The following is a 109,059-nucleotide window of genomic DNA, read 5'->3' on the forward strand; positions in this document are numbered from 1 at the left end:
AGAGTTAGAGAACATAGAGGAGGAGTATAATGAGATAGGAACTGTACAAGCAGCAAATGCATGCGAAGTTTGAAGAAAGTTGCACTGGCTGTAAACTTAAATCACTTCTAAAATCTAGTTTTCGTCCCTTTTCACATACGCACCCACACATAGATATTCGATTTGGTTCAACATCTCTGGGGCCTCGTAATTCAAAATTGATACTACGAGGCACCCAACAACATCTAGAGACTCTCTCACTCTCTCTCTCCCTTGGGTATGATAGTTTGATTGCAAGAAAAGACTCATAATCGTGAAAAAAAACTGTAACTGTAAAAATTTCTTATCATTTACTGTTATGTAAGTAAATTTAGTGCCTTGCATAAAATCCTACTTCAAATTTTTTTTCACAATGAAAGCTGCTAATGAGTAACCGAATGGCGAACAATCCATGTATCGAGCATCAGTGGAAAATAACAGCTTTTACCCGAATCATGGGAGTATTAGTGCAATCATGCAGTTTTAAAAGTATTCACAGATTTGGATTTTAAAAAGTTGAGCTTCATGATCAAAAGTTATAAAAAAAAAAACACAGGTGCAAGAAAAATTGTGAAATCCTACACGTAATAAGCAGCACACGATGTCAAATATTTTTCAACATTTAGCTTAAAATTAACCATGAGAAACACAAAAAGTTGAAAAGGGAGAGAAACAGCCGCGATTGGGTGTATGCGCGTCAAACCAATTGAACGCATGATTACCCCCAGCTGCCACTCCTCAGTCCGTTTAATTTTCAACGAGGTTGGTAGCACTTCGGATCCCAGATAATTACATTGAGGAATCTACAAACACAATGGACCACTACCTCCAATCTGTAGCAGCTGCAGCAACTTCTCTTCCTCTACGTAGTCCCTTTATATATTGCATTGATCCTCGATGGAGTACAAAGTTTTTAATGACCTCTAGTTTACCTTCAGACCCTCTCCCTCTTCTTTGAACAATTCACACTTCAGAAGGAAGGAAGTGCAATTTCACGTGCAAAGAGTCAATGACTTATTTGCCCATGTACTAATTAGAGATGAATCTATGTGTCTTGAATTATTTTACGTTGGTAAGTGATAAGTTCTTACTGGGGTATGCTAATTAAAAAGGCAGCGTTAAGTTAATTGTAAATTTTTTAAGGTTTTCATACAATTTTGGAGATTTTTTTTTTGTAAGTTTGTGTTTCATTGTATTTAAATTTTTATTGTCAACAATGTTTTAAGTAATTGACAAAACTTTGAATTTTTAGGCAGTGTCATATTTTTGGAAGGATCTAAATATCTACGCTTACAACTCAACAGTAAAACTGATTGAGATTAGGTATTTTTTATATTTATTAATTCGAATGAATCAACTTCCCACGAAAAAGATATTTTAAATACATACTTCTATTGGAAATCTTAGAAAATGTAGGTTGTCTATGAAAATAACTTTAGGAAGTATTTCGAGGTATGTGTTTAGTGGGATATTCATGATGTTTTTTTATTTATACAATGCACAAAAAAAATTTAGTTATTTCAAGTAGAAAAATCAACGCTTGGTTAGACATCTGTGTACTTCGACTTTAACGACGACGCTCGGACACTTTTATTTGCTTTAGTAGCTTATGATTTAAATGTGACCCAAATCTTATTATCTGACTTTATACCTTTTTAAAAACGATATTTCATTATCTACATTAGAAGAATAACTTTTAATTTTCAATTTGAGTAAGTATAATCTCTGAACATTGAACTTTTTGAAAAAATTTTATTAATGCAAACATTCGAAAAAATGTAGTACCTCTCTCAAAGGTATTTTATTGAAATCTTATTTAAACGCCACCCTCGTACCATAGCACTTTAACGCCCTAACTTTCCATTAGTCTTATTTTTACAAGGAACAAAGCTCTTTCTTCTCTGTATAGCTCGCAAAGTTGTTTTGACAGCTGGTTCTAATGGACTGTCGTATGAAGCAATGGGTTCTAAAAACACACTTGTACTGCGATGACAAAGTAAACGATGAGAGATAAAAACAACAAACGCATACACGTACAAATTCGTGTGAGTCAGAACTACAACAAGTGCAAGTTTTCTGCTAGGAGAAGAGATGACAAGTGAGTAGAGGATAAATGTACTAAATCGGCGAATAATCACCGAGCAATATGGGTGGGGTACATTTTATCTTCTTATCAGTTGTACTTTTAATCAAGTAGACTAACATAGAGCTTACTAAGCATTTGTAACTGTTCCACTATGCTCGACCAAGCCTGTAAACACTGTACAAATCACGAGCTAGTTTCAGCCTCCTTCTCATCTTTTTTCTCCTATTTTCTTTGTTTTAGCTAAATGCGCTAGCGAAAATATAGATAAGTAATTATAGATAGACGTAAATACAGATAGATATGTATTTTTGATTCTCTCTATCCTAAATTACTACATGTATAGTTTCAGTAAAATACGAGTCTCTTCAAAATTTTTTTTCCCAATTTTTTAAATAATATTCAATATGTATTCGACGCTGAAAATTGTATCGACATTTAATTGAGCATATACGTTTTAACATATTCCCATAAAATACTATTTATATGAAATTTTTTACATTGAACTAACAAAAATAACTTAGCCTTGAAAGAAAAAAAAAAAATAATCAGTTATGCTCGGCAACATAACAATAAATGTCTCAGCATTGATCGCGTTCTTCCTCCATCAAAATCAATCGCCCGTCGACCGATCGGTTTTGTACAGTACTGTATTAGTTAAACGACCGATAAAAAAAAGCGAAAAAAAAGAGACAAACGAAACTGAACGAGCATCGGCTGTGGTATCGCTTGACTAAAAGAGAGAACAGAAACGTGGGCAACATGAATAAAAATAAAGCAAACCTACAGCAAGTGCTAGGAGGTTATATGTATGTATTGACGCCCAGGATCGCGATACCGCATAACCCGTACATGGGAATCCGCGATTTCACTCGTGGAGCAGTATTGTTGGCTTTTCGTGTTAACCGAAGCTCTGATGCCTAAATATCGAGTAGCTGATCGTTCCCTTTCTATTTCTTTCTCTGATGCAAACGCGCTTATAACAGTTTGATCTGCGCAGCGTGAGCTTGACTTCAGAAACATATCTTTCGTTGTTAAGATGAAGATTCATTACCCAATGACCTTTTGCTGTTACTTTTTCGCATATGACGAAAAGTTGTAAAAAAAATGAATGTATAACATATACAATGCACTTAAATAAATGTGCAAAGAGGTGGAACGACAATATTTGATTTGCCAATACCTCATAATTTCACGAATCTCCTTACGCTTTATCCTTAGTTCCAAGTTTATGCCAAGAATATGCATACTTACCATAATTTGTGACTATCACCATACGAACCATCGTCAAACTATCATTCTCTTATTGGAAAACTTTGTTCTAATGTGCATGCATACATATATTCTATATTATGTATGTCAGCGAGGATGTCATCGGCGTGTATACGCTTGACAAGTTAGCAACATAGCAACATTTAATACGGCAAATCACATGCATACGCAGGTGGAGGGAAGATGAGGTGCATCAAAATGAGATAGGAGAGATGGACGTCAGTATGTTACCTTACAACTCGAGAAAGATGGCTTGTGACACCTTAAATTGGACAATATATTAAAACGAAATTTTTGTAAGTAGAAGCAGTCAGTCTTTAGTCAGCCAAGATCAATTTAACGAATTATGACTTGATAAGTAACTTTGTACCTGTTTTTCTTTCAAGCTATGGTCTATGCGACGCCTACAATTACTGGTAACGAAATACTTTAGAAAACAGACAAAAATATTTATCACTTTTATGCTATTTTCTTTTTGTTAAATTGACACCAATTCTCCCAGTGCCACGATAGAGAATTTATCTCCTTTTCTTAAGAGCGTAAGACGACAGCTAAGCTCAAAGAAGAGTTAAAAATATTAATGGTAAGAATATAGCTCCACCATTGGGTAAATGCAGAAAAAACGGTGGTTAGGCAAACAGGAATTAAGAAGTAAAAACATGAGAAAAGAAATTGCCATACGTAGCTGTGTGTGTTTGCAACACGTATAAGATAAAATCACCATGAACTAAGAATGAAAAAGTGGAAGGGGGTGTGAAAAAGACAACATAAAAGAAATTACAAGAAAAAGAAAACACGAAAAGTCGATGAAAAGTGGAAAGAGAGAGAAAGAGTAAGTCAACTCTGAAAGTGGTGAGAGAGAGTGCGTGAAAGGACTCAGTTGGAAAGTCGCATTGACAATAGCAGTCCACAGAGAACGGTCAGAGACAGCATCTAGTTGAGTGAAAACGTTTTATCACATTATAAGAACTTTCCTCTTTTCGGTTCCCTGTCGCTTTCGCATGTATATACGTGCGTATATAAGTACAAGTGGGCGGGGTACCGCACGACTTACTTACGCTCGTCCAAGTTTCGTTGGATGTATTTTACAAAGTTTTGCTACACCTTTGTTCTATACATCAAGTCTTTTATTCGATCTGGTAATCTCTCTTCCTTTAAATCACCATTGTTGTCAGGAAAAGTTTTTCGAGAGATTTCACTCCCAAGTTTTACATGTCGATCGCGAGGCTTAGCTGTAACGATCCATGACTGAAGAATTATATCCTGTTTCCCCCTTATTATCTTATGATTACCAAACTGTGGAAAATTTCATCAAGTTGAATAATTTATGTAAATAGAATTATCGTGAATCTGTAAATTTTTGTGTTCGATAAAAGGAAATTTTGACTAAAATTAGAGGTAACAAAGTCATACTCGCGTTGAAGAATTTATAACTTGAGTAAAGTCTCCTCATGACGAATAATCTTTAGCATATCTAATTGTCAGCATCGAGTATATGTACCCGACCTTCTTGATAGCGCGTCGCGTCGTCATCAATCGATACAATGAAATATTTGTTATTTTCGTTTCGTCAGTTTCGTGCTTTGATTCAAGGAAACATCAACAAGTAGGTCATTCGCATCGTATACACGAGCCGGAAAGGTAAACGCACGTCGATCAGTTTTTACAGTTGAAACTTCGTGTATAGCTCAATGGATATGGCAACTCATGGATATGTCTATAGATTGTATCTCCAGTAAAGATAAAATCGACCGATTTCCCTACTGAGTATTTGTATGTACATTAGATACGGTATGCGTATAAACAAACTTTCAGGTGAAAAAAAAAAAAAAAAAAAAGATTTTAACGACTGGCTTGGTGTGCTCTCAAACATTAATCTCGTTTAATATCCAACCCCTTTTCCTCTCCTTCAACCTCGTCCAGGGATATATTTTCTGGCTGAAAACCACCACATACTCGAGATTTTTCTGCACGACCTCCTCCGAATCGTTTTTAATTAAGTCCAACATTGTATTGATTCTTTACTGACATAGCCCACTAAACGTCCCTTGGGAATCTCGAATAATTCCTTTCCACACCTGCTCATAGAGTTTATCATGCACAGGCACCTTCACATATTCGATTTATTCAGATGAATAAAAAAAGATTATAGACGACCGTGGAAGTGCGAGGTATTTGTACAAGTGGTGATACTGATGGATTCAAACACAGAGCCATCGTTTAAATCAAGGACCATATCTGGATGGACCAATAAATTTTTCTCGCCAAACATCCGGCTCGAAGGAAAAATATCTTCCCACCTCTACCTACTCTGGATGACAGGTTGATAGCAAATACTTTATTGTGGCGTGAAGTAACGCTTCCATCGGAAATCGTCGAATTGAATGATAGCTTTCCTCCACTCTCGATCGTTTTCTCACTTTCTCTCATTTTCCCTCCACCAAAGCTGGAAGCTTCTCGATACCAGTAATCTACTCAATCAAACATCTGAAAATATGAAATCAAGATTTTTCTCATCTGATTGGCTGTTGCCATTACTGGAGAATGAAAGCTTCTGGAAAGGATTCCAGTGCTTTTTTCATAATCTTTCTGCATAATGAAGTCAACCATTTTAATCATTAGTGTATAATAATTAATGAAAACTAATTTCAGAAGTTCAAGAGTTTTTTAAATTTTAAATTCATTTGTATTCACAAAGATTTGTTACTTTGACAAAAATAAATATGAGGAGTCAAGCTTCGTATATTCCCAGTTACACTTAACAATTACTGTACACCTACATACCTCTTGTCTGCTATTAAACTTGTGGTGATACCCCCTATGAATGAACTCCTCAGGAGGAGCACCGAAGCAATCAGGTATTGGCAATTTTCAAACAAGTTTCTAAACAAACTTGGTCTCACAACTTGAATGGAAGCACTGAGCCCAGACTCACTTATCCGTTTTATATGTAACGTACACACATGCACCCAGCAATGGCTGACGCATGAAATGAATATAAGCACATCAGAGAAGCAGATCGGCCAAGAAAGAAGTGGGTAAGTCGCAGTGGAGGGATTCTCCTTTGCTTTTACCAAAAGATCTGCTGAAGGAGGAAGAGGAGGAGGAGGATCCCTCATGTACTATATTTCATCTCTGCTTCGCTTTGTTTTCCGTCCCTCTGTTTATGCAAGCGAGCCTTTGATTTCGGCTCCCCCTTTTCCAAACTGTGTATGCGTGTATAAGCACAGATACCCTCTGGTGATAAAGGCGGCCGACGAGCATAGAAAAGATAATGTCATGCTTCGTAATACTTAGTTATTGCATTTTAACGCTATATGTGCTCTGTTGCTATTCGGAAATCATTTTTTTTTTTTTTTTTTTTTTTTTTTATCTAAGTATATTACTATACTCATATGCTTTGCTGTGTAATTAAAAGATATTAAGAAACTTTCGGAGTTGCACCAGCTATGCTCACATTTGTTTCTATGTATGTATCACCACCAATTTTATCTCAATCTATAATATTTATTTACACTTTGATCCAATATTTAATCAATCGCATCATCTACTAAAAGAAATAGAAAAGAATCATTACATCTCAGTATCTCAGCCAACGGAATACAAGGAGTAATTAGATAAATCCCAATCCCATCTCCCAAGTTTCCTTTACCTCAAATAGCCCAAGAGCTACTGGAACTCTTGGCTCATTTTCTCCCCCTTTAAACTTTCTAACTTCCTTCGACACACACTTGGCTCATCTCCTGTCCAGCCTACCCTATCCATCCCCTTTTCCCCTCGATCCCTCAACCAAGCTGCTTCTTCTGAAGGTAAATTTTCAACCCAGAGGCTAAAAGCTAACTTTTAGGATCCAGTCAGGTAGAAAGGATAATCAGATGACGTATACATCCAATCAGGAAACAAATCAAGATCAGAGAAGGAATACGAAGTTGACCTTCCTCCCTCGATCTGAACTGATGTTCATAATGTCTCCATAAAGAAATGTACCCAAAATTTTTTTTAGCGTGTCTTAGTCCGCTTTTATCGCTTGCTTAATTGCGTTTTATGTTCTTGGGGAGAAGTCGTACATCCACGTCAAGATTAAAAAGGAATTTACGCGCACACCTTTGCTGGATCTTTTGTGTTGCATAAGCCCATACTTAATCTTTACAAACGGTGGAGCCAGTCTTTCTTCTCCCCCACAGCGAAGACGCTAATTATTCAACTCGAGGTATATACTCACGACCGTCACCGCTCTAACGCTCGCATCGCGCCCACTGACGATTTTTTCTTTAAATTCTCTTATTTCGCTTATTCATTTTCCTCGTCTTGTGATGGTCCTGTTCGCAAGTAATAAAGGGAGAGTGATGAGAATCTTTTGGCTCTTGACACCGATTCCACCTCGATTCCCCCTTACACGAGAGAGCGAGTATCGCGTGTACAACCCTCTAATGAATAAATTTTTTATTCTTTCCCTTTTACACTATTCACAAATTTCTTAGCGTTTTTTACTCAAATTCTTTATGTATGAGTCATCTTTGCCCTATTACGTAATATACTGCAGCTCACGATGATTTTTGTTCTTCTTTTACTTTAGAACACAATCATCATATTATTCATGTGAATATGTGAATTCATACGCAAAATGGTAAGATCCGATAAGTTTCTCTCCCTTATCAATTACACGATATAATGAAGAACTATCTTTTATGCCAATACCAATAGTGTATTAAGCCAACCAATAACCACCTATTGTTGTCCAGGGGGGTGAACGAAAAAAATGAATATGAACCAGTTGAATCTGAGAGTCAGTTCTTATGAATGATAGTGTTTCCGGGAAAAAGATAGGTAGATAGTAGATTTAATTATACTCAATAGTGTTAAAAGTAATTGAATGAAAAGGTTGCAGCCAATGTGGTGTCATTAGCTAGAACGTCGCCATCACCCAATCGCTCTTCTAATTCTCTGTCTCTAGAGATTTAAATGCAAGCTACCTTAAAAAAAAATTTTATTACTAAAACGTATTAAATCTCCTTAAACTCGAAGAAAAGCAGGAAGTGCAAAGTGTCTGTGTAGTACATTACAAGTTAAGAGTGTCTTAATACACAGGGAAAACAGAGTCGTGAAACTCCGCTGGACAAAACTTTTCTCTCTGGACCCCCTTGGATTTACCTCAACAATGCTTCCTTTCTCGAGACACACTCGGCTATTCTCTTTTGTATAAAAATGTGTTGATGCCCCTATTTCACAATGTTTTGCCAACCAAAGGAAGCTATAAATAAAGCGTAAAAGAAGAATGTAAATGTGTATTGTCCGTGGTTCAAGAGTGTATTCTACTCTTGTTAAACTTTGCAAAAAAAATATAAATACATGGGCCACGTATGTGGTTTCAGAACCATAAAGTGGAGAAGCCATGCAAAATCACACTTACTCTTTAATATGGTGTCCCTTTTCTGCATATTAAATCAAGCAGATGTTGCTCATCGACTATCCAGACAAAATTTCCCTCTTCTTCGTCCTTCAAAAAGGTGCTCTTTCTGCGTGTGTATATCACTGAAGACGAGAGGTTTCTTTCCCTTTGAGACTCTTTCCATTTCCGTCGTTGTCATCTTGAGAAGTTTGGGTATCGGAAGCTCCTCGAGATGCTGAAAATTTTTACGAGCTCGAGATTTCCATAAGATGATGCCGAACGACCGACTCACACTCTATCCTACCCCTCTACACTGCTCATCGACGGCTCTGCGTTTGGATCGAGCAGGCTTTTTTCACAATTTTAAGCAAATGTGACCTAGTGTGCTCATTTTTTAGATTATTGGAAAAAAACTACAAGCGTTTTTTTTCACCTGTATATACTCATAATTTAAACAACTGTTAATACTCATTCGTTGTATTGGGTGATAGAAAAAAAAGATTTCCTCTAAAAAGATAATGAAAAAGTCATATTTTGCATGAAGTAATTGCAAGAGCACGTGTAACTGGGGATATGGAGGCTACGTAAACGTAAAGTTCTGCTATTATCTTACTCACCTATATTGTCACCACTGCCACAGACACCTTTGTAGTGTTTAGAGTTCAGTAGATCTATGGAGTTAGTCGGTAAGGCAAAGGTTAGATTCAGTTGATTTTAATACCTGACACCTAGCTGCACTATAACTTATCAAATAAAGTTAGTCACGTCAGTTCATAATGTTTTCCATCTAGCTGCAGTCTGGTATCTTCGATCTTGGCAAGGGAACGTAGAAATAACATAAAATTGTTTTTCCGTTTCCCAAAAAAAAAAGTTAAAATCAACACTACGTAATATATGCTTCCGAATATTTAGCTAAAGCGTATATTTACCAATTGGAGTTTAAGGAGCACGAGAAGATAATCCATTTAAGACCACAGCTTTTCACTTATTGTACCAAGTCACGCAATCCCGTGTGAAAGTTCGAGTAAAAAGATTCAAGGTAACACCGACAACACGCAGCCTGATATTACCCGTACAGTTAAACCGCAAGAGAGTACGTAAGATCGTACATATACACGCTCAAGCAAACTTTGATGCGAGACATTTATTGGTTTGCTAAATGAAGATAGCTGCCCTCTCAATACTATCCAAATTAAATTAAAATTATCTTGCTTGGACGAAAAGAACTCTTTGTTCTTCGAATTTACTTGCTGGCAACCTTAAATGTATGCAAAATTAAAACTTTTATACAATAAAGAAAATCTTACATTATTCTTCACCATAACATTATCAGCAAGAATAAGATAAAAATAATAAATCTTGTTATTGAATTCTGAACCACATACATAATGTATCATCTTACATTTTTTTACACTGTATGTAACCTTTATGTATTTTGTGGTGTCAATCTCAAAATACCAGTTTTATCCAAGGTTTTATTCCTGTCTTGGAAAACGCCCATGTCACAAACATCTGTCTCCTCCAGAGAACTACGTCTGAAACCCTAAGTTTCGAATATAGTTCTTCCAAAATTTCCATGCAACCGTCGTGATCGTACGAAATTATTTTTTACAAAAATTGTTTTTATTTAGATTTGTAGTTATCGATTAGATTATTTTATAAGTAGATGCTGTTGTGTTGCAGTAAGACAGTTGCCAGTTTGATTATTTCGTAAGTAGATGCAGTCGTGCTCTGGTAAGACAACAAATGCGATTTAATCCATCTGATATTTAAATGCATTACTAAATGTACGCTGTCATGAGTAAGGCGTCAAATACAGTTACTAAATTACTCAAACGACGAGTGGGAAAAAAGGCCGAAGAAAAAAAGAAGAGGAAAAAGGCTTCGCTCGCTCGAGGAGAGAGAACCGGTTGAAAAATTTCCTCGCTCCCGACATTTTCCACCGTCATTCTTCTCTGCGTGCCTATCGACAATTTCGTCGCACAGCGACCCAAATGGGCGAAACGAGGCAGGAAATTTGTGTAAATTCGAAGATCCTCGATGAATTTCCAATGTGCAGCGCCTACACGGACTTTCCAGCCCATCCATCCACACATGGGCATGAATAGGTGGGGATTCGAGAAAACACACACGTACGGCCCACAGCGACAGCCGGCAGGGCAAATTCATTCCGATGACGAAGTTTAGCTCCATTTTCAAATTTGCACAGCACCACTCCCTCGGTCTCCCTTTTGGCCTCTGGTTTCACCCCCAGAATACCTTATGCGCTTGCACGTACATACATGTACACACGCTGAGGGTACGAAAGCGACCTTAACGCCTAATGACCGCAAGTAGGGTGTGTTGGGGCATTTAATATTTACCAGAGGCCCGTGTTAATGTGTATATATGTGTATGTGTATCTATGTGTGTGCAGCTATACACATAGCAGTTATAAATTTGGTGCGAGCACGCGATCGAGCCACCGCCGACGCTAACTGCACTTTTGCACTAACTTTGACGTCGGATTGTCGTTGCGATGTGTGTGCCTCTGTACCTCCACTTTTACCTTAATCTCCAACGTAGATTATTTGTGGACGTGGATACGAGTAAGTATAGGTTTTGAGGAAAATTTTTTGAACAAATTAAAGATGAAACGATCGCTCTGTCTGATAAGATCGCTATTCAACATAAAAGGGTGAAGTATGATTATAATGCCAGTCGAAAGGGTAAGGAAAATGGTAAAGGCCTAATAATTTTTTTGTATTTTTAAAGAAATGCATATGTTGGGACCAAGACGGTAAGGTCCAAGGACCAACTAGGTTTATTAATAAAATAGTTACTATCCTTGAAATAGCTCTTTCTAACATAAGTATTTTTGGGGGAATTCAAACAATTTTAATATTTTGATACTTTAATTTACTTACTTCGTCTCTCGTATCAACTTTTTCGAGTACCAATAACTTTGTAATAAAAAATATCTAGTTAGTACGTATAGATATTTAAAAAATGCACTTTCATATTCAAGTATAATCTCTGCGTCTAAATTTGATTAAAAATTTGGAAATATGTATTCCTTAGTCCTAGTATTTCTATTTTCCATAGTTTCTTTTTTACTAATTCAACAGTGTAGTCAGCATTGCACCATATTCAATAATAAAAATTGCAGAAGTACCTAGAAAAACCAACCAGTTTGTGTTGTAAGCATTAAAATCCAAGATGAAATGTAATGTAGAATAGCACTATTGATTTTAGAGTATTCAAAAAAAAAAACGAAAGGAAATAGAGTTATGAAGTGAAATGAATCGCGTTAGGACGTACTGATGTAAAATATAAAAAACCTCTTTCCATATATGTACAAACGAACAGCTGTAGCGACAGAATTCTTTTACTGTTTATAAAGAGGAATTCGAAACGATAAATGAGAACAGCAGGTTACATCAAGTGAAAGTTTTTTCGACGTTGAAAAAGTATTTTCTTTGAAAATCGAAGAGGAATAAGAAGGAACAATGTGTAAAAATATTTTTTCTTTCAAAAAAACTATCTTTTTAACCGGATTTTTCAAAAATAAGGACATCACCTACTCTGTGGTTCGAAAATCAAGTGTGCCCATCCATTAGCTTAAATAAAATTATGTGAGCTGACGCTTAATTATTCATTCCAAGTAAAACACATTTATACTTATGATCTCAATGACGTATTATAATTATTTCCTTTATAGAAAGAGTTTTTTTCTTTTAGGATAAAATTTTAAGTGTGCACACATCTCGAAGTAACGACTGACAGAAAATTTGTTTTAAAAAGCAAGTAGAATGTTATGCTTGTAGATATGTGTATCTGGTAACTCGCGTATTTCACTGAAAATAGATTGAATTCATCCTTACACACGTACATAGCATTCCTCTGCTGTACAAATATATGCACATTACGTTCATTATCTTGCCAACCTTAAGGACGTTCGGTAGAGATAGAACCCTGTGATGAATCTTTTTGAAATTTTAACCAGACAGTTCTTATTGTTTTTACAATAAAGCTGTTAAAATTTTAAGAGGTTTGTCTGTTTCGTTTCCGAGATATTGAATTTCAAAGTTCAGTCATTTTAACACGGCCGCTTATGGGGAAACTTATAAGAACTCGGTTTTAAAAAAATTGGCGTGATGAATGTCTCCAATTTTTTTATATGTCACAGATAATGTTATTAACTATATGTATAAAAAGTTTCTTGACGATCGTCTGATTGGTTTATGAATAAAAAAATTAAATAATAGTTTGACAAAAACGTAACGGCAACGTCGCAAGAAGCGGGAAATTCAAAATGTTCCAGGACGTACAGTCAGTGGAACTTTGTACTGTCCCGGATCCTTTTATTGAACAGTACTTCACGACATAGTTCAGAAATAGGGTCGAGGACAGATCAGAGTTCCACTGAGTGTACATTTCAGTAAATATTTGAATATTATGGTAGATATTTATGTATTTCTGTATAAAACATAAGCTTGTATATGTGTGTGAATGTATGTACATAGGTTCCACCCGTACCCATAACAAAACAATGTATTATAATAACACATACTTATTTTTCTTAATAAAATTTTTAATTTGTAATTTTTATACGATAAAATTTTTTTACACACGATAAAAAAATCACATGCTTGTAGTAATCGCGGATACTAGAGTATGTCCTAATTATTTAACATATCACTTCCAATGAGACTTTTCAAGTCGCATAAAAATTCAAGAATTTTATTTACATTAGCTACGAATATAATTGTATGTACATATCTCTGTCACAAGTCTTTTTAATTATTTACTCATTTTTATTACATTGTTATAACAAATAAAAATCAAATACTTACATCTTTAACACAAATACATTACAAATATACACATACGTGATACGCTGCCGTAACCGACGCAGCAGACAGTGCAGCAACTGCAGAGTGCACAATGCACATTACCTGATGTGTGTACATGAACACTCACACATTGGAGACCCGCGCAACGATGCCAAGTCTTCACTCATCGCTACTTCCCCTTTGCCCCGCAAGTGGTTTCACCCCGCTATCTCTTCCAAACGTCCTTAATATCTCGCTTATTTTTCTCCCACTCGAAAGTAACTATGTTTCAACCTTATTATTTACAAGCGTATCGTTAAGTGATATGCAAGCATTAAACAGATACTTTCAAAGTAATGTTCTGTTAAAATTGTAATTATTAGAATAAGGCACGATTCACATTAAAATTAACACTGTGTAAGCATAGAACTGAAAACAATAAACTAGTCAAGAATTTATTGATAATCCGATGCAAATGTAAGAAAACAAAATCGTCAAAGCTCGCGTGTACAAACTTTTACATAAAAAATCTTAGTTGCTTTTGTATTTTATAAAGAAAAAGTAGTTGTCAGTGCTAAGTGAAAATAATGAAAACAGTAGGAAGAAAAATGATTATGCATGTATTAAATCACCAAAGTCACTTAAGTATTTAACAAACACCCAGTGCGTATGCTTTGCCCTTTTAAATCTGCAGTGTGGTCGCGAGGTACGTTGGAAAAGGCAGTAGAAAGCAGAGCTTCAGAGAAAATGAGTGTTGAGAGGACAATGTAGTAAAACGCATTAACAAACAAAGTAAACTTCTCGCATCCACTTTAGAGGCAGGCAAGAACACGCGCACGCACGCATGCAGATGTACGAATGTAAAGAAGCAAGGCAACGACAGCAGCTTACGTAAATAACTTGAGGTAAAAAGTAAAGAAGTTTAAGTGGCTTACGGCACAGGTTTTCTTCTTTACAGCTCCTCCCTTTCAAAATTACGTGATATAGTAAAAAATAAAAAATTTGTACTCATAGTTCAAGGGATTAAAAATTTTTATTTTCATGGAACTTTATAAGATAAACGACATCTGGAGAAAATTTATGACATAAAATCAGGTAGAGGGTGGAATTATTTGTTTGAAACGTTGATTCTAAAATTTTTAAAAAACAGTTAAAATCATGTACTTTGCCATGAATACTTAATTGGAAGTATTTGATAAAGGCATATGTATGCATGTATTTTGTTTGAATGGCTGTTATAACTTCAGAAATTACTATGCAAAAGCATTTAATTTTCAACTCAAAAAAAGCTGAATTCTTTTTCAATGCTTGATGCAATTCTCTTTCTCTCCTGTTGAATCAATAAAAGTTGAATGGTGCATCATAAAAGTCTGGGCATCCCGATCTGTTCTTCGTTATTAAAGTACTAATCCTCAACGAAAACATCTTATAAACTATTCACTTCCTTTTATACCCACAAAATCCCTTAAATGTTGAAGCAAGTGCCATGACGGAAAAAATTTGTCGATACTTTAAATTCATGAATGCTCATCTTTAAATTCACCAAATACCTGAAAGGAGCATCGGGGTATACGTGTATACGTACAGAGAGAGTAAGCTTTCATGCCAAGCGGCTATTATTCACCGTTTCCCCTATATGAAACGAGGGAGGAACTTGGCGATGAGAAGCAAAAAAGGCATTCACACAATGGAAAAGGGAGCAAAGTACGTAATTGGCGTAAATGGCACAGAACATCCCAAGAACAAATGCGGCGTACAGTGGAGTCTAATGTAAAAAAAGGCCAGAGATAAACTGCGAATTTTTAATGCAGAAATATTAAAAAGGGGTGTCTGACTACTCCTATCGATATGCTGCTTCACGGACATTCCAGTGCTGTCCATAAAACGCATGGGCACCTGCATGCATACATGGTATATGCAGTACGTGAGCCATCAAAAAGAAAATGGGAAAAAACTAGTCACGGGATGCACGAGAGGATTGCGAGGAAATGAATTGATGGGTAAAGAAAATCTCATTCTCTTTCCCAGCACCGATTGGCCAAGTGTGCGATTTTTACACATTTTCTCCAGCTGCTTAAATTTGATGCATATATGATGCAGAATAGGTATGTGTATTTACATGTCCCGTAGCCACAAAAATATCTGCAATGTGTGACGCAAGTATATTAAAGGCACACGGCCATCCCCACATTCAGAAAAAATAAAACACGAAAAAGACAAAACAAGTGGGAAAATGATAAGCAATAGTAAAATTCAAGCGCTCCGGAAGCTCTGGAGCACTTTTGGAACAATCGAGGCAGAAAAGCGGTGGAGAAAAAAAGAAGAAAACTACGGGGTGGAGAAAAAAGTTGGCTGGAGGTGCAGGAGAAAAAAGTGCACATAAAAAAGAAGAGGAAAATAAGCACTGGAGGGCACCTCGAGTCAGCCCGAGAAAGATGAGAATTGAGATGGGGACGGTGACGAACATAAAAGATGCGAGAGCTGCGGGAGGATGGCAAAATATACGTGACGTAAAAGCAGGTCGATATCTGGGTCTGTGGAGCTCGGCTTTTCGAGAAAAAGCTGCGGTTTCTCCAGAATTTCGGATTTTCGTCTTGTGTTCCTAAATGAGTATAATTGAGCATAGCCTTGGGGACAAGAAAATTGAGGGAAAAGCACAATCTCGAAGCTTGTTTCCATCTCTCATTATTTGTGTAACTGTTTGTCACTCTCATAAGAGGGGTTTCCTTGTATCGCAAATTACATCGTATTTCTTCTTTTTTTTTTGCTTCGAGAAGGATTAAGGACAAACGACGAGAGAGAAAAAAAATAGCGCAGGTGAGAGCTGAATTTGGATTTGGGACGATTTTTCTTGGAGAGGAGCTTTTTATGCTCAACGTGAACCCATGCGTGCAAACGAACGATCGAACGTCAGTTGGATGCTCATCGATAATTCGAAAATTTCGGCCCCAACTCGCGCACGTGCGCTCGTGGCTAGTGTTTCAGATAAGCTGTCAATGCTTTTCTGAGCGAGCATTGGCTTTTTATTTTTCTGGATGATTAATTTTTTGTTGCTTTTTTATTTCCTACGTGATAAAAAAAAATGCTAACTTTTCTAAATGACCAGAATACTGGAAGTGTGAAGAAAGTTTTCATTTTCCAGAAACTATGTATTACATTTTATTTTATTTTGTTCTTCAAATTACCCTGTTAATTCATAGGTGGAGAATTTCGTTGAGATAAGTATATATATACATGTAGACTGAAGTTATTTCTTAAGTAAACCATACCTATTTTTCAAAATTTTGAATACTTACCGTTGAGAAAAAAATACATCACTTATTAATCGATTTCTTACAACTTTCACAAAATAAAATACAGTCAGAACCCAAGGAAAAACTACGTTGGTAAGAATGTTTGTTTTGATAAAAAGAAATTAATTTTTATTATGTATCATATATAGATTTATTTAATGAATTAGTAAAAATTGTAAAATTTTAGTTCTGGAAAATTTTCGCCCAAAACTCAGTAAGTCCTGGCAAATTTCTCTATATCTTGGCTCAAAATTCCAAAAATCCACTGATACATAATGAAAGTTTTCCCATAAGTCTTAAACTTGTCTTCCAGCTCTTACTTAAAAGATTTAGTAGCTCAAGCCTAGCTTTGGTCAGACAAAGTTAATGTCATGCATAATCTTTGCAATTACACGAATCAGTTTTCAATTTCATTTGATTTCTCTGCCTCTCTTTTATTTTATGAAAACTTTCTCGTATCAACTTTGATGCAATAACGCTTACTTACATGGATACATTTACTAACGTATTCTAGAAAAAGAAACTTTCTGAATTTTGTACGATCCGAATGATGAAAATGTTTGCTTTTAGAAAAATACAAACCATAATTAGTATTAAAAAGCCAATGAACAGCACTTTGTCAATATCCTAAGGTCCGAAATAGTAACACTAACTCTTTAAAGATTCCTTAAAAAAACCTTTTTACAATTTTCCCGCTTATTCACGATCTCAAAGAAAAATGTTGAACAAAAAAGTAATTGCCGTACTTGATACACCTTGGATTTTAAATCGATCATAAAGTGATTCTTTAGTCCTATATAAAAAAGAGTTACCAGCAAGGCAGCTCCTATGACTTGTACGTCTCGGATTTCACCACACATATCTCACCACAGGATCCGTGTGACAGTACAAAGAACAGCAGGGGACAGAGTTTTCTTCTTTGAACTAGAAATTCAGAGGCAAAGTAAAATGCTAAAGGTAAGAAAAAGGAATTAAGAGTTGGCAGTAAAAAAGGAAAACAGACAATCATTGAGAAACACGACATGGTATGAAGGAGCGAGACAAAAGCGATAGAACCATCAACGGAATTGGCGGAAAGGTATGTACGTCGGTGTGGACGACTACACTTTGAGGAAAGGGGTGACTACTACGATAAAAAAAATAGAAATAAAAAAACAAAACAAAAAAAGGATAGAAGCAGCAGCAGCGTTGCACTCTTATAAACAGTTGTACTAAAAGACTTCAGTTCTATGTTCAGTGCAGCGTGGACAGAAAGGTGACAGTCGCTTAAGACAGGACCATAATGAGTGCGAAGAAAAAGATTAACTTTAAAAAAATACCGCGAAATAAAGAAAAATTGCTCGTGAGATGAATTGGAGACATCAGAGTGGCAGGAAGGGCAAAAATGAGGGCTGTGAGAGGGAGAAGGAAAAAAATTGTGTTTTTGCGACTACTGTGCTCGTACTGCAGTACTAGTAGAGCGAAAGAGGAGAAAAGAGCCAAGGGGGTGAGGAAAAATAGTGTGTCGCAGGTGCGCCAACAAGACTACTTTCAGGCTTGGGATAAAAAGGGCTCTCATCGCATCCACGTATGTGTACCCATGCGTTGTACAAGAGATAGAAGGAAAATCAAATTTGTTTCATGCCATTGGATAGAGAAGGATATTTTGTAAAAACTCGAAAAGAGCAAGAATATGAGGGAGAAGGTATGGAAAACATTAAGGGATGCGATCGAGTTACTTGATGAAAGACTTTTAGAGTGATTTGAAATCGAGTCTACAACGAACATACATTTTTTTAAAGAAAGAATCCATTGTTTGAGCGCGTACGTAAATATGTTTTTCAAAAAGATATTCTAGTATTCAAAGCTAAGTCGTTCATTCACTGTTATTTCGAGAATACGTATCTGGTAAAAATTGAATTTATCACGAGAATCATTTTATAAGATAAATAAGTAGTCACTGTTCCAAACTATGTGATGCAACGTTTTTATAAATTGCGTAAAGTTACATGTAACAAGGATGAGAAAACAAAAGTTGGAAGTAAAAAAATTAAAAAAAAAGCTTTAAAAAGTGCAAGTCAAGAGTGACGGAGAAGAGACTCAAAAAAAATTTACGTTGAAAAATGGAAAAAATAGATGGGATAGAAAAACATGGAGGTACAATAAAAGAAAAAAAAAAGAATAAAAATACAATTAAAACTTTAACCAATGTCACAGATTTTCCTGACAGCTCTCTTGGTGGTTCTGAATATGATCATTAACTGAATGGAGAAATGTCATTCGATATTAATCAATTTTTAAGGAACTATAATAAAATTTTAAACATGAATTGTACCCACCTTACCTTAATCTTATGAACGTTGTAAATATGAATCGTGAAAGATGGTAAAATGTTTACCGACATACTTCGATATGTCATACCTGAACTTTAATACCTCGAATGAATCACCATATTCTTTTCCAGACATATTCCATATGTCCATACCTATAATAAGTAATATGTATACACATAATATATCTGCATTGGTAGTGAGATCTCATTTTATCCGTCATTTGTGTTTATATAGTACCAGTAGCAAGTTACACGAAGATGAAAGAGAGCATACTGGAATCAATAGCAGCATCAACGCTAGCACGGGCGCTACAATAGATTCCTAAGCCAGGGAGAGATATCTGCACTATGTCGACTGCCAATGAAGGAGCGAGAAGGTACACACAGAGATATAATGAAAAGTACAGGTGAGTAGGGGTATGGATCCTCAGTGCAAGCTCACGGAGCTTCTGCAGAGAAATGGGTGGTAGGAGAAGTGGAAATTGTACCTCAAGGAGCCAACTCGTCCCCTCATTTACTCCCTCTGTCCATACGGTAATTGAGAAGAAAAAGAGAAAGGAGTAGACTTACGCTAGTGGTGGGAGGAAGGAGCTTTCATGGGTAGGGCTTGGGCTGTTTTCACGGTCTTTGCCAACATTTTTTTATTCAAGGCGGCAACATATCATTACAAGCATGTGCATAGAAATTATTGACAACAAAACTATGCGTAAACACCTTAAGTAATGATAATAATAGACAAAGGAGTGGGATTACAGTAATCGATGATTTACTATATCGTGTCCAACCATACATCGACTGTTACTACTGGTGTGTAGCCACGTTTTTTAATTACAATAATGAATGCGAGTGAAAAAATTTTTTTTTTCACCATACTGCGTCGAAAGAAGGAATTTTCGTCCCGCGAAGTGGCGCAGTATTGGTGAAAAATAATATACAACCCACTGGAGGAAGCAAACAATCCCTCAGATCGCATGCTCATCGATCGATTGCCTGCGATATGAGATATTCTTTATTTTTCCTCTCTAGAGTGATACACTATTTTTTTTTTTTTTTTTTTTTTTTTTTTTTTTTTTTTTTTTTTTTTTTCATTTTCGCTGTTAATTTCTCCGCATTTAGAGATTTACATACAAGCACAAGCTCGCAAAATATTTTCGTTATATAGTACTTTAATACAACGTCGTTGCATCTAGGGATAGTATGTCCACTATATGCGTCGTGACGTAAAGAAATATATTTGGATGTGTAAGTACTGTTAGGTCAGCAGAAGCCAGTATCGTTGGGCAGCTGTTGTAATAGTAGTAAAAGACAACGACGACGAAGACGCAAGGGTAAAGAGACAATGGGCACACGCAGAAGCGATGAGAAGCTATGTTGGAGACGATATTCACCATCAACGTGAGTGGCACGACATGGAGATGCCTATTGTCGCTACTGGTGCTTTGTGCTACGCGGCTCTTAGGTTTGTGTCAGAGAGCATTGGAGCTAAGAAAACACTCAAAAAAGCTCCTTTTCTTTTTGATGGATCTTCATTGTTGTGTTGTGTTGTTCATATCATAGCCATTACTGTGAAAAAACGTGGATGAACATAATGTTGATAGGATTAGGACTAGGAGGAAAAATTTACAACTTCTGAGAACCGCGATTTAGTACGTATTCTGGGCAAGATTGGTAACGTACACCTATTATCTAATCGGAACGTCGTATGACGGAAAAAACTATTTTTTTAGATGGTACTGTCGTGCAGATGGAAAGGTGATGAAAATTTTCTCAGGAAAAATCAAGTGATTCATTGTTTTTCAACCCTGCACGTGTTGGTTACGCTACTGATATATGGATGGTGGTGGATCTCAAGATGCTATACATAGTTAGAAATACCAACACACGAATCGTGAATAACGATGAGTCAGACCATGTTTCTGTTGAGGCGTGGAACATTTCAAATCATTGATTCTTGTTTAAAATGAAGGTAAAGAGGGCCACGCTGCATTAAAAGTTAGTGTGCATTGATACAAAAATACAAGTGTAATTATTTTTACTCAAATGAACAGTGTACCTTTTTTTCTTTTCCATTAAAACTAACAAAAACAATCTCACATGTACAAACACATTTTTATCAATCTGATTGTTCATTCTCAGTCTCTCGACCACTCACTTATCAGAGCCATGTGTACAGCACAGTAAGATTTTTGGCCGTAGCTTAATCGTCATAACACTTAAAATATTTTCTTTTTGATTGGCAGAATAGTTCAAAGTTAACGACGATGTAAATATGTGAATATGAGCGTTTTCCTCAAACAATACACATTATGACTGTATCTGAGTTGCATCAGGATAAAAGATAAATTAATTAATAAACTTTAATACAGAAAAACGTTTGGAAGAATATTATATGTTTATTTCTTTCAAAACAGCTGCGTCATCTCATATGTAACTATCTCAAGTACCAGCCAATTACGTATAAATTATTTATGTTGAAAAAAACTAGGTTTCAAGTAACTGACTCTACACTACATATCGACTTTCACCGTCGTCCATTGGAAAACTATACGTACCGATATTGACTTGATGTATCTTTACACTACTGAACGCTATCTTTACTACTTTGATATTCGATCTCGTTCTAGCATTTCGAAAAATCGCGTTACTCACATAATCACAAATTAATACATAGGTATACCATTCAAAAAATCTAGGGAAGTTCTCATAGATACTTACTCAAAATCAGAAAGAGAAAGAGAGAGAGAGAGAGAGAGAGGAGGAGCAGACAAATCTTGCTAAAAAGCCTAGTTCCTACTCTTTGGCGTGAATACGTACACATACGTGTATCCATGTCAACTGAAAAAAAGTGTTACAAGCTCAAGTCTTTTATTCCAGTACTTCTTTATTTATACCTTCTGAAACTGGCTGCTACTTCTTTTCAAGCTTGCTTTTATTTTTATTTTGGTCTTCCAGCTTCGTTTATCTTTTACCGATACATCCCACTGTTTGTGCATACGATACATCAATACGAGGTTATAAATGTCCCTCCCTTATTTAGATACTTTTGCCTAAAAATCGATAACGACTTTGACTATCTTACAGAGATGGTAAATTTAGAAAAAATAGTCCATTTATATTTAATCAACAAAGTTTACGAGGTTTTGTATTTTCTCTGCTTCACTTCCGTCTCAATCATCTTGACAGATTTCTTTTTTTTTACACCCTGAAAAGCAAATAAAATATTCAGGTGAATTTGCTAGAGAAAAATGACAGTAAATATGATAAAAGAGATGATATTTTTACTTCCTAACTTTTACTTACGTAGAGCTCTATTTTTTCCTTTCTGATAGTATATGTTTTGCATCAGATGAAGATTATAGTTAAGCTAAAAACGTATCCAAGTTAAGCAAGAATTTTCGTCAATTTGTATGTGAAAGTATGCTTAAGTACATGTGTTTGTGTACGTTTATAGGTATGTGTAAGTAGCTATATCTTCTACTAGCTTTTTTGCTGCTTTCGAGTTTACCATTTTTTTTGGGTATTGTACGTGAAATAAAAAAGTGTGTTTACGTGCTCTATTATTACATTTCCTTTTAACATTTTGATCAGCAGCGCTTTAGCAAATGCAGTGTAGCTGAAACATGATTTTTCTACATATTTCCAATACGATGCTCAATGGGTCAAACGCAAGTATGACTAAAGAACCGAAGCTTGTTTTTTTTTTTTTTTTTTCTATTGGGAAGAGTGGCTCTCCATCCAATTTTTTTTCAAAAGTTTTATTTTTTTTAACTCTTTTGATAGAGTAACTGTTTTTAAACATGAAACTAGTTATCAATATTAAATAAAATTGCAACAAGCACTTACAAGTCAAACTCTTATGTACTAACATACGCAGAAAAATCCTTTAAAAGCTCGTTCTGGTTTTTATGTCGTCTGATGATGACGAACCTGAAGATACCCACGCACGTAGTGCAAAATCAAACTGTGCGGATGGAGTGCGAGTTCGACTTGGACGGGGAGCCCCTGTACTCGGTCAAGTGGTACAAGGACGGCAACGAGTTTTATCGCTACGTGCCAAACGAGCGACCCGACGTCCACGTCTTTTCCCTTCCTGGCGTCAACGTCGACGTACGTACAATCCATACTATGATGCTATAAAAGCTTCCCTTTATTACTTTTGTTATTTTTGCTTCTACATTGTGATATCATCCCGATACCTTCTGTCCCCTGGCATTTTCTCTCCCTCCCTCTCTTCCGTACTCTTTTTTTATGCAGCCACATTCCCCGAGTTTCTTCCCCACAGTGAGCTTAGGGGGTTGGACGAGGGGCGCCACGAGGAGTAGGAGTGGGAGGGGCTCTACGACGTGCGCTGTTGTGCGAGCTTTCATTATGCAATGGGACAGAATAATCACGTTACATATTTTGGTCCAAAGAGAAAACTAGAGGAATAAACAACGAATATTCCAATGTAGTTGTCTCACTGGAGGATTTAGGGGCCTAAGAATTTTTGGTTTTTCGCGATTTTTTCTTTGGAATTCATTCACCGAGTGTACTACTAAAAATTGATTGTTAGAAGAAATGACGTGTAAAGTGGATTTCATGTATTACTATTAAGTGAGCTTACATAGCGTTATAATTAAAAAAGGGATGAACCTCCGATCACTTGGTATTTTAATCTATTCACTTATGTGCTGTGTTTCCCTCTTTTTCTCTTTTGTGTTAATATGAAAAAAGATACGTAAAAAATATCTTAATTAAAAGGGCTAGGCGCGACTTAACTAAGACTAAAAATTGACGTCCCAATGACTCAAAAAAAATGGTAGTAATAATATTTTCCAAAACAGCTTTAAATTCATTTATCATACTATCGTCAAGTGAACTTTGATAACTTTCTCGTTAGTTCTCCACTTAGTAGTTTGGAAGGTAGAGGGAGGGCCATAACCGCACGCTTGGAAGAGCATCACGTAATCAAGTTTTGCGCTGATCCGATCGAACCGTGCAATTATTAGTTAACCATGCACTACTTATATATCTATTTATATGGCACAAGCCCGAATTTATGTACGTTATCAAAAAGTAGAACGAAAGTTGATATCGTTGGATTACCTGCTTACAGTACGTAAAAAAATCAATTCCAACGAGTCCAGAAAAGTAACGGAAAAGTGGCCTTTACTTGGATCGTCTTTAATTAATTACTTAACGCAATATGAACAATACGATTTAAGCCAAAATTCTTTAGGATTTCTACTCTGTTTAGAAAAATTATCTGCACATTTTTCACCTATTTCAGTCCATGGTTCAATAATCCCGCAACATTCAGTACAAACTTGTAGAAAACTCTATAAAATGCGTTATTAATTATTGGGAAAAATCTCTGTTTTATTAATAATGAAAGCAGAAAGTTTCCTCTTTATTCACAACAAGTATCTGTAACTGAGTATATAATGACTGAATAATATGACCATTGACCTATGCACATGGCAAAACCGAAAGAATCTAGAATAACCAGCAAATACGCAAATCGACGGAAACCGCAGAGGTATGTTATCGTTTTGGCCTTTGTTGCAGAGACAAGAGACTGCTTGCCCATAATTGTTAGACGTATATGTAACGACATGCATACAATTTTTTAAAACTATTTTACTCATGTCAAAAATTGTAGTTATTATTTGGAGACTATTTCTAAGCTTCTTTCAAATAGAATCAGAAGCAACAGTAATGGCATAACCACCTTCGATTTCTATACACGTACTTATTCACTCAAGAAGTAGTGGCCTTAGCGTACCTCTCAGAGCATATAGGCACGTTGAAGAGCAGTGACAAGCAGAGAGAGAGAGAAAGAGAGAGAGAGAGAGAAAGGGTTGGAGGGAGAGACGAAAATGAGAGACGAGCGAGCTTTTGTAGGTGGAGTGCCCTGCTAGCTTTAGGATCCTTCGTGGCTCTGTGCCGACGCCACTCCCCCTACATACATGTCTACACACACATGTATATTGTTATAGGTCCATGCGTGTCCACTGAGGATCAACAGGTAGGAATCCTAAAAGCGTTAGGTTTATTTTGTCAACGTCTGACCACACGTGGATACGTACTACTTCCACTGTCGAATTTTCGCTTCACAAGCGACTAAAGGATAAACAAATGGAAATAAAGCTCATGAGCTATTTTTATTGGCACTACCTTGTATGTTTGTTCGGATGCAGCAACAAAGGTATTTAACTTTATAGCCCTAAAACAAAAATCGAGGAACTAGCTACAGCTGTCTAATGGGATTTTTTTTCGTATGCGATGAGCACACACGGTTAGTGTGATTGTTAGTGAATATCGTAAAAGATCCACAATAAAGTGTTCTACTTTAATGTTTTTTTATTCTCTATATCTCACTGGATCTTAAAAAAATACTTGCAACTGACGTGTTATATGTATTTCCTAGCTGACACCCGTGAGTGATAAATTTAAGTTCCAGCTCTGTGAGCACTACTGTCCTTAAAAACATTCTATCGAGCATTCTTCAAAGTACTTTTATGGGACTTTCTACGCTTTCAAAGATATAGATTGGCATTGACTTTTTGTAAAATATTTGGAATATTTAATGTGAGAACGTTTAAACGAGTATGTATGTTAAAATATGGTTGAAATAACTGATGTGAGAAAATACAACCTTTAGCTCCTCCTCTTCTGTAGACAATCCGAATCCATTCATTTATTTGCCGCTTTACCATGATTAAAAACATGATTTGACCAGTCCAAGGGGGTACGATGTGCATAGTACGTAGGAGGACGTAGCCACTCTATTTGTACATACGTTGTAGCAAATTATATGTAGTTCCAACATTTATATACTATACATACTGATATAAAATAAGCATGGATACGTATTTCGTATTATTATACTTAAATACCGCTTTTAAATTTTTTTATACGTTTATCAAATTAATCTAACATACGCTGTATTAAAAATATGTTTAAATAAATCCTGCATCTGAAAACTCTGTATTCTAATATTCCATGAAACATTGAGTATTTTAATGAGTATTTTTCTCATTCCTTTTTCAATGATTTTAAATAGGACGAAGTGTTAAGTCAAATCATAATTTTACAAAATACACATTTAGAAAAAAAAGAGATATAAAGATAAAAAGACAATAAAAGAGAGAGAGAGAGAGTTAAAGTGAAAGCAGACAAAAAGCAAATAGAGAGGAAGAGTCGAGGCCCATGAATATAAATTGAGAAGTTTTAAAAGTGAAAATGGTCATACATACATTTTATATCCAGAGGGCTTTCTCTTTACCCCATCAAGTGACCGCTCACTAGCTCATGCACTGTAACTCCCAGAAAGTATAAAAAGTCGACAAATAGATAATATTTGCCCAGAGTTTTGCGAGGAACTGGATTTCCGGGTGCCGCTCTTCTTTGTACATGTATCCACCCCTGCCTCTTTTTACGCAAATATAGAAGGCTTTTCTTCTTAAGGCTCTAAAGGACTTCTTTGAAACATGTATTGTATGTAACAAAGTAAAACTAACAAGGAAAGATGTGGGGAGAAGAAAATGATCTGAGTACATAAAGCATATCGTGTATGCATTTACACAGTAACAATAATTAAAGATCCTGTATTGAGCTATTTAATATGTATTCCTCGCTTGACAGGCCATCGCTCGATATTAATATGCTCACATGTGATTACGACGGCGATTTGCTAAATGTATGTGAACAAATACTGAAACTGTTGTAACAACTTCTGCTGCTGCTGTTGTTGAACGTTTGGTATATATTGATTTTCAACTGCCCCTGTAAAGTATTATATTGCTGATTGCATCGCTGCAATTTTTGAGCTTCTAGCATCTATGTATTGCAGAGTTTATTGATTGGTTGACTTAAAATGTGCTTTAGTCTGTGACACAGTAGCATAGAAAAGAGCTTGGGAAGAAAAAGTCTCCCGCTCCTGTAATCCATTTTCCTCTTTATACAGTACTTTAACCTTTTCCTCTGTGTCATTCGTTTTTAGCCTGGACCTACCTTAGCTATCCTTCTGTTACTACTGCAACTTGTTTGATGCTGGCTTTTGTGACTCTCCAGGACGATGATCCTAGATATAATACTGAAACTGTTAATAAATCTACTTTATATGGATTTTAATAGAATTTGTGTTTAGTCTTCCTGAAGTCTACGTTAATGCGATGGACATGTAATATTAATTTTTGTCGGTGATAATTTTAAAACACATTTAATTCGTTGGATTTTAATGTAAAAGAATATTATAAATGTATTATGTGAATTTATAATTATGTGCATCCTTCTTCCTTGTACATAGCTACACATATATTAACGGATGTAGCAATCTCTCATCAACCGATCTCGCGTCTGACTAATAACTCGGAGAGTGCTCTACTCTTCTCTATACCTCACTGAGGATGGTACGCCTTATAGTGAAATTTCGCTTCGCAGGAAATCCTTTATCGTAATTCTATTGCTGCGGCTTCCTTCTCTGATAACCAGAAACATTTCCGCACCGCGTACTTACTGTCCCTTCGGGGAATCGGAGAAATCATCAGTACGGATCAGGACGGGGGTAGGAATGCTGGTATTAGGTTTAATGCAGTATAATGAGAGAGACTTGTATGACAGTCGAGTTGAGCCATAGAGAGAAGATTATCTTAAATCCCATTACCATTTGTGTTCACAGTGGCTTCTGTTTTTATTTTATCGTGTTAAAAAGGAAAGGCATTTTTTTTGTTACTTGCTTTAAGTACTTCAAGTAGATGGCGCGCTGACTTTAATCAGTAAACACACATATAAATAGAGATAACAATAGATATTTATTTATTTACGTACACTGAAAGAAAAATGAAAAGCAGTAAAACTGAGAATAAGTAGTATAAATTTATCCATAAAAATATAAAATTATAAAAATAAAAAATGCGTAGAAAGACTCACGTAGTAAGATATACATTGAAATAGATCCCAAGAGATAAAATATCAAAGAAATTAAGGTACAGACCACTAAATAAATGATCTGTTACATTTTTTTTTATAAAAACAAAAGAAAAAAATGATATAACGATCAGAGTTACAGTAACGATGGTCATCAGTAAGTACTGGCTGCCCAAAGTGATAATTGTAAAACGTTAAAAGTTAGAAGCAGCAGCAACAGCGCTTGCGGGAGGAAAAAAACGTAGTGGTGGAAGAAGAAGAGTGTCATAGGAACAACCAACTCTTGGATAAGGGAGCGAGATAACAAGTCGAAGACGTGATTTGACTGTAAATTCGGGCTGTAAACTCTCCGGGAACTGTAAACGTGCACGGAAGATAGAATTACTCGTTTTCCAGTTAGTCGCACTCGAGCTCCCTCTTCCTTCTCTCACCTAGAAACAGCAACCAGGTCCTTAACTTAAATCTTTTACGCGCATGTACACAATAACTACATGAGAGTGGTAAGTGAACGAAAAGTGAAAGAGGTGAGAGTCAGACAAGATAGCCAAGTGAGAGCAAAGCAGCAAGTAAGCAAAGTAGCATCGAAATATCGTAAACTCGTCCTATGTTTTCGCAACGGAACGCCTGGTACTCGTAATTTCTCGGTGTAACGTTGCTCCTATCCTTATCTGTACGTGTGACTGGTTGAGGAAGAGGTGGTAGTGAGGGAAGGGGGTGGGGGAGAGCCAGCAGCCAACCCCGCTCTTTCACGTGTCTGTCAGATAAGGATATTTCAGGACACGTTCCATTAGTTTATGGAGGAGAGGGATGCTTCCACTCTGTCTCTTTTCTCTTCCACTTCTGCGGTTTTACTTCCCCCCTATGGATGGCTCATCCAAGGTTGTGAACGGTAGCGACGCTTTTGGTGCGAAACGACGATTTTTGCAGCTGCTCGAGAAAGAGAGATATGCAGCGAGTGCAGGGACGCGTCTCGGCTGTAATATACATATGGGAACAAAGTGTGGTAGCCTCGAAAGTGGAGGGTCGAGCTTTTGTGCCAAGGGAGAATACGTAGGAGGTTTGATGGAGGGCCACAAGTGGGGGACGTGATTGTTCTTCTCGTGTACGTGTCTCTGGCACGGGTGTGAAATATGCTCTGCTGATGTATTTTCGGTGGCTTCCGGGAAGCTATTACTGACTAAACTTCAAGTAAAAAGTGCACCCACTGGTGAATTTAAGGCTTTTTGGTGGTTAGGGGAGAAATTACAAGATTGCGAGTGGACGTCTATCGTGTAGGGCTACTGCACGATTTTTGGGTCTACTTTGGGCTCTGCTCTGTTATTTACGCTGTTGTGTGGATAATTATCCATCAGTAACAATGACCAGGTCAAACTGATATTTCCATTTTATATAATATAACTTTTTTTATTATAAAGATATGAAGATACCTTTATTGGGGTAAACATACGTAGTCAAAAATTTAATTTTTTGAGGCTTTTAACTTTGAACACTTACATTTGTTAGATGAAAATATATGGCTGACCAAACGCGTAGTTATACTACTTTCTCATCCAAATTGTAGGTTGTAAGATTCTCCTTTTTGTTTTTAATGGAAAAAGCTTCAGGTGGAGCTAATAAAATCTCAAACTTGTTCTACGAGGAAGACGTGTCTGACAATATACGTGGTTGTACTACTTAATTTCTAGTTTGAGAATTACATTTTCAGGCGGTGTTTCTTTGCAAATTGTATCGCTAGGGCCGAATTCTCAAAACTCACATTTATTAGAGGAGAAATTCACGTTGGACCAAAGGCATAGTTATACTACTTGAACACTGATCTTGAAAAAACTGAATCGTAAGACATGTTAGCTGTCGTAGAAAAAATGTGTTCTATTTTTGGGTATAGTTATTTACATTGGTGTGTGGATAACTAACAGCAACAATGTTCAGGTCTTTGAATTTTAAAGGTACACCTAAAAAAATATTAATTTTTTTATCCCATGTAATATAAACTTTTTTATTATAAAGGTATAAAGATACCTTTTTTTGAATGTGTTTAAGTAGTAAAAAATTTAATTTTCTTGAGGCATCTACTTTTTTTTTAACTGTGCATGGATCTAAAATATCAAGTCAAAAAGTTACGTGCTCAAAAGTGATTTTAATTTCTCTAAGTTACGCAATCTTGGATCGAGTAAGATTTTCTCTTTGACCTAATTTTTGGATTAAAAACTGTCAGGCTGATGTATAAAAATTAAACTACAAACCAAAATTTTGTCCAATTAAAAGTAAAGTGTCAATTTGCATATGTCTTTATAAGTGGGGGTTACACTTTTTGCTCTGGTACAAACGTAAGGCATTATTGTAAATCAGTCGTACCTAAAAAAAAATTTTAAAAGCAGGTCATCTGGTTCCATTTTATTTAGTTCTAGTTCTCCCTAGCACGTAATGACAAGTGGGTTAGAGAAGTTCAGTCTACAGAGAGATAAACCTTTGTGAAACATTTACATAATACATGTGTAACATATCTGAGCCATTGTTTTGTTAATTTTGTTTTCTGGTTGATTTTCTTGCAGGTGCCGCTGCAATGCCATCAAAGGGCAGGCTGACAATGAATTAGAGCATGTCCAAATACCATCAGACCTTAACTGGACGTCAGCCCCGTCGAAGCCACGTGCTACTTTGACGTGGTATATCAACAACATCAAGGTGAGTCATTAATTTATGCTTGACGACTACTACCACTGCACGTTAATTCAGCCACGCGCAGACAGAGTGGCTAGCCAACATCTGTTTGCTATCCTTGTAGCATGTCTGTGTCTTACGTTTTACCGTTTACAATGAATAGGAAAGTATTTTGAATATCGAATGCGAAGGTTTGTATAGTTTTTGATTGTTCACAATGCAAGCGTGTTGTTAGTATAGTTTTTGCCTACAATTATTGATTATAGTGATTAATTATCGCAGTTGACGATCAACACATTAGCATTTTAGATGCTGCTGCATTAATCGCTAAAAACGTGATTTAGACCTACGTTTTTGAGCACCAATTCCCATTAACTAAAAGTGGACGATTCATTCGTGTTAGAAGTTAGCTTGATTGAAAGTATCAGTAAAATTTACGATCAAATAGGCTAAATCAGCCTTGAGACCTGAAGCACAGGTATAAAAAGCACAGTCAAAACCATAGTATCCTGAAATTCTAATCCTCCATGCATCTTGTCCAGATCCCATACCCAATAATGCTTTACCTTCTGGTCTCTTAAAAATGTCTACATTTCAATAGCAGTGATGCATTGGTGCATACTCTGATTTACAACGTACAGTTGCAAAAACTTATAGCTCACCTGTTTTCGTTCAAGTTTAACACATTGATGTCTCCGGAGGCTGGTTTCTCATTAAATCACGTAACCTCCTCGCATCCTCTACTCTGCTAAAACCGTCTCTCATTTTCATCGTGAAAGTTTTATCTCCAGCACGCTGTTTCCCCATCACCCCCTGTTTGAATTCTTTTTGTACGCATTCGTTATTTTAAAAGCACGAGCCGAAATGTGCTACGGGTCGTGACCCCCTTTTTTTGTCTTATACGTCTGTGAAGTATGTGGAAGAAAAGAAAATATGAGCAGAGAGGATTAAAATCACGAGCAAAGCCTCGTTGGTGCTAACATACAGTCAAAAGACTTTAGGTGGATGGATATTAGAAAAGTACGAACATACAGAAGAAAATGATCAGGTTAAAAAAAGAAGACCAAGAAAGAAAGAGAAAGCAGGAAGGGTCATACTAATTTACGGGAGGAGTATCTAATGTCCTTGTATACATTTGTAACAGAGGAGCAGAAGGTGTTTTAACGTTACAGATGAATGGCTATCAGCTTACACATACCATCAAGGGTGGTGGCAAAGATTTTACAGGGTACAATGTATTCTGAATTTGTCCTGTAATTGCTAAGAAAAAACTGTAGCGCGAATATCTTGCCTCCAGTAAAGTTGCTGTATTAAATCCTCGACTTGGATTTTCTCATCTCTCTGTTTGGAAATTGATGGTACCGGAGCACTTGAGCGCTACGATATTGATTAATCGTTCGTGTACTGCGCTGATATATGATTACCGTCGTGCATCTTTCTCTCTCTGTTCCTTCCCCTCTCCCTTCCTCTTTCTAAACACGTTGATGTCAATTAAAAAATCGTAGTACAGAGCAGTATATTGGTTTGTCTTGCTGTTACGTTTCCATTTGATGATTTTCATCTAGCTATTTTTATTGCCTTGCCTTTATTCTTTATTTAAGGGTGTAATCTACTACTTTTTCTTTCTCAAAGTTTGTTGCTCTTTTATTTTTTTACCTTGTTTTCTTCCAACCACAGGGAAACGTATATTTCTGACCTGACGAAGAATACGTACCCCAAAGAATTAAAACAAAAAAAATATACGCGTAAGTACGCATCACTGAGAGCTGCTAGAATTAGCCAACGCCGTGTGGCTGCTAAGTGAGATTTACCCGGAAAGTTGGCGTGTCTCCCAACGATAACGTCATTATCCAGCGTTGGAACTTTAGCCTAAGCAAATTTGTGAGAGTACGGGAGAGGAAAAAAAGTGGATACCTGTGCCACTGATTTATACGTGATAGCATGTCAACTGTGTGTTATAGCTATTTTCGGAAGGTGTAATGGCAAAAAATACTAGATATTTAAAATAATCATCATCAGCCCTATATTACTTTAAAATAAGTGTAATAAGCTGTGTAATAACTTTTTTTTAGTAAACCCAGTTAGGTCATGCACTGTTCCTATATATTAAGTGGGAAATGCATTATTATTAGCAAACTTTATTACAGTGCCATCGTCGTAATCATGCCATAGAACACGGGGAAAGCTGTACTTTTTGCAGGTAGAAAGCTTGTGCTAAAACGAAGAATAGAATATTATTTTTCTTGCTCATGTTTCCTACAAATTAATAATAATTTTTTTTTTATCGAAATACTTTTCGTTTATTCCCTCTCTTTTCCCTTCTTCTCTCGGATTAGGTTAAAAAAACACTGTGGGACAAGATGTATGAATCAAAAATTCGATTTTTATAAAATCTTGAGTTTGGTTGTTCTGGGTTTTTAATAAATCAAAATTCTCTTTATTTTATCGTAAACCAATACATTAAAAATTTTAAGTCAACTTTACCAGGAAATTTATACTTGTTCCAGTATCTGAAGCATTTGAAAAAAAATTTTTTTCATTTCTCAAAAACGTTTTGGTTTCAGTAACACTTTTCCTCATGAACGACCATACTTCCTTAAAAAGCAAACATTAAAAGATTTTTACCACTGCAAGCTTCAAGAAGACAATTAAAAAATCCCAAGCTTGTTGGGGTAAAAAAAGGGGTATGTACGTTTCAATTCTTGTTTAATGAACGTGAGGTAGTAGAAAAAGCTCGTGCAGCGAAAAACTCACGTATGCGTATGCGTATACATTTTTGCGTTCTTTCAAAAAGGAAAAAAAAATGAGAACTCTCCTTTCAGAACCAGAGCAACGTGTACTGCACGCGCTAGACGATGAAAAATGACGATGTCCAAAAGATGTCTAAAAGACAATGCATCAGAGCTTGTAATACATCATAGCCTCAGTACACAGAAGATATATATATACAGAGTCACAATAGTAAATCGAGTCAAAATAGTTACCAGCAATCCACTAAGACGTAATAAAAGCCAACACTCGAAATATTGCTCTCTTGCTCGTAATTGACCTGCTTATTTATCTTGTTTTTTTTTCCAGGATCAGTTGTCCCCACAGGGATTGAAAGAGAAGGTCTCCAGAGAATTTTTAAAAAGTAATTTACTGTATCTCTTGACGACGATCATCCCTCCTCACACTACACCCTCGTACATCTTCTTTTCTTCTAGCGATTTTATGCTTCACGCGTACACGCTTATACCACTCCATAGTGCAGCTTTTTGGTTTTTCTTACCATTTTCGAGCGCACCTTAGTTTTTACAACTTCATTTGAATTTAGAAAGGTTTGGCTGCTGGCACTCAACTTATGATGACGTATTTCGTTTTTCTGGATAAACAACAGCTGACTAACTTTCGATGTATAAATATTTTATGCAGGATTTACAAAGGCTTTCCCAAAATCGGCTGAAAATTAAAATTGTAAGTCGTTAGATTGTCCTCGTTGGCGAGGGAAATACAAATTTTTTGTATTATTTAGCGCGTTACTTTAAAACTCACATTTGTTGTATTAAAAAAGTGTTTTTAACCAAATGCACAGTTATACTACTTTATTTTCGGTCGTTGAAAATTCCATGTATTTTTGTATATTTAAACCCTGAACAATAAACCATGACATTTTCATATGCAAAAAGTAACACACTCGGTTTTCAACACATAAAATTTTTACAACTGGTTGAATTCATTTTATTTTCAATGAGAATAAATATGCTTTTGGACCACTTGGTGCGAACTTCTAATACGTACATTTGTTGGATAAAAATATATGGCTGACCAAACGCGTAGTTGTACTACTTTCTCATCCAAATTGTAGGTTGTAAGATTCTCCTTTTTGTTTTTAATGGAAAAAGCTTCAGGTGGAGCTAATAAAATCTCAAACTTGTTCTATGAGGAAGACGTGTCTGACAATATACGTGGTTGTACTACTTAATTTCTAGTTTGAGAATTACATTTTCAGGCGGTGTTTCTTTGCAAATTGTATCGCTAGGGCCGAATTCTCAAAACTCACATTTATTAGAGGAGAAATTCACGTTGGACCAAAGGCATAGTTATACTACTTGAACACTGATCTTGAAAAAACTGAATCGTAAGACATGTAAGTGGCCATAGAAAAAATATCTTGTGTTTTTGGGTATAGTTTTGAGAGCTTCAATCTGATCGACGAAGAAAACATGGCTGATAAAGTGGATTTTTGTACTACTTATTCTCTGGTTTGAATATTAGGTTTGGGAGGCAATTCTTGTATACATCAATAGAATTTTGTATAGTTTGACACAAATTTTTTTGAGCTTGCAGTAATTTTACCATGAAGTCTTGCCTGATGGTCAAGGTCTTACTTCTTTTGTTTCGTGGATGTAGGTATTTGTAAGACTATTTTTGTTAGCCGTGGAAAAATCTTATTTTGTATCGTTCGACAAAAACTTTTTTCGGTTGTATTTATTTCACAAAGAAAACATGTCTGATCGAAGGCAATTTGCACAGCTTAATCTCCAGAATATGATATAATTACCTTTCACAACAAAGCCATTTTTTTCTTTCAAGCAACAGAATAAAACAAACCAAACGTTATTACTCTTATTATTATTACTACTTAAAAAAAGCTCTGTATTAAAAAAGCAACTTAATTCCACAAACAAGCATTTGTATATGAAAAAAATGTCTAAAGTAAAAGATAAAAATGGAAGAAAATTTGTAACGAGGTCAAAGCCATTACGCATTGATGGTGCAAATATCTTTGCACGAAAAAAACTGTTTCACTTTACTTTCTCAAACCAAACCACGCAACTGCTGCAAAATAACAGTTCAATCAAACGCTAATTAACCTTTTTTTTCATTACCCTGACGAGATCACGTTTTTATCTTGCAACTGTCACACTGCACACTTTCGTGACAAAAAAAACCGTTTGTAAAAAAGGGTATCCATTCGATTTTCGTTTGGCTGAGTATAAAAAAAGGAAAAAAAAAGAACAGTCGGATGATAGGTGCGGGCATGTTACATAAAGATCTCTTGCAAAACGAGAATTTTATTTGTCTGGAGTCAGGAGTAAGTAAAAATGTGGATATGTATGAAAGTCCTCCACACGTCCCAGTATAACATTTTTGTTGTATGCTACACAAGTATAACTTCGTATACTTACGTTTATGTGATGCTGAAAAATCCTCAAACGAGACAAGCTCTTATATGAGGTTTGGATGCACGGACTTATCATCTTCCTGCACCTACTTATTAGTGAAATAGTATCTATATAAAAGTGAAAACCGGAAGGGGCATATGAGCACAAGGGATCTATGAATTTCAATAAAGAACCAGCGTGAATTTCATGCCGTCAAACAAAAGAACCATGTGATAAAGACTGAAATATAACACTTTACTCTGTGCTAATTAAGTAACTTATATGTTCGGTATGGATGTTAATAAGTAATTCATAGCAGTCAATCAAGCTTTCTATCTGTCAACGCTATAGGTTTCCGTTTATTTTTTTTTTCCAATTTCCAAATCCAATTTCATATCTTTTGTTCGGAGACAATAAATGTCAAAAGTTAAATACTAACGACGTATATTAAAAAAAAACGCTTGCAAGAAATTGAAAACTATTTGCCAAGATGAATAGTTTTTAATCTTATAATTAAATCAAAATTTCGTTACGAACATTTTTAATTCAATTCAATTATTTTAGAGAATCTCTGACAACGCACTCATTGGGTTTTACTCAGTGCTCAAGATGATACTAAAATAAAGAAAGGAAGAAGAAGGAAAAAGTTTAAAGGAGGAAAGTCGTCGCGAGAAAGCTATTCACCGCAAAATCATCAACAATTCACGAGGTTTCTCTTCCACCTCCTCAGAGACATCAGAGATACCCTTTTCCGATGCACAGAGCAAAATAAAGAGCAGCAGCAGAAGAGCACAAACTAGGGAGGCTCTTACTTGGAAATCCGATACTTTGCGTGCCAATGCGCGTGTGAGAGAGAATCTAATTAAGTCGCAACTTTCGACAAAGTGAGGCTGTCGTACCCTTACTGCATGCATGTGTGCACGTAGGTGTGTTTTCGCTACTTGGTGCCTGTACATGTTATACAATCCTTTATACAGTTTTCGAGGGAGAATTGGATGCTAGAATGTATTTACATATGTATAGGCACATTAATTGGGTTACGAAGTATTAGCTCTCCAACTTCAAGACAATATAACAGAGGCTAGTGTATACAAATCTGTATACGTGGAAAGATAAATTATTTATTTAATCTTGTAGTGAACGCATCAATAATCATTGGATTCTTTGGATAAGAAGGTAAGGATAATTAAAGTACAATTTATTTATCTGCTTTTCATTTATATTCGGGTCTTACTTTTTAAATTTGGACAAATGAGATACGTTTGAAGGACAAGTTTAAGGTATCATGAAATTTCCTTGATTTTAATTTTTAATAAAATAAGTCCAATTTAGTTTATAAGTTTGAAAAATTGTTTTGTAATTCTTATAATAAAAACCAATTAGAATTGTCTTGTTATTTTCAAAGCAGAGAAAATCTAATAAGTTTGTACATTCATTCAACTCAATGTATAATCTGCACTGAGATAAAAATTCAATAAAAATCATTATGTAGTCTTATATCATGAAACAAGTCATCAATTCTAGCATTATTGCCCAGGTAAATGGAAAATTTTACGTTAACAAAAGTAGTATGGTAATGAAAAAAACAAATAAAAACTGGGTTACCAGTGTTTTGAAAATCATAGAAAGTGAATATTATATTAAAACTTGAATATAAATAATAAAAATGTCAATTTATCTCCTGTCTTAAACTGAAGATAAAAATTGTATTTTGCTATTCACAATCATAGCAGTAATTTGTGTAACAGACCCCTAGCTTTGCTTAAACAATAAGACTACTTCAAATATTTTATTATTCTGATAGCTTTTTTGTTACAATAGTCCATAAAAATAGAAATTTATGTGTGGGGTAATCCAAATACCTAAGTATGTTGAGAGCCACTGACTTAGGCAAAGTCACATTGGGGGTCCTAAGGAGCAGCCATACGTAAAGACTCCACACCGGAAGAGATCCGCAGTTTACCGGGGTGTTAGATGATTCTTCATGATATATTTCCTCGTGTCTCAGACAGTGCGGTACCACTGCCTACATTGTCTCTGATACCTAGTACAGTGGACATAGATTTTGAACACGAAGGTGGCATTTTATCACTTCTGTTTCTCCTTAGACTATTGGAAGATTTTTTGTGCGCTGGTTATAGGGTGAAAACTAAGTTTAGCTGTTCCAGTTAAAATTTAATGGTCACTTATTTTCTATTAGTTTTGACAAGATTTGTAGATTTAAATGTGTTTGTTGATGTACAAATAAAAAGTACTTAATCACTACGCTTGACCAGTTAACTTTAAAACACTTACACAGCTGTACTTGCTGCTGATACTAATAATAATAACAACGATTTTCACAACGCAAAAGTACACAGTTCTGCATCAGCATTGGTTGACAGATTCATGCTCCAGAACGAGAAAGTCAAGCTAGTAGGTACCCACTTATACATTGTATCATTTACAGGATGGGTTGAACTAGGCTTGGTAAGCAGCAAGCGAAGCAAATTTCGTATCTTCCATCGAGTTTGACTATCCCTGATGGCACCCCCTTCACATCCCTCCGTCCTGCGTGTCCAGCCAGCCATACAGTTCGTGAAACGCAAGTGTAAGCACGCCCGTAGACGTCTCCCCCTTGCCATCTATATCCGTATATATAGTGTTGCTGCACACCTGAGTGACGAGTAAGTAGATACGTCGCGCTGAGCGTACCTTCCCGCGAGAGCTGCGAGCGTGCCAAAGATGAGAAGAGAGAGAAACGAGTGTATCTCCCCTGCATCTCCCACGGGGTGTCGAATGACATTCCAGGCACGCACGTACGCGCGTCAGCGGCTGGATATACCCACCTACTCCTACGATTGTCACTCCTCAGTGGTCATAGAGGTGTGCCTCGTGTGCTACGTTGCGTCAACTGGGGCTGGATGTTAAGGAGGGTGGACTTCTCTTTGCCTCCCTCTCAAAGGTTATTCCGTCCGTTTAAAGCTTATGAGCTCGTAGGTGGGTGCGTTTGACAAATCTAGCGGGAACAAGATGTCACTCTACGGTGGGGAATGCATCATGTGGTCTGGTGGTGGAAGCAGCTATTAACGTTTTGCGGCTATGCTTTATTGAATTACTCTCTCGTGCATGAAGGTTCTGCTTTTGCTGGACTTAGTAAAAGGGTGGTGTTGGAAAATAATGATGTCGGGAGTTTTTTTTTATATCCCGATGTAATGTGTGATTTTGAGATTTTAGACGTCATCTAATTGAAAAGGATGGAGTAGTGTTTATGTTTTTTTTTTTTTTTTTTTTTTTTTTTTTTTTTTTTTTTTTTTTAATTGAGGATTTCATTAACATTGATATTAATCGAGTAGATAAAAGGTATGAATGGGGATGAATTATGGTGGGCTGCTATCAAAAACTGCTGTATTTTGCAGATTTTATTAATTAGTGACATAGTACTATTGTCCATAATTGTTAATTGGTGGCATACTTGGACGTATGGATAGTTTTGATGGGATTGCAGTTTGAATTTTACAATAAGTCATTTTACTTGTGATTCACATATAATTAGTTTAACAGAATTTCTATGCGAAACTTAGGGCACAATCTTACAAAATCATCGAACATCAAAGAATAAGTGTATGGATTGGTCAAACTTTAATTAAAAAAAAAAAAGATTTCACATTGAATCTTTTCATTTTTTGTACATCAACTTTAACAAATAAAATTTCATTAGTTGATCATTAGCAAGTATGTGTGGCTAGTATTAGTTTTTTTTAACTTTGTGTCTACTGCATGTACGGTTAATTAAGCAAATTACATTGATAACTAGAATTTTCAGCAAGACATTACAAGTATAAATATCATCCTGAACTATGCAATATTAAGAACCATTTTAAATAGTATAATATCATACTTGCACAAAGAATACAATCTTTTATAATTTAATTTTTTATCGAAAGTATTTGTATTCTCTCTGGGGTGTATTACAACAAGAAAATATAGCAAATTTAACCTAAAAGAGATAAACAAAGGGTCTTACCCAATAACGTGCGATTGCACAAATTCAGAAATATCCATTAATGTTCTGTGAACTCGGTTTTGCACGTAAGCCTGTGTGAAACTGTGTTTTTCAGCGGCAGCCATTACTTATTTTTTGTTAAGAAACTTTGCTGCTGGTCTATGATATGTTCCACTGGTGCTGCGACCACTGCTGCGAATTTCGCGTGTCACGTTCTTATCGTTCCCATGTTTTAAGCACTATTTACTGTACACCCCGCACTTGGGTTATATTTCTTCTTGTTGAACCCAAAGCTTGTAAGAATACGTTTAGTTATTTACTTTGTGCATGGATTTTATTTTCGTGAATATTTTTTTTTTTTAGTGAAGCAACATATAGTTATTTGTGATACGTGTATAAAGAAGTGCATCATTTGAATATGAGTGTTTGAATTAGTTGATCAACAGACTTGATATCTAGACTACTAAGGTTTGTTGTTTTCTTCCGTTAATTTCAAGTATTACGTTACGCCACTTTTTGGTCTCACAATAAATTAAAGAACTCAAACTAAATAAGCAACAGAAAAGTATATGACTATTTTCAATTTTGGAGATAAGTTTTCTAAGTATTCATGAAATATCTCTTTCACATTTCTAAAATTAAATTTTATTTTTTCTGAATACCAAGCCAATTTTCAGCTTATATCTAGAAATGCAATCTTGAAACGTTTGCTCAATAAGCTGTTTCAAAAAATAATGAAATAGCTATCAATGGAGTAATAAATCGATACACGCAAGATTTAAGAGATAAAAAAACCACTAGTACACAAATGAAAAGTAAAGCTACTCGATTCATCCAAACATATATATGCAAACATGACACGATATCAGCAGCAACAGGCAAAAAACAATCAACTCGTTTAACCGCTTCGCAACAATCGTCGTCGTCGCGATACCATCATCCAATAATCCTCTATCCTATACCCTCTTCTGACGTCACTTTTTTTCGCTCTTACCACAAATTATCCAAACAGTTCATCCATTCCAAGTAGTGATAATAAACTTGTCACACAAACTTTTTTTTTTAATCGTCCCTCCTCGTTATTTACACCACAGCCAAATTACACTTATACATAGCTAATGACGCGTTCCATCTGGATTGATAACTTGAATAGTGTCCATATTCTCTACGGATTACCTCTGGTTCTAATACATGACGTTTAGTTTTAGAGCTCTAGCTGAGTTGTAGAGAGTAGACTTTATCCAAGTTATGGAATATTACCCCTGCATGCACCAATTCATGCGATCTTTCTCATTTCGTAGTGGAGGTAGTTAAGCCAACAACACGGAACCTTCGGATGCCTTGCATCCTCCAAGTTTACTGTATTCACCTCGTCATGATTGTTTAGAAGGATAGATATTAATTTATTTCGGGTATTCAATTAAACTTTAATTAGGTTTCCTACAATAATTAATTCCTGAAAGTAACTTGAAAAATCACACGCTAATGTGAGAAACTGCCCTATGCTAGGAAGAAATGCATTTTAGACTCATTAAAAACTAACGGTATGTATTCTTGTATCATTTATATTGTTACACATTAAATAATAACCTTTGAGATCAATTAATGTAACAGTGTCAAATAATATACTTAAAAGAGTAAATTGGACTGAGCTCAATTTATAATTTGGAGTAATATTTTATTGGATTAGTTGAATCTAAATCTTTAGCTTTGGTTTTATGAAGCTTCATATGCAGAATCTTTATAGATCCAACATAATTTCAAGAAATGTTATGAACCACAATAATTTTTAAAAATTATAAAAATTCTTATTAAATTCCTTCCATTTTTCGGTAAAATTTTTAATTACGTGTAAAAGCTTGTAGAGTGAGGGTTTTGTTTATTTTCTGATTGTCTCACGTGCGTACACATCTATTTATGTGAATCTACGTATAGGATTAGCAGCAACTGGAGCCCAAATGTATACATACTTACACATGAGACTCGCAAAGTTCTTCGAACCTTGTAAGTATGACACACAACTTTGTCAAACTTCCGTTCTAACCAAAACGAAAGGAAGGAAGCAGGTCTCAATGCGACTTTAGCAGCTAAAGGAACACTACTTTTCTGCACATACATCCACGTACATTGTAGGTATGTATAGATACGTACTTACACGTTAGCCCTCATTAAAGTTCCAACTTTTGGTCGTCTTTCTCATTCTTTGTTTATTTGTCTCCATTATAAATATCTGTTTTATGTATCCCCTGGTATTGTGGCCCACTTATCCTCCTCTGAATTAATTATACAATACACACACTAGAAAGGATACTACATTGTATCCCCTTACTTAGTGTATGTGTCGATGTCTTTTCACGTCAGCCCATTTGAGCTTAGAGAGAGCGAGTGAGCCTTCATTAAGAAAATACTAGTCACGTGTATCATTTGTCCTCTCTTCTCCTCTTTTCCTGAAAAATTAATTAAAAATGTAACAAAGGCTTTGAGCTCTGGACGTGTGAAATAGAACCTGGCTTTTGTATGCCCATCCCCGTACACACGGATGGGTGTGTACATACGTTTGAAATCCTAGTACCATTTCCTCGTGTCATGCACATGTGCCTCATTTGTATAATAGCCTAATTAATATCTATGAGAGCAAACTTTTTATAAGATGCATCTCAACGTTTCTTTTCATTTTCTTGTTCTTATCTCCTGTTGTCACAAGCAGTGAGCGGAATAATTGCTATCAATGAGATAAGAGAGGAGACGCGGAAGTAATTGCAAATGGGTCGACGAGGGTGACACAAAAGCAGTAATTTGGGAGAGATGGCTTGAGTGGATGGACAAAGATAGATCAACTTCGCAGTTGGAGGATGACGATGGTGGATAGCGCACCGGGGGAAATCTGTCATTTTCCTTACCTCTGCATTTTATGAATAGACTACTGCTTCTTGGGCGTATCAGTCGTGATGATTTTGCTTACTGCACAATACTGTAACTGCCTGCTTTATTTTCATTTCTGCGTATCCAGTTTTATCTTATCCCGCGGCACTTTTTTTTTTTTTTTTTTTTTTTTTTTTTTTTTATCATGTAGTTATTCTGAACTGCAGTACTTTCTTTGATCTTTTTACCCGTGTTTCTCTCTATCGTGCTCTATCTGTGATTTCCTGACAGTCGTATTGTAGTAGTGGTACATGTTTGCTTATGATTACAGATACTCTGTTTCAAAAGATTCAAAAGAGTTTTAAGACGGTATTGTGCATTTCATCATTTCAAGTTCCTAACAGTAATTATCTACCTTTTCGGAAAAAATTCTTTTCATTCATACATAGCTGTAGTTCCTCTTAGGAGACTCTGACAGGGGACGTATGATGTTTGTATTATTTGTAAAATAACTATTTTTCTAGTGGCACCATGAACGGTATCAAAGGCACGGATGTATTACATTTTAATTTCAAGGACATTGCTTTTTTACTATTAGATTTGCAATGAGTAAGTAAAAATCTATGGGGGTAAAAAAAATGGTCAATAACTTCCAGTCATGTTTCAGATAAATTGGTTACATAAACCAGATCTCTTAATGTATACTATTAGAACCTGTCTGTGACAAAAAGTGAGGTCATAATACGATTCCTTGCACCACAAAAGTCCTTTTGCACGAGTACAACTGCTACTATCTACTATAGCTGCCGATCGATCTCTCTTCACCAGCAGCAGCGTTATCACGAGAATTCGGCTCATCGCTGATTTGGGTCACGACACATAATCACGACATTAACAACAGTAGTAGATGTAGCGGTGTTGGTACTATAATTTTGAAGTTTCTGTATAATTACTGTGGCTTCTTTTTTTTGCTTATTCATTACACCACTCTCTAGTTTTTTTTTTCTACCATTTTAATGACTCCAACTGCCTATACTCCTTTTGTTTTTACACCTTTTGATATCTACGTAGACATAAACAAAAAATAGTATCTTTGCTTTTGTGTGAAAATGATAAAACGTCTCCATTCAAAGAGTAATCTCTCTTTTATCTAGCCATGAAAACTTACGTATCAAGATGACGGTAACTGCTAGAGCTGAGAAAATATGGTAGTGGTAATAGTCATCGAGTAGATTGCTGAGGGTAATTGTTCTGCATAAACGAAACGTCGTTTATCGTCGTACAATACTATAAATTCTTTTCCCCTAACCACCAACCGATAGATCGTATTAGTGACGATGGTCATCACGAAATCTCGCTCTATTTATCGCCATTATTGGCTCCATTACTGTAAATATGATTTTTTTCCTTGACTCTTTCTCTATTTGTACTGTGTGTGTGCTTATGTGTATGTGTTTTCTACGGGGCATGTTTAGCCTTGAGCGATCGTACTCTTTTTTTCTCAAACCCCACACTGACTCTTCCACTTTAGCTTTGGTGTCTGCATACATAAGGGATCACTCTGAGGCCAGTAGCATTACCATTAAATACATAAATATGTGACGATTTTCTATTATAAATAAGCAATTTATTTGTCATGAACTTGATATTTGTAAATTTTATTAAAATATTCTTTCAGGTATACAAATCCAAAACGTGTCGATTATTCAAATATAGGTGTACTTAAACTACAATACTACGTATAATAGTTTTTCATTTGTTTAATTCAAAATTGAACTATGATTTATTTCATGAAAAAAAAGGAAAAAAGTGCATATCCACATATTTCTGTCAAACATTAGAAAACATCGTTGAAATTTGTGTTTAAACTGCGCTAAGGTATAAACAAGTATCTACGAATAGTGGAGGTACAAGCTTGTCACTTGCATTACATTGATTTAAATTGGAATGGATGTGGCGTACAAGTGTAATAGATTTTCATTGAATGGCATAAGTGTCAGTGTCAGCTGGGAGGATAAGTTAGTAGTCATGGGTGAGTGAGAAGGACTGATAAATAATCTGATTTGCGGGAACGTCTGCTAACTCATTAAAGCCTTGACAGATGTTTCGGTGAATCGTGTGATGTTTTATTGTTTATTGCAGCTTTTTAGCACTTTACAATTGTTGCAAATGTGAGTGTACGTTTTATTTAATAGTTATTGAGAGGAATACTCCTCAACTCTACGACGACACTATTTTGTAATTACCCATGGAATAAGAACTGTTGCAACAATGTTAAAAATCTATGCATGCCAAAGTCACCACCCAAAACTTTCTCTCTAGCAAAGAATTATTAAATCTCTTTGAAACTATTTTAATGAAGAAGCCTTATTAGAATGTAAAGTAATTTATCATTTTTAAACATTAAATTATGTCTATAACGAACTATAACTTAGAAAACGGTAGTGCCAAGTAGTAAAGTCAGTGTTTAGTCAGACATAGCTCAGTGTTTAGTCAGACAAAAGCTCATAGACTCGATAGAAGATGTTGCGGTCCTTAATGTTATTTTTATGATCTAAATTCTGTAATCCATAAGTAAAAATAATCTTTTACTACTAAAAATTGGATTAACAGCACTCAGCATTAAATCTTAAGTATACGTTCCGAGTAATCGACGAATGCTTATAAAGAAAAAAAAAACAGGTATTAAAATTTTTTTTTTTTGAAGCTTAAAACTGTATGTGACAGCGTTATTCTTACTTTATAAACATGCTCTTGTAGTACTTGGAGTGGTATGTTAATGTAAATAAATTATATTGATAATAGACTCATTATCCAGTATATGTTAAGGCATGTTAATGCAAATACTAAACAGACTATACAAAAAAGTGTGGAAAAAAGTTTTATGAAGAAAGAATTATGCGTTTAGTTCTTCATTTCTTTATAGGTACTAGTCAATTGTGGGGAACATGTGCTTTAACTTTAGTGCTGAGCGCTGTTGATCGAATTTCTAGCAGTCAAAGATTATCTGTAGCTACGAATTACAGGATTTGAAATTATTCAATCTCTCGACAGTACTGTATCATTCTTGACTCTACTTACGAAAATCTCCATCTCAGCAAGAACTTTTATTGACTCTTTATTGTCGAGAAATCTCCAGCCAATGAATCGATCAAGTGCGCCCACTATTTCTTTACATTTCTTTACCCTCCTCGGATGTTTTTTTTTTACATAATGTATATTTCAATATTTTGGTCCCATACATTTATGACAAACACTCATATAGGTACAAAACTTGAATTAACATACATGCAGCGTACAAAATTCTTGAGAACTTATATGTAGATTGCATAAACAATGTGGGTAGCACGTGTAGGTAGACAAAATACATCCCACAGCTGTCTTCATTGTATAGTTTATCGGATGTTTTAAATATAATAGTGAAAATTATCCTAAAACGAGAAAGCAAGAACCCCTGCTCCGTCCTACGCTTGTAGGCGTATAACTGCAGCCGGAATGTAATAAAAGGGGGCGGGGTAGGTGTGCTTAAAAGTCCTGACACCAACGGCTGCGCTCCTTTTCCCCATCATATCTCTGGGGAGTGGCTCCATGGCAATTAGCCGAGCATTTTTTATCCCCAAGTTACCTAATCGGGAAATCATGAGGTCGAGAAATTTTCAAGACTAAGCAGGGGTAAATTGTCGGATTGTCAGGGTGCTTCTTTTTTCTTCTTGGATGGCTTCTTAAAGCTAAGTTGTTTGTTGCACAAAACGGTAGGTGGTACGAATAATAAAAAATAGGTAATCATTTGATAATTTATTTATTTACCATTTCGATTATTATAATTATTAGATAATATAATTTTATTTTCTTTTACCTTAAACTTTTTTGTTGAGTTTGAGTTTATTTCAGTCATTCTCAGGTGATTACACTTTTCACACTGTTTTATTTTATTATCAAAACTTTTTTTTGCTTTGGAGATGTCATGTAGTTATGAATAATTTTTCAACATTTGTTAAGTGAGTCACTTTATAAAAAAAATAACATTTTATACCATGTTATATGTAATATACTTAGAGTTAAGCCAAAATCAGTAAAAAGAAAAAATAAGTTTTCGCGCAAAGCCAATTCCAAGAGCAAGGTCTCAATTACCCACTTCGGACGACGACAAAATTTTCATGGTTTAACATTTAGCCAGCATTGAATGAGAGATTTGTATCTCCGTCTGCAAATGTTCATTTCTCAAATGAGAGCCTATCGTGCACTGTACTTACTTACGTGCCTCCTGTGTGCTCTTGTAAAAGAAAAAAAAAAAAAAAAAAATGATAGCTCTCAAAAAGACGCCACGAGACAGTTAGCTGTGCCTAGCGCGGTAAAAGCTGATGGTGCTTTGAAAAAAGAAACTCGGACGTATATCAAGGTTGAAAATCTTGTGTGCTGGTTCACTCGCGGTTTCTTAACCAACTACTGCAGTTACTTTTTTTTCGACATCGACCCTGACAAGCTCTTATACTTTTCTTTTCTCGGGTTGAGCTAAACATTATTTAAGTTTAAATGTGTGACGTACCTTGTATGTGTTAATGAAAATGTATGTCATTAGGGTTTTGATTTATAAATATAATTATAACAACGTGAAATGTTATAACTCCAATTTTATTCTATTAGTTGTTAAATATTATTATACATGAATCACTCAAGCTCTGTCAAGTAAATCTTATTTGAGGATGTTTTAATGACTAGTTCCACGTGTGATTATCTACTGACTTCAGCATTACGTAATGCAGTAAAATTAAAAGTGCTAGTCTTATCGTGCACTTTTTATTAGTGTTTCACAACTGAAAGGAAAATACTTTTTTCACGTAAATAGAGAAGAGAATAAAACCAAATAAACGGACAGACATTTTTAATTTAACTGTATAGGTGAGTATTTTTAATTAACTGCTTTAAACAATACAGGATTCACGTTTTCTCTATTTGAAAGAAAACTTAGCCTTTGCGTTAAATGGAGTTTCCGTTGTTAGGAAAAAAATATCATGAGAATTTTATTAAAGGTTACGTCACTTAAAAAACGAATCGATCGTCAATTCAGTTACCTGATATTCAATGTCGTAACAGTTTTGGTTTTCATTTTAAATAAGTTTTATTATTTTGTGCAAGCATCTTCAGATTGGATTATTGTACGTACATATATTTAAGAGTTTGGAAGTATCCTTCATTATTTAATGTGTAAGAAACAAATATCCTATCATTTATTTCTGCTACTCATCAAAAATACACACCTCGAAGGCAATTCACAAAGATTTCGATGTCATCGATGAGTAATTTAGCATGTGTTTATTTACACAACGGCGTTTGCTCGAGGGGCCCACCAAGGAGAAGGTACATGGTAGTTGATTTGATATGTATAGTTTACGGGTCAACTGCTAGATCAAGTACCTTTAAATGATGAGGTTTGACATGTATCTATTATACAATCTTGCGTCTGTTTGGTAGACACATACTCCACCGGCTATTGACAAATTCATTGTGTGCTTCGTGGCCACTATCGGCCTCCTTCTCTTCCTTTCCGACTAGTCTATTAGGTAGTCGAGGAGGCTTAATTAAGCCAGATTATGTACAGCCGGTGTGATGACAGTGATTAATGGAAAAGTGTGGATGTGAATAATGATGGCGAACGAATATAGGGTAGGTAGTGCCAGGTGGGCAGGTTTTTCAAAACTATTAAAGCAGCTCGGGACGACGGGTGTTATTTCATTAACAAATCAATTTGAAGACTCCTCGGTTTTCGTTAGTTTGCTTTTACTACGCGTACAAAAATTTACATGGATAACTAAAAGTTCTTACAGTTAGTAATGAAATGCATAATACTATTAGTAGTAAACTGGTTTTGAATAAAACCATGGATACTTAAATGTAAAAAATATCTCTATTGCTTGGTTTAACAACTTTTGTTATCTTCTGGAATCGACTGTTGAAACTAGAACCACATATATTGTTTTTGCAATAGCTGAAAGCCAAAAGTCAAGTAAAATAGAATAATTAGATAGTTGGTGAAAAGATTTTTTGTCCATTATGAGACGTAGCAATCGTCGCGTCAAAAGAAATTCCAATGGATTAATTTCACGGCGTTTTCTGCTAAGTTCGATCCATGCAGCGGCTCCTTCTTTTCTCGAAAAAAGAGAGAGAGGCAAACTCCGCAGTGCGGTAGTTCCATACAGAATGGAGGTGGGATACGTGTAGCGATTCACTAGTTTTCTCTTTTGCTCTTCTTGCTTCACGCGGACTCGGTCATTTTTACTTCTTTTTTTCCTTCACTTGACAAAGTCAAACATTTGCCGGCCGGAATTTACTTTCTACTCGATTTCTACTGGACTTTTTCATTCCGTTTACGCTAAAAGCGCTGCATGCATGTGTATGAGTAGTAAGCGTAGAAAAATAATATTTTTTTATAAATATTATTACAAAATTTTATCATTAGAAAAATAATGTATTAATTCTCTGAAACATTTATTCATTGAGTGATTTAAAAACCCCCTTGCCTGGATTTTGGCAAACTTCGAAATTCAGCTATTTCTGTGATAGTTAGTATTTCAAACTAGACTAAAATCAATAACCAAAAATTTTTCCAACCATATCAGAGAGCTTTGGTTATTTTTAAAAATATTTTTTAAGACATGACTCAAAAAGTCCTATTAACAATGAGAACTTATCTTTCAAATATTACACTTTAATTGTGAGTTAAAATTGACACAACAAAGAGCATTTCATGAACTTGATCTCAAAGTGAAATGTTAGTTTTGTTATTTTTTTATGAATTCTGGATCATTGTATCATTAAATACGATCGACAATAAATGTACAACTACGTAAAAAGTCACACAGTGTAGGCCAAAATTTGTAAAGTATAAACCATGCATCATAGTCAGTCCATGAACATTTCCTATTTACTTTACAAACGAAAATCTGTAAGACAAAAATTGAGGGGAGAGTTAGAGCCTCTTACTGAGAAGGTGGTAACACGTAGAAATAAATTACATGCAAATTTATCGCCTCTCTTTCCTCCGTTAGATTTTTAACTAGTGAGTTAGTACCTGCCGTAATTTAATTAAGAAATCTACTAACTTGATGAATTGCTGCCTCCAATTTTTTCAGCAGCAGTACAGTTCTCCTTTAACCTTTCAGTTCCTCTGTATTTAGTTCATCGATCCTTGACGAAGTGCAAAGTATTTAATTGAATATACTCTTCTTTTAAAGCCACTACTTTACCTGTTTGAAACATGATCTACTACGGGATGGCAAAATATAATGTCAAATGCAATCAACTGGCTACAGTTATTTGCAAAAACTCTATTCTTAAACAAGTGGTAGGAAATTTTTCAATCTCTACGTAACTATTTTAACGAAGAAGCCTTATTGGAATGTAAGATTATTTACTATTTTTATTAATTAAATATAGTTCCATAATTGGCTGAAACTTAGAAAGCCATAGTGCCAAGTAGTAAAGTCAGTGTATAGTCAGGCATAAAAGCTCATAGACTCGATAGAAGATGTTGTGGTCCTTAATATTATTTCTATGATCTAAATTCTATAATCCATAAATAAAAATAATCTTTTACTACTAAAAATTGGATTAACAGCACTCAGCATTAAATCTTAAGTATACATTCCGAGTAATCGATGAATGCTTATAAAGAAATAAAAAACAGGTATTAAATTTTTTTTTTTTTTTCGAACATTAAAATTTTATGTGACAGCGTCATTCTTACTTTAACACATGCTCTTGTGGAACTTGGATTGGTATGTTAATGTAAATAAATTATATTGATAATAGACTCATTATCCAGTAGATGTTAAGGCATGTTAATGCAAATACTAAACAGGCTATACAAAAAAGTGTGGAAAAAAGTTTTATGAAGAAAGAATTATGCGTTTAGTTCTTTATTTCTTTATAGATACTAGTCAATTGTGGGGAATATGTGCTTTAACTTTAGTGCTGAGCGCTGTTGATCAAATTTCTAGCAGTCAAAAATTATTTGTATTTGCGAATTACACGATTTAGATGGTACAAATAACATTCAGGACCTCAACGTCTTTTATCGAGACGTGAGTTTCAATGTCTGACTAAACGCTGATTTTTCTACTAGGTAGTGTGCTATTCTAAGTTTTGTTTAGTTAAAGACATTATTTGATGATGAAAAATATCAAATATTTCTCAAGACTTCGTATATAGGATTGGTTTTCAGTCACTGCTGCTTCACAAAAATGCCTTATTGCGTTTTTATTCATAAAATTCAAATAAACACTTGAAGTCAAATGGAGGTACACAATTATCGACAAAAATTATTTTGTAGGAATATAGGCACATTATATGTCCTACTACCTCACCTGTATTACTAGTTTTTCACGAGTCTCGAATAATCTCAGACGCATGATTTAAAAAAATTCATTGATATATAGTTGTAAAGAGACGGCCGTCCATACCCATAGCTTCGCACATATCCTACTGAACTATTTTATTCCGGGATTATAGATCTACGCGTATGAACAAAGTGAAGGCCCTTGGAGTTTTGAGTTATTAGGCCACATAGAAATTTTGAGGAGGCAAACCCCCTCGATGCATTCCGATGTATGAAACACCTAGACACATTGATATATTAAACGAGTGCCTCTTGCACACAATACACTCGTCTCTCCTCCTGACGTCTATCGAACTTGTCCTTTTTTTGGTCTTTTTCGTTCTCTTTCATCGCCTTTCCTCTTGTGTCTCTATACACCTCTTGGCGCGCAACGTATGCGAGGCTCGTCACAGGCGCCTCTCGACTTTTTTTATTACTATTTCCAGCGAGTCTTTGCGCACGCGTTCTCAATACCCACACATTCACGCGTCCTTTTTCTCGCTTTTTTCTTCGTCTTCTTTTCGCCGTCGCCTTCTTTCGTTCCTGCGTTATGAATTCTCGAGTGGCAGCGCAAACAAAGCACGGCTTTGACGCCGATGAGTTCGACGGTGGTGGTGCACGCGTGTGGGAGGAATAGAGGGTGTGGAGAGAAAGAGAAAATCGTTATCATTAATATAACAATAACAAAAATAGTAATAAAAACAATAATAGCAATAATAGTAACAATAATGATTATTATTTTTATTCTTATTGTTTTAATCAACATTATTATAATAAGCGCCAGACTGCACTCTACCTGAGCACGAACAAATATGTTTTTTTTGAGAAACAATTTTTTGAACAAAAATTTTTGAGACAAATAATTTAGTAAGATTACGAGGAGTGTACAGCTCATGAATAGGAATGGTGAATTTACTACTGCTGCTGCTGCTGCTCATGTATTTCGTGTCATCACTTTTGATTATCACACACACACACACTCGTTCCGGTATACTAGTATACAAAAATATTGATTTTTTTTGAGTCAACAAGTATGCAGTAGTATTTATTCGTAGAGTAAATATCATATACACACAAAATTGCTTCGATGCGAAGCCGATCGATTGATCCAACTAATCCACATTTTGTTGCTGACTGTATATTATGATTGTAGAAAAATAGAGAGTAGGCTTACCTAGTTATTTCTCTCTACGCTCTATTGACCGTACTACAAATTTTAGTTTGTTGCTATTGATGAATATAGAGTATTATCGATTCAGTGACAGTTTTCACACTAAAATGTTCATTATATTTTTATTCGCCCTCTCTATAATATGTTCAAGTATTTCAATTATTTTTTTAATCCTCTTATCTCTGAACCAAATACTTGAAAAATTAAATAAAGCTTAAAAAATGAAAATAAGTTTATCCAAATGGTGCACAAGGTGAGGATCAGAGATGTTGGTGCTGCTGCTACTGCTGTAATTGTTCTGATGTTTATGTTGCATTACCACCATTTCCACCTTGACCACAGGCACTTTTGCCACGCTGTAACGTCAAATTTAATTTGTTTACTCTGTTTCATCACTTTTGTGTGTTTTCCCCATCACTACTATTCCATCAGTATAGTAAAACGCAGCAGTAACCCTGCGGAGTCTAATTTTAGATGCATTAACCACATACCTGCTGGTATGTGCTAAAGTTTGTTTCACGTACGTGTAGTATGGACTCCATGCTGTTACTGCTGTTGCATGGATTTTTAATTTAATTATACAATTTATACAATATTTTAGCGTGCGCTGAGAATTAATTTGATTTAATAGAAATGTATGTAATAGAAATAGTGTAGGAATGTTATTAGTACTTTGTGTAATGGATAAGACAAACAAACTTTAGTGTAAAAATGTTTCAAAATAAAAGAATGTTAAAAACATCTCAAAATATAAGTTTACTTATGCATAGGAAATATCGATTCAAGAAATAATGGAAATGATGTAGCTCATATCTGTGACAGCAATTCCACTCACTCATGATTATCAGTCTTTGTAAATATTTGTTGGTTTTTGTCCTTATCATATATTTTATTACTTTCTTTGAGCATCTTAGTTTGCTGTCTATAGGATTTAACTTGTAAATTAATGCGTAGTGTATCATAATTCTAGATATTTCCAGTGCGTAACACTACAATTTGAAAACATTAATTGTATTAAACATTATTAATAGTATTAAATTCTCTTCTCGTTTGTGGTAAAAAAAGGTGAAATAACATATGTGTTATCAACATTATTTATCATTAACTTAAAATTAAAAAATTAGCCAACAAATGTAAAAAATGTGTACAAAAACAACAAATTAAAGTTGGACTAAATTTCTGCCAATTGTTCAGTAAAAGCTTTCTCAAATTTTTATGTAAAAGAGGTGTATTTTTCGTCTCATCCAGTTTAATACACACAAGTTCACAAATAACAGATGATTTAAGAGACGCATCAAATTTGAGGGGGAATGAGAGGGTCAGACCGAAAAACTTGTGGATGTGTGCAGTCGAGAGATAAAGAACTTGACTGATAGCTCAGGAGATTAAAGAATACGTGGATTCAAGAGAATGTGTACACAAGAGTAGAGAGTGAAATACTTATAGTTGGGGAAAAACGCAAGAGTACCCAGAGAGGAGCTGGTGAAATTAAAAGGGAGAATCGGTGCGCTCGGGTGGTTTATCGGCCGGGGATTTCTCGACGAGGGGAAGTCGATAAGTTCTCGCTGAGGTGAAGCTTTTCGTAAATAGAGTCGAGAGCAGAGCAGTACAGTTGAAAGATTAAGAGATTTATTATTGAAGAGAAAGTTTTTTTGCAGCTGTCTATGGGATTTGGAGTAGCCGTACACGGCAAAGATTTAGGGTTACAAAGTAAATAACTTTATGTTTCGAGCATGCATACGTTTTTTTTGTAGGTTTAAGGAAGTTTAGAAGCAATTAGATCAGTTTATGGTGTGCAAGAAAGATCTTGAGTCGAAAATGATAAGACGTGTGGTGAGAGAGAAAAAAGAAGCTAATTCAGTTAATCAGAGATGAGAGGAAATTGTGAGACGAAAAATTGAAGAACTTTAATTTTTAGAGTACAAAAACATAGAAAGTGTCATCAGAGATAAATGCAGATACAAATATAAATAAAATGAGAGACTTTGGCAAAAAAATAAAGAAGAGCGTAAGGAAGCACTAAAAATACAAAAGAAAGAGAAAAGAGAAAAGAAGTAAGGGTTGCAGCTAAGGCTTTACCAAAGTTGCCTGCTAGAGCCACTACTAAACTGCTGTGAGACTGCACTACTAACTTTTGCTGGTGCAGCAGCTCAAGATGCCTGGGGAGAAAAGATATCTTCCTTAGTTGTTTGGACGCTTCATAAGTCTAAAACGTAGAAAATAATAGGTTGCAGTAGATAGCAAATTCTAGGAAAGCTCTTTTTTTCATAACCACATATAATACTCATATTTTTAAATAGTCACCCATACACGTTATAAACTAGCTACAACTAATAAAAAATATCAAAGAAAAATTATGTCTATACATACGTAAAATGTCAAAATGGAACGATTACGATCCTGTCACATTTACTACCTAACTTATGCAAAATGTAAAGAGAAACCTTAACGAGACTCACGGTTTTGTTCAATGTAGTCGAAAATATATCCAAAGTTCAATTTATAAATCATTAAAATGTTAATCGTCATCTTTTAAAGGTTCCTACTTTAATTTTTCTTAAATATTGAAAGAGAAATTTAACTATAGTGTTTAAATACGTCCACGCGTAATATTATAACAATACATCGGGGTGTTGGGTTACGTGAAATTTAAGCGATTTGATCAATATCAGCTAACGGGTTTTATTAATTTTCGGCAGACACGAATTAAATAAGTTATATTTTTAATTCAAACAATTTTCCTGATTTTATTATCCCTCAACAAATGCATTCTCCAGTCTACTGTTACTGATGCCATTGAATGAAATTCTATTACTGAAGCGTCACCACCACGCAAATTTATATCAATGTGCTATGAATTGGGAATAGAATTGACAAGTTTACACTTTGCCTGTAAGTACTTGTTCACACATCATGTACAGTTGAAACTCAAGTTCCAAAGACGTAATCCGGCGTTTGAAACAAGAATGCACATGTTCATCTCCTCCCTTTTCCTACCTTCATTTTTTTACAAAATCAACAGACGTTGAATCATGAGTTTCATAGATCTAAGAGCACTAAAAATGCTTATTTTCGTATGACATATTTTAGTTGCATAACATAAAAAAAGATCGAGAATAAACAGCATTGTAATATTTACATTCCTAGGAGTTATAGGTTTTGTATGAATTTTATGATTCTGGTTTGCTTTGGAACAAAAAGTGACTGAAGAGCTTCAAAGCATCGGTTTAGAGAAAAGGGGGTTGACTGAACCCCAAGTGTGTACGTATTATATGTATGAAACAAAGAAGAGGAAAAGAACGAGGCCAGAGGGTTGAGAACATGGTATACTATACATTATAGATTTTTATAGTGACTTGGTATACTTACAGTTTGTTTGTACACTGATATACCTTATATTTAGTGTACTCTCGCAACATGTTGTATACCTGCGTGGATATATACAGGAATACAAAATAAATTTCCTTCTGTGTTCAGGTGTGAAAAAAAATCGATAAAATAAAAGTGTGGCGTTCTAATGCCTCCTACTTTTCTTACAAAGAGACAAAAAATGCGTATGTTAGCAAGTAACTAAAAGAGTTCACCGTTTTTCCAAACAATTATCAAAACGGTTCATTAAGTAGGCTATCAGTGTACTATTGCCGTTGCTAATGGGATTTTTAATAGCAGCAGCTATTAGTCAACAAATATTTCGCACACCAGGCACAAGTCCGTTTGCTTGTTCTGGGGCATGCGCGCACACATACACGCCAAGCCTCAAACTTTCGTACGACGACCACATTCAAGGGGTCGTAGATTTCGTACCCTGTGGGCAGCTGTAGTCTTATAAAAATGGCAAAGAAAGAGAAGAAAGAAAAGAAGAATTTCAGGTTAACTATAACAAAGCCAACGACGACAGAAAGGACGGAGGTTGGCGTGATAAAGAAGAAATATCGATCATTCCCGCACTATCTTCAACGGCAATCGGTACCACCTCCTCCTGTCTCATCAAGCGATCGATCCATTGACAGTCGGACACTTGGGAAGAAGGAAAGAGTCCAGTCTACTGTGGAACGAGGAGGGCGGAGCTGAACACGTTCCACTCCCATGCAGAATTATCGTTTCTCGTAGTTTATCCGATCAGCATCGTTATCGCACCTTCTCAGCTATCATCTACTATCATCTCAACGTGTAATTTTCACGACACGATAAAATAACAAGAAAAATAAAGATAATAATAATAATACTGATAATAATCAAAAAAAGGAAAAATAGTTGTAATGATAGTGACTATAATAATACTAAAGGAAGGAAGCCACACTAAGTATACAGAGGCTTTAAAATAAGGGTGCTTCTACAGGCCTAAATAGTTACGCCAGCATCATAGTTAAGGCTGAGACTTTTGTAGCTTAGGGGCTTGGTAATAGAGGCTTACAATTATGAGGCTATACTCACTTGGCTTGCACCCCTGAGAAATTGCTTCCTTACTTGAATATTCCAACTGTGTCCTGATGATTTCGAATTCGTGTTAAATAAAATGTCCCCATGATTGTGCAGATGATTGATTCACAATTAATCTGAGATTGTTTTTTACCGCACCAATGCAGCAACATCATACACATACAGAGTAACACTGCAGCAGTGCAGAGCTAAATAGACTAGTATCTCGAAATGATAGTGAAAAAAAAAAAAACATTGTAGCAGCCGCTACTTCGGCTTTTGTCGCTGTAGTGACCCGAATCAGCATTGAGCCGAATTCTCGCGATGACGCTGCTGCTAGTGAAGAGAGATCGATCGGATGTATGGCAGCTAGCAGATAGTGTCGCATGTAGCAGTTTCGAGAGCACACGTACACATACAGAGGACTTGAGTCAAATTTTTTTTTTTTACACCCATACGTTCTGGCGGTCTGTAGGGGATTTGATTCTGTACTTCTTTTTTTTGGGGGGGGGGGGGGGGAATTATTTTGTTTGCGCTATTTCGAGCAGAAATTTTTAATTGGGGGAGTAACTGTGTACAGAGAAGGTTTTTTTTCATTGAAAAATCCAAAACTAAAAGTCTGAGGAATGGATATTCATAAAACACGCAGCTACTTCTTTTGTTTAATTTTTACTGAGTCTTAAAGAAGATAAGGGTGCTGTTGCTGGGTACAAATCATGGATTTCTAAAAAGTTTTTTTCACAAAAAAAAGCAAACCAAAAATTATTAACAGTTTTTTTCATGCGGAAACAAAAAACGTTTATAATGACTGAATAATAACAAACGGTACAGAAACGCAGCAATAACGGTAGCTAAAAATGAAAAAGGAAAAAGTTATTTTCATACCAAAAAACAGCCCTAATTTAAAAGGAAATAAAAAAAAGTGGGAGAAAGAAGAGAAAGAAATATTGTATTTCTAAAAATAACCTTGTCAACTCCCACAATTTTACGTTTGCACTGTTTATTTCATGAAAGGTCTGGAGGTGGGAATTATACTTCCAGTCAAAATTGTGAAACAAACAATAGGATGGTCTCTTTAAATTTAAAACTGGCTTGTAGAAGAGGCCAAAAAGTAGATAAAATACAGAAGCAATGCAACATTAAAACGTTGAAGCAATGCAACATTAAAACGTTGCTATATCCGTACAATTTTTCATTTGATTAAATTTCCTGAAAGCTCAGGATAGTAATTAAATTTTACAAGTGACAATGAACTGTTTGATATGAATTCTCATTTTTACTAACCATCGGTATCATCCTAAAACTTTTATCATCTAAATTATACTCATCTACCTCTGGTCGGCGTGAAAAATCATTCTAGAAACACAAGTAGACCATTTGTCCTTAGCCTTCCTGACCTAAATATCCCTGAAGATCCGGGATCATTTAATCCTATTTTCTCGCAAAAACTCCGAACACTGAGCAAGAAAAATAGAAGGGCAGAGAGAGAGAGAGAGAGAGAGAGAGAGAGAGTACTCGTGCACAAACAATAGAAAAGTCTTTCTTCGAGTAAAGAAAGACAAATCAGAATTAGGCTATCGGAGGAAAGTAAAACCAAAGATATATACAAAAAAAAAAAGTAAAATCATTAGTCGATGAAATAGTTACTTTTTCTAAAAACATTTAACTAGGGCTACGAGGAGAAGCGTCTTTTTGTAAATCACTTGTCTCAAATATACGCTCAAGTATCTATGTTATACCAGGAGCAAAGTTAAATATAGTCAGGACTAATGTGTACTTACAGAGGAAGGGAGAAAGACGAATCCCGTTATTAGTGAAAGCTCACAAGCGTCCATTTGTCCGTCTGTTTACCCACTCATACGTACATACACACAGTTATACATTATCAGGAGGATAAATGGCTATTTGACACATTATACCATCAGAGATCATTTATCAAAAGCGTATCGAAAGAATCCTCCTCCTCACCGCCTCTTTACTGACTATTATTTACAGTCACATAGGAGTTGACGAAAAGCTAGAAATCACCCTCGTGGTGTGCAATGCTGAGTTCAATTAATCAATTAGTTCTCTCAAGCTGAATCACCCTCTCCTTCCTCTCTCTCTCCCTCTACAAGAGACCAGGACACACTCGACTGTTTATCATTTTATCATGGCATCGGAGTAACTCAACAGTGGCTTCATATCGTGAAATATAATTTGTGACGAAGAGACAAGAAGAACAAGAGATGTCATTGCACTCTCTGAAGTGCTCACCGATTGGCCTAAGGAATTAACCTTAAGTTGCACATAGCCCCGCTAATGTCTATGAGTGTGTGTACACCCTATTAGGGCTAAATTATTTTATTTCATCCCAACAAGATGCTATGTAGTATTTTTAAGACTAGCACTGTCTAAATTTATCAAAAATTTTTTTTCTTTTATCTTAAACTGTTTTCTGTAACATTTTCCCTTATCTTACAGTTTGAAAATGTATACAACAACAGTGCATATAAATAATTCCATACTTTCAAAATGAATAACATAAACATGTTACAATTATTGATTTGGAAAAATTAGTAAGCCCTTTCATAAGTTAATTAGAAAATGCTTAAAACTATATTTCAACAGAGACTGAAGTTTATAAAAAAATTGACATTTTAAAATAGTTACACGAAAGGATCTAGCCGTGTAGGGGGGGGTGAAAGTGCCCCAAACGATGTGTCCTTCAGACTATGTGGATCAAAAGATAGTATAAAAAGATGTTCTTAGTTCTTATGCCTAATTTCAGGTCTCTAGATCACGCCCAGTTAGTTTTATCACTCAAATTTCAGGTTTTTTTTCGTTTCTTCGGCTTAGTAAGCAAAAAAATCTGAAAAAATAAAAAAAAAAAAACAATAAATTTACAGATATTTTTTTTAAATTTTACGCACCAAATACAAATTTCCAGAGACTCCCAAACTTTTTGAAAAATTGTTTTAATGGAATAACAAAAACAATACTATTTTACAAAACAAATTTTTTTCTATTACCGTAAATATTGAAAGATTTTTGAGTGGTGGAATAGGTCCAAAAAACGGCAAAACTACAATTTTTGGCGTTTTTTGCATAGTAACTACGATAATGCTAAAAAGACTCTGTAAAACCTCTACTTAAAATAGTTTTTTTTAATAATAATTCGTATAAACAATGCAGAAAAATACCACTCTCTTTCATCTTCTGTACATGCACAATTATAATACGTATGAAATAATTTCCTTACTCTACTTATCCTGCACAGCCTCTATAGCTACTGAAGAAACTGCGCGATCGCTAATTCAATTGTTCACTACCGGAATTTCATACTAAGGTTCAACTGAGCTCAAACTTTTTTTTTCTCCTCTCTGGAAGCCAGAACCGCCAAGCCAAGCTCATTCTTCGAACGTGGGCACAAAAGCTTCCATAACGGCTCATTAGTTTGCCTTTGAAATGTACGAGCCGAGCTTTTTTGGCTCGCTAAGCCGTAATTCCTTCCAGATTCACTGATTCCGTTCCAGCCGCAATCTTTTAACCAATCCCCTTTTCTTCCTCTTGCTGTTTTCTTCAGCTTGAAATGGCTTGATTGACGTATCTGAAAATGATGGAAAATTACTGGATGTGATCTCAATTTTATCTTTATACAAAAAAAAAAAAAAACTTACCAGCAAAGCAAGTTGATCATAGCTTGCGAGGTTACTTAGGCGAGCATCAGTTGGACGCACTTGAACGCGAGCCGGAAGATTGAAAGGATTTTCTCATGCAAGAATTTTTTCATGAACACGTGCACATCTTCTGTTAAACCTTAGCTTTCGTTAAGTTTTCTCTAACTAACTTAAAAAAAAATATATAGTGTATAGCCAACACAACATAATTTGTGGGTGAAAATTGTAAAAGACAGTTTTCTATTTTTGGCTTATCTCACAAAATATTCCATCATTCTTGTTCATCTATTGTTCATAGATAAGAGTTGACAGACAAGATTTATTTAAATCTGTAACACTTAGCCAATCGTGTTAATAAAAAAAATGAGTAGCTGTATTTATTTTAAAACTTTGTTTTTATTATCATTATAATTAAATTAATTATTAAATTTATTTTTGGGAATCGAGAAGGAAGAAGAGAAGGACGAGACAAAATAAGGAAAGTATAAGGAAAGGCAGTCGTATAAACGCAGTAGTAGTGGAAGACCAAAGCCGCAATGACAATCATAACAGTAGTGGCTCATACAGGGCGTTTTACGAGCCCGCGGGCGGCATTTACGGTCGGCATATCTCTTCTAAACATCACCTTTTGACCCAAACCAACCCCCTATCCTACCGCCCCCACCCCCTCGTCAATGGCAACAACAACAACAGCAGCAGCAGCAGCAGCAGCAGCAGCAGCACATAGCCTTTCGGTCGCGCGTGTCGGTCTATCTCCATCTCCATATCTATTGCTCGGCATTTCGCCCCAACGCCGTTGTTGTACCACACGGTTGGCCTACCGGATCTAACGCTCCGCTGCCCATTCTTTCCCTCCCCCTTTTTACGCTGAGCAGCAGTAGGTAGTCCGACTGATACGAATTTCCGGTCGTCGCATGCGCCGCTACTCGCGTGTGCCGACCCGACGTGGCCCAACGCACTGTAGCGAGTAATGGTGTGGAGGGTGGGAGGAGGTCAATCGCGATTTTTTACAAGCTCTGGCTAGCTGGCAGTTGATTCTCCCTTCTCCCCCCCCCTTATTTCTCTCTGTGGTACATGCACGTGGTCATTCTTAAATGTCAAATACACTGGCACTGAGCCGATTGGGGAAAAGTGTGCGCTTACCCCTTTTCCACCACCACTGGTGCCACCCCGTGAGTGAGCATCCGTCTTTCTTTCTGATACTACTCGCTATCTTTTCCTATCTCAATGTTGTACGAAGAAAATAAGTCGGTTCAAAGTCTTCACGAGCCACTGTAATGAAATAAAATGAGGAATCACATACAGCCATTTGGAGAAAAATACAAGTCTAGAACATACACTCCAAAGTCAGTACTACCCATAAGTATACTGTCACTAAAGCTAGTGATCTAAATTCTCGTGCTACCTTTTTTTCTCACCATCGTTAATCATTCTTCTCCATCGCATCATGCAACTACCCACACAGCACACAACGAGCTAATGCTAGTCCTCCCTGCTAGTTGCTAGTTCCTCGTGTCACACACCTCCTTGTCCTTAGTTTTTCTCCTTCATTAATTTCCTTCTCATTCTGCAATGCTAACTTTCTCGAAGATTCGTACTTAAACGCACGCTTGCACGCATGTAGAAAAAAAAATATCGGAAATAATGTGATGAATGACAGGCATGTGTAGGTTGAAACATTTCTCATCTGTGCCATGATGACCACTATCTCGACTGCTGCCTATCGTCAATCCTAGCATGCACGAGCTTTACGACGGCTCTTCCTGGCATACGACCCTCACCTACGCTGCCAGGCATGCGTTTTAATACGTCCACCCACGTAGCTAGTTCTGCGCTGAATCTCCTTGGGGGTGTTGAATGTGGATTTGTTCCAATGTATGTATGCGTATCATTTGATACGCGCGAATCATACAAGAGTGATACATACGTATGTGTGGTGCACCTCTGTGGTGGGTTTTGGTTCGTTTGTATTTTACCTGATGGATTAGGATTCCGATGACGTGATGGAAGTGGTGGTGAAACGCTGAGACTCCACTCATACACGCGCGTGCTCTAATTAATTGGTTTGGCAGGGTAATTTATTAAGTTCGTACCTTGGACTCTGAAAATTGTGCATTACTATATATTTAGTTAACGAGGCTCCATGATGTTAAATATCTATTTTGGAAAAAAAATTGAAACGACATTAGTGATATATTGTCAAAGAATTTAATACTGGGATTCTTGGACTTATCGTCTTTCTTCTTGAATGCAAGTACATATACATGTACTAATATATGCATACCTCGTAAGTTGTGCGCGGGTTTTCTAAAACGTTGACGTCATTCATTCTTGAAATGCTCCGTCGGCAAAAACATGCTATGCCCATTCCACGCGTGACGCATAAAAATGCGCGAACGTTATTCGTTTAACTCCATTCTTTTTATTTAATTTAATTTTATTTTTTTTCGATAAGTTATACCTTTCGGCAGGGCTAGTTCAGTAAATCCTAGGCCCAAAAAGTTTGAAAGCTCACCTCAGGTGTGTCATTAAAAAGCTTATGAATGCAATATTAAAATAATTCTTAAATGTATGGCAAAAGTAGCATGAAATTGGTTGAAAAAAATATTAACTACATTTTAGTTGGTTGAAAATCGATTGAATGGAAATACTTAAAACCTTCAAATAGACAAATGAAAAAAAAAAAAGGATTAACATGTAAACATACTTAATAGCAAAAAAAAAGAGAACTAACCAGAAATTAAGGTACAAAATAAGGACACTAATTTAAAGAGACAGTAATGAAAAAAACATTAAAATAAAAAATGAAATAAAATTAGCTTAAATAGAGATATGTAGTAAGGGTGGGAAAAAAGGGATAAACGTAACATAGTAATTAAGAGTAGAGAAATGCATTGATATAGAAACAAAAAAAAAAAAAAAAACATAATAAAAGTCACGACAAAGATAAACATTTTTATTTATAAAAAATACATCTTGAATTACGAAAAAACTTGAAAAAGTGCTGATGAAAACACAGAGTAAATGAGACAGGGATAATGTAAGTAAAAGAAAGAAACAAATTTTTTTGCAGAAGCATCCAAAGGTGCAAAAAAAGTAAGGATATAAGGCTAAAGGAAGAAAAAAATTAATTGAGAAAGAGAGGGAGAGAAACAATATAGAGAAATGGCAAAAATAAAAAGCGGGAAATTTATTAGGATGCAAAAATAAAGGAAAAAGGGCCGTAGAGGGTAGGGAATTACATAAATATGTCATAAGGATCGCAAAAACTGCGTTCATCAATCAAATGCTGTGTATATGTTCACGACGTGGGCATGCAAGCGCTAAAATGGCGTGATACCGGCTAGTGCAATTTGCCGGTTTCAAAGACGACGTGGTACACATAAAAAAAATGTGGGAGGAAAAAAAGAAAATACCTTTATATATACGAAAGGGAAAGGTAAGACGAGGAAAGAGTGGGTGGGAGCCTTGGACTTAATTATGAGACCCCCCTCGTGGGTGATGTATGACGCTTATGATCACTGTGGTCACGAACAGCTGTATGATTTTTCGCCCTAATGCGCTTTATCGCATACTAACGTTAATGTCGTCTGCGTAAAAATTTTTTGTTCGCTAATCATGCAAGTGGTACCTATAGGTTGTGTTGTTCTTTTTCCTAGCAATTTTGGCTTATTTTTCCAAATTTTCACCATATTGCTGACTATCAATTTAGCAAAAAAAAAAAATTTAGTCGAAATTTCCTCGAAATGGGTACAATAGATAGTTTGCAGAGGTATTTTACAAATTTTTTTATTTTTTTAGTTTCGATTGTTGCACAAAAATGTGACATAAGTATTTTTATTGGTTGAAAATATGGTAAAACCGCATTAAAATTTTTTTATTGATTTTACAATACGATTTATATTTTTTACAGTTCAAAATAATTAGTAGAAAGAGATAAAGCCTCGTATTACTAAATAAAAGGTAAGTGTCACTCTCTTCCCCTCCTGGCTTTTTTTCATTGTCACAACCACCACATGTACAAAACAAAAGCCATAAATCAAAGTAATTGCAAATACTAGCAGCGCGTACGATCAGAGTGGCGCTCGTTCTCTGTCGGGGTGCAACATCAATTTTAAAATGATTTCGGCAAGATTAAATAAATATCATCCCATAAATATGGATACAAGCGGAGATATACCTGTACTAGAGGCGAAAGGCAATATGCGTATTATATGTATGAAGGACAAAATTGCTTGCCAAAAATGACGCTTGAAAAATATTAACTCATTTTTTTCATACCCTACAACATTTCTGTGATATAAAAAAAAAAAAAGAAAAGTATTTCAATACAAACATGACCTCTTATTTAAATAAATAGTGAATTTTTTAATCATGGTTGATTCACTTGTATACTCTTTGCAACGTACTATTATATGTACCTCTACCCATTGCAGATCCCAGATCACTCGACGAAAAGATAAATTCTTGTACGTGAAGTTTTTCAATCGTCGTGTTCTTCCTTTTCCTCCCTTTTTTTAGCAGGAGGTACAATCTTCATGAATGAATAATAGGCCAACGCTGTCTTTCGAGGATACTACTCCCTTTTTCTCGTTCTTTGTCTCCAACCAACTTTTGCTGCTTTTCTTCTTTAATGTTTTTATACAGTTGGATTGTTTGTGACTGGAAATTAGTCCGATTGAAAAAAGAGCCCTGCTCTTTCGTAGTCCTACCAGTATCATGTATATGGCAAGTTCATTGTTAGTAATGAGGATGATAATTAAAAAAAAGATTCTGAGATTTCGTTTCATAGCCCAATATGCCATGTACATATCTTCCACATACACGTGACGCCCTTGGAATATTGAAATAATAATTATATGCAAGACGTTGTTTACGAGTTCAGCTTATTGAAATTCAGGAAAGATTAAATTGACCAGTGACAGACAAAAAAGAGATAAAAAAAACTTCCAATGAAAATTAATAGTAGATACTCTCCAATAATGGTCAGACAAATGAGAGATTAAAACATTAGAGCCCTTTTTGTTTTCTTGAATAATAACTGAGATGGAGGCAACGAAAATAATGATGGTTGTAACCCTACTCTAGGAGACTATTTCGATCTCGTGATCAAATTTGTGTGTTTCTAAACACCAGAGAATGATAAATCAAATGCCTGTAAAAGAATCAGTACATTCGAAGTAGAGAAGCGAAAGAAAAAGCAACCCAACCATCCAAAAGTTGTTGAAGCTCTAAGATATTTTTACAAAACGTCAAAGCTTACCAAATTGACACTTTTTTACTGTAATGTGTGTCCAATAATTGTTAAAGTGTCGTTGTATTTGTTTTTTGCTTGCCAAATCCTTGTTTAAGAAAGGACAGTGGAACTGACACAAAAACAAATCAGCCCAGTGTAGGTCACACGTTATTTATTGTCGAAGCGCAAAAACGAGAGAGAGAGCGAGACAGAAGGATTGGGGTCATCACCGCAGTAGGCTATGTTGCTGACTACACACACCTGCTAGCGCAAAAGTACGCAACGTTGACATACTGCCCGTGAGAGTTTTTACCTTGCAATGCGTACCCTCGCTATTAATCTGTAAAGGATGGCTGAAAAAGTTGTGGCTCTGAGTTTTTTATAATTATACCAGTCACGAACGTTTGAGGATTGGTATTGGGTTTTTTTTTCTTTTTGCATTTTAGAGAGGAAACTAGAAATCAAAGGTCCTATTTGGTACGCAATCGTTTAGGCATCATGCTATCGCGCACTTGCCTTTTACCTGCGATTGAACGGTTTTCATCGATTGCTGCCGTTGGAATATGTGACATTTTTAGAAATCTGATTTTTTTTTACTGTGCCATTGAGTTCGTACTGGGACTCGTGGTTTTTTATGAATTCATATGTATACGAGCTTCCTTAAATAGAATGAGCACATATCTAGTGTCACTAAATTAAAGCTGTAGGTATCGATGACACGAGTTAGGATACACAACTGCAGGATTTGAGCCTAATATCCAGTTGAGTGAGTTACAATTGTTAGAGATTTATCAAACTATAACCATAAGCAATCGTGAGCAGTCAGTCATGAATTTAAATTAAAGTATAGGACATCTTACCTCATTCTGGAATGTAAAAAAAAAATACAGCCTTGGACTTTAAGGCTTTGTTGTTTTTTAACGCTCGATTAAATGAGAAGCAGGACTCTTATGTTACGGCAACTTTTGATTTTTTTAAATTATTATTTAGTATAAGCTCAACGACTGGTGCAGTTTACTGAAGAGTATAAGATATGTCATTTCCGCTAAAACAAAACTCATTAAGTATGGTATATTTGGATAGTAACTTGTAAAAATGGTCAGAGTATTTTTAAACAACGGTCAATTTTATGTTTTGTTATGAATTGTACTTGTTTTCCGTTACATCAAATTACATTAAGTTCAGCATAAATTCTATTTTTATTTATTTTTTGATTCGATGGCTGACACAAAATATAGCCTTGTTTATTTCAAAGATATTAAACCCTTTTAATTTACGGATAAAGATTTATTTGTCAATACACTTTATAAACGAATGAATTGTTGAAACGGATTCATTTAATGTATTTATTTTGGAAACATTTGGACGTATATTTCAATGCGAAAAAATCAATAACAGATTAATTCATACCACTAGCAGTGAGTGCATGAAATATATATATATATATATTTTTTTTTTTTTTCACAAAAAATGTCATTTGTATATGAATTTTAATGAATTATAATGGATTTAGTTAACAATAAATAGATTACACAAAGTATTTCTTAAAAGCCAGAAATAAGCAGACAGTATATATTATAAAATCATTGGATTTTTTTATCGTTACTTCTGTAGCAATTGAATTTAAGCAAAAATTATTGAACTACATTAATTAACGTCGAGACTTCACAAAAATTTCGTTTATTTTTGTAATCCTAATTTTACATTTAAAATAGTTTTAATGCTATAAAACACTTCTGAGCTGCATCCCAAAGAAGAAACTATTATTTTCAGAGCATTAATTTCATAATGAATACTAGATATAAAAGCAGCTGAGTCAAAAAATGTAACAATGCATGTTGTAGTAACACTACAATTGTTCATTTTATGCATGGATCAGTTGATATACTTATGTGTGGTTTGAAGTATTCAGGTATACTAAACTGCAATCAGAAGTTCTTCGAAATATCGATGTAAGAAATTAAGAAACTTACGTAAAGGTTCATGCTTAAAATGCATGCTATGGGGTAAAGACAAGTAGTTAGAGATGCACATACAAATAAAAAAGTGGGAATCGGACTGAAGCACAGATATGGGGGTATTAAATCAAGAGCTGGAAATGCTGGTAGATACAGAAAAAAATAAACAAAAAATTTAATACTGTCAGTTCAGATGGTATTAAAAAAACAGAGATCAAGTCATTATTGTATGATGTGGAAACGAAAAATAATACCTAGAGAAACCTGCATAATAGACAAGAAAATATTTAGGTAAGATGGAATATTTAATAAAATGTAAAGTAGTGGAGTTAAACGGTTTCTTAGCTAACTTGTGACAAAGGCTCATAAATGGCGTAGTGACTGTAGCCATGTTTTGGTGTATAATGTTCAAAAGTATAATTTTTGAATTTCTGAAAATCATCCAGAACTAATAAAGGTAAGCTAAGTTACAAATTTTCACCCTAACAAACATCAGATACTTCAAGCACCTATAATTTTAAGAAAATACCCCAGTATTCTAACCCACTCGATTATTGAAAGATTAAGACAATTTATTTTTGTGAAATGTCGGGTTCCACGAATGAAGTGTACGAACCGAAATTTCTCTGTCTAGCAGCCCAATGCGTAAGCTAAGGAGTATTTAATAGCTGGCATCACGTCTTTCAAATGCATACAAAGCTATACTCACAAAGTTACGTATAACGTGGAACTGAAGAGCACTCGAGGAAAGGAGAGAAAAGGAGGTAGAAAACAATTTTCAAGTAGGTCATCGGAAAGCTCCGTCTCTTCTCTTCGTACGTACTATATACGTATGAATTTGACAGAGTTTGTGCGAATGATAATACATCAGGGATAGAGAGAAAGCTCGAAAATTTCTCGCCCATTTTTGCTTAGAGGCAGAATATGGAGCTGGGGTGAAAAAGATTATTGGAAAAGGAGAGTTTTGGAGGTATAGGTAGGTAAACCCAGATATGAAGGATGGGAGAGAAGGAAGATTTAATATACAGCGAGGCCGCACTTCTTGTCACTCCAAGAATTCCCTGGAATTTTTCTTTCTAATTGAATTATTGTAATTTATGGGGGAGAAAGAGAGAACAAAAGACTGGAACTGCGATGGCTCACTTTTTTTACCTATCTGGAGATCTGTCTGGACCTAAAATAACTTTTGCTGGTAAAAATATCGATCATTCTTCATTTGTGCTGCATATGTTATTTACATACTCTTACGGTAATTGTGTTTACAGTGATTATTACCCTGTTAGTTTTCTTGTTTTTTCAGATCATTCTTTAAAAAATCATGGCAGTTTCATGGAAATTTGTAGTGATCACTACGAACATGTATTTTCTGAAACGCATCTAATGTCAAAATTTGTGATTTGTCGATAAGAATTGAACAATTGTAGGATCTTATATCTCGTAAACGTTTTTTTACCATCAATTAATATAAAGAGTGGTCAGGGAACGATATAGATAAATATGTAAGAAGGATGGGCGTTTGTGAAAAAAATGTACAGCATTCAAGTGGAATGATATGCACCTAGAAGGAAAGTAAGATACGCATGGATACAGATACGTTCATACACGCACGGAAAGAACTCTTTTATTTAACTCCTGTAGGTATACCGAATATTTTTCGTCACGAGAAAGACATTAGTGAGATTCTGCTGACAGGTGTTCTGAATCATTACGAAGATACATATACCTATGTACACTAACATAGGGAGTAATAATTTCATGTGGTAAAGTAGAAAGATAAAAATGAACTAATGTACACTGGTTAAGCTTATATTAATGCATACAGCGTGTAAATAAATTGTTTCTGTACTCTGCATCCAATGCATCGTAAGTTCATTAATAAGTCATGATTCTTTTTTGAGTGAAACTTTTGAAGTTACCGAATTAACTTTGACAGCTATCTGTTTTCTGTCTTCTGTGAAAATAGTGTAATATTATAACTCAATCAGCTGACTATAATATAACAGCAGAGAACTATAATAAACTTCAACTTCTTGCAATGTTACAATCAATAATTTTTTTTTTAATTCTCATTCTTAAAAATCTTAATGATTTCATAACTTTTTTTCAATAATCATAAAAAAAGGAAGAAAAAATAATTTTTTCAACTTTATGAGACTTCTTTTTTCAGGATTATATTTTATCGAAAAAGCTGATTGAACCTTCTTCAGTCGTTCATTATTAATTACTAGATAATGGTCATACAAACACTGATCCTAAGTTTTACAGGAGATGCAAATATATTGATGGAAAGTAAAAGAAAAATTTGTAAAGTGGCCTTACTCCCTGACTTAAAAAAAAAAAAAAACAACTTTTTTACCTCAACTCTCATTTTACGTTACCAAGGAAAAAAGAAAGCTTAACATCAGCAGCAGCAGTAGCAAAACCAGTGCTGATAACTCATTCCTTGGCTTGAAAAGTAAAGAACATGAGTAAAAAAAAGACGAAAATCTCATGCAAACCTAACGAGGTTATCAACAAGCTTCTGGGTATGCACAGAAAATTTGAGAATAACAAAAGTAAAGACAAAATCACTCTCCGTTTCCTCCAATTTTCCTCCAAGTAAATAGTTATATTTAAAAGGAGACTAAGCCATTTACCACCAGAGAAAAATAAACTCGTTACAAAAAGTATAGTTCTCTGTAGCAAAAAATTATGATCTCCTGAAACCTACAAGATTTGTCTGTACTGTTATTCTTGACTACTAAAATTGTTGGCTTCTGTAATACAATTTTTCACACCATATACAGAGGGAGATAGAGAAAGAGAGGACAGCCAATCATCATGATTGAATGAACAAGTCGGATCAAATAGAAAATGAAGAAGAGAAGAAAACAAAGAAAAACTAAGTGTCGAGTAGCCTTCTCGTCCCCTAATTCGTACAAATGTATTTTCTTTTGGGCTTCTGTACTCGTACACACATACACGTATATAGTACATGTGGTATGATTAATACGCGTTTCCGTGGCTTATTAGTCGAAAGTTAGAAGGAGAGAAGAGAGCCCAACAGCTGATGCTATGCTTCCATCCCCCCTAGGCTCGCCCTCTCTCTTCTTTCATCACTATCTCTCTCGCACGCTAAAACCACTTTCTATATATACCTTCTCTGCGTCGTACCATGCGCTCAATAGCAGTTTGCACCTTTCCCACAACCTGCATATGCAAACATATGCACTAGAGCACGTTATACCAACAACCACACGTTCTCTTGCTTATCACCTCTGGGCTAACTCTGGTGGTAGACGAGAGGCGGTCACGTAGCTGGGATTAGGATGCCCAAGGGGACAAGAGTTGGAATTTTTAGTCAAGAGAAAGTATGGCCTCCCAAGCCAAATTGCGTAATCATTTTCCAGTTTTGCAATCGCACGTGCATGTGTATTGCGTATTGTCAGACATATATACTTTTGTTGATGTATGGTGTAATATTATTACTTAATTTCACATGCACTTTTTTTGGTCACCAACCCACCAAAAATCCCCTCGACTCATCATTCCTTTTTGTGGATCCAAACCTCCCGAAAGTCTGATAACAACTCCTGTGTTACTTTACTTCAACGAGAGTTTTAGTATATCCACTACGTGTCAAGCATACATACGTATACATACGTGTTCATACAGCTATACCCACACACGTGCACACATACTTAAACATGCATGCACTAGCAGGTGTGCGTGTGTGTTGGTACGTACGTGTGAAAGATACGTGCATCAATATTTCGTGCGCGCATCAGAATTCACGCGGAGAAAAGTATCCCGAAGACTTCTCCGCTGCTACTCTGCAGCACTGAATTTTATTTTTCCGACATTTTGAATACCAAAGATAAAACTTTTCCATTCATTTCATGAGTTTTTCGAGCTTTTCACGGCAGAAGCTAGGTATTTTCAGTTGCGGAAATACATTTTTTTTAACGAGAAAAAAGAGATGGACGGAGTTAAGGTAAAAGTTCTTCCTGTGACGTTAGTGAGTATATATATACAGATCAAAGACGTCGATGAATGTGGAATTTCACTAAGAAACATTGAGTAACATTGAAAAATTTTTTTTTTTAATCTATTGATCTTGGAATTTTTGTAAATAAGTAAAGAGTTCTTAAAAACCAATCAATATACCGACTGATTAGTGTTCTGAAATGTATACAAATTTAGGCACATATCGATACGGTGCGACTGCTGGTAATTAAAAAAATTCCAAGTTCAGTCTCTACCCTAAAAAAAACTAATTGTCATTTAAATATGATTCAATTTTTGAAATTTTTTGAAATTTTTTTCCAACTATTCAGTTTAAAATTTATAATAATTATCGCAAATAGTGTACATTACGCACCAATTCACAAAAAGAAAACCAGAATAGTTATTGCATGTTTTGAGATTCCATCTGAAATAAAATTTTATTTTTCGGTAGAGAAAGGTATCTTTTAAGCACAGTGAAATGTTGGGACAGAAATCCATCAGACTGTATTTCCTATACCAGTGTGTGAATAAAGATTTGCCAATACAACCAGTTAAATAAAAGTATCTCCATTGTATTTTTATTATGACTACGAAAAAATATTAAATCTCTGCGGATTGTGATCTGATGTTTACTTACCTTGTACTTGCCCTCAAATTCTGAACCTCACGTATTATAAAAACCTATGGAGCTAAGCTACGGTATCAAAGTCATTTAGTAATCATCATCCATGCAATAAATCATACATAATTTTTGCTACTCTACCGAGTACTTGTACAGGTTGATGCTTCGTTGTTATTGTTGCAATAGCTTTTATGTAACGTCCGTTTATTTTGCTGTTTTGATTTTTTTTTCATTGTGATTTTTTATCTCAATTCTATTTAAAAAAAATATATGAGGCTTGGTCAATCCTCAGGTATTTTACTTTAGCAATACTTCTTTATTCACGTTTCACTTATATAACTGTATTAGGTAAGACACAATCATAAGTAATAAAAAAATGAACTTGAATCAAAATACGAGTTGTGAACCACTTATATTTTGTACAGCATACATACATGATTTGTACATGATGTCTCCAGGATATACGTATATACATGCATAAGCGTGTAATGAGTTAAGATTTACAGTAGCTTTCACAGTGAATCTAATGCAATCTTTTGACGCTATTCAAGTATACAGCAATTTTTCTATATAGAAAGTCTTTTTTTTCATTTTTCTTCGTGATTCTTTTTGTACAACTGACGTTCTCAGTACGCCCAATACCACTAGTACACAGAGTCTAATCATGTCACAGAATGTAGGCATATATAACACGTATAAAATGGCAGCAACAGGAGCGCTGCCCTTCTCGTCATCTTTTGGCTTGTTTTCTTCTTTCCTTTTCGTCTTTTTTTCGTTTTGCATATTATCGTGCGGAAATACTGACAACGAGTATCGACAGAGTACAAATAAAGGTCGTTGCAGCTGAGATGCACGCTTGGGATCCTGTAACATAAATGAAAAAAAGGGGTATTTGCTTGTATGTACATGGAAATGTAAAAATGAATATAACAATAGTATTTGCTTAATTTCAAATTTTTTAATTTATCTGCGTAGGAAGAAGGAATCATCTTCATTATCATACTTTCTGATCCATATAGTAAATAAAAAGTTAAAATAATGAGGATGTAAAAAAAATTGAATTACGTTATTGTCAATGAAACAGTAAACCGTAATTTAAAGCTTCATATTGAGATTATTAAAGATCTGAGGCAATATTTTAAGGGACTTTGTTTTGAAGTGATAAAGAGTTTTGTACGTTCGTCTAAAATTATCTGAATATTTCTCTCAAAGTATCTATTTAGTAGAAATGCAAGCAACAAACGAAAGATTAAATCAGATGCGGACAATTGGTAGAAAAAAGCATAAAAGCTACTGGCAGGGGAAAAAAGTCTGGAAAAAAGCATTCAAAATCTACTGAAAAGAAAAGAATACAAAAGGCAATGGAAAGCAATAGAAAGAGCGGTAGGGAGAGGTGGCGATAGTGCACTTTGTAGAGGAGACAATGAGGAGAAAACGGGCACGCTGCTCATAAAATGCGAGTGAAGTGCAGGGAAAAAAGAGAGCGAAAAAAAGGTCACAACTCTTTCATTATATACCTAAGCTTGGAAATTCGTGAAACAGATTACAAAATTACCTGTGAAAATAGTAAGAGCACACTTAATTATTTTTAAATATAATGGCCATTGTAAAATGAATCCAACGTCAAAGCCGGGGAGTTGACGGTATTCTTTACTGCCTTTTTGTCTCTATTCTTATTGCTCGTAATATTTTGAATATACAGAAGCTGCCTGACTGGCATTAAAAAATCAATGATAACAAATTTCAATGAAGGTTAACAAAAGAACAGTACAAGATCGATAAACAACTGAGGATGTTTGATGTTCCTAATGATCTTTTATGACAATTATAATGACTGGCCCTCTTTCTTTAAAAAAAAGGTTTGATTAAAAAAAAATATTATTATCATTAAGGTACTTTCCATGCCACGTATTTGTTTTTTCCATTATTTTTACTAATCATCTAAATGTGCATTAAAACACTAAAACAAAAAAAGAAAAAAAAATGAAATCAAGTAGACTTGCATGCATATTTGTACACATATTGATTACGTTTTGAGCCGCAAAATGGTGTACGATAAAACGTCACAACGGGGCGAAAAAATAAGCGAAAAAGCATGAGTGTCAGAGTCAACTCGTACCATGAAAATACGTGGAAATCGTTTTTTTTCTCTTTTTTCATGAAAATATATTTTTTTTTTTTTCAGTAAGATAGAAGCAGTCATATTTGTTCGAAAAAAAGGGAGGTTTTGAAAAAATCACGCAATATCTCCGGTATGTATATGCAAATATTTTTCGTACCACCAGAAAGGCAAAAAGTGCGGTTACTTCGCCTCGATGGAATATATGGCCGACCAGCTTATACTTTTACTCCTTCTCTGCTACGTTCATTTATCAAGGCGCAAAAAGATGTTGCGACTTAGTTTTAATTTACGCGTGACCATTGCTGCAACGTACAGAACTCGTGCCATTCTCCTTTTTTAACTGCGTTCAGAGGTTCTACTTTTCATTGCACCTGCCTTTTTGTGCTGTAGTGAACTGAGGATTATGGAGTATGTCACGCGTTTAAAGGATAAAAGGGAGATGGGGAATAGGGCTTTATGTGAACTTGCTTTATTTTAATGTGTATTGTATGACCCATGGCTCAATCATTTTTATGAAAACGTGTATTATTTGGGCAAATTAGTTTCTTTTTTGTAATTATTATAATTAATTAATACTAATATTTTTAGCATCAGAATAATTATTAATATCGCTAATGGAGACCATTTTACAGAATAAAATGTTTATTTCATTAAGGATTTTGTTTGTACACAAGGATTAAATAAAAAGGTTGATCTCAGTGCATTTAATATTGTATTAAATTAAATTACTCTGCATTTGTTTGAATAAAAACATGGTAAAAATTGGGGATTCAACCAATGCGTGCATATTTTATCGCAGTGAATGAGCGTAATCCTATCAATGAATAATAATAAAGAGAAATCTTCTTATGTGGACGACTGTTGAATCGTGTATATTCACTGCTAAGTGAAATAAAAAAATTGAATGTATTTATTTTACGTATCTGCTATCAACTTATGCAGCATGTCAGCTGGTTAACACGATGATTCGAACACAATTAAATTACATATTGAGAGAGTGGGTATTATTTTACGTGATCTCCATACTTTCTGCATCTGATCAGAAAAATTGACAGCACTTTCCTCGGTAAAATAAAAATTTTCATGCCTCTTCTCCCCCTGAGGCACGGACCAAGATGGTAAGAACAGGGGTAAGAAAAACATCACGTCACGCCTGAGGGAATAAAGACAAGATTTCCCCGGACGTCAAATCAGAGCAGTTTTCTCAAACGCCACTGCTTCCGCTTGGGTACACATCACACCACCCTCCCTGCTCCTTGGTAAAAAAAAGGGAAACCCACCCCATACTGTCTAACACATATTTTACAGCGTAATAATCTTACGTTATACGAGAAATATACATACCTGCGTTGTTGTCGTTCCTCACGTGGCTCTGCGCTCGTGTCTCCCGGCTCTCCAGTGGCTGTTTGAAGAAGCTACTGTCGCCGATGACCCGATGCTCCTCGACGCGCTTGTACACCAGTGGTATGGTGGCGATGCACTTAAAGTGGATGTCACCGTGCAGGAAGTGGCTTGGCTTTACCTCAAACTTTAGACCAAGTTTTTCGATTTCCAGGCCATTTTTGTCCATTCGGTGGCTGCGGGGACCAATCGTCTTGTTATCCGTGACCTGCGACACAGAAAAATGACCGATGGTTTGTTGTAAAGTATATACGGGCCATAGCTTCGTTACAATTATTACTGATATTGGAATGCGGCACTTAAAAGTACTTCGAGATGCGCTTGACGAAGTGCAGTTGATTTGATTCAATGCTGTAATTACTTTTTTTTGTTATATTCCTATGGATGTCAAAAGGGCGCCCAAGTGTTGCACAACTAAAAGTGAGTATATATGGAATCGATATAAAAGATCTGGAGTAGATAACGAAATATCTCTGTTCGTTAAAAGTATGACAATTGAAACTTATAATTGAATTGGGTCAACTGCAAAAAAAAATAGGACATTCAAAAGTAGAGCCACTCATGAAAAAATATGCAATCTAACAATATGAACCAGTAATTGTCAGATAATTTTAGCTTCAGCTAATATTTTCTCATTGATTAAATATCATGAAAATATTTTATTTTAGAAGATACTTTTATGCATTTGTCTTTAGTGTATGCACACACAATAAAGTGCACAAAGATAAAAAATCTTCATCTTTATCAGAGACTCTATTTCTTGTCAGCGTCTAGCAATCGTGAATTCTGTCTGTGACTGCTTCACTATTGTACAGATTCATCAACATACAACGATATACGTTGAAAAAATCGATGCGAGCCATTCTCATTTAGAGAATCAAGTATTGTCGCCACCGATGCTCATATCTGCATAGATGTATACAAAATGGATTAAAGTTACGAGCAATTAGGACAAGCTACTGTACATATACACTCCCTCTTACACCTTCCGTAAGCCCACACCTCAAGTAGATTAAACTGAAAAAATAACAAAAACAACTGGAGCATGAACAATGCATTAAAGGTTTACGTACTACAATATAAATGAGATTTCCATGATGCAAATGATTGTAACCTTTCAACTGAATTTTTAACCTAAATAATAAGTGCTACAATCCTGTTAACCGTCATACACATTTTTTTTACATAAGTCTATAAACTTTAAAAGTTTGCTTGCTACTGAGCCAAATTATATTTTTGCTTTCACAAATAAGAACAGATTAAAGATCAAACATTAAAGTATAGTAAAACCATACATTTTGTCGTACGTACCTCACTCGTTAATTCAATACAAGTTACAAAAGCTTATGCCAAACAATACTAAATATTACTATAGCGATTACAGGGAGGTAATAGTCAAGCAGTTACCGATTAAGACCAGATATTAAGTAGAATAACTATGCCTTTGGTCAGCCAAATATTTTTTACCACAAAGACGTGGCTTTAAAGTTCACATCTAACAATAAAATATGTTTAACGTTGAAAAATAGGAAAATTATGACACTTAAGTATGAAAACTAGATATAAAGTAGTGCAGCCATGCGTTTGATCAGCCATGGATGTTTCGTAGTGTGAGCACACACTCTGAAAACTTACGACCATTAATACATGAAATATTTCTATTGAAACTAATAATTATGTGGCAATTTAAAATTTTAATGAGAAATTAAGTAGTACAACCATGTGTTTGGTCAGACTGATCTTGTTTGTGCATATAAGTAGGAGGTTTAATAGAAATTTTCATAACTGATGCACAATTTTTCGGGGGCAATCACGGGGATGTTAACTCAGGATGCTTGCAAAGTTATGACCAAGTGATTCTTGTGATAGTCCAGAATAAATACACTGCAGTGACAAACGTTATTTTTCATACTAATGGCGCAGTAAACGTCCAAATGTTGAAAAAAAAAAAAAAAAAAAAAAACATTTAAGGTAGGACAAAATTTTTATTCAACTATATAATGCTATATTTCTTCTTTTGCAAAATAGAACAGAGTAACTATTAAATATCAAAACCAGACATTGAGTAGAACAGATAAGTGTTTAGTCAGACGTGCATTCTTCGCAAAACAAACGGGAATTTGGGTAATTCATGCCTAAAAATATATATAATCATGTAACAGCAACTAAAAATAGTTAGGAAGTACAACATATAATCTAGATGTCAGGTAGCGCAATCGTGTGTTTAATTAAACGTGCCTTTTTTTACGACAAACGCAAGACTATAAGCAATAGTGAAACATGATATTTTCATTACAGTTGATACAAGGCAAAAGTCAAGTAGTTCAGTTATGCAAATAGTCAGACATGCCCTCCTTATAGAATTAAGATTCATAAGCATAACTTTTTTTTTATTATCGTAGCTATACGCCCGGCTCTTATTAAGGGCACTACTCTGGGCACTGAGCACTTGAAAAAAGAAAGGAAGAGGGATGGGAGGCCTTTCATTACAGAAAGGGGGTAGGAAAAAATGGGAAATTTTTCTACAAATAGATTGCCCATCCCCTTCTCGCATTGCGAGGTGAAAAAGCACATGTGAAAATGCACAGAGGACTTACTCGAAAAAGTTGCACTAACCGGGAATCGAACAGCGGTCTTCCGCGTGCCTATAAGCATATCTGTTCGTGGTTGAGCCTCAATAATTGGAAGCTGTTTTTCTGATAAAACAAAATACATCATCAAAAATGAAGAAGTTGAAATTTTCACAAGTACACTCGATTTCATCTTATTCAAAGATTTTCTTGACTTATTAAACGATCAAGGACATAAACTCTTTTTATGATATCGAAGAAAAGCAGAATTTAGTTTCAAAAGCAAGCGAAAGAAGGAAAGAAGAAGGATGAGAAGGACTTTTGAGTTTGACGATCTTCAGAAAACTTGATGACACGGATTACAACCTAATTTTCTCGTTATTTACCTGAAAAAATCGAAAAAAAAGAAGTTTTTATCATAAATTATTTTAATCGGTTAATAAGTGCTAATTCTTATAACTTCCACGTGATTAATGTCTATATCCCTAAATCTTTCTTACTTTTAAATTCTAAAAATTAACTGCTTTAACATTGACACCACTAAATTTTTGTTTTTCCATGTTTACATATGAATTAGTTTTCTTTTTTTTTTTTTGAATTACTATGCATAACGTTTATACGTTGTTCATAAATTTCTGTCTCTTTGTGGCACACGATAGAATCAGTTTTAATAAATTGTCTTTCTCTGCTTTCAACTTCAAAACCATTTTTCCAAACAACCAACAATAAATGCTTTACTCTGCTTATTGCCGAGCTTTCAGTCCTTATCTCCCAGCTAGGAGAATGTAATAAAGTCACACGTAGCGCTTGTATTTCAGAGAAGGAGAGGGACGAAAATGTATTCTATGATAGGAGAACTTTCATTTGAGCCATGCACGCATTGCGATCGTGTACAGCAAACTTTTACCTGGAAAATAGTTTAAGCTCTACCGCTTCTGGGCATAGCGCGTTCTGGTTTTGGGGTTTTGGGGATAGGAGAAGTAACTCATAAGCGCAGTAGCAATTGTATGTACTTATTATACGTGTACTAGCTATCTGATGATTATAAAAAAAATCATAACTGGATGTTTCAAACAGAGGAATTTATAGCAATAACTCCAAGTTTTTGTATAAAAAAGATTAGATTTTCAATAGCCATAAAGTTATACTAATTACATGACGTACGTCATATAGCAGTCTTTTATTTTAGTAAAAGGGTTCAATTTCTCGATACAGTGATGAGAAAAAATTACACTTAAAACTACTGGTGTTGAGATACTGGAATAAATTGGAATAAATGTCGGCCTTACAATCCGAAACTACAATTTTCTTATCCTTATTATCCTTATCCCAGAGATTAAGTAAAATAATAGAAGCTTTATCTAGCTGTAGTTATTATTTTTTTGCGTCATTGTAATGATTTTACTCTATAAGACTTCTTCTTTCGTATGATTCTTTGCTGTACTTTCAACTGATTGCCAACCATTATGTGTTAGAACCTAGTTTTAAAACTATATTTTTAGATTACGGTTAGTTTCTTCCACAAAGTGGAATGACGTGTAAGCATGAATGTCACTATTACTTTTAGTGACAGCAAAATTTGTGTGTCAAAATTTTCGGATTGCCGGTCATTACGAGAGCTTGTTAGAACACTCTCCTCGCATACTAAGTGTCAAAACGTATGGCACAAAAAATCTGAAATTCTTTACTTTTTTGATAATAACTAAAAATGTATATTTAACTGTACACTTTGCTATCGTAAAGTTATGTGGAATCAGCGGTTTGTATCGAGAAATTACATCAAATATGTTTGTGTACGTACATAGGTACTGATGAATTTAATAAGCGCTGAAGAGAGTTTGTAATGTATTTCAATATAATTGATTGAATACTCTCAATCAATTTAAAATTTCTCGTTAAATCAATATGCGTTTTCCTTTGAAAATGAATTTGTACTTAAATAGAACGGGAAGCAACATTAAATAAGGTAAACATGACAGATATGTGTAAACGAGTAACTTTTAATATTTATTTTACCAAACGTTACCAACGTCTGATTAAATAGTGTACTCTTAATGTATTTGAATTGCAATGAAAATAGTGATGAATTTGTTGTTAGTGCAATGAATTTTCATAAACAACTTATTATGAAGGTTTTCTGTGGCATTGAAGTGACGTAAATGGAAAGTACGATGATGCTAAAATTAATTATCAAACGAATGGATACACCTATGAGAGTTGATACTTGGAAGCTTGATCCAATTACGCATACGATCAATGAAATGTATGAGGGTACGGATAAATCGTTTTCCACGATGTACGTAAACGTCTTTTTAGTGTAGAATACTTATTTCGTCGGCTGAGATGGGCAAAAGATTTTCTTTCTACATTTAGACCCTTTCTTTTGCACTCTTTCTCTGTTTTCTTATCCTTGTATGGGGTACAAAAAGTTCATGTATTGCTGGATACAACGATTATGTGTACAGGGACGTGTATACAAATGAAAAATAATGATTACTTTACATTTTTACAGTTTTTATAATATCAGTATAAGTTACGTGCGATAGCATATAGCTATGCGTCCGTGTGTCCCTCCTAATTTGGGCCTCAAAGAATAGAAAAGTTAGAGTGGATCTTAGAGCTAGTGAAAGCTTAAATCTACGAGTGGATAGGGAAAAATCAGTGAATCGCAACGGAATGGAAAGGTTTTCTTATTTTTTTTCTTGACACACTTTTGACTAAAAATGTTGTAATCTTTTTCGCTTACATGTCTGCCTACTCGCTGAAAAGTGAATTTATAATGATACTTGCAATACCGTTTGATTTATTTATCTTGTTTTGTCTAACAGAGGACTGAAAAAATTATTCCGTATTTTCCTGTGATATAATTTAGATTTAAAAAGTAACCTGATTCCACTTTTGATTAAGTAATACCGGTACTTTTAATTATATGAGCGGTATATGACTAATCAAAAATTTATTTACTCAATTTATTCAAACCAACTATACCCGTGACGATTATGTGTACACGTATACTCTTTTCACAAGTATGTGTACGAATTGTTGGAAATTGAATTTTATTAGTTATAGAATATATGTACAAAATGTCAAAAAAATTTTCAAATATCCATAATAAGCCGAAAATTAACGTCAGACTGTTGTATGAAAAACAGAAATAACCAGTCACTAAATGTGCGCGAAAAAACTTAGCTTTTCATGTAGAAAATACGAGAGTTTCCGAGTTTTTATCGGAATAAAAGATTAATTGTAAAATGAATGACGTTGAGATATTTTTATAAATTAATATTGAGTTTGTAGGGAAAACGACAATATTTGGATCACGCTTGCAGTGATTAATGTAGCCTCGAAGACATTGATAGGTTGATCTTTAGTTACGAAAAATAATTAATCGCAATAATGAATAATCGAAGGCTTCCGTCATACCAACAAGCTCCGCTTCCTGAAAAATGATGAACCTTACGCCTATACGTCGATTATTTAGAACATTTTCGAACGAAAAAAATGTGTCAGTCACCCTATCTATTTTTAATGATAAAAAGTGAAAAAACAAGGGGGACATGGTACATAGAGGTAATAGATCGTGGCCCGTATAGCTGTGGTTGCGCGGGGCTGAATTAACGAGGCAGTGCTGATGGCCTGGTATAAATTAATGACTCACCTCGATGTTGTTGATGAACCACGTTAGAGTGGCGTGTGGCTTCGACGGGGCTGACGTGCAGTTCATGCGCACCAGGTCGCCCAGCTGGTACTTCGACTTGCCCCCGCTGATTATCGGCCCGTCCTTCGGCAGCACTGCAGCGGTACCAGGAGAACAATGAATCAGAAAACGCCACAGTGACTTAAAATGCTTGTAGATGAATTAAGCAAGTGTGAGTTTTAATATGTAGTATAGGTGTAGCTCTGATACAAAACCTGTTTTTTTTCTCTTGTTTTCAAGCATAACATTTTTGAATTGCAGTAATGGTGCGTACAGGTTCTCGATACTTTTAGAATACTTTTTTGCATTTTGAAAGGAGATTACAAGTATGCCACTACGTATGCTTCCTAATGTGTTTCTTTTTTCAGCTGCAATATTCGACCAACACTACTACTGAGCCTTTCAAGAAAAAAATGTTAACGTAAGCGAGTCATGTATTCAGTTACACAAACTCACAGACGCACATGTATGGTTCTCAAATCGACATCTGATTTTTGAATCAATATTTCTTAATTACGAATTGATTTTCCAATTTACAAATAATAAGAAAAGGAACTGTGTTTTAATATTTCCAACTCAAAGATTACCCAAAAGTGTATTGACAAAAGAAAAATGAACTATAATTGGAATTAAAGACTTTGAGGTGGATCAAAAATTAAAAATTGTTGGTAAAGTATAACATCTCGTTTACTTGTGGACATGATTAAGTTCGCCTGAATCGTTACTCTCACGTATTTTCCAATAAAAGAACAAAAATCTCAAGTCGTAAATTATTGACAATGGATAAAATGGCAGTCTAATTTTTTCCACGCGAGCACACACCAACAAGCACATACATGTACACAAACAGATTTTTTTTTTTTTTTTGTATTAGGACCCACGTGAGAACTTGCTCTCAGAGAGTCATTTGCATTAATTAACTCTGCTTCACCGGAAATGATTCCCTGTATCGCTTTAAAGGCCAGCCAACATCAGCATAAGGTGCCAAAAATTTCCCATATTCTCACCAACGTCACGGTTAATTTGAATATTATCGATGGGTTATCGTTCGTGGAAAGAAGCAAAACGACAAAAACTTAGTCGTTTCTCCTCCATTATCCAACCTTTATGCAAATCGATAAGAGCTTACATTGAAAAGGACACTATAAGAGAGAAAAAGTCCGATAATAAAAGAGAGAGGTAGAGAATGTCGCACCACCCACGAGATGAGAAAAAAAAATTTTTTAACTCTCCGATCAGCAATTTCACACACAGCGATAAGTGTATGAGAAAGGAGGAATAATTGCTCGTTATCCCTTTGAATGAATGCGAAACCCAACAAACACCGAGAAAGAGAGAAAAAAACTTGCAGAATGTCGAAGATACCCTGATTAAACGTCGTGGTATACACACGTATAAGTGTAACGAGAGAGATTTATGCGTATTAGTATCCTGCATCACGTAACCTCCTTTGTTGCATGCAAAGTAAGTATAGTAAAAATTCATGAAGGTAGTAGATATGAGGAAGTTAATCTCCAAGTTCTTTTTCTTCCTCTTGCATTTAAACTTATGTGTGGCATGTACGTTTATGCTCATAATAAGCGGGTATACTGACCGACTACGACCAAATCGCTGTGGTCCGAAATAGTGTCGAAGGCAGGCGCTTCGCCGGACACCTCACACCTGTACCGGCCACTGCTGTCGAGGTTTACTCGGTGGATGGCGACCGAACGTTCCGAGGAGCTGTGTTTCTGAAAAATAAAAACGAAAACGTACTAAGATAGAGGTAGAATGGAAGAGAGTGATTTTTTAAAATTGTAAAAGAGACTTTTCGATCATTTACAACGTAAATGGTAAAAATGTCGAACGTGTGTCTGTATTTCTTGACACATCTTAGAGAATTCCGAAGATCAATGTCATATATTCTTATTCTATAAAATGAGGAAAAAATTGTTTGTGCAAAATAGTTTTGTAGTAAGATCACAACGTTTCCCTAATAAAATGAGCTATGAATAATGATACTAATCTGTAATTATCAATTTTGAGTTTATACTTACTCAGAAGCAGGTGTTGTAAGACTACCACTGAGTGATACACAGAACGAGGAAGTGTGTTTGTAAGAGTAAAAATGTATGTGCAAGTCTTATTTTGAATGATTCTTTCAATTGAAAGCCAATGCATCAGTTCTACCCCAGTACAATGAGAAGAAATCAATCCTCAGTTTGTTTTGGACACAAAAATCGCAGTGTTCAATTTCTGTAGGTATACAGAAATTCTTTTTATACTGTGACGTAGATACAAAACGTTGATTTATATTTCATGCAGAATTTAATACATTAATCTGACGCTTTGATAACTATGGGTAAAATGGAATGCTGGTAATATATTTTACAAGTATTTTGTAATACAAGCTCCTCGTATCCAGGATGCTCGTACATAAATTCAATTGTATGCTAAAATTAAAGTATCAGACGCCAAACTAGGGCGATTTTATATGGCATGAAACGCATTTAACTTCATTACAATTCAACAAGTGGCTAAATTAAACAGTAATTTAATATTTAATCAAGTACTGCCACAATTTTACCAAATAGATAAGAAGTATATGGTTATACAACACATGAATGTGTTAGCTTTTTACAAGCTTACTTTAATTCTTTCATATTAATATCAAGTGTTTTACTAATTATTCATAAACAGTAAAATTTATTACCCGAGGAGAGCTTACATTAGTAAAGAACAAATTTGCAATTTCAATCTTTATCCACTGAACAGCCAAATATTTTTATCAGTGGATGCCCTTCTTGCTCCTCCCATTCAACAATGTCTGGCTCTCTACCAAAATCCCTACATTTCTGGCTTGTACGAAAGCTTGATCTTCCACTGTCAGAGGCCCACACTTTCATCGCACATATATTACAGTAGAGAAACGTCTTCCTCCTCATTGCAAATATTTTTCTCGAGCAACTGCAAAAATCGTCGTTTCTCACCAACTCATAACCTCGGACTAGCCATCCTTAGGGGGGAGAGGAAACCGCAAAAGTGAAAGCAAAAAGAGACAGAGCCTCCATAAACTAATGGAACGTGTCCCTGCACATTCTTATCTGCTCGACAAGCGAAAGTGTGGGGCTGGCCGCTGGTTCTTTCCCACCCCCTACTCTCACTACCACCACCTTCTTCTCAACCAGTCACACGTACAGATAAGGATGAGAGTGTTGCTGCAGAGGAAAATTACGAGGTTCCAGGCATTTTAGAACAGAGGACGCGCCCGCTGCTATATTCTGCGTCTACCGTTTACTCGTTCTGCTTTTTCCCTGATAGCCTTATCCCCCACCCCTTGTCTTTTTTCTTTACTGTATCTCAATTGGAGTGTGTATGCGTGCAAGGAAGGCAGGCACTGACTGTTGATGCTTCGGGAGAGCAAAAAAGTAGAATGACTCAGAAAAGTCCTCGATCGAAAGACGAGAGTTTGCCACCCAAATTAACCATCGAATCACGTACTTGACTTTCTTCCTCCTAAGGTGCGCCTGTTTTCTCTCACTGCTGCTGTAAATGTCTGAACTTTTTTCTATTATCACTTTTTCCAATAAGTATCTCTCTTGTACTGCTCTGGTCTTTGGCTCTCAGAGGACTAGAAGTGTAGTAATTATACAAGAAGCGAGATGTACGAGTAATGGCCAAGGTAATCAGTTTTAAATGCACTATGAATTGTCCAACTCTATTTCTAAATATATGTATGTATAAATTATTAATTTATGTTTTTTTTTCTTTAACAAACGTATACTGGATCAACTATGATCACGTTACATTTATATCCAGCAAGTATTCTACTTATTGTTCTAGACATATATTTTATTTTTTTATTCGATAATAGTATGCATAGGAGTTTTCATCAATACACGATAGAGTCATTTATGAACGAAAGATTTCTTACAATTTCTGAATGCTTTTAAAGGAGTTACTTTGGTTGTAATTTATTAAAAATTTTACTTTTTGCCTTTTTAAAATTTAAACGTTAAAAGTATGAAGTTTAAATTATTTGCTGACATTTTTTAGAAAATTTTAATGCAAGAATTAAGTACACCGCGTGCCAACGAAAGTGCACAATTGATAGTATGCTTTATGAGAAATATGTCACTGAAAAAATTTCATTTAAAACACAAGAAAAAGCTAACAACGACAACAATTCGAAACTTCCAGGTACAGCAAAATTTTTTACAAATTATTGGTCCAAATTCTTTATAAGAAATGAACCGTTTTTAGAATGCGGTCAGTGTACGTCTGAAATTTCATTATCTTGGAGAAAATAGTACAGTGGGCGTTTTTTAAACTACACATATGCCAATTGTCTGCAACACGTATGAAGCTCATTGGTTGCAGAAATAATCGATGATTGGTGGAAAATTTCGTGCAATGATACTTTATTTTACAGAGATCAATATCACGGCATCCTCTCCGCAATAAATAAATCCGTTATGTTGCTGTGCAGCTTAAACAAAGGGCATAGCACGTAATGAAATATCCATAAAAAATCGGGAACGGCAAATTTTCAGATACCCCGCACTAGTAGTTTATTCCAATTCAGAGGGTCAGTTGAAAATCAATGCACGCCATGTGTCCAACAACAGTAGCAGTTGTTACAAGAGTTTCAGTGTTTGTATACATACATTTAGCAAATGGCCTACATAATCTTAATGTTATTTTTACTTTGTTATAATACATGTTTCAAAAAAGTTCCTCATGGCCTCAAGTAAAAAAACCCTCTATGTGGGTGTAAAAAGAGACAGGGATGGGTACATGCACGAGAAAGAGTGGCACATATGATGATGAGGATCAGCTCTCATTTTTCCCGGAAATCCAGTTCCTCGCTAAACTCTGGGCAAATATTATCTATTTGCTGGCACCCTATACTTTTGAAAGGTTGCACTGTATACACTAGTGATCAATTTTATAGAGTAAACTTTTGTCTTTGTATCTCTCCTTTTCTGTTTGAGAATACTTATGTACCCTGGGGTCTCTGCAATTTTACTTTTACTATAAACGAGGTCACGAAGTTGTTAAACAAAAAACAGGCCTAAACTATCCACACACACATACATGTACTGTACTGTGCACCCTGGCCGAGTTTATTATAACCCACGACTGTTTCAACAAAAGTTCAATATTATTGCCAAAGGCCACACGCGTACTTTAAATATTTTACAAAGTAATGGTATACCTGCGTTGTATCCATGCACAAAAACATATCAAGAATGACACATGATTGTGGATTTTAAGTTGGCTAACTATACTTATCTGTGGTTTAAGCTGCTAGCACACAGTATAGAAAAGATCAGTGGAACGATTAACGAGTAAATTTATTCTCAATTTTTCTCTTCTATACTTTTTTTCCCCTGAAAACTTCCAATTTTTTGTAGTGAATACTCTCAGTATAAATTTTACATAACTGTTTAACTTGCTTCGTTTAAAATGAAGCATGAGCAGGGATATTGGGATAAGTAACCACACATTTATGTATAAAAATAAACTGCCTGAACAAATCAACCAGTGAATACTTGAACTAAATTACCAGCACTAGAAACAAGTTGTAGTAATTTACATACACTCTGAGAGTAGTAAATTGAGCAGATCTTTGAGAAGTAAGCTTATTAATTGTTAAGATATTGGTAAAAGCTCAAGGCATTCACGACTACTATAAGCACTTGCTGTTTATTTAACTTTACTTTTCTAGAGTTTTTAGAAATAACTTTCTCTACAGATTGCAAGTGGGTATTCTGGCGTTAACAGGCCGTGTTTCGCTTTTCGATAACGCACGCAAATTCTGGCTTGTACCGTGTAGGTGGGTAGAGTTCGGATGACTAATAATTGCCTGGTTTCATCGGATCAGCGCAAAATTCGATTACACAGCGCTCTCCCAAGCGTGCAGGTATGCTCCCCCCCCTTACTCTTCAAACTAGTAAGTGGGGGACTAACGAGAAAGCCATCAAAACTCACGTGACGACGTAACTATATTAAATCGAGAAAGCTGCTTTGGAAAAATTTCGATCGCAAGTACTTGGAATCATGTGAACATTTAATACCCGTAAGTTGCATTTTGGGAGGAGGGAATAACATATTGCACCCGTTTAGTGATGGCATCGTTTGTAGTGTGGACATGATTTTACGTACATAATAAATTTCTATGTTAAAAATACCGTTATGTAGATCTAAGTCTATCATACACATAGTACACTAGAATTCATATTTTTTCACCCAATAGAGGAGTAGAGATTTTTTAAATCTCAATCATTAATTTTAAGGGCCAAGGGATAAAATCCTATTTGACCTCAACAAAAATGGTTGTAGTACACTGTTTTACATGAGTGGTTGACTAACATTAACCAGTAAAAGTAAATATTATTATATTGAATTCTAGTTACTGAATAAGTAAATAATTAGTAAAACAACAGTAAAATACTAAAAATAACAGTATTTAATAAAAACAATACTCCAAGAATAAATAATATCCAATGTAAAAGTGAAGATACACAGAGAGAGAGAGAGAGAGAGTTTTCCAGAATCCCACGATGACCTTTTAGAAAATTCAAAAATGAGCCATGCGTAAAAATAAGCTTATAAGTATCTCTGTCAATCAAAGATTAACCAAAGACAAAAGACAAGTCCGATTTAAAATTGAAAAGCTCCAATAATATGTATAGACTTGCAGCAATTTCGTATTATTCAGATGCCTTTTTGAACTGTATCATGAGTTTTAGCAAAGCTTTTATTAAATATAGTTTTATAATATATAATTTGAAAATTGGTCAGTAATCTTAATAACAAATCCATTACTGTAAATAAATAAGTGCAGAATGAAATAAAATTTGATTACACATACTGACGACTATCCATATTAGGTTTTTTTGTTATAACCCATTACAGGATCATGACAAGTAAAAACGAGAGAGATGCATATAATGCTGTCATGAATCTGTAGCTCTCGAAGTCTACTAGCATCAAAATGACATTTTAATGTACGTATTTTATTTTTTACCCTTTTTTCAGAACACAATATACCTTTAACGTAACACAATCATTTTTTTCCATAACACGTAAAAGCCCGCGTAATAATGCTCGTCATGAGAGTCTCCTTTCAGTTCTTAATGTTATACTTTGTTAAATCCCTCGCAACTGTCCCTTCTATAATCTGCTCTAACTATCTATTGTACTTAGCTCACTGCGGAGAAGATACTCGAGATGTGTGACTGCAAGAAAAGAGGAAAAAATAAAAAAACGAATAAAATAGCAAGAAAAATGAAAAGCTCCAGAAAAAAAGGACAATTCCCGGGGAAAAAATTGAAAATAATAATGAAAAGCTTTTTTTCAGCACCATGCTGTCACAGTATATAATGCATGAATTATACGTACGTCAACGTTGACGCCAGGAAGGGAAAAGACGTGGACGTCGGGTCGCTCGTTTGGCACGTAGCGATAAAACTCGTTGCCGTCCTTGTACCACTTGACCGAGTACAGGGGCTCCCCGTCCAAGTCGAACTCGCACTCCATCCGCACAGTTTGGTTTTGCACTACGTGCGTGGGTATCTTCAGGTTCGTCATCATCAGAGCCTCCACTGCATCTGTAAAAAGCAAAAATTAGTTTTTACTAGATTTTAAAGTATTTTTTATTAGTTGATGGTTTTTTTGTCAAATTACGAAAAATAGTATTGATTTTTCACTTTTCCCAAAGTGTGTGTATGTGGTTTGGTATTGCAAGATACGTGCCTTGGCATATTTCGTGGGACACGCTGGTGCATAAATGTTCAATAGTGTGTCTATAAATGTAAAGGCACGGCCGAGAAAGTTGAAGTACGTCGGAAAACTCATTATGTCTTTTTATTAAAATTTATTGATTCGGAGTAAACCGAGAAATAATGATATACCAAAGGAAATTTAAAAGAAGAGTTCCTTTTAAAATTCGCAGTTATACTTTGTATATAATAAGTCAAACAAGCTTTTCCATTATTGTTCTCAAAACATTGAGTACTGTACATTGACTTAAAAATTGAGGGAATCATGCATTGATTTTAATTTACTGTTTCCTAGGTTATTATCCTTTGTGGAGCTCAGCTAACTTATTATCTTTGATATTCCTTCTCCCTGTTGTCTCTCAAATGGCACAATACATACCATTCTTGGCTGATTAAAGAATAATTATTAACAATCCCTTTATCGTAACACCATTTTTTAAATAAAACCTGACTTTCAACTGAGAATTTACGAAAAATCACGCACACTGATGTCTGTAATTAATTTTCCATGTGAGAAGACTACCGTAAACTAATGACCATCCTTTTTTTTCGTTAAAATGAATATTTTTATAAGAAAAAAAAAGATGTGTCAAACGCAGCGTTGCGGTACTGTTGCTATTCAAAACCTAAAATACACATCCCACGTTTTCAACATTGAAGCCATCGTGTCAGTGGTGTCAAATGCTATTTCGGAGAAGAGAGACGAAAATTTTTTTGCTGACGAAAAAAAAAAATCATGAATTGTGGTACTCTAGTGCAACTTGCATTTGACACTTTCAAGCGTTGCGTTGGATGTGGGACGGAAAATTGAACGCAGAGAGAAGGCTTGCGCATTGTCAATATTTACTAAAGCACTTTGACTAAAATATAAAGAAGGCCACCGAAAAAGTGTGTAAACGCAGTTTTATTTACCAGGTGCACGGAGTATGTTGAAGAAATCAGAGAAAAAGTGTGGAATAGCGAATAGTTGCATAGATTGATTCAAGAGATAAAAACTACCAAATTTTTAAAAGCTTACCAGCATCACTCAATACATGCTTGGTGAGAACGGATCCTGATATGGTCGGACACGAGCGTCTATAATATGTGTCACACTATCATCACTGACAATGCAGTGATAGATAGCTGCGTACAGTTAGAGTAAAGACATACTGGAATAATGGATTGAAGAAAAAATTAATTCCTGTCTAGGAAAAACGAAACCCCCAAAGAGAAACTTAAAGCTCAGGACAATTATTTCACGAGCGTGCATGTATCGTATGTCGATGTAAAAATTCTTATTGGATAGTAAGAACAAAGAGAGGATTGGAAACTCCCTATAAAATCTACTTGCACAAAGCCTCTTTAACCTGAGAGTTTTCTTTACTTTTCTTTAGCTCTCGAGTGTGTGTCCACAATCCTATCATAATATTTGCAGCTAACAAAAAAAGAGGAAAAGTAACAGTGGATTTGTTTTTTCGAGGTGATTGATCGAAATCGAGTGTCAAGCCGATGAAGATAGTGCTTAGTGTGGAAAAGACATTATATGTTTCTATGAATAAATACAGTTCTGCATCGAACGGTGGATAATGTCGATACTAAGTATAGAGCCAGTGGCTTGAAAACTAGTTTGTTCCGGTACAAATAATGTATACATGCCATCAAATACAAAAGATACTGATAAGTTTCATTGTAGTTTATAAATCAGTTATTGTTAACTTCAAACGGTTCTGTTTGGAAATAGCATAACGCTGTGTGTTGGATTTTTGCTGAAACCTATATCACTATGTACTCTGTCAAGTATTAAATTTTTATAAAAATCGCGATGAAAAAAGATCAAATTTTGATTTGAGAAAAAATCAACTTTCGTATTTTTTAAATAGCTCACAATCACAAAATCAATGTACAAATTATTTGTTTCACCAAATTTTATAAAACTTAAAATTCTAACTGAGTCTTAAGGGTATCCTGTTTTAGATCGAGCACTTAAACAAATTATAAGTTCTTAACATTTATTGTATGAAATTCTTTTCAGGGAGTACATGAATTTCACAAAAAAAAAAAAAAAAAAAAAAAAAGAAGAAGCGAGTGTATTATGCGAGAAACATGTAGCACCAAACAGATGGAAGAATTTACAGCGACTTTGGGATACGTTAAACCCTATACATAAAAACACATGCAAGAAATAGTCGTATACGATAGGAAGAATATTGGATGAAGGTGAGCCTCTTGTTTTCGGTGGCTGTACATAAATATTGAGTGGAAGGAAGCTTAATCAGGACGATTTACAATAGGATCACATAAGGCTTGAAAACATACAAAGAAACAAAAGAAAAGGAAAGATACTTCATAACTCGATAAACGAGATAAATATTTTTTTCGATTAAAATATTAGCCATATCTGAAGAATCCACAATTTGGTAGTTGATATTCAATAGGGCGTAAATATATAATGCATTTAGTGATATTAATGAGATTACGAAAAGTTTAGAGCACCTGGGCTAAAGTTTGCGTATTAAGATTCCCACTGGGGAATATTATCACGCTCTTTTTCTCTCCTAAACGCGTCACAAGAACAGATTGTGGATTATATGCGAGTATGCAAATCGAATGAGTAAAGGTAAGTGTTTAAAACGAAAATTTGCAATTTAAAATCTTATCTGACCCTCATGGCTCGTCTTATACCCTTTTTACATCCACCCCTCTAAATATCATGATAAAGTCATCACCTCATTCATAAGCATTAAACTTCTCTAAAGTAGAGTGCCTACGTGTTATTTACTATGAAATTAGCTTACCAAATTTTTTAAAATTAAAAAAAGTGATTTGCAAATGCTTTATTAAACAAAGCAAAGATATTTATTGGTAAAAATTCATCCAAAAAAAAAAAAAAAATTGAAAAACACAAGGTGTGTGACAAAGAAAGACCCATATTAAATACAGTTACGAGCATATTAAACACTATCAATTTTCTACAGATCTTGTACGATCAAAGCTCTCCTATTTGTACGCAGAACCGCACATGCAAACCAACAGCTTATGCCCTGCAGCTTAGCAGAGGCAAGTACTCACCCGCACATATGAGAGTTCGAACATGCTTACACTTACAACTAGTTTTTGGCACGTGTTACGACTACCCTGCGTTGGTTCATATAGCCCCCTTCCCTCACAAGTAGGTGTAGGATAACGTGCGTGTACTCGTTCCCACGTAAGATCTCCTTTATAGGCTCTCCCAGCATAAGTAAATGTTTGCGTGCTATATTTATCGGTGTATACGCACACGCTGTCATCTAGCACATAAGTGAGCATGCGTGAGCGTATATTTAGGATTGCTTCGGAAAGGCTTGTGTGTATATGAGGGTTAACCTACCGATTTTTTAGGCTTTGAAAGGGAGAAGGCAGAAGTATGGTAAAATCAGAGAGGCATCAGATAACAAAATCTAAGACAAAGGAAAATGGTGGTAGACATGTGTAATGACGCGCCCAAATTATGTGTACTGCTGATAACGTTAGTATGCACTATTTATTGAGTCCGCCTTAAAAACGAAAGAAGTATCAGGTTGAGAGAATCATCAAAGAGTTATATTTTTTTCTCCTTTTTTTGTGAAACATGTACGTACGTCTGCCTGGCGCAATTGTTTTTTCAGGTTCTACACATGATAAAGAGTAGACCATGACAGCTACGTCCGTTGTCAAATATTATGAATGGGAACTAAAAACCTTTCATCCATTGGCTTTTACTGTGATTCCCAATTAACCGAGTACACGAGCTTATGCTCACAATGCTTAGCAATAATGTCATAAAAAGTAGTACAATTATACAGTACGTATACACAAGTATAAGACTGAAGGTCCCTTGTATTAAACGCACTAGTCAAGTCACGAGCCTTGCAAGTATTATTTATGAAAAAACACGAGTAAGAAACTTGACTTTACAGTAAAGAGTAAGCGCCTTATATAGCATGTTGTAATTTTTTGCCCTTCATAGGTATCACCATTTACCCGCAAGAGAAATCGATATCTGGGTTACTCGTGAGTTGCGTTACTCGAGAAATCCACGCCAGAACAGGTAACGGCAACGATTTTCATTGTCTGAATTTTCCCTCTACTCGCTTTCTTTTTACCTCTTGGGAAGTAAAAAAGATCCCACCCCTTTCGTCGACAGACTTGTTAGCAGCTACAGGATCAAACGAAATTTTCAAACTTCTCGATTCAGCGAGTTGAAAAGAGCTTTGAACAATTTTCTTTAATTTCGATTTGGATTAAATTATTTTTCTTCTCTTTTTTTCTCTCACACTTAACCCACAAACATAAAGTTAATGTCTATTACTTTTTTAAACAACAAAGTTTATTGAACTGAAAATGAATCTGGCTAAAAAAAAATTTTCTTATAATCATGGATAGTACGTATTTTTCACTCTGTCTTAACTTACTCTTTTCATCACAAACTGAAAGAAAACGACGCAACGTTCTGAGGAAAATGAAATATTGACGAAAGTATTTTGAAGACCATTTAACTATGACAAAAGTTTCCCTAAAAAAGTAGCCTTACCCAGTACATATTTTTTACAAAATAAGAGCAAATTAATAAATATCTTTCTAAAGCAGTTTCCATCATTGTACGCCTCAAAAATCCAACGGACGCTCACAGAGCAGAGAGAAATAAATTACAATGAATTTTAGGGAAAAACTCAATGACTTAAGTACCATAGATACATTTTCTCTGTACATCTACGAAATAAAGCACGTAAACGATGACTATAATTGAGCTTGATTGGCCATAATTACGATAGGCCATAAAACCGTATCTTCTCATTTCATATTTCATGGTAACGACGATGATGAAAACAACCCAGTACAACAATAAAGCCACATCAAGAAGAACAGGAGCTGCTCCAAGTTTTTCCTTAGCCCCGATTCTTTTAGATACAAACCTAAGAGCCACGTAGCACAAAGCACCAGTAGCGACAATAGCCATCTCCTTGTCGTGCCGCTCACGTTGATGGTGAATATCGTCCCAACTTCACTCCTCATCTCTTCTGTTTATGATTATTGTCTCGATTCCCTTGCGTCGTCCTCTTCAGCGTCTTTGTCTACTACGATAATGACAGCTGTCCAAAAATACTGGTTTCTGCTGACCCAATAATACGCACACATTTAGGAAGTTTTATTTTAGGGACACTACAGCCACTTGACACATCATCACATGATATACACCACGTTAGAGCACTACGTTTGATATACATTTTTCTGATGCCTCACATGTGCTCGTATGGATCTCAAAATGTGGGAAAAATTCACAATGAAAACGAAAATAATGAAAAAAAAAAAAAAAAAGAACATTAGCCAGTGTCACGTTGTGCACAACTTGAAAACTGGACTGGTTTATATCGCTAATCAATTTTAATTACAATGTTTTGTTGAGTAGCTTTCTGCAAATGTCACAGAGTACTATAATTTACAAGGCAACTTTCGTTCTATGGACTACACTGTAAATATGAGACACCAATTTTTTTGCACGTATTCACTGGTGCAACTAAAGAACGTAGCCAAATGCTAGTAGTAACAGTCAGCTTGTGGTCAGACATGCCGTACTCAATCGATCTTCGATCACTGCAGTCGCTCTCCTAGTCTATGTCTATTGCAATTGATGTACTTTCTTCTTCTTATTCTTACTATTAACGTTTTGTTAGTAATATTATTGTTATTAAAATTATCACTCACGTTTACCCACGTTTTTAGTGTCAAAGATTTTCACACGCATACTCACTGTGTGGCGCAAAGAAGTGAAAGTGGGTTACCTCCTCGAATGAAAGGCCGCCGGCGAAGACTGCGACAACAGCCCAAGCTTTAGACCTTGCAAGCCCCTGGATCGAGAGAGACCATGCAATTCTCTTTCCCCACTTCTTCTCTTTCCTCACATGTGGGAGGCAATGAGGGGAAGGGATGGCTTCTTGCGGTGCTGTTTCTACCATCCCTACCACCCGTCGCACGGTAGGGGCTCCGTGAGCCTGCGCCGAGGATCCGTGCCACCTATCCACCTATACCCAGTATTCCATTTCTGTGTGTATCTCCTCCCTTCTTCGTTGGCAGTGGTCACAGTTTGATCTCTGTTTGGATTTTGAATCTGTTCTGGTGCATGTGGTCACCTGCCAGCGTTGGTGCTGCTACTTCCAATGTGCTTTTTTTTAATCCACGTGAGTTTATCGACAAAAAAATGATATGCCATCAGCTCAGATGTGTAACGTGTGTACAATATTGTAATCTATCATAGATACAGAAATGTGAGCTATGACTGGAAGAGTATAGTTATTTGTTTGTTCAAAAATTACAAGAGACGAGGTATTCTGACTAATAAATTATGTATCAAAATTTTTTGGTGCATGTAAAGAAAAATCAAAGGCTTAAGTTGAGCAGTAAATCCGATATGCTTGCTTAAGCGCCCACGGAATATTAATTCAGTTAGAGGAGAGGGGAAAATAGGTTTCGGGTGTCCATGTCTTACGGCCACTTGTTACGCGATGAATATTTGAAACATACACTGGACCACTTTGGTATACGGGATCATGAATTAATGAAAATTCAATTAAGCAAACCCCAGCTGCAAATTTCGTTTTCCCAAAAAGCTAATCTGATTTTCCGCTCTGGAGGATTATTCAAATGCATTGATTTGATCGTCTCGTGCAGTATAATTTTTTTTTTTCTCGTCCTTTTTTGTTACGGCTGATTTATACCGCTACACAACCGATAATCTTATTAACAGATTATGATATCTTTTTAATAGCTTTTTTGGCTTTCACCCATGATAAATAATTAATATTTATATTCTACTAAGGATAAAAAATTTTAGTTTAAAGTGGTTCATGCTTTTTGCTGTCCCTGTATAAGGACAGATATGGAAATAAGAAAAAAATTTCTAGTAAACACAGATACCAACATTAGTCAAGCAGTTAAAACTTCGTGAAAATTCTTATTTGTTAAAACGTGCTTTTAATAAACATAGATTTAAGAACGCTTATTTGACTAAATATGTTGCCAAATAATAACGTAAAAAATAATTTATTAGATTACATTTACATCTCTTGCTAGAATGCACTATAGTGTAAGATCACACGCACCAAAATACACGTAAGAGAATCTTATTTATCTTGGAGGATCACGAAATTTTTGTCGATCCTTGTGTTCACTGGTACTGCATAATACTTTATGTCTATTTTAGAATGTGTTTTCAAATGTTATGAATAATTTGTTAAGTAACATACGCAATGAAATAAATAACAAAGCAAAAAAATTCATACAAAAAAAGAGCTTTGATCTTCCAAGCATTTCAGAATACTGGTTGATAATTCATTCTCATTGATTAATAACTTATTGTCTGCAATTTAAAGCTTGCAATAAGTGGTGTCATATGGCTTGAAAACTTTTGCTATCAACATTTGGTCTACTTACTATTTCAGCCTTACATTTCGTTTGCAGCGTATTCCGATTTGGTTTTACTCTGCTACAAGAAAAATTTTATTTGTGAACAAGATTATACCCAATCTCTTCTTGTACACCAGTTTTATATCAGAATTTCTGTGTTCCTATTCTAGTTAAATTTTTTCATCAAACATAACTTTCTGTATCAAATTTTGTCTATTCTACCTAATGCGTTTAGCAGTTACTCATTACCGCTAAAAATATAAACATTATTTGTTGTAATGTACTTGAGGTGGCTTCAATTTTCCAAATGGCTTGGTTCCTTTGCTGGTGATGATATTCCAAGCCAAGGGAGCCGTTAGAAAAAGTTTAAAGTTGGTTAACTACGCTGAAACGAGGAGAAGAAGGAGCGAACTTTTCATTCCTTTCATTTTTTAAACGTCTTGTTTTTTTTGTTGCACCTGCCTCTTTTTTTAACTTATATTTTCCTCGTATTTTTCACGCTCCATTTCTTTTTAGCCTCATCTTCCCACCCCCTTCACTTTTACCCTTTCACGATTCTCTTAGCCAGTAGGTTTTAAGGTTTTCCTCTATTTTTTACTATGCATTTTAGATTTTTTATCTATTTAATGGCATTTCTAGCGATTTTAAACATTTCCTTGTAATAGTCTACTCATTTCAAGACGAGTTTGTTACGCTGCTGATACTTTTTTTGCTAAATAATATAATGATATGTGTTAACATAGCCTGTATGTATTGCAACTGACAAGAAAATTAAAGTGGAACAAAAATGTCATGTCTCGCAAAAATGATCAAAGGAACCATGATTTACCTTACAAAGAAGGTTAGCTGAGCTTGTAATTAGTCTAAAAATTCTTTACTAATTTTTTTCACGTTTACAAATTAATAAATTCTTTTTTATTTTTTGTTGACTTCACTTTGAATTTTTCCTTTACAATTCTACACAAAAAAGTTTTTATTAGAAATTAGAAACAAAAATTATATGTATTTTCGTATATTAAAAAAAAATTGAGTCTCTTGTCAAGAGAAACTACTAATCAAACTGGGAAATAAACAATACAAACATAGTTCTGATCAATATTTTTTTATACTCATATATAAATTGTAATAACAGAATATTATAGTAATGTTTTCGAGCATGTTTTCAATCTTCTGCTACACCCATGCAGTAAAAGTAAAAACTATACCTATGCATTTAATAGATTCGTTACAATGTATATCTCTATAGAGTTGATTTCAATTTCTGACAAACCAAATGTTTGAACAATGATATCAAATATGAAAAAAAAAAAAAAAAAAAAAAAAAAATAATACATTGCAACACTATTTATTAATTTCATTAAGATAACTCTTAGAGATCGTCCTGTATAATCTTGTGCATACCTTCCACATTTTTCTTTGATTTCATTTCTACTTCAAAAAATAAAAAAATTTTGCTTGGTGAAGACTTTACTTTCTTCTGACCCATATCTCTCTCTAGTGACAATGTGGAAAAGCACACACACGCATACGTAAACACACGAAATAAAAATACAAGACTTGTTATCCCAAGTTTAGGAGTAGCCCAACTGAAGCACCTGCGGCCTTTTTCTTTTCCGCAGCTGTTTAGCTTGTACAACATTTGCAGTAGTAGCGCACGACTTATTCCTCAGCCTCCCCCCGCAGCTACCGTCCTCTAGCTTCCTTCCTCCCCGACATCTCCGATTCATCTCGCAAGAGCTTTCCTTTTGTTTCACACTTTTTTTCGATAGACATTCTTTTTTTTTTTGGACCCACAGCCATTCTGTTTTGCACACCTTCCGCCCTTTGCTCTCCACCGCACTACGTCTTCGTTTATGTCTTGGCGCAGGAGCCTCCTTTCTTCGCTCCCTTTCCTTTTGGTACAACGACTACGTTATACGAGGGAAAAGCTCGTGCCTCTTGCTCTTCTTATTTTTCTTCCTTATTTATACATCTGTATTTGTCCCCCACACCACTTTTCTCTTCCACGTCGATTTATATATACATCTTCCCGCTAGTTCCGACAACGATTTCGACGCCTTTGTTTCGCTCCTTTATACCACCATATTTCTCTACAGCCCTGTTTTTTCTTCGACCACCTCCAACTTTTAACATTTTCGGTAAAAGAAGCGCATTATTTCAGTGGCTATTTTTATTCACCCCCTTTCTTGAATGTACTCTGGAACACGAAAAAAGGTCAGGTAAGCAACTCTCCCGATCGCGTTGCAAGCTTAGGCGCTTGGTTCTCCCCTTCTGAGTTTGCAAAGCAAAGTGCCCAGCCCAGCCGAGCTGCCCAATGACAAATTTTTACGGTAACTAACCACAGATATATTTTAGATTCAGCTAAGCTTCAACGGCCGTGGTTAAATACAAATCTCCTACTTGTGCCCTCAGTAAGAAAAATAGAGTTTTTTTCTTTTGTGCACGTATGGTGGCCGTTTTTCGACTCAAGTGACACCGTTACTCAGGCCACAGCTGTCGGAGTACATGCAGAAAAGGCAACAGCCCACACTTCAATATAGCACAAGGATGAGACACTTGCCTTTGTTAACTTTTTAAAATTTATTTATTTATTTGTTTTTTTTTTTTTAAAGAAAACTGTAAACAGTGTATGATTGGATAAATATATACTTTTGCATACCCACTACTAGTTCTCATCCAATACGTGTTTTTGCGCTTCAAGACAAGGACAGAAGAAATACGTAGTACCAGATCCAAAGCAAAATTTCTTTAAATTTATCAGAGAGCTCTAATAGAATTCTGTAAAAGAGTTCTTAACTTTTTCTTTTTGAAAAAACTAGAAGCGATATCTGAAGTATACATCGAAGCTCGAAAGCCCACGAGAGTTGCACCTTTTTTCATATTTTTTCATGTTTTTACTTCAGCTACGTTGTCAGAGGTAAAATAAAAATAAAGGGTAGTAAAGGGAAAGATTATTATTTTTGAAAAAGTAAAACGTAAAAAAAGCTTTCATTTTCAAGAAATTGGTAGTATATCTATATTTGGAAGATAATCTACACTGAAGCCCACTCAGAGAGTCGACCACAAGATTCGAGAAAAAGCGAGGAATTCGATGATATCGAAAACTGATTCATGTAGTTACAAAGATCGGCCACACCACTAACTTTGTCTGACCAAAGCTAGGCTTGAACTACTTAATCTTCTGGACGAGTACTAGAAGACCAATTCAAGATTTATTAGAAAACTTGTAGATAAAAGAACTTTTAGAGCTTCAATCCTGAAGGTAAATAAATTTTACGGGACTCACTTTATTTCCAGGTAAAATTTTGCAGAGCAGAGGGACCTTACAGTTTTTACTAGAAAATTTTGTATCTAATTCCCGTCTCTATGGCTTAACTTGCAAGCCACACGTAAAATTGTAAGGTAAAACTATAAATTGTACAATCAAGTAAGTGTTTCATAATATTTCCGTTTCAAAACAATTCGTATTTTAAATATTAGATACTTATTCCAACAAAATTCTTAAGCTGGGAACAGAAAGAATAATTTACACAAAAAAACGTAAGGAATAGTTCCTGAAAGAAAATGAGACGACTTTCTTCACACTTCCAGTATTATTGATCGTTTCAAAAAGCTAGCATTCTCTTCATCACATGAAAAGTCAAAAAGCAACAAAAAATCAATCATCCAGAAAAATAAAAAGCCAATACTCGCTCAGAAAAGCATTGACAGCTTATCTGAAACACTAGCCACGAGCGCACGTGCGCGAGTTGGGGCCGAAGTTTTCGAATTATCGATGAGCATCCAACTGACGTTCGATCGTTCGTTTGCACGTACGTGTTCACGCTGAGCATAAAAAGCTCCTCCCTGAGAAAAATCGTCTTGAATCAAAATTCAGCTCTCACCTGCGCTATTTTTTTTCTCTCTCGTCGTTTGTCCTTAATCCTTCTCGAAGCAAAAAAAAAAAAAAGAAGAAATAGGATGTAATTTGCGATACAAGGAAACCCCTCTTATGAGAGTGACAAACAGTTACACAAATAATGAGAGATGGAAACAAGCTTTGAGATTGTGCTTTTCCCTCAATTTTCTTGTCCCCAAGGCTATGCTCAATTATACTCATTTAGGAACACAAGACGAAAATCCGAAATTCTGGAGAAACCGCAGCTTTTTCTCGAAAAGCCGAGCTCCACAGACCCAGATATCGACCTGCTTTTACGTCACGTATATTTTGCCATCCTCCCGCAGCTCTCGCATCTTTTATGTTCGTCACCGTCCCCATCTCAATTCTCATCTTTCTCGGGCTGACTCGAGGTGCCCTCCAGTGCTTATTTTCCTCTTCTTTTTTATGTGCACTTTTTTCTCCTGCACCTCCAGCCAACTTTTTTCTCCACCCCGTAGTTTTCTTCTTTTTTTCTCCACCGCTTTTCTGCCTCGATTGTTCCAAAAGTGCTCCAGAGCTTCCGGAGCGCTTGAATTTTACTATTGCTTATCATTTTCCCACTTGTTTTGTCTTTTTCGTGTTTTTTTTTTCTGAATGTGGGGATGGCCGTGTGCCTTTAATATACTTGCGTCACACATTGCAGATATTTTTGTGGCTACGGGACATGTAAATACACATACCTATTCTGCATCATATATGCATCAAATTTAAGCAGCTGGAGAAAATGTGTAAAAATCGCACACTTGGCCAATCGGTGCTGGGAAAGAGAATGAGATTTTCTTTACCCATCAATTCATTTCCTCGCAATCCTCTCGTGCATCCCGTGACTAGTTTTTTCCCATTTTCTTTTTGATGGCTCACGTACTGCATATACCATGTATGCATGCAGGTGCCCATGCGTTTTATGGACAGCACTGGAATGTCCATGAAGCAGCATATCGATAGGAGTAGTCAGACACCCCTTTTTCATATTTCTACATTAAAAATTCGCAGTTTATCTCTGGCCTTTTTTTACATTAGACTCCACTGTAAGCTGCATTTGTTCTTGGGATGTTCTGTGCCATTTACGCCAATTACGTACTTTGCTCCCTTTTCCATTGTGTGAATGCCTTTTTTGCTTCTCATCGCCAAGTTCCTCCCTCGTTTCATATAGGGGAAACGGTGAATAATAGCCGCTTGGCATGAAAGCTTACTTTCTCTGTACGTATACACGTATACCCCGATGCTCCTTTCAGGTATTTGGCGAATTTAAAGATACGCATTCATGAATTTAAAGTGTCGAAGAATTTTTCCATCGTAGTATAGCGCTTGTATTGAAGAGACTCATAAGGAAGTGCTATTTCTATTGGCTCCTTTTCGTCTTTAGGATATTAGATTGTTTTTTTTTCTTTGTTTAATGTATTATGCCCTGAAATTTCTTATGACTTATACAGTATTGCCAGTCTATAAACATTCTAAAATTTTCATCGTCACAACGTTTTATTGATACTTGGAAAATTTGAAACTTTATCGAGTATGATATCAGTTTTGAAACACGTGTCTGTCTCGAAATTTTACTACTTTATCAAATGACATTACGGAAGCGAATATAACCACCGTTAAAACAGTATTTGCCAATCACTTTTCTTTCTCTTTCATGAGTTCATAACTCGAGTAATTAAACGTACTTGTTTCACTTTTATTTCACTTCTGCTCACCTATTCTACTCGCATTTACATGTGACACATGTTATTCACAAGTAAATTTTTCTTATATTTCTGTACCGTATGCATGGTAATACTCGAATCAAGCCCTGACACTAATGACCCCTTTGGCATTATTTTCCAGTATCCTACTTCCATCATACCTGCTTTTGCGCCCGCGATACTGAATTGAAACTTCTACATACATGAACTTCATTAGCCTTCCTATTTTGCTCTCGTTTACCTTAGAAAAAAAGCTCTTTCAAGGTTTTACATGAAATCATCAGCACGTAAACACTTTGAGGTGACAATAAATTAACCTCCATTACTAAACCAAGTTAATTGTAATTTGGATACAGAATTAGCTTTTCTCGTGCCAGAAGGAAATCAATTTGATTTTATTTCCTCTAAGTGATTGATGTTCATTTTGAGTTTTTCAGAGTAAGGAAAGGGTCCAAAAAAACAAACATGGGCTATAGCATAACATTACGTTTCACTTTGCTTGAATTGCCGATTTATTAAACTATCGACTTTTCTGTCACTACCAGCTTGTAAACATGTAAAAATGTGATAAAAAAAAAGTTTTGATTTCTTTTGTCCTATACTTGTCTTGTGAATAAATAAGAGATTAACGTTATTCATTACAGCATCAAGTTTCTTATTTGTGGAAAAACTTTCTTAAACACAATTTATTTAATAGCACCTATTCTTAAAATTTATGCAATTGATTTTGAAAATTCTTTTTCTCAAATGTCATACTATTGTCATAGCTCCAATATCAGGGATTCCCCCGATTCTTTATGTATTTCGTAAATATCACGGAGAAAAAGCAAGTGGCAGCAGCATCACAGTACAAATATCCACCAATCCAGAGGCTTTTTTTGAAATTCGAATGTGATCGAATACGGTTTGGCTTTCGGATCTTGGAAAAACCCTGGAGTGAAATTTTTTTTTTTTACGCGTGGCATTTTATTTTATATCCCCTCGGCGTACCAACTCTTTTCTCGAACGTTTTATTTTATAACCTTTTCCTCTTCGAAGGAAATATTTCACAAAGCTGTGGGTATTTCGGTCAAAGTGGGCGAGAATATAGAGATGACGAGTTTCTTTGAAAAGGAAATTTGGCTCGACGAAACTCGTCCAGTTTCACAAAAAGATATTTCGTCTCTGTAGTTAATTGTTTCGATGGACTCAAAGAATTCAATTAACTTTTGTGCTGTGAAAGAAATAAAAAGGATTCTACACTGGGAAGGGAAGAAAGGCAACTGAGCTCCTCTAACTTGATAATAAAATCGTCCATGCACATACATTCTAAAATATTATCAAATGCATTATCTTCATAGGTTACCGTCACACACTTACACTATATATCACTTATTCAAATGATCCAAATTTCTGCATCCACATATAATGACATAGAATAGTGAAATGAAAGAGAGGCTTTTTATTGTATTTCATCTAACGAAGCTAGCTGTCTTCTGATATGGATCTGTGTTTTCGATGCAAGCTCTTATATCCCAAGACACCATCTGTTCCTCCAAGCAATTTATTTCCCTTTCAAATTGAACAGGCATGAGATTTTTGAGAATCACTATGTGATTTGGGTGGTGAGAGCTTGCGTTGACAGTCGTTTTAACATGTAATCTCATGAAATGTCTGTAATCTCCCACTGTGAGCACTGCTCCACCTGATGTTGTTCCATCTTCTTTTACATGTCCATTATATCAAAATCACGGCAGTATCTGACAGATGTGAGGTGAATAAAATGTTGAAATAGTCCTTTTTTTAGTATTGACTGTCTCAGATCTTTCTGTGTAATAATTCTTTCTTAGTATAGGTACATTGCGCACAAGTCGCTTGAAAAAGCTTTTGCCCGGCTACATTTGTCTTTGTGTTACGTAGGAGGGCAAATCCGTGCCGTAGAAGGGGCAGAGGACTACTTTCGTTGTCGCGTGGGCTGCTTAAGCTTCTCTCCTTTATATGCGCCTCGTGTTTTATAAGCTGTTTCTGCTGTTTCCTTGTACTGCTGTGCAAATAAACATACGCAAACGTGTATTTTTTGCGCATGTTTATGAGTGTGTGTTCACGTGCTAGAGTGGCCGGGAGGAGCTTTGCTAGGAATTTACTTTGTTTGCTAATGCGTTTTACTCTACTCTTAACGCTCGTTTTCTCTGATTCTCCTCTTACTACTGCCCTTTCTAACATACCTCACGGCCACACTGCAGATTTAAAAGGGAACACGCACTGGGTGTTTGTTAAGTACTTAAGTGACTTTGGTGACCTAATAGCCATGCACAATTATTGTTCTTTTTATTGTCATTTTTTTTTTTTTTTTTTTTTTCACCAAGTGCTGACCACCAGATTTTCATGAAATACAAACACAAAATGTTTTTTAATTAAGTTATGCACGTACATGTTAGTGAGAGTGTGGTGATCCAAACTTGCGGAGGTATACTAATCTGTGATAATGCGACAATGCTTTTATCAGCTTTTATATAACATTACAGAGGAATATTACATCTCATTGTTGTTTATCCCATTTATATGTAAATACGTAAATGAATTGTATAATGCATTCATTCAAAGGGTAGTTTTAAATTTCCTCCTCTATTTTTCTATTTTTCATTTCACGCAAAAACTTTTTTTTGTTTTGTTTCATTTTTTCATACCAACACTTTTTTTGGTATAACTTCTCTTTAAAATATATTTCTTTCTTTACTTTTGACTTTTTAATAATCAACCAGAGCCCATAGAATTATTTCGACTCAACTTGGAGAGCTCGTTCAATTTTGCTCTCGTTTTATTAGCTTTCTTTGTGCAAGCAGCGGGGTTTTTCTTGTTCTGCTGCGAAGCGTTTTGAAGCTGCAGTTTTTTGCTTGCTTCTTTGTTTTACCCTTTCACTACACTCTGACACGGTTCTTTTCACTACAAAACTTTTTCTCTCTTTTCCTCTTCGTTAATGCTCTTAAGAATTTTTAGTTGCTCTAGAAATTTCGGATTATGTAAACTATAAGTGCTTAAATGTGTATTGAGAAAAACTTCCTTAAATATTACTGCATCGCTACAAATATAGATTACAAGCAGTCTCAATCGCGAGAAAAAACTTAATTTTTAACTTTATTACTAGTCTCGCGAGCTATAGGTGCAAAGCTGTGTATTGAGACGAATTTTCTAAACAGTTGCCGTGAAAACATAGGTATAAGGTTATTAGAAAGATGAAAATTGTTGCCCTAGATAACTGATGGTACATTTTAAGTTAGTTGTATCAAACTGACTTCTGTAGTTTTTTATAAATGACCCACCTTTGACTGGTCCATGCCGAATGACGTATTCTGCAGAAGCAAAGCTCAGAAGAGCAGCAGAAAATCGAAGAGACCGACCGAACGTTGGGGGAAAATTTAAAAGTGGGTTTGCTTTACGACAAAATTGTCGGTAGGCACGCAGAGAAGAATGACGGGCGGAAACTTCGTGAGCAAAGAAATTTCTCAAGTGGTTCTCTCTTCATGTGAATGATGTCTTTTTTTTTTTTTTTTTTTTTTTAGGTCCAACTTTCAATCTATGAAGTGTTTGAGTAATTCGTTGGTTTTATTTGACTTTGAAAATGTTTATACATATAGTGGGTTCATCATTATGGACCAAAAAGCTGTTAAACATGGATATAATCACTTACACTGGTGACATAAGCAGTGTTATGCGTGGATACGATCTATGCTGTATTTTTCTGTAACGATGATGGCTCAGTTTTTTTTTAAATCCCCAAAAAATTTTATGTTAAAAAATCCTTGAACTTAACTTTCTGTTCACGCATGACAAAATTTACCAAGCAATTTATCAACTTGTCAAAAGGAAAGCAAGACAGTAAAAATTTGTTTATATCTTTTCTACAAAAAGAGCGTATCACTTTTGGCCTGTACTAAGAAATCAAGACCCATCCAGGGAGAAAGGGTATATAAGCGAAACATTGCACACATATCTTTTATTCAGTTTCACCAAACAAATCATTGTAATAATCGAAAAAACAAGAATGCAATAAAAAAAAAAAGAGTAGGCGATTGCAAGCAGTATTTTTTCGTACAATACCGATTCTGTTGGAAAGTTTTCTGTTAAGATTTCCGCAGTTAAGTATAAAAAAATCATAAGTTAGCACCACCTGTTTGTTTAACGTGGCAGTTTGTTTATGCGAATAATCTGCATTTCAGATTTGACTTGTAGATGAACGCTTTTCTGTTTATCACCTAAGGCTGTTGTTAATTTCATAAGGGTGGCTTATTTACACGAGTGAAATTAATTTAACAGTCTCTCCTGTATGCTAATAATCACGTTTTCTGTTACCACAAGAAACAATTATGCCAACGATTTTATTGTTGTCTTCTGAAAAAAAGACTGTAACTTTCAATTTTCAAGTTTTAATTTTTATAAAAACAAGTATAAAAAGCTTCGAGAGCGTTGAATGGGCAGAATGAAAGAAACTAATGTCAAGTGCTACAGAGCAAAAAATGAATGGTGAGCTAAACAGAGGAGGGAGGATTGCCCACTCGTGATACTCGTTTTCTCGAGCAAATTTCGCTGTTGATTAAACGGTGTCGAATCAGCGTTAAGATCTAGGAAATTAACATTTTTTTTTTTTTTTTTTTTTCCTTGCAAACAAATCTATCTCGAGACGAGGAAGATGAATAAAAAGTATAAGAGAATAAAAAAAAAGAGCCATTCTCCGTAGCGCGTTTCGAGGAACTTGGCAGCTCGATGATGAAGAGCATTATAGCTGTGACGGTTGTGAATACCTCGAGTTGAATAATTAGCTCGCCAAGAGTTGGGAGGAAGGAGGGCGTGAAAGACCAGCTACTCCCTCTATTTCCAAAGGCAAAGTAGACGTTTGTATGGTACAGAAGAATCAGTAAAAGAGCTTGCGTAAAGTCCTCTTCAGCCACGACGTGGATGTAAAAATCCTTTCTGCGAATACAAATTGCAATTAAGCGAGCGATAAAGACGAAATATGGATGGATGGTAGCAGAAGTGAGGTGATGGACGAAGCCGGGGTAAAAAAAAGTTTACGTTAGCCATGTGGTGATGTGTCAGGTACATAATGGTAGAAGGAAGCTCGATACAACCATGAGTTCCAAGCTTCTCGATGCAGAATATTCTCTGTCCTGGTCTGATTGATCCATCAGTGGACTCCCCAATTGTCCTAACTGGATGCTGGAAGTGAGCTTCTAATTTCTGGCATGAAAAGGTACATTTAGACAAGAGATTAGGCTCAAAAGGAGATGGTTTAGACAGGGTAGGTTAATATAGAAATGAAGAGGGGATAATAAACAGAGTCTAAATGTAGGTGGGTGCGTGTATGTATGTGGACTCAAAGGATATATAAAACTATAATGAGCTATAAGTATAAGTGGCTCTTGGTTACTCAATTACTTTTCGAGTTGTAAGAGCTGAAGTACATAGAAATACTGATAACTGACTCCATAGTGTGACTATGTCTACCGCATAGTGAAAGGTTGAGCTTGATAAAGATGAGTTGCGGTAAAAGTATGGTTATGATCTAAATTTGGTAGGGTTGAGATTAAATTTTTGTTAGGCAATCACTGAGTCAACGTGCAAAGATACCGAATTAATTAGTTACCGTTTGTGCTGCCAAAATAAACGAGCGAAATGACAAAACCAAGGCAGCGAAAATAATAATTATAATTGAAGCTAAAGCAGCACAAAAGCGTCGAAATGCGATAATTAAGCGTCTTAAAGTGTGGCGTAGGCGTCCCAACTAGCACTGTGCCGCACCTCCAGTGTCAGCAGGTATACATATTTATATTCACACACCCACACACACACACACCGTAGCTTTATGAAGTGATGAAAAGCTTACGGGCGCATTCTTCTCCTCCTTTGAAAGAAGCAGCTGGTAGGTATCACCGCCGCTGAATGCACAACTGGGAAAAGGGGGAGCCGAAATCAAAGGCTCGCTTGCATAAACAGAGGGACCGGAAAACAAAGCGCAGCAGAGATGAAATATAGCACATGAGGGATCCTCCTCCTCCTCTTCCTCCAGCAGATCTTTTGGTAAAGGAAAAGGAGAGTCCCTCCATTCCTCCTCACCCACTTTCCTATCCTTCTCATTCTCTCGTACTTCATCTTAAAGCGATGTGCTTATATTCATTTCGTGCCAGTGGCAGCCAGCCACTGCTGGGCGTATGAAGATGTATATATATATGGATGAGTAAGTTCAGGCTTTGGTGCTTCTATATTCAAGTTTTGAGACCGAATTTGTTTAGAAACTTGTTTGAAAGTGACTTCAGGCTGCCCCACCCCCTTCCATTGCCAATACCTGATTGC

General features: G+C 35.4%; 1 protein-coding gene across 1 annotated transcript; it reads right to left on the reverse strand.

Moving 5' to 3' along the window:
• Positions 1-52,504: 52,504 nt before the first annotated feature.
• On the reverse strand, positions 52,505-94,997 carry LOC106638266 (uncharacterized). The gene is made up of 7 exons (XM_089592132.1): positions 94,641-94,997; positions 89,348-89,556; positions 83,556-83,691; positions 81,923-82,056; positions 75,638-75,902; positions 52,782-52,842; positions 52,505-52,646 (listed from the first exon to the last, which is right to left on the reverse strand). The coding sequence occupies exons 1-7, from the start codon at positions 94,738-94,740 to the stop codon at positions 52,505-52,507; spliced, it is 1,047 nt and encodes a 348-aa protein (XP_089448258.1). The 5' UTR covers positions 94,741-94,997.
• Between the last annotated feature and the right edge of the window lie 14,062 nt (positions 94,998-109,059).

Source organism: Copidosoma floridanum, unplaced genomic scaffold (assembly GCF_036245765.1).
Source record: "Copidosoma floridanum isolate Cflo_tuat_1 unplaced genomic scaffold, Cflo_Japanese_pri ptg000014l, whole genome shotgun sequence".
NCBI lineage: Eukaryota > Metazoa > Arthropoda > Insecta > Hymenoptera > Encyrtidae > Copidosoma > Copidosoma floridanum.

Excerpts from the sequence above, each read along its gene's own strand:
- LOC106638266 (XM_089592132.1), bottom strand. The coding sequence starts at position 94,740 with ATGAGGAGTGAAGTTGGGACGATATTCACCATCAACGTGAGCGGCACG. Across the intron at positions 82,057-83,555 it reads CAGCGATTTGGTCGTAGTCG|TGCTGCCGAAGGACGGGCCG; the intron begins GTCAGTATACCC and ends GTACCGCTGCAG. Across the intron at positions 75,903-81,922 it reads GGTTCATCAACAACATCGAG|GTCACGGATAACAAGACGAT; the intron begins GTGAGTCATTAA and ends TCTGTGTCGCAG.